Below are 144,179 nucleotides of genomic sequence, written 5' to 3'. Positions count from 1 at the left end.
GAGGATACTTGGATGTGTTGCAGCCGTGAATATGCCCATGATCTCGACCGGTGTAGTGCCAGGGAAGTGGCTGACGTCAAGGTGTAGGAGTAAGAGCCAGTGAGGGAAGGGTCATCGCCTTGTGCGGGTCGAGGCGCTTGAGGATTCCACGAAGGAGGTTGTCGGGGAGTGCCGCTGCTTCTTCCATTTGTTGGAACTCCGCATCGTCCCTGGAACACCTCCGCTGTATGAGATGTCCTCGTCCCCATCCGCCTGCGGCTCCAACGGTGGCTGACAAGGTCGCTAGGGACGCTCAGCCGCTCAGGGCGCATGGCGGGGCGTCTAGGACGTCTAGCTAGCTCGTAGAGATTGGGGGTTTAGTCTCCGGCAGCGCCTGGCAAGGTCGCTAGGGCCACGAAGTCGGCCAGCCCCATCAGCACAAGATCCACGGCGGCTCCGAGATGGTGGCGCCTCTGGGACAGAGGATCAACGCAGCATCAACGGTCTAGTGGTGGCGGCTACTTTCATCTGGTGGAGGATTGCGAGATTCGGGCGTCGGGCATCGAGGTGATCCAATGGAGGCCGGAGGCGGCACCTAGGGCGAGCGACTTGGAGGCCGAGAAGGGTTAGCTCTCGAGCAAGGGGATAACTGTTGGAATAAAGAATCGTCACTTTACCTGCAAGGGCGCCGCGCCAGTGGTCCTTTTTTAATAAAAGAAGGGCTTCACACCCCTCCGGTATTTATTAACAAAAACCACAACGTTCTCGGGCTATAGGATACCACTAACAAAGGACCACAAGAAAATAAAGAGAGCCAAACTAGCCCCCCTACCACCAGCAAACTCCCAGTCCTAACATTCGAGCATACCAAGTTATCGCCAGTGGTCCTCACTGGTGGCCTCATGTCTAGGGTGCCTACCGATGTCGCTACTGGTTGAATTCACCTGGATCTGGGGCCGTCCATTCCAGTGTTGTCCGGTGCTTTGGGCGGTTGCTCTGCGTCCTGTTGGGGGGAGGTTGTGACCGGGTTTGGGGAGAAATCCATGGTCGGCCAGCAAACAGCGGCGGCGCTTCCCGTCGTTTCCATCTTGATGGCGCTGTCTTCATCCCCCGTTCTTGTGATGTTTCGGGTGTGCTATGTGGAGTTCTATGCTTGGTGATGTCCTTCGACTACGTCGGTGCGACACAGGTGCCGTGGCGTCATCTATGCCTGGCGTGACCGTTCGAATGTACCCCATGACACAAGTGGTGTCGCGGCGTTGTGCAATCTTGGTTGCCCGGTGCTTTTCGATTTCGTCGACGGTGCAGTGCCATGGTTTAGTCCTGTCTCGCCGCTGCAGTTCGAGCACCCTTTGTGCCCCTTGTGTGATGTTTTGGGTGTGCTCTGTGGAGTTCTATGCTTGGTGATGCCCTTCAACTACGCCGGTGGTGCACAGGTGTCGTGGCGTCGTCTTGGCCCAGTGTGACTATTAGAATGTAACCCATGACACAGGTGGTGTCGTGGCGTTGTGCAGTCTTGGTTGCACCGATGCTTTTCAATTGCGTCGACTGATAACGCACAAGTATAGGGGATAGTAGAGTATTCAACCCAAATTTATTGATTCGAGACAAGGGGAGCCAAAGAATATTCTCAAGTATTAGCAGCTGAGTTGTCAATTCAACCACACCTGGAAACTTAATATTTGCAGCAAAGTATTTAGTAGCAAAGTAATATGATAGTAGTGGTAACGGTGGCAAAAGTAATATTTTTGGTTTTATAGTGATTTCAACAGTAGCAACGGAAAAGTAAATAAGCGAAGAACAATATATGAAAAGCTCGTAGGCATTGGATCGGTGATGGAGAATTATGTCGGATGCGATCAATCATGCAACAGTTATAACATAGGGTGACACAGAACTAGCTGCAGTTCATCAATGTAATGTAGCCATGTATTCTGAATATAGTCATAAGTGCTTATGGAAAAGAACTTGCATAACATCTTTTGTCCTACCCTCCCGTGGCAGCGGGGTCCTGTTAAAAACTAAGGGATATTAAGGCCTCCTTTTAATAGAGTACCGGACCGAAGCATTAATACATAGTGAATACATGAACTCCTCAAACTACGGTCATCACCGGTAAGTATCCCGATTATTGTCACTTTGGGATTAACGGATCATAACACATAATAGGTGACTATAGACTTGCAAGCTGGGATCAAGAACTCACATATATTCATGAAAACATAATAGGTTCAGATCTGAAATCATGGCACTCGGGCCCTACTGACCAGCATTAAGCATAGCAAAGTCATAGCAACATCAATCTCAGAACATAGTGGATACTAGGGATCAAAACCTGACAAAACTAACTCGATTACATGATAAATCTCATCCAACCCATCACCGTCCAGCAAGGCTACGATGGAATTACTCACGCACGGCGGTGAGCATCATTAAATTGGAGATGGAGGAAGGTTGATGATGACGATGGCGATGGATTCCTCTCTCCGGAGCCCTGAATGGACTCCAGATCAGCCCTCCCGAGAGAGTTTAGGGCTTGGTGGCGGCTCCGTATCGTAAAACGCGCTAAATCCTCCTCTCTGATTTTTTTATCCCAGAAATTGAATATATGGAGTTGGAGTTGAGGTCGGTGGAGCGTCAGGGGGCCCACGAGGCAGGGGGCGCGCCCAGGGGGTAGGCATGCCCCCACCCATCGTGGACAGGGTGTGGGCCCCCTGACATCGATCTTTCACCAGTTTTTTATATATGCCAAAAATAATCTCCGTTGATTTTCATGTCATTCCGAGAACTTTTATTTCTGTACAAAAATAACACCATGGAAATTCTGCTAAAAACAGCGTCAGTCCGGGTTAGTTCCATTCAAATCATGCAAGTTAGAGTCCAAAACAAGGGCAAAAGTGTTTGGAAAAGTAGGTACGTTGTAGATTTATCAACTCCCCCAAGCTTAAACCTTTGCTTGTCCTCAAGCAATTCAGTTGAGAAACTGAAAGTGATAAAGAAAAACTTAGGTCTCATGTTGTTGTAAATATGTAAAGCCAACATTCAAGTTTTCAGCAAAGATTATGAAGTAACCATGTTCATAATAACACTTAGGTCTCATGTTTACTCATATCAATGGCATAATCAACTAGCAAGAAATAATAGTAAATCTCAGATGACAACACTTTCTCAAAACAATCATAGTATGATATAACAAGATGGTATCTCGCTAGCCCTTTCTGGGACCATAAAACTTAAATGCAGAGCACCTTTAAAGATCAAGGACTGACTAGACATTGTAATTCATGGTAAAAGAGATACAGACAAGTCATATTCAATGTAAACTAATGATAATACATGCAAATGACAGCGGTGCTCTCCAACTGGTGCTTTTTAATAAGAGGATGATGACTCAACATAAAATTAAATGGATAAGCCCTTTGTAGAGGGAAGCAGGGATTTGTAGAGGTGCCAGAGCTCGGTTTTGAAATAGAGATGAATAATATTTTGTGCGTTATACTTCAATTGTCAACATACCAACCGAGAGATCTCGATATCTTCCATGATACACACATTATAGGTGGTTCCCAAACAGAATGGTAAAGTTTATACTCCCCCACCACCAACAAGCATCAATCCATGGCTTGCCCGAAACAACGGGTGCCTCCAACTAACAACAATCCTAGGGGAGTTTTGTTTGCAATTATTTTGATTTCATTTGAACATGGGACTGGGCATCCCGGTGACCAGATTTTCTGGTGAGTGAGGAGCGGAGTCCACTCTTCTTGAGAATAACCCGCCTAGCATGGAGGATACAGACAACCCTAGTTGATACATGAGCTATTTGAGCATACAAAACAGAATGTTTATTTGAAGGTCTAGAGTTTGGCACATACGAATTTACTTGGAACGGCAGGTAGGTACTATATATAGGAAGGTATGGTGGACTCATATGGAATAACCTTGGAGTTTATGGAATTGGATGCAACTGCAGTATTCCCGCTTAGTACAAGTGAAGGATAGAAAGAGACTGGGAAGCGACCAGCTAGAGAGCGACAACAGTCTTGAACATGCATTAAAATTAATCAACACCGAGTGCAAGCATGAGTAGGATATAATTCACCATGAACATAAATATCGTAGATGCTATGTTGATTTTGTTTCAACTACATGCGTGAACATGTGCCAAGTCGAGCCACTCGAATCGTTCAAAGGAGGATACCACCCCATCATACCACATCACAACCATTTTAATAGCATGTTGGCACGCAAGGTAAACCATTATAAACTCCTAGCTAATTAAGCATGGTATAAGCAACTATAATATGTAATTGTCATTGCAAACATGTTTCATTCATAATAGGCTAAATCAGGAACGATGAATTAACCATATTTACAAAAACAAGAGAGGTCGAGTTCATACCAGCTTTTCTCATCTCAATCAGTTCATATATCGTCATTATTGCCTTTCACTTGCACGACCGAACCGTGTGGATAATAATAATAGTGCACGTGCATTGGACTAAGCTGGAATCTGCAAGCATTCAATTCAAGGGAGAAGACAAGGTAATATGGGCTCTTTGTTAGATCAACAATAATGCATAAGAGAGCCACACAACATTTTCATTATGGTCTTCTCCTCTCGACCCCCAAAGAAAAGAAATAAAAGAAAACTATTTACACGGGAAAGCTCCCAACAAGCAAAAGAAGAACGTGAAATCTTTTTGGGTTTTCTTTTTAATTACTACTACTACAGGCACGGAAAGTAAACTAACTAAAAGCTACAACTAATTTTTTTGGTTTTTCTTAAGGTTTTTCAAACACACAAGAAGAAAGCGAGAAAATGAAAATAAACTAGCATGGATGATACAATGAAAAAGTATGAGCACCGACAACTGGCATGAGTGTGTGAACATGAATGTAATGTCGGTGAGAAATGCGTACTCCCCAAGCTTAGGCTTTTGGCCTAAGTTGGTCTATGTCCAAGGATCCAAGCTGCTCTTTCCGGTGTACCGAGGAGGATCCTCAGGCTGCCACTGGTTGGCGATCTCCTCCGGATTCCACTGATAAACAGACTGACGGTGAGGATCAGATGGTGGCTCCAGCTCTACAGCTGACATCTGGCTCCGGTAGGCATGAATGGCCTCCGGCAGAACAAGGTACATGCCTGAAAATATATTGAACAAAGGGGGGTGCAGGCAAGGTAATAAACTCACAATATTTTTTGTTAAATATCAATTTATTTTTGATTGTCATATTATTATCCTTAACAATAAGCTCATGTGCTACCATACTCTTATAACCTAGAACAATAGGATGCAGCAACTTTTCCTCTTTCTCATAAAGCCTGATAGGTATGTTAAAGTGTGCAGCAAGGCGCGAGGCAAAGATGCCTCCGAGGACGGGGCCCTTAGTACGGTTCAGATTTAACCGTTTAGCAACAATAGCGCCTAAACTGAAAGTAGTATCATGAAACAAGGCATGGCGCAAAATAACAATATCAGGAGCACTAAGATTTCCAAAGTTCCCGCGACCAATTAAGCATCTACTAGCAAATATCGCGAAGTAACGTAGAACAGGAAAATGTATGCTAGTGATTCTCGCATCGGAAACTTTCCTCGTTTCCCCTACAACAATCATATCAGTAAATCCCTCCACATCATTACGATGTGGTTCCTCTATGCTGCCCTCAAAGGCTATCAAACAGACCCAAAAAAATCATAAAGTGACATCTCCTTATGCTCATCATATAAATAAAATTCCACCGAAGGTGGTGATCTCCTAGCATGGAAATGAAAATTTTGCAAAAGATATTGGTGAGTGAGAGATACTGTTCACGCTTGTCGTGGAGGAAGGCGGTGAGGCCTGCATTCTCAGCCAAATGATAAAAATCTTCATGAATCCCGGCTTCAATCAAGAACTCATCAAAAGGCCATTCACATGGCCGAACCTCTGCAGTACGAGGGAGATTATACTTGGGCTTCTTGTTCTCTTCACTTTGCTTATTCTTCAAGCTTCGGCTTGATGATCCCCTCAAAAATCTCTTCATATTTTTCTGAAATTTTTAGTAACTGAAAATAAAAGTGAAACAAACTCAACCAGATTGATAGCAACTACTCCTACAAGTGCCTAGAAGTTATATCATGCATTAAAACTAATTTTGACCTGATAAATTTGACATGCAAGATCAAGAACAGGGTCACCTAACCAGCAAAAATTTGCAATAAATAAAGCACTAGAACAAAAACTAATTGGACCATTCGAGAAGTCACATACCAAAGAACAATCCCCAAAGCAGTTTTGTGAATGGAGCTTTGAGCAAGGAGATCGAAAATGGTAGCAAGATGAGCTAGAACTCAGGTTTGAGCTGGCTAGTGATTTTTTCTGGAGCAAGACGAAGTGTGTGGGTGCAAGGATAAGTGGAGGGGGCCCACATGGGTTCCATGAGGTTGGGGCGCGCCCAGGGGGTGGGCGTGCCCTCCACCCACATGGGCACGTGGCTGCTCCCCCTGCTGTGTTCTTAGTGCCTAAAATCCTAAAACATTCTAGAAAAAAATCATATTTCATTTTCAGGGCATTTGGAGAACTTTTATTTTCGGGGTATTTTTTATTGCATAGATAATTCAGAAAATAGATAGAAAATACTATTTTTGCTTTATTTACTATAAATAACAGAAAGTAAGAAGAGGGTACAGAGAGTTGTGCTTTCTAACTTCATCCATCTCATGCTGATCAAAAGAAATCCGCTAAGAAGGTTGATCAAGTCTTGTTAACAAACTCTTTTCGAATAACATGAAACCGGAGAATTTTCGAATAACACTAGGTTACCTCAACGGGGATATGCATGTCCCCAACACTAAGAATATCATATTTCTTCTTAATAGTAGGAAGAGGAAATTCAAAAGCTCCAATAGTAATCGTTGAAAATTTTCCAATAGAATTGATACTGTGGACTTGAGGTTGTTTCCTCGGAAAGTGTACCGTATACTCATTACCATTAACATGAAAAGTGACATTGCCTTTGTTGCATTCAATAACAGCCCCTGCAGTATTCAAGAAGGTTCTACCAAGAATCATCGACATACTGTCGTCCTCGGGAATATCAAGAATAACAAAGTCCGTTAAAATAGTAACGTTTGCAACCACAACAGGCACATCCTCACAAATACCGATAGGTATAGCAGTTGATTTATCAGCCATTTGCAAAGATATTTCAGTAGGTGTCAACTTATTCAAATCAAGTCTACGATATAAAGAGAGAGGCATAACACTAACACTGGCTCCAAGATCACATAAAGCAGTTTTAACATAGTTTCTTTTAATGGAGCATGGTATAGTTGGTACTCATGGATCTCCTAGTTTCTTTGGTGTTCCACCCTTGAAAGTGTAATTAGCAGGCATGGTGGAAATTTCAGCTTCCGGTATCTTTCTTTTATTAGTAACAATATCCTTCATGTATTTAGCATAAGGGTTCATTTTAAGCATATCAGTCAAACGCATACGCAAAAAGATAGGTCTAATCATTTCAGCAAAGCGCTCAAAATCCTCATCATCCTTTTTCTTGGATAGTTTAGGAGGAAAAGGCATGGGTTTCTGAACCCGTGGTTCTCTTTCCTTACCGTGCTTCCTAGCAACAAAGTCTCTCTTATCATAACGTTGATCCTTTGATTGTGGCTTATCCAGATCAACAGCAGGTCCAATCTCTACATCATTATCATTGCTAGGTTGAGCATCAACATGAACATCATCATTAACATTATCACTAGGTTCACGTTCATTACCAGATTGTGTTCCAGCATCAGAAATAGAAATATCATTGCGATTCTCAGGTGTGTCAACAACAGGTTCACTAGAAGCATGCAAAGTCCTATCATTTTTCTTTTTCCGCCTTTTAGAAGGACTAGGTGCATCTACATTAGTTCTCTGAGAATCTTGCTCAATTCTCATAGGATGGCCCTCAGGATTCAAAGGTTCCTGAGTCATTTTACCACCACTAGTCATAACTCTAACATCATTATCATTCGTCTTATTATTTAATTCATTGAGCATATCATTCTGAGCTTTAAGTACTCGTTCTACTCGAGTGGTAACCATAGAAGCACGTTTACTAATAAGTTTAAGTTCACCTTTAACTCTACACATATAATCATTCAACTGTTCAAGCATATCAGCATTGCGTTTCAATTGTCTACCAACATAAGCAATGAAGTATTCTTGTTTAACAATAAAATTATCAAAATCATCTAAGCATTGGCTAGCAGACTTATAACAAGGAACAACACCTTCATCAAACCTATAGAGAGAATTTACCTTTACTACCTGTGTCGGGTTATCAAGACCATGAATTTGTTCAATAGGTGGTAAATTCTTAACATCTTCAACTTTAATACCTTTTTCTTTCATAGATTTCACTGCCTTTTGCATATCTTCAGGACTGAGAAATAGAATACCCCTTTTCTTCGGAGTTGGCTTAGGAGTTGGTTCAGGAAGTGTCGAATTATTTTCATTTGTCAACATATTATTCAATAGCAATTCAGCTTGATCAAAAGTTCTTTCCTTGAAAACACAACCAGCCCAACTATCCACGTAGTCTCTAGAAGCATCGGTTAGCCCATTATAGAAGATATCAAGTATTTCATTTTTCTTGAGAGGATAATCCGGCAAAGCATTAAGTAATTAGAGAAGCCTCCCCCAAGCTTGTGGGAGACTCTCTTCTTCAATTTGCACAAAATTATATATTTCCCTTAAGGCAACTTGTTTCTTATGAGCGGGGAAATATTTAGCAGAGAAGTAATAAATCATATCCTGGGGACTATGCACACAACCAGGATCAAGATAATTAAACCATGTTTTAGCATCACCCTTTAATGAGAACGAAAACAACTTAAGGATAATGTAATAGCGAGTTTTCTCATCATGAGTAAACAGGGTGGCTATATCATTTAATTTAGTAAGATGTGCCACGACAGTTTCAGATTCATAGCCATAAAAAGGATCAGATTCAACCAAAGTAATTAACTCAGGATCGACAGAGAAATCATAATCCTTATCAGTAATAAAGATAGGTGAAGTAGCAAAAGTAGGGTCATAGTTCATTCTAGCATTCAAATACTTTTCTTTAAGCTTAACTAATAATTTCGTAAGATCAGATCTATCATTGCAAGCTAAAATGTTTCTAGCAGTTTCTTCATTCATAACATAACCCTCAGGCACAACAGGAAATTCATATCTAGGGGGAGAATCTTCATCATCACTTTCATCAATATTATCAGATTCAATAATTTCATTCTCTCTAGCCCTAGAAAGTTGTTCATCAAGAAATTCACCTAGTGGCACAGTATTATCAAGCATAGAAGTAGTTTCATCATAAGTATCATGCAAAGCAGAAGAGGCATCATCAATAATATGCGACCTATTAGAATCAATAGGATGTGTAGGTGTCGCAAGTTTACTCAAAACAGAAGGTGAATCAAGTACAGAGCTAGATGGCAGTTCCTTACCTCCCCTCGTAGTTGAGGGAAAAATCTTGGATCTTTGATCTTTCAAGTTCTTCATAATGATCAGCAGATATAAATTCCAAGTGACTCAAAGAATAGAGCTATGCTCCCCGGCAACGGCGCCAGAAAATAGTCTTGATAACCCACAAGTATAGGGGATCACAATAGTATTTGAGGGTAGAGTATTCAACCCAAATTTATTGATTCGACACAAGGGGAGCTAAAGAATATTCTCAAGTGTTAGCAGCTGATTTGTCAATTTAACCACACTTGGAAACTTAATATCTGCAGCAAAGTATTTAGAAGCAAAGTAATATGATAGTAGAGGTAAAGGTGGCAAAAGTAATGTTTTTCGTTTTATAGTGATTGTAACAGTAGAAACGGAAAAGTAAATAAGCGAAGAACAATATATGAAAAGCTCGTACGCATTGCATCGGTGATGGAGAATTATGTCGGATGCGATCAATCATGCAACAGTTATAACATAGGGTGACACAGAACTAGCTCCAGTTCATCAATGTAATGTAGGCACGTATGACTATATTCAGAATACATGCCTACATTACATTGATGAACTGGAGCTAGTTCTGTGTCACCCTATGTTATAATTGTTGCATGATTGATCGCATCCGACATAGTTCTCCATCACCGATGCAATGCCTACGAGCTTTTCATATATTGTTCTTCGCTTATTTACTTTTTCGTTGTTGCTGTTACAATCACTATAAAACCAAAAATATTACTTTTACCACCGTTACCACTACTATCATATTACTTTGCTACTAAATACTTTGCTGCAGATATTAAGTTATCCAGGTGTGGTTGAATTGACAACTCAGCTGCTAGTACTTGAGAATATTCTTTGGCTACCTTTGTGTCGAATCAATAAATTTGGGTTGAATACTCTACCCTCGAAAACTGTTGTGATCCCCTATACTTGTGGGTTATCAAGACTATTTTTTGGCGCCGTTGCCGGCGAGCATATCTCTATTCTTTGAGTCAATTGGGATTTATATCTGCTTATCATTATGAAGAAAATGAAAGACGAGAAAACAAAAATTTATCCCTCAACTACGAGGGGAGGTAAGGAACTGCCATCTAGCTCTACACTTGATTCACCTTTTGTTTTGAGTAAGCTTGCGACAACTAAACCTGCCACTACTAGGGAAAACCTTATACATAGAAATTTAGCAGTAGCGCGTGTCAAAAATGGGCGCTAGTGCTAAATAGCAGTAGCGCGCATGTGGAAACCACGCTACAGATACAATAGTAGCAGTAGCGCGTGCACATGAAAAAGCGCTACCACTAATATTCCCATTGCTAAAACGGTAGGCTACGCATAACAGTAGCGGTCTTGGGAGAAGCGCGCTACCGCTAGGACATAAGTAGCAGCGCGTTTTACGTGGAGAGTGCTACTGCTAATGGAAATAAAATAAAATGAAAAACAAATGGAAAAGTAAATGAAAAAGATAGAAATAGAAAAAGGAGAAATGAAAAAATAAAATGTAGAGGAAAATAAATGAAAAAGCGAAAAAAAAGGAGAAAGGCGTAGCAGTAGCGTCTGTTCGTAGGAGGCGCTATAGCTAACGTAGCTGCAGCGCGTTTCCTAGACCCGCGCTGTAGAAAGAGAAAAGGAAATAAGAAATGTGAAGGAAATTACATAGCTATAGCAGTTTCCTGAAAACCGCTATAGCTAACTTCGCTATAGCGCATTTCGAGAAAAGCGCTACCGCTAAGTTTGACTTAACCAAAAAACTGTTTCCCCCCGGCCACCACTTCTCCCCCAAATCCCTGGACCCACCCCACCGCCGTCTGCCCGATTCGCCGTCGCCCAACTTCACCACCGTCTCCTGCCGACGTCGACGCCCCGGAGCCACCAGAGCCGCGCGCCGTCGACGCAACCGGAGCCGCCCCCAATGCCACCGGAGCCGCGCGGCCTCATCAACGCCACCGGAGCCGCAGTCGATGCCACAACTGCGTCCCTCGCCGTCACCTGAGACGCCCCTGCCTCCCTCGCGACCACTGCCTCCCGCACCACCACCGGAGCCATCCTCTGTAAGCCCCCACCCCTCCTCTCTCTCTCTCTCTAAATTAGTTAGGAAAAGAATTTAGTTAGGTTAATTTATTTAAGAAAATAATTTAGATAGGGCTTTGACAGAGACGCCCCTGCCTCCCTCGCCATAGGAAAAAATTGTATATGCTTAACTAGGGCTTTGACAGAGACGCCCCTGCCTCCCTCGCCACATCTGCCTCCATCTATATTTGGCTTTTGAATTGAGTTTCAGAGAGCATGAGATTTGCGTAGATTTTCTTGAAGTGTCAAACACTAGGAGATGCAAATTTGAAGTGGTCATGATATATGAAAAATCCTCAATCGTGTTTGCTCAATGATCATAATCGACATTGAAGTGGTTCGATTGTGCCCAAGTGGCCTTTTGTTGTTTCCAGGGAATGAAGCTGAGTGGCCTATGTTTTTCTAGAATGTTGATTCATTTCTGTTCCGGCAAAATTCAGGTTCTCGATTTATCCACTTTTTAGCAAAGGTCATGCCAAAATTTTCCGTGAATTTCGGCTTGACTTGTGCTACAAACTAGGACATATCAAGTGCCAGGGATTTGCCACACTGGGAAGGAGTCAACGTTCCTGCAAAACAATGGGCCTTTTTTATGTCATTATTCATTTTATTAGGTCTAGAATTAATTGACTAGATTTAATCATAGGAAACATGGCTAGCAATGATGAAGGACAGGGTTCTGGTGATTGCGACGACGTCTACCGGGCGACAAACGAATTTTTGAGCCTTGCCGACGAGACTAAGACCAGCATTGAGATTAAGACCGGCGCTGAGACTGAGACCGGCGCTGAGACAGAGACCGGCATCAAGACCGGCGCTCAGACTGAGACCGGCGCGAGACTAGCAAAGCCAGTGTAGAACTGAAAGCAAAGAGGAAACGACTTCCTAACAAGCTCAGGACTACTAGACTGGTGGTCACAGAGGTGGACGACGGCAATTTTGAGCCAAAAGCGCCCCAGGAAGCGCGTGCGTGCTACGGCAATCAAATAGGCTGCATCATACGGACAACCGCCACCATCAACGATGAGAAACTACAGAAGATAGATAATATGAGGACCTCCCTACTAAAGAAGTTTCACCAGATATTCTTGTCCCCGGCCCGGAATGAAAAGGATTATAAAGATCTAGATAAGGACCCGGCAATGAAGAAGATAAACAAACACGCCATGACCAAGTTTAGCGACGCGTTGGCCGCCTAGAAAACAAGGGTGAAAGCAAGGATCATCGACAAGATGGAAGCCTACTCCGAGATTGTAAAGGATAATCCGACAATCACGGAAGAGTAGTTTCAAATATTCAACGTGGCTTGCGAGGCTGAAGCTGCCAAAAAAAGTCTAAGTACGTGAAGGGGCTTCAACAGAGGAACATTGGGAGCCACCACCTCGGAAGCCATGGTTACGGCAGGAAGAGGTCCAAATGGGCCAAGGAGGACGCGGAAGCCGCGAGTCTGGGCATCCCAGACACCTTGGCGGAGTTCACCGTCCCGCAGGAGCGTGACGTCCTCAGGGCCCGACACCGTTGGGACCCAGTGAAGCAGGTTTTCGAGACGAACACAATCACGATGGAGTTCATCAGACTGTTGATAATTTTAGTTTTTGATCAATTTGACTGCACGTTAGTCATATTTGTAAACGATCCTTGTGCCTTTTGCAGAGAGAGCAACACAGGATTGCGGCCGAAAGCGACTCGCCCAAGTGGGACACTCCATTCAACCGGGCGTTGAACATATTGAAATGACTCCCGGTGGATACTCGACCGTCGTATGGACGCGTGCACGGTGTCGGAGACGACGCCATGTGGAAGAAGTACTACAGTGAGACCAAGGAGGAGAGAAAGGAAAGACGGAGGTTAACCAAAGAAAACATCGATAAGAAGGTTGAGATTGCGGTTGAGTAGAAATCATCTCAGACAGTCGCAACAGCGGTAGCTGTCGCAAAGCAGATGGTTGTAGATATGTTCACTTTGTTGGTTCCGGCCGTTTTCAATTGGACCAGGCAAAATCCAGAAAAAAAATATACAAGACTTTCCCCTTGCTGAATACTTGGGGAGCAGCTCGACTAGTGTTGCACCAGCACCTGCAGCTGCACCTGCTCCCGCACCGGATGTGCTCAGCGGTGCTTCGTCTTTGGCTGAGCACGACACCCTCACGGTATCTGTCACACTGGCCCCTTCAATAAATGTAGAATCTCCCATTTTCGTTGCCTTTCGGATGTCTCACATCGCAGACTTTTCTTTGCAGGCCGACGAAACCCCGTGCACCATATTAAACACCATCGGCAACCAGAAGGTGGACGTGGGGAAGGCGACGATAATGAAGCCGAAGGAACCATTGTTCCACAGCCGGCCAATCCCCCCGAACATCTTCAAGGTTTCCGTGGCCAGTGTCAAACCGGGCCATGAGAATTTGCCTCCTCTGGTACTAGGGGGGTTGACGACGAGACCCCGCGGCGGCTTAGTGATTGTTGCAATGGGTGGGTCCTGTTGTGGCCAAAGAGTCTGCTTCATCTGCAGGCGGCCGGGAGCACACCCATGAGCATGCAGCCTCAGCAAGGTATGACCATCAACACCCCACCTACACAATTAGCGTCGGGTGTACGGTTCGGTGATAGCGGACGGGGTAAGGAAGAGGCTCCATTAGTCGCTGATGACGTCGCCATGGATGAGGATGAGGATGACGATGGCACTCAATAGTATGTCTATACTGGCGCCTACTCAGGGTTTGAGCGTCATAAGTTGGTGCCTGAATTGCCGCCTCCCGAGGCTCAACGTATTATAGACGACCTTCCGGCAAAGAAGCCTATGAAGAGAGCGAGGAAAGGCAAGAAAGCTGATTCTATGATCCAGCCGCCTGAGCAGCCTCGGGTTCAAGACCGTATAGATATCACCGGTGCGGATAAATTGCATATCCCTGGTCGAGCAATCCTACCTGTAGCAGCGCTAAAGGCCAGATTCGGCGATCTAAGGAGTCTTCATGACGATGTGCTGCGGATAGACAAAGGCCTCATCGCCTCGAAAGATCCAGGATACCCACTCTATGTGGTTAACGTTCCGCGGCAATTTTCGTACGTCGACTTCTTCCCCGCGGATAAGTTCTTCCTTCAATTCGATTACATATTCGACATGTTTCACGTGAAGAAGCTAGATTTTATGTTTGTCCGCCTTTATGCCTTGCACATGAACTACATCATCGTGGTTGAGAAGATACCTTATATCTGTGTCGCTGACCCATACTTCATGCACGAGAGTTTCTTAGGAGTCTGCGCAAAGCACCGTGAATACGCGAGGGACTACATAGTCAATTTCATGCTCGCCAATAAGGACAGGGAGGCGATTCTCGTGCCTTATCATCCCCTGTAAGTCATCCGCGCAGATATCCTTCCTTCGATTTCAATCATTCATTTGCACGGTGGAGGCTAATTAATTTGAGGTGCACTTATTTTGCGCAGCGGCGGGCATGTCGTCCTCATCATCCTCTACCCCCGATACTCCCACGCTCTTTACTTGGACTCGTCGAAGAACATTAACAAAAAGGATTACACCCACATCAAGGATGTTCTCGACAGTGCTATCTATCACTACGGCGCACGGGGTTGAGAGGTCAAGGACAAGAAGAGAAGGGACGGCAGGCCCGCCTTCGGCCATAAGACCGACTTCTGCTGCATCCAGCAACCGAGTGATTCTCTTAATGATGGATTCTATGTCCTACACCACATGCTGGAGTACAGACGGGATCACTAGAACCTTCGCATGTCAGCTAAATCCGGCGATGCCCATATTCTGCAATGGGCAAAGAACGTAGGAGATATCGAGGATCATCGACTTTGAGCTGAGTTCTATCACAACCAGCGCGAACTTTCCCAAATCATCATGAAGGAGGTCGTCAGAAAAACAGGGATGTTCTACGAAGAAGGACAAATGTCGCGGGAAGACGTCCAAACACTGGTAGCCTCTCAGCGTCTCGACCTGAAGCCTTTCACTAGGCTCGGGGACTATCTCCCTGACTTGGATGGATGGCATGACATGTTGGAGTGATTGTCGATATATGACAATGTGTCCGTTTAGTCCATACTTCCTGTATGACGAAACTTTAAGTTATGCACGACAAAACTTTATTTGTGATGTAATTAAACCGTCGTCCTCAACTAGCAACGATCACTCTAGTTAGGGCATTTTGGGTACGATCAACTTTGTTATTTATGCTTATGATATGTTGCTTCTATTTTTGCCAAGTATGTCACTTTCTGTTGCTAAACTATATATATTGCATATCATCGATTCATGTGACGATGCAGGTGCATAGATCATCGATGGCGAAGAAGTGCTACGCCAGGAGTATATATACGACGAGTGGCCGGAGTGTCAGGCCCAGGTGTACCGGTTTCCGGTTTCCGAGCGACAGGCAGTAGTTAGTTTAGGTTCACGCTAATGCGAGAGACGGATACGAACTCATGTACTGCATAGTTCCGCTCTCACTCAAAGTGATAGCTCTTCTCGCGTATACCATTTTTTAGATGGATGACGATGTAGTTGCAAGTAATCAACACTTGTATCGCTATTTTCGAGATGATGACGAGATACCACTTTGTGTTGGATGATGATTATGATGAGACTATTTGTATGTATATGCTATGATTACATTTGTGGCCTCGCAGCCATTTGTATGTGTATCATGATGACATTTGTATCTGCTAAAGATTCAAATACAAAAAAAATATGCAGAAAAAAACAAAAACTACTAAAATTAGCAGTAGCGAGTGGAGAAAGTTAGCAGCAGCGTGACAGTAGCAGTAGCGTGTCCAGCCCAAGCACGCTAGAGCTATTAGCAGTAGCAAGCTTGCACGAAGCACGATGCTGCTACACTTGTATACCAGTAGTGCGGGCGGCCACGCGCTGCTGCTAAGTGTTAGCTGTAGCGCCTTATTAGTAGCGCCGGACCCCACGCTACTAATGTACCTAAAACCCGCGCTGCTGCTAGGCTTTTCTCGAGTAGTGTGCTTCTGCTATTAATTCTGATATGTCGCATATTATTGATGATGCCACTTCTGCGATGCATGATACTTATGATGAAACTATTTCTATGGTTGATACTACTGTGCCACTTGGTGAATTTCTTGATGAACAACTTGCTAGGGCTAGAGAGAATGAAATTATTGAAACTGATAATATTGATGAAAGTGATGATGAAGGCTCTCCTAATAAATATGAATTGCATGTTGTGCCTGAGGACTATGTTATGGATGAAGAAACTAAAAGAGACTTTCTTGCATGCAATGATAGAAGTGATCTTAAGAAATTATTAGCTAAGCTTAAACAAAAAAGTCTAAATGCTAGAATGAAATATGATCATGCTTATGCTACTTCACCTATCTTTGTTATTGATAAGGATTATGAATTCTCTATTGATCCTGATATAATTACTTAGGTTGAATCTGATCCTTTTTATGGCTATGAATCTGAAACTGTTGTGGGACATCTTACTAAATTAAATGATATAGCCACCCTGTTCACTAATGATGAGAGAACTCGCTACTTTTATATCCTTAAAATATTTCCGTTCTCATTAAAGGGTGATGCTAAGATATGGTTTAATTCTCTTGATCTTGGTTGTGTGCGTAGTCCCCAGGATATGATCTATTACTTCTCTACTAAATATTTCCCTGTTCATAAGAAAGAAGCTGCCTTAAGGGATATATATAATTTTGTGCAAATTGAAGAAAAGATTCTCCCACAAGCTTGGGGGAGGCTTCTCCAATTTACTTAATGCTTTGCCTGATCATTCTCTAAAGAAAAATGAAATACTTGATATCTTTTGTAATGGACTAACCGATGCTTCCAAAGACCACGTGGATAGTTGTGCTGGTTCTGTTTTCAGGGAAAGAACACCAGATGAAGTTGAAATTCTATTGAATAATATGTTGAAAAATGAAAATAATTGGAAACCTCCTATGCCAACTCTTGAGCCTATTCCTAAACCAACTCTGAAGAAAAGGGGTGTTCTATTTCTCAGTCCTGAAGATATGCAAGAGGCAAAGAAATCTATCAAAGAAAAAGGTATTAAAGCTGAGGATGTTAAGAATCTACCTCCTATTGAAGAAATACATGGTCTTAATTGACCTCATGTTGAAGAAATACATGGTCTTGATAACCCGACACAGGTAGTAAAGGTAAATTCTCTCTATAGATATGATAAAGCTGAAATCCCATTTACTAAGTTTGCTAGCCCATGCTTAGATGAGTTTGATAACTTTATGGTTAAGAAAGAAAACTTCAATTCTTATTTTGGAAGGGAATTAAAACGCAATGCTGATATGCTTGAGCACTTGGGTGATTATATGGATAATATCAAAGGTGAACTAAAACTTATTAGTAAACATGCTTCTATGGTTACTACTCAAGTAGAACAAGTACTTAAAGCTCAGAATGATTTTCTCAATGAATTGAATAGTAAGAAAAATGATAATGCTGTTAGACTTATGACTAGAGGTGGTAAAATGACTCGGGAACCTTTGTATCCTGAGGGCCATCCTAAGAGAATTGAGCAAGATTCTCAAAGAAATAATATTGATGCACCTAGTCCTTCTAAAAGGAAGAAAATGAAAAATGATAGGACTTTGCATGCTTCTAGTGAACCTATTATTGACACACCTGAGAATCCCAATGATATTTCTATTTTTGATGATGAAACACAATCTGGTAATGAACATGAAACTAGTGATAATGTTAATGAAAATGTTCATGTTGATGCTCAACCCAACAATGATAATGATGTAGAAGTTGAACCTGCTGTTGATCTAGATAACCCACAATCAAAGAATCAACGTTATGATAAAAGAGACTTTGTTGCTAGGAAACACGGTAAGGAAAGAGAGCCTTGGGTTCAGAAACCCATGCCTTTTCCTCCTAAGCCATCCAAGAAAAAGGATGATTATGATTTTGAGCGCTTTGCTGAAATGATTAGACCTATCTTTTTGCGTATGCATTTGACTGATATGCTTAAAATGAATCCTTATGCTACGTACATGAAAGATATTGTTACTAATAAAAGAAAGATACCGGAAGCTGAAATTTCCACCATGCTTGCTAATTATAATTTTAAGGGAGGTATACCAAAGAAACTTGGAAATCCCGGAGTACCAACTATACCATGCTCCATTAAAAGAAACTATGTTAAAACTGCTTTATGTGATCTTGGAGCCGGTGTTAGTGTTATACCTCTCTCTTTATATCGTAGACATGATTAGAATAAGTTGATGCCTACTGAAATATCTTTGCAAATGGCTGATAAATCAACTGCTATACCTATCGGTATTTGTGAGGATGTGCCTGTTGTGGTTGAAAATGTTACTAGTTTAACGGACTTTGTTATTCTTGACATTCCCAAGGACAATATTATGTCTATTATTCTTGGAAGACCTTTTTTGAATACTGCAGGGGTATTAGTGTTATACCTCTCTCTTTTCATGTTAATGGTAATGAGCATACGGTACACTTTCCGAGGAAACAACCTCAAGTCCACAGTATCAATTCTATTGGAAAAATCCCATCGATTATTTTTGGAGGTTTTGAATTTCCTGTTCCTACTGTGAAGAAGAAATATGATATTCTTATCATTAGGGATGTGCATATCCCCGTTGAGGTAACATAGTGTCATTCAAAATTTCTCTGGTTTCACGTTACTCAAAATGAGTTTGTTAACAAGACTTGATCAACCTTGTTACCGGATTCCTTTTGATGAGCATGAGATGGATGAAGTTTAAAAGCACAACCTTCTATACCCTCCTTTTACTTTCTGTTATTTAGTTGAAATAATGTAAAAATAGTATTTTTTGTCAGTATTTTGAATTATCCGTGGCAATAGACCAACTTAGGCCAAAACCTAAGCTTGGGGGAGTACGTATTTCCCACCGACATTACATTTATGTTCACACACTTATTGCTAGATTTCGGTGCTCATACTTTTTCATTGTAATATCCATGCTAGTTTATTTCTTTTTATGCTTTGTTCTTGTGTGTTTAATAAACCTTAAGAAAAACCAAAAAATTTAGTTGTAGCTTTCAGCTAGTTTTAATTTCCATGCTTGTAGTAGAATTAAAAAGAAAACCCAAAAAGATTTCCTGTTCTTCTTTTGCTTGTTGGGAGCTTTCCCATGTAAATATTTTTATTTCTTTTCTTTTCTTTGTGGGTCGATGGGAGAAGACCATAATTAAATTGTTAAAGTGGCTCTTATATGCATTATTGTTGATATGACAAAAGAGCCCATATTGCCTTGTCTTCTCCTGTTTATTGAATGCTTGCAGATTCCAGCTTAGTCCAATGCACGTGCACTATTACTATTATTCACATCGTTCGGTCGTGCAAGTGAAAAGCAATATATGATGGACTGATTGAGATGAGAGAAGCTGGTATGAACTCGACCTCTCTTGTTTTTGTAAATATGATTAGTTCATCGTTCCTGATTCAGCCTATTATGAATAAACATGTTTGGAATGACAATTAGAGATTATAGTTTCTTATGCCATGCTTAATTAGCTAGGAGCTTATAATGGTTTACCTTGCGTGCCAACATGCTATTAAAATGGTTGTGATGTGGTATGATAGGGTGGTATCCTCTTTTGAACGATTCGAGTGGCTTGACTTGGCACATGTTCACGCATGTAGTTGAAACAGAATCAACATAGCCTATACGATATTTATGTTCATGGTGCATTATATCCTACTCATGCTTGCATTCGGTGTTGATTAATTTTAATGCATGTTCATGACTGTTGTCCCTCTCTAGCTGGTCGCTTCCCTGTCTTTTTCTAGCCTTCACCTCTACTAAGCGGGAATACTGCTTGTGCATCCAATCCCATAAACCCCAAAGTTATTCCATATGAGTCCACCATACCTACCTATATATGGTATCTACCTGCCGTTCCAAGTAAATTTGTATGTGCCAAACTCTAAACCTTGAAATAAACATTCTGTTTTGTATGCTCGAATAGCTCATGTATCATCTAGGACTGTCCGTATCTTCCATGTTAGGCAGGTTATTCTCAAGAGGAGTGGACTCCGCTCCTCATTCACAAGAAAATGGCCGGTCACCGGGATGCCCAGTCCGATGCTTTATGCAAATCAAATCAAAATAATTGCAAACAAAACTCCCCCGGGACTGTTGTTAGTTGGAGGCACTCGTTTTTTTGAGCAGGCCATGGATTGATGCTTGTTGGTGGAGGGGGAGTATAAACTTTACAATTCTGTTTGGGAACCGCCTATAATGTGTGTAGCATGGAAGATATCGCCATCTCTCGGTTGTTATGTTGACAATGAAAGTATGCTGCTCAAAATATTATTCATATCTATTTCAAAACCGAGCTCTGGCACCTCTACAAATCCCTCCTTCCCTCTGCGAAGGGCCTATCTATTTACTTTTATGTTGAGTCATCATCCTCTTATTAAAAAGCACCAGTTGGAGAGCACCGTTGTCATTTGCATTCATTATTGTTAGTTTACATCGACTATGACTTGACTGGATCTCTTTCACCATGAATTACAATGTCTAGTCAGTCCTTGATATTTAAAGGTGCTCTGCATTTATGTTTTGCGATCTCGGAAAGGGCCAGCGAGATACCATCTTGTTATATCATATTATGATTATTTTGAGAAATTGTTGTCATCTGAGATTTATTAATATTGCTCGCTAGTTGATTATGCCATTGATATGAGTAAACATGAGACCTAAGAATTATTGTGAATATGGTTAGTTCATAATCTTTGCTGAAAACTTGAATGCTGGCTTTACATATTTACAACAACAAGAGCAAACATAGTTTCTAAAAGTTTTTCTTTATCACTTTCAGTTTGTCAACTGAATTGCTTGAGGACAAGAAAAGGTTTAAGCTTGAGGGAGTTGATACGTCTCTGTCGTATCTACTTTTCCAAACTCTTTTGCCCTTTTTTTGGACTCTAACTTGCATGATTTGAACGGAACTAACCCAGACTGACACTATTTTCAGCAGAATTTCCATGGTGTTATTTATGCGCAGAAACAAAAGTTCTCAGATTGACCTAAAACTCCATGGAGATTATTTTTGGAAATAATAAAAAATACTAGCAAAAGAATCAAGGCCAGGGGGCCCACACCCTTTCCACGAGGGTGGGGGCGCGCCCCCTCCCTCGTGGGCCCCCTGGTGCTCCATCGACCTCAACTCCAACTCCATATATTCGTGTTCGGGGAGAAAAAACCAAGGAGAAAGATTCATCACGTTTTACGATACGGAGCCGCTGCCAAGCCCTAAACTCTCTCGGGAGGGCTGATCTGGAGTCCGTTTGGGGCTCCGGAGAGGGGAATACGTCGCCTTCGTCATTGTCGGTGTCAAAACCGGCAGATCTCGAGTAGGGGGTCCCGAACTGTGCGTCTAGGCCGGATGGTAACAGGAGGCAGGGGACACGATGTTTTACCCAGGTTCGGGCCGTCTTGATGGAGGTAAAACCCTACGACCTGCTTGATTAATATTGATGATATGGGTAGTACAAGAGTAGGTCTACCACGAGATCAGAGAGGCTAAACCCTAGAAGCTAGCCTATGGTATGATTGTATGTTGTGATTGTTGTCCTACGGACTAAAACCCTTCGGTTTATATAGATAGCGGAGAGGGTTAGGGTTACACAAGGTTGGTTACAAAGGAGGAGATATCCATATCCGTATTGCCTAGCTTGCCTTCCACACCAAATAGAGTCCCACCCGGACACGAGACGAAGTCTTCAATCTTGTATCTTCATAGTCTAACAGTCCGGCCAATGGAGATAGTCCGGCTGTCCGGAGACCCCCTAATCCAGGACTCCCTCAGTAGCCCCTGAACCAGGCTTCAATGATCATGAGTCTGGCGCGTAGTATTGTCTTCGGCATTGCAAGGCTTGTTCCTTCTCCGAATACATCATAGAAGAACTTGAATACGAGGATAGTGTCCGACCCTGCAAAATAAGTTCCACATTCCATCGTAGAGAGAATAATATTTCCGCAGATCTAATTTGCTGGCTTGTTTTGGCAGCATGACGTTATGTCATGCCCTGGTGATTATTCGAACCATTTCCTTTAACTAGCCCCGCACATAACGCGAGGCAGTTTTTCGACACGTCTTGTCAAAGCAGAGATCGTGTCCCCTTATTACGGGATTCTCATCAATTGTGGCGCTTGGGGGATAAGCGAGTTTTACCAGGAAAGTGGGGACGCTTAGTTTCGTCCGCCCATATAAAGTGATAAGGATTCACCTTTCTATCCATGCCTTCTTCCTCCTTTGCTCATCCGTTTTCGCACACTCGAGCTCTAGCGCCCAAGTCCACACTTCCACCACAACCTTCTCCAACCATGTCCGGAGCGGGAGGCAAGTGGATGGTCTCCTCCGTCACGGAGGGAGACATCAAGAAACTGAGGAGAGCCGGATACCTGCGCGACGACATCGCGCACCGGCTCCCAGATGTGGGGCAGCTCATCCCCACCCCAAGGCCCCATGAGAGGGTAGTATTCCTCACCCATTTCCTCCGTGGACTGGGATTCCCTCTCCATCCATTCGTCCGGGGGATCATGTTCTATTACGGCCTGGATTTCCACAATCTGGCCCCAAACTTCATCCTCAACATCTCGGCGTTTATCGTCGTGTGCGAGGCATTCCTCCGCATCAAGCCCCACTTCATCTTGTGGCTGAAGACCTTCAATGTCAAGCCGAAGGTCGTGGGCGGCCACGAGGCGGAGTGCGGAGGCGCCATGGTGGGCAAGATGCCCAACATAACATGGCTCGAGGGCTCCTTTGTGGAAACCATAAAGGGGTGGCAATCGGGGTGGTTCTATATCACCGAGCCGCGTGACCCTGCATGGGCAGCGACCCCCGAGTTCCGATCTGGCATCCCCATGCGGCTCACCTCCTGGAAAGAGAAGGGCCTTTCCTGGGGTAATTCGAAAGAGCTGACCGGACTCCAAACATGTATTCAAAACATGGTGGACAAGAAGCTCAAGCTTGTCAACATAGTCCAAGTTATGCTCATCCACCGGATACTCCCGTGCCAACAACGGGAGTTCAACTTGTGGGAGTTCAATCCGGCGCAGCACCGAACTCTGAACAGGCTCTTCGACACGACTCATGAAGACGCCTGGAGGGTGTTGTTCAAAAGCGCTGAGGTCCCCCCCCCCTTTTACTGAGGATCACGGATTGAGCGCGAAGCACCAAGCCAGTGCGGTAAGCTCTGCTTTACCTTTCACATGATACTTATTTTATACAGATTGGCTCTGTGCGGGATCTAAACTCCCGTACCTTTGACAGGACTGGCAGAAGATGGCCAGACGGATCGACTGTCCGGCTCCTTTGCCCGAAGGCCCCGCAGACACTCTTCTGGCGAAGATGTTGACTCCGGCCCCTTATACGGTGACGGAGAAGACCAAGAAGGCCAATGGAACTCGAAAGAGTTCCCGACGCCAGGTGTCGTCGGACTCACCGTCCGATGACTCTGTGGCGCACTCTTCCCTCGAAGATGAGGAAGAAGAAGAAGAAGAAGAAGAAGATGCTCCCCCACCGACTGGGGGAGACAGGAAAAGGAAGGCCGCCCCAACCGGGGAGGCCGGAGGGTCCAAGAAGGGAAGGACTCTCCTTCCGGACGGTTCCACCGCCGCCGACGAAGGCGAAGACGAGTGGTTTCCCAGGGTCAAGCCCCCGGGGAGATCGTAAGTATTTAGATACCAGAGTAACCCATAGGATTCCTTTGTCGCACTGCTTTCCCTAACGCCGAACACAATTATGCAGGCTGTCCCGAGCCAGTATCGATGTATCGTCGGACGGCTACTTGGGCTTGTCGGACATGGATAGAGATCTAGTCCCGACCGCCACCTCCCCTCATCATGATGACAACGCCAAGGTGCTGTCTCAAGAGGCACCGGGAATAGGGGAAACAGTCCTGGAGGCGCCTCAAGGCGACCTTCCGGACTCCGGGAGCCGCAGGGACGGGGCCCCCGAGAGCTCCGAGTTCGGCCCTCAGCCGGACACTGCGTCGGACCCTTCAGCAGTTCCGGGCTCGGGTAGGCGGCCTCCTTCTAAGAGGGGCAAGACGCCTGTGCCGGTGACTTCTGTCCATCCAGAGGCACCGGATAATCTACTGGAAGCACTTCGCAGTGCGTCCATCAACGAGGAGCACCGCACTATCATGAGTGCGGCGATCCAGAAGGTTCAGTCCGCCAAGAGCGGATTGACTGAAGCCTGTGCCAGCCTTCTAACAGGCTTTGAGGTAAGTGTTTTAAAATGTAGTAGAAATATTACCGCATAGATAGTAGCCCCTGATGCTTTGTTCGGTGTTCACAAAGAAAAGCCGAACAGAGGATCAAATAATATCGGAGGAGTCTAATATAAGTATGTCAATATGCGTATGCAGGCTTCACTGCTGGCGTCCGCCGCACTGACTGCGGAGGTCGCCGTACTGAAGCAGGACCTCGAGGGGTCCAGGAAAGAGCTCGGCCTTGCCAAGAGGCAGCTCGAGGAGAATAGGGGTAAGTAATGCCCCGTCTATAGATATGTATATATAAAAAAGGACGCGATTGCAAAATGATAGGATCATTGTATGTTTGCCAGGGGCCACGACCGAGGTGGCGACCCTAAAACAAGCTCTAACCAAGGCCGAAGATAAAGCGGCCTAGGAGCGCACCGAGCAAGAGAAGCACGAGGCTCGGGTGGGCGAGGTGCAGCAAGAGCTCCAGGCTCTCATGGCGAAGCACGAGGCGTTGGAGCTTGACTCCAAGACGCGGGAGTCTGAGCTTGTCGCGGCCCTTGAGTGTAAAAAGTGCCAAGGCCGAAGCCCAAAAGGCCCTCCAAGAGATCGACGTGATGAAGAAGATAGCAGCGGGTAAGGCTTTCTATATGCAAAGCAAGCATGTAAAAGTAAATTACCGATTACTTACCCGGATCCGGAGCTCTTCGGGAGCATTCGCAGATTTGCCCCGCAATGTGTCCGATGCCGCACAATTTTACCAGGCCAAGGACGGAAGCTCGACGGAGAAGCTGTTCTGGTCTCAGTATGCTGAGGCCGAACATCCGGTGCCAATGAGCGACCAGCTGAAGCAGATGGTCGAGCTACATAAGGTGGCCGATCAGGCCATGAAGAGCTTTATAGTCCGTCTGTGGCCTGGCGACGCCCTTCCAAACAGCTTCTTCGGCTTGGTGAGGTGGCTTGTGGATGCCTGCCCATGGCTGGAGGTTGTCAAGCGATCTGTCTGCATTGAAGGTGCACACCGGGCTTTTGCCCGTGTGAAATTGCAGTGGGTCAAGCTAGACGCCGTGAAGCTCATCAAGGAGGGGCCGCTAGAGGGCAAGGAGCACCGCCACCCTGAGATGTACTACGAGGGTGTTCTGCCGGGTGCCCGTCTCATCGCGGACGAGTGTTCAAAAGATGTAGCATTTGAATGAGACTTGCTCGTTTTATCCTGTATGTATGAAAACTTGTTTCATATGCGCTATGCAACGCTTGTGTGAATTTAAAATATTACCTTCTGTTTGGCTGTTTATCCAATCTTAGGGATGGCTAGTCCTCGGCTTCTGCCCCCATGCCACGAGTGCTAGGGTGTTTGGGATAAACCTGAGCACTCTTTTTCCCATATTTGGGTCCTTCGAGGGAGGTGCTCAGCAGAACGAACAAGGCAACCGGACTAATAATGCTTTATCACTCTCACTTAGCCATAGAATTATATAATTTTAAATTTCGGCGAAGCCCCTGGTATTCGGAAGGCCGAATTCGGGGTGTAATACATGCCTGTAAGCCGGACAGGGCCGGCCCCTTGCCCTAAACGGCATAAGTCTTTAGGGACTCGAAAAACCTCGCCGAACAGCAACCAGTCTCTCGCCTTATCATGACAGTCAGTTTTAGCTTTCTCTACTGAGGTGCTAAGCCCGGCAGAACCGGGGCACAATCGCAGTAGTTCTCCTAGCGCTACCTTAGCCGATAGAGCGGAACGTAAGGTACAAAAACATAGGAGTCAGGCAAACCCAACATTTGACCAAAGACATGATTCGGAGATGATGCATATAATGCTATAAGTTTGGGGTGCCGCACTTGTGAAACTGTTCGGACTTTTCACACCGCATTGTGGGGTACGTAAGCCCCTGGTGTATTGGCCGTACCATAGTGTACGGTTGCAAGGCGTCATTAATGAACACACACACACACACATATATATAAAACAAGAATGCAATAATAGTCGTAATGTCATGCATTGTTTATTAAAAAATTGCGTTAAAGCAGAGTGATACAGATAGTGCGATAAGAAAAGAGTAGGACTATGTCCCTTCCTAGGGCAAGCTGAAGAATGATGTTAAATTGAATATTTCACTTGTTACTGTAATCAACCTGGGAATTCCGTGGTATGACATAGCTGTCTGCGACCTTGGTTGCTACATCGTGTGTTCGGCAATAGTGCTGCCGGACAGTGCTTCCAGAGATTAAGGTCCTAAAAGAAAAAGAAAAATAACCAAACGGGAAGCCCCTAGTGTGGTTTAGGCCGCGTCTTGGGGCGTGCCGCAGTTGTGCCCCCCTCCCCACCTATGCCCATGATATTTTTAATGCGTAATTATGTACGCATGGCACGAGTTTCGCCGCTGGGCTGGGATTGGGGTGGCCGCCGTATTGCTATGCGAGCTCAGATCGCGCCAGGCGGTCTATTTGCCGATTACCCCGAGCGCGCTTGAAGGTGTCCAGGCTGTGAAGCGCCGAACTAGTTGATTGCCTTGAGAGGCTGCTTTGCATTTCTACTGCGAGGGCTGCGGTGTGCTCCTCTCTTTGGAGAGAGCGCTCTGTGTTTCCAATGGCTGTGATAACTCCATGAGGTCCTGGCATCTTGAGCTTGAGGTATGCATAATGCGGTACCGCATTGAATCTAGCAAATGCGGTTCGCCCGAGCAGCGCGTGATAACCACTGCGGAACAGGACTATATCGAAGATTAACTCTTTGCTTCGGAAGTTATCCGGGGATCCGAAGACCACTTCCAGTGTAATTGAGCCTGTGCAATGGGCCTCTACACCTGGAATGACGCCCTTAAAGGTCGTCTTTGTGGGTTTGACCCTTGAGGGGTCTATACCCATTTTGCGCACTGTGTCCTAATAAAGCAGGTTCAGGCTGCTGCCGCCGTCCATAAGGACTCGAGTGAGGTGAAATCCGTCGATTATTGGGTCTAGGACCAGTGCGGCGAATCCTCCATGACGGATACTAGTGGGGTGGTCCCTGCGATCGAATGTGATCGGACAGGAGGACCAAGGGTTGAACTTTGGGGCGACTGGCTGCAACGCATATACGTCCCTGAGCGCACGCTTCCGCTCCCTCTTGGGGATGTGGGTTGCGTATATCATGTTCACCGTCCGCACTTGCGGGGGAAACCTCTTCTGTCCTCCAGTGTGCGGCTGCCGGGGCTCCTCCTCGTCATCGCTATGCAGCCCCTTGTCCTTGTTTTCGGCAATTAACTTGCCGGCCTGCTTGAACACCCAACAAGCCCTGTTGGTGTGATTGGCTGGCTTGTCTGGGGTGCCGTGTATTTGACACGAGCGATCGAGTATACGGTCCAAGCTAGACGGACCCGGCGCACTTTGTTTGAATGGCTTTTTCCACTGACTGGGTTTTAGAGCCTTTGAATCTGGCATTGACTACCGTATCCTCAGTATTTTCCTTGTTAATGCGGTGCTTATGCTTGTTGTGACGTGACCTGCTATTGCCGTCCTTGGTATCTGAGGTACCATGGTTCTTTGATATGTTATTACTGCAAGCCAGCCAGCTGTCTTCTCCCGCACAAAAGTGGGTCATGAGCATCGTGAGAGCTGCCATAGATTTCGGCTTTTCTTGACCAAGGTGCCGGGCTAGCCACTCGTCTCGGATGTTGTGCTTGAAAGCCGCTAAGGCCTCTGCATCCAGACAGTCGACGATTTGATTTTTCTTTGTAAGGAACCGAGTCCAGAATTGCCTGGCCGACTCTTCTGGCTGCTGAATTATGTGGCTCAAATGATCGGCGTCTGGTGGTCGCACATAAGTGCCCTGGAAGTTGTCGAGGAATGCGGCTTCCAGATCTTCCCAACAGCTAACGGAGTCCACTGGCAAGCTGTTAAGCCAATGCCACGCTGGTCCTTTGAGCTTTAGTGGGACGTATTTGATGGCGTGTAAGTCATCGCCGCGGGCCATGTGGATGTGGAGGAGGAAGTCCTCAATCCATACTGCGGGATCTGTTGTGCCGTCGTATGATTCAATATTTACATATTTGAAACCTTCTGGGAATTGATGTTCCATTACTTCGTCTGTGAAGCATAAGGGGTGTGCGGCGCCTCTGTATTGGGCTATATCGCTACGCAGCTCGAATGGGTCTTGCCCGCTGTGTTTGGCCCGGCCGGATTTGCTTTTACTATATCCGGCGTGATGTTCGTCGTCTCGCAGAGTGGTGCGCCCTTGTGATTCGTAGATCGATCTTGAATGCTTTGCCTTGTCCTCCAATATGTTTCGCAGGTCTAGCATATCTCCCCATGCCTTTTTATTTGAATGGCGTTGGGGTGGAGGCTGAGCTTTTGGCTGGAATGCCTCTCTATCGCGGCCACGAGGTGGCCGATCAGCAGTATCATACGCTTCTTCCTCCAGTCGGGGTAGTAACCTGCGCCTTGGGTAACTCCTGGAGGGGCGCTCGAGTTTATATTCCTCGGCCGCGAGGACTTCAGTCCATTTGTCAGCTAGCAGATCTTGATCAGCTTGAAGCTGTTGCTGCTTTTTCTTCAGGCTATTTGCCGTGGCCATAAGCCGGCGCTTGGAGCGCTCTTGTTCGACGGGATCCTATGGTACGGCGAATTCATCATCGCCGAGGCTTGCCTCATCTTCGGAGGGGGCATGTGATTGTCATCCTCCTCCTCTCCGTCTGCCGCTCTCTCAAGAGAGCTGGCTCCTCCATCCTCCTGCTCTAAATCTTGCTGGAGGGGTTTGTTGTTTTCTTCGGCACTATCCAGAGTGTTATTATCTCCTGTGCCGGTATCACCACTTTTGCTTTGGCGGGCCTTAGAGCGGCGCCGCTGACGTCGGCATTTGGGTTGCTTCTTGGAGGGGTCATCCTCCGCTGTCCCATCGCCATTGCCTCCTTTGGGTGTATCCACCATGTATATGTCATATGACGAGGTGGCTTTCCAGTGCCCTATAGGTGCTGGTTCATGTTCGTCTCCTACATAGTCGTCCATACCGTCGATGTCTTCGGAGTCGAGGTCGAGCATGTCGGTTAAATCATTGACAGTGGCTATGAAGTGGGTGGTGGGTGGGCATCGAATTTCTTCGTCGTCCGCATCCCAATCCTGTTGGCCATAATCCGGCCAGGGCTCTCCTGACAAAGAGAGAGACCTTAGTGAATTTACAATGTCGCCGAAGGGCGAGTGCTGAAAGATATCCGCGGCGGTGAATTCCATGATTGGTGCCCAATCGAATTCGATTGGCAGAGGCGCAGATGGTTCGGAGTCCGGAAAAGAGTCCGGCACATTGGAGTCACGGGCTGCGCAGAGGATTATGCTGGTGTTCGGCTCGATCGGCGTTGAGACTGCAGCCCCTGAGGTGGTGTCTAACCACCCGTCCTCGATTGGCGTAGTTGGCTCCGAACTAAGGGTCGGAGCTGATGCGGGCGCGGCCTCTGGGGTACTGTTCGGCGGCGGAGCTAGGTCCTACCCATCGCCACAGTGCGGCGCCCCCGGCTATGGCTCGAATCCGTCGAAGATCAAGTCCCCGCGGATGTCAGCCATGTAGTTCAAACTTCCAAATCTAACTTGATGGCAAGGGGCGTAGCTTTCAATCTGCTCCAGATGGCCAAGCGAATTAGCCCGCAGTGCAAAGCCGCCAAATATGAAGATTTGTCCGGGGAGAAATGTCTCACCCTGGACTGCATCGCTATCGATGATAGTAAGAGCCATCAAGCCTAACGGTGACGACACAGAGGAACTCTCAATGAAAGCACCAATGTCGGTGTCAAAACCGGCGGATCTCGGGTAGGGGGTACCGAACTGTGCGTCTAGGCCGGATGGTAACAGGATGCAGGGGACACGATGTTTTACCCAGGTTCGGGCCCTCTTGATGGAGGTAAAACCCAACGTCCTGCTTGATTAATATTGATGATATGGGTAGTACAAGAGTAGATCTACCACGAGATCAGAGAGGCTAAACCCTAGAAGCTAGCCTATGGTATGATTGTATGTTGTGATTGTTGTCCTACGGACTAAAACCCTTCGGTTTATATAGACACCGGAGAGGGTTAGGGTTACACAAGGTCGGTTACAAAGGAGGAGATATCCATATCTATATTGCCTAGCTTGCCTTCCACGCCAAGTAGAGTCCCACCCGGACAAGAGACCAAGTCTTCAATCTTGTATCTTCATAGTCTAACAGTCCGGCCAATGGAGATAGTCCGGCTGTCCGGAGACCCCCTAATCTAGGACTCCCTCAGTCATCATCAACCATGCTCCATCACCAATTTCATGATGCTCACCGCCGTGCTTGCGTAATTCCATCATAGGCTTGCTGGACAGTGATGGGTTGGTTGAGATTCATCATGTAATCGAGTTAGTTTTGTTAGGGTTTGATCCCTACTATCCACTATGTTTTGAGATTGATATTGCTATGACTTTGCTATGCTTAATTCTTGTCACTAGGGCCCGAGTGCCATGATTTCAGATCTGAACCTATTATGTTTTCAAGAATATATGTGAGTTCTTGATCCTATCTTGCAAGTCTATAGTCACCTACTACGTGTTATGATCCGGCAACCCCGAAGTGACAATAATCGGGACCACTCCAGGTGATGACTGTAGTTTGAGGAGTTCATGTATTCACTATATGTTAATGCATTGGTCCGGCACTCTATTAAAAGGAGGCCTTAATATCCCTTAGTTTCCATTAGGACCCCGCTGCCATGGGAGGGTAGGACAAAAGATGTCATGCAAGTTCTTTTCCATAAGCACGTATCACTATATTCGGAATACATGCCTATGTTACATTGATGAATTGGAGCTAGTTCTGTGTCACCCTATGTTTTGATTGTTACATGATGAACCACATCCAGCATAATTCTCTATCACTGATCCAATGCCTACAAGCTTTCCATATATTGTTCTTCGCTTATTTACTTTTCCGTTGCTATTGTTATCATCACTACAAAATACCAAAAATATTACTTTTGCTACCATTATCTTTTACCACCGTTACCACTACTATCATATTACTTTCCTACTAAATACTTTGCTGCAGATATTAAGTTATCTAGGTGTGGTTGAATTGACAACTCAGCTGCTAATACTTGAGAATATTCTTTGGCTCCCCTTGTGTCGATCAATAAATTTGGGTTGAATACTCTACCCTCGAAAACTATTGCGATCCCCTATACGTGTGGGTTATCAAATATGTAGGAACCAATATGAGCATCCAGGTTCAGTTATTGGTTATTGACCGGAGACGTGTCTCGGTCATGTCTACATAGTTCTCGAACCCGTAGGGTCCACAGGCTTAAAGTTCGGTGACGATCGGTATTATGAGTTTTTGTGTTTTGATGTACCAAAGGTGGTTCGGAGTGCCGTATATGATCTCGGACATGACGAGGAGTCTCGAAATGGTTAAGACGTAAAGATCGATATATTGGACGACTATATTTGGATACCAGAATGGTTCCGGGTGAGATCGGGAATATACCGGAGCACCGGGAGGTAGTCGGAACCCCCCGGGAGGTATATGGGCCTTATTGGGCTTTAGTAGAAAGGAGGGGAAAGGAGCAAGGGAAGTGGTGCCCCCCAAAGGCCAATCCAAATTGGGAAGGGGCTCGGCCCCCCTTTCCTTCCTCCCTCCTTCCTCTTCCTTCCCTCTCCTACTCCAAGTTGGAAAAGGGGGAATCCTACTCCAAGTGGGAGTAGGACTCCCCTTGGCGCGCCTCTCCCTGGCCGGCCACCTCCTCCCCATTGCTCCTATATATACGGGGGCAGGGGGCACCCCATAGACACAACAATTGATCATTGACCTCTTAGCTATGTGCGGTGCCCCCCTCCACCATAATCCACCTCGATCATATCGTAGCGGTGCTTAGGCGAAGCCCTACGTCAGTAGCATTATCATCACCGTCACCACGCCGTCGTGCTGACAAAACTCTCCTGTGAAGCTTTGCTGGATCGAAGCTTGCGGGACGTCATCGAGTTGAACGTGTGCAGAACTCGGAGGTGCCGTGCGTCCGGTACTTGGATCGTTCGGATCGCGAAGACGTACGACTACATCAACCGCATTGTGCTAACGCTTCCGCATTCGGTCTACGAGGGTACGTAGACACACTCTCCCCTCTCGTTGCTATGCATCACCATTATCATGTGTGTGCGTAGGATTTTTTTGAAATTACTACGTTCCCCAACTGTCGTGGAATTGTCACGGCAGATGTCCTAGTGAAAGGACTTAGTCGTAGGGCCATCGCAACTAGGAGGCTTAAAGGGGTTAATCGGGACAAAGGACACGAGAGGTTTATACTGGTTCGGCCCCTTACGGTGAAGGTAAGGCCTAGTCCAGTTGATGTTGTATTGCTAGGTTTCGATGACCAAGGAGCGAATCCGCTAGCTTGGCTATCGATCTGTTGTTTCTTTTCCTAAGCCGCCGCCGGGCCGTCCCCTTATATACACGGGTTGACGCCTGGCGGCCTACAGAGTCCCGACCGGCTCATCAAACGTGTGCGGCTCGGTGACTTCTTTTATATGCCTTTCTTTACAAGTCTTTCTATACATATGGCGGTTTACAATATTGGGCCTTAAGCCACCTCTGGGGTTATGCCCTCTACAATTCTTAATAAACTATCACCTTGAATATTACTGGGCTTCTCTTAACAATCCTCCATTAGGGTTGACCCGGCCCCTCCTGGGCGGGTCATACCTGAAAGTTATATTCCCAACATTAGGCCTTAGGTTGATTTGAATCTTGTTCTTGTCGACCTTCAACATTTAGACGAAATCCATCTTCCTTTGTCTGTAAAAGCTTTGTAACCCTCCATGATGTCATCCTCCGAAAATATGAAAGCATGCTATGATGTCATCTCCAACAGATCTTTATCTTTAAACATCTTCCAAGAATCGAGGCGTCCATTTAGCTGGATAATCATTATTTGGGTCTTCCTCGATTTTCGCGCCTGCCTATTCCCTTATCCCCTTATAAATAGGCACAACCAGGTCTTTCCTGACTCTTCCCTTTCTTCATCTTCTTCCTCTCGCAACCCTACTGCCGCTCGAGCTCCGCCGCCGTCGCAAAGCACCTCGTCTTCTTCGACCTTGGCCACTGCATCAACCTGAACCGATCCAAAGAACGGCGGCGACCCTCCACAGAAGTTCCATGGCTATAAGTGTTCACCTTCCTGCTCCTCAGATCCGCATTAGGGTTTCTAGGTTTCTGTGTGTTCTTCATAGTTCATCACAGTTTCTTCGTAGTTCCTCCTCCGCGGCCTCTTTTGATCCAAAAAGGAACACATAACTCATGCGGTAGTTGTTTTCCGTCCATTTTTGATACTACTAGATCCCTTTTTCCTGTACAGAGGCCTCATATAACTCACGAACTCATCTGTAGTAGATTGTTAGGTCTAGAATATTTTCTTTTCGGAATGGCCATTTGATCCAAAATAATAGTGACAGCTTGGTAAACTTGTTTGTGTCAACACTTAGCCAATTTTGTTTCTGGCATCCTTCGAGTATCTTTAGTCATGGCGGCTTATCACACCGGCTCACTTTTCCTTTATATGTCATTAGCCCTTATTTTAATACGCCATTACTTATTTGTACCATCATCATTTAACTTCTAATTTCATCATTGATTTGAAACGGCACATCACTTTCTTTTCAGTCTGTCCTTTCATCATGCCGTCCAAAGCGCCAACAGTCTGCAACTAGGTCCCTTCCACAGTTACTGAGGATACCTTGAAGGAATTTGTCACCATAGGATTTTTGGCAGAGAAAAACGTTATGTCTTATTGTGCTCCTGACCCGGATGAAGAACGACCTCAGCCCAAAGATGGTGAAGTTATGATTTTCACTGATCACATGAACCGGGGCTTCTCACCACCCGGCTCAAAGTTCTTCCGAGACGTTCTTCATTTTTTCAAGCTTCATCCACAAGACATTGGACCCAACTCTATATCCAATATCTGCAATTTTCAAGTTCTTTGCGAGGTATATCTTCAAGAAGAACCGACCGTGGAACTCTTCAGGGAATACTTTTATCTGAACCGCCAGAATGAATGCACCAACGTCCTTGGTTTGGAGCTTGGTGGAATCTCAATTCAGCGCCGGCAGGGCGCCATCTTTCCTTTAATAGTCTTACCGAGTCATCCCAAAGATTGGAATCAGACCTGGTTCTACTGCCAAGATACGTCACCAGCCAATGAAAAACCACTACCGGGTTATCGCGCGGTGCGTCTGGATTCCAAGTTTGTGCTCCCAGATAAGCTTACTGCTGCTGAATGCAAGAAGCTTATTCCATCTATTAAAAGGATTCAAGCTTTATTAGGGAATGACTTAACTGGAGTTGACCTGATCTATTGATGGGTCGCATGGCGGGTCATCCCTCTAAGCCGCCGATCCAAGTTAATGTATGAGTATGGCGGAGGCGCAGATGACTCTCTGCATTATAGCTCTGTTCAATTGACTGAAGAAGACATTGCTGGAATGTCAACCATCCTTGTGAATGGCAAATACGAGGACTGCAGTAAGGTTGGGTTAAACCCCTTCTACAAACTTAACCCGGCACCAGAGGTGAAAACCCCTGACCTCTTTCTCTTTTTGTGTTTTCCTCAGTAGTTTAAATACTTGCATGATGTTTTAACCTGTTTATTTGTTTATAGGCCAAATCTGACTTCTGGAAAGACAAGTATGATCATGAATCTGCCAAGAAGGCTAGAGCCGCTGCCATAGCTGCCAGAAGAACAACCCGGAAGCCCAAGAAGAAGAAGACTACATCTGACATGTTCCAACTGATGATGATTCTGAGTCGGAGGTAACCCTTGACTCTATTGGCCAATTTTTCAACTATCTTATTGACACTGACTATTGCTAGGACGACACGGGGGCCAGCCAGGCCGTGGAAGAAGAGGTAACTATTTCCTCCAACTCAGCCCCTTTGCTAAGACAGAAACTTCGACTGGTAACCCGAAAAGTAAGGTTTTCACACCCTTTGGCTTATTTGGACCCTCATTTTCTTTTGAAAAAGCAGCAACATGAGAGCCGCCGTCAGGCCCGGACTAATGATGATGATGAACCACCTTCCGACTTACAAAAAACTCCTCGAAAACGCCAGAATGAGGTTTCCTTCACCTTTGTCCTTTGTTTCTATCCATGAATCTATTTCCTTATATTCTTTAACTTTATTTTACCTTTGCAGGAGGTTTCTCGCTCTTCTGGCGACTCATCTCAGACTCAATTTCTGGCTTTCAAAACCGCCCCTGGGTAAGGAAAATCATCGTTCCTCTGCATCTTTAAAACTCCATCATTACACTAACTGTCTCATAAAATCTTTCTTAGTGGTCAAGCCAAATCCAAGAAGGCCAAGCTGATTAAGCCGTCAGAAGACCCGAAAGTTCCTGCACCTGAGCCGGCCATGCCAACCCCCTCCCAAACTGAAGCACCAGAAGACCCGGCTGTTCATACTCAATTGGACCCTCCTGAGTTGTCAGCCGATGAGGCCACCCTTAATCCGACCATTACTGAACCATCTAGCTCAGCTAACCCGCCAACAACTATTGATACTAACGTTTTGATTATCGGTAGCCGGTTTGTTGAACCGGGGACCCCCACTGAATTAGCCTGGCATACTACTAAGCAAGAGGCTTTAGAGAAGCAGAAAGTGCGGTTTGATATCTCCCATTACGCTCACCTCAATGTCAATGATGTACTGTTCGGCTATCTCAGTCATGTGCACTCCAGACGTGACTCAGAAATCGAGATGATCAAACAATTACAGCTAAAATATGAGGTATGTTCTCCGGTTTACTTATACTCTGGCTGTCGGTGTACAAAAAGAGGGGTACACTTTTTGTACCCCTATAAGTGTGCATGGGCAGTCTGAGCCGCGGATACCACCACACCAAACAAGGCAAGGGAGGTGAGCCAGGGTAAGACCGAAGCTCAAGAGAGCTAGAACAACGCCAAGGCCAAGACCACGAAGAGAAAAGGGGACGAAGCGGACTCCCCCGGCAAGGTCCTTGTCGGGAGACAGTTCTAGCAGCCCCGACAAGACCATTGCTGCGGCGACTCGTCCCGCGCCTACGGAGCAAATCACCCTTGAGTCCACTGCCCCCAAAGGGCAAGGATTCGGGAGACATCCCCATGGCGGCATGCAGATGTTTGTGAAGACATTCAATATCAGATACGCACTAAGGAGACGACAACCCTTGGCGGGATCCTAGCCAAGGAAGACCACAAGGCCCCCAGCAAGCGGCTTGCCGGGGATGACAGCAGGCGCCTCGGCAAGACCCTTGACGGGGCCCTAGCAAGGCCCTTGCCGAGGACACCCGCAGGGCCACCATCAGGCCCACGCCGACTAAACCTCCACCACTGCATGCATGCAGCTGCCGACCCGACCAGCTGGGCAGGCACCCGTGTGGCGGGATGCAGATCTTCGTGAAGACCCACCACTGCGCCACCTCAGCTGCCTGCCTACCTACATGGCATCGCAGGGGTCGCTGGCCAGGGCGCGTGTCGACACAAGAAGGAGCGACGACGGATGAGACAGGTTTCTCCCCCGTCCCCGATAAAGTAAGGACATCTAAGCAAGACGCATTAATTAAATGCGCCTTGTCATGTGATACGAGGGATAACCTCGCTGCATTGTACCCTTTCCACCTCCTGTGTGCCACTGTGGCAACCCCTTTTTTCTATAAAAGGAGGCCCGAGGCGACTAGAGGAAGGATTCGGCTTTTTGGAGCTCCTCATGCCCCATAGCTAGCTCAAGAACACAGATATACAATCCACCAAAGCAGGAGTAGGGTTTTACGCATCCTTGCAGCCTAAACCTGGATAAACGAACTATGTGCTATCTGTTTGATCCGCTCTTCTCACGACCCCGCGCCCCGCTAACCACAGTCGGGATTCTTGTGATCCCATAGGTGTCATTCCCACCGACATCTTTGGCGCGCCAGGTAGGGGTCGCCGCAGTTGTGAGAATCGGCTTTAGCAGTTAGTTCGGTGCTTCTTCATCATCATGGCGCCCAAGAAGAAGACGACGGTGGCGGTTGGCCAGTCAGAAGCCGGACAGCCCGTCCCGACGCGGGCGAGCAGCGGACCGGTCGCAGAAAGGACCCGGGGCACTGCTCGCGAACACCAACACCATCCCAGCAGCCGTATTTTGGGAGGCGGTGATGTTTGTGCGCCTGGTAAAGGGCCACACATCACCAAATCCAAAGGCGGAGCCAAGCCCTTCGCGGGTGGAGCGGGGCCTTCCAGGGTCATCGCCGCCCCGCCCGAAGGCGGCGCAAGGGCCTCCAAGACTCCCACACTGGCGCCAACAGCGCGCTCCTCCCAGGCAGCGCGCGACAAATGGCGTAATCACGCCGAAGATCCCGGGCGTCGCCGTGGGAAGAGCCCCGAGCGCCACTCCCGGGACGTAGAAGACCTACCAACTCACCGAGGCGCTGGTGAAAATGGCATGTGACCGCGGGGTCGTGATAGAGCTGCTTCTGACATGGTCAGACGTCGAAGCGCATTGCGATCCGTGCAGGTTTCGCTGCCACCGACGCCAGCAGAGGCCCTGGCGCGCACGCAGTTGCTCCTCGACTTTCCTCCCACTACGGGGAAACTCGACGAATGGAGAGCCACTATCCGAAGCCTTGTTGCGGTGGCCAACAAAGACGAACCAAGTCCGGTGGGGCCCCCGGGTCGACGCTCCGATGGAGTCCTGTGGACCAGTGGCAGAAAAGCCGGTGGTGCCGCGACCACGGTGCATTCACCTCTTCCCCATCTGGTACCGTGGACGCCGACTCGTCGTGACGTCGCGGGCGACGACATCTCCATAGCATCGTCTGACCCTCGGACCCACTGTGACCAGTGCCAAGTTCGTCGGGAACGAGCCCATGAAGACGCTTGAACCACTATCGAGCGCCGGCACGGAGCCTGCCACCAGTCAGATAGGCAAGCAGGGCCTGCTGTGAACCACCCGGCTCCGGAGAGCCATGGAGGCCTACCTTACGAGATAGGCTGTCCGGCTTTTACCTGTGAGCTGCGGCAGTTCCAGTGGCCCACTCACCGCGCCTTCAAACCTGACGTTGGCGAAAAGTACAACGGCAAGACTCACCCGTCTAAGTTCCTCAACATCTACACCATCGCGATGCAAGCCGCCGGAGCCCGCGACGATAAGGTGCTTGCGAATTACTTTCCATTGGCTCTTAAACCCAACGCCATGTCGTGGTTGATGCACTTGCCAGTAGACTCTATTTCCTCCTGGTCGGATTTGTGCCATGAGTTTGTGGGCGCCTTTACTGGAGGTCACCAAGCCCATGGCCAAGCAAGCGACCTGCATGTCATTCCCTAGAAGGGAGGCGAGAGTCTATGCAAGTATATACAGAGGTTCAGCCGGGTACAGTACAATATCCCTGATGTTCACCCTGCCGCCATCATCAGCGCGTTCCATCAGAAAGTGCGTAACCGCAAGATGCGCGAAGAACTGGCAATGAACAAGGTGAAAGATGTGGCAGAACTCTATGTTCTTGCTGACAGATGTGCCCGAGCTGAAGAGGGAAGGAAATACCCCGGCGAAGATGCCGGCGTGGAAACCAACTCCTCAGATGAGGATACTGCCGCCCCAGCGAAGAAAGGCCGGCGCCGCAACAGGAAGCGCAAAGGTAAAGCTGTTCTTGCCGTCAAGGGATCTGACGACGCCGGTTCCGCCAAGAAAACCAAGGCAGATGACCCCGTCAAGGAAATTGCCGAATGTGTCGCCTGCCGGGCCTTGGCGGCTGCCGAGAAGCCAGGAAACTCCGACAAGCAATACTGCAAGATCCATCGCACCAAAGGCCATGATCTCTAGAACTGCCGATAGGTTGAGCTCCTTGATGAGAAGTAGAGGGCTGAATATGAGAGGCGGGACAAGGAGAAAGGCCAGGACGGTACTGAAGGGTCCGGCAAGAAGCCTGGCCGTCGTGGCACAGATAAACAGCGGGAGAGGCCCGCCCTGGGCCGTGACAAAAAGCCAGAAGACAATGATCACGAAGAGGACGATGAGTCTGGTGACCAAGAATTTCAGAAAGCTACAGAGGCCATGTGCGTCGATGGCGGCGCCTCGCTGCATACCTCTCACCGCCAGCTTAAACCATGGGCGCCTGAGATTACAGCGGCGGAACCGTCGTTTGATGCCCAAAGGCCGCTGAAGTGGTCCAGCACACCTATCATTTTTGACACTGAGGATCACCCTGATCGCACGACTGCAGTCGGGTGCTTGCCATTATTGGTTTCACCAACAATACGCAACCTCAAGGTGACAAAGATGCTAGTCGATGGCGGGGCTGGTCTGAACTTAATCTCGCCTGCCGTGATCCAGAAATTGCAGATTCCTGATGAAGACCTCGAAGAGACGGGCACGTTTCAGGGGGTCAACCCGGGAAGAAGTCAACCAAAGGGAAAGGTCACGTTGCCCCTGACTTTTGGGAGTGATCTGAACTACAGGATAGAAAGGATTGTGTTCGACGTTGCCAAGATCCCCTTGCCTTACAACGGGATCCTTGGCCGCCTAGCGCTGGCCAAGTTCATGGCGGCATCACATTACGCCTACAACACCCTAAAGATGCCGGGGCCTGTGACAATCATCACCGTCCCATCAGACAAGAAGGATGCGCTAATTTGCGCTGACCAACTCTACCAACAAGCAAGTGCAGCAGCCGCCACTGCTAAGGCGCTTGCTCCTGCCGCTGGAGCCCCGGGAAGGCAAAAGAAGAAGACCGGTGAGACCTCAGGCACCCAGTCCGGCAAGCGCACCTCTTCAGAGTGTAGCGCTCCCGTCGAGGACGTGCCAGAGAGCTCCGCCGACAGAAACAAGAAGTCCAGGGCCACACCACCGGGAACCAAGAAGGTTTCTGTCAAGGAGGACGGCACGGGAGGAGCTTTTACCATAAGCTCCACCCTTGACGACAAATAGGAAGACGTGCTGGTCACCTTCCTGCGGGCGAATGTCGATGTGTTTGCATGGCAAGCATCTGACATCCCCGGCGTTCCCAGGGAGGTGATTGAGCACCACCTTGCTGTCTGTCCTCATGCGCGGCCCGTCAAGCAGAGGGTTAGAAACCAAGCTTTGGAATGACAAGAGTTCATCACAGAGGAGATCCGGAAACTGGAAGCAGCGGGTTTGGTAAGAGGAGTGCTCCATCCAACGTGGTTGGCTAATCCGGTGGTAGTGCGCAAGGCAAATGGGAAGTGGAGGCTGTGTATTGATTACACAGATATTTATAAGGCTTGTCCCAAAGACCCCTTCCCATTGCCGCGCATCGACCAGATTGTTGACTCCATAGCTGGGTGTGATCTGTTGTCATTCCTCGATGCCTACTCCAGCTACCACCAAATCTTCGTGACAAGGGAAGATGAAGAGAAAACGGCATTCATCACCCCATGTGGTACGTATTGCTTTATACGGATGCCTTTCGGGTTGAAGAGTGCTGGTTCAACGTTTGCAAGGGCGGTCCAGATTGGTTTTGAACCCCAGCTCCATAGAAATATGGAAGCTTATATGGATGATATAGTGGTCAGAACCAAGAACAGGGCAACCCTCATATCAGATTTACAAGAAACATTTGCAAACCTACACAAGATCAATCTCAAGCTGAACCCTGAGAAGTGCGTCTTCGGCGTCCCATCTGGCAAGCTTCTCGGGTTCTTTGTGTCACAGCGTGGGATAGAGGCCAATCCGGACAAGATCAAAGCTATAGAGTAGATTGAAGCGCCCAAGCGAGTCAAGGATGTGCATCGGCTTGCTGGTTGCGTTGCCGCCATGAGCAGGTTCATTTCCATGTCCGCTGAGCGCGCCCTTCCCTTTTCCAAGATTTTGAAAAAGGCGGTCCCGATGGAGTGGACGCCAGAAGACGAAGCAGCATTGCAAGATTTGAAGTGGTACCTCTCGTCCGCGCCAATACTAGTTGCGCCTAGGCCACAGGAACGGTTGCTATTGTACCTGGCGGCAACGAACCAGGTGGTCAGCGCCGCACTAGTGGCGCAGAGAGAAATTGATGATGAGGTAATAGCAGCGACGGAGCCCGATGCCACCGATGCCGAGACGATGCAGCCAATTGAAGTGCCGCCGAAGAAGAAAATGATGCAGCACCCGGTCTACTTTGTTAGTTCCCTCCTGCAGGGGGCTAGATCGAGGTACTCCGGTGTGCAGAAACTGCTCTTCGGCCTTCTTATGGCCTCGAGGAAGCTGCGTCACTACTTCCAGGCGCACGAAATCACTGTCGTCACTCGCCTCCCTCTGCAATGGATATTGCACAATCCAGACGCAACGGGAAGGATCGTAGAGTGGGCACTGGAACTGTCCAGCTTTGGCCTCAAGTTTGAGAGTACCTCTACGATTCAAAGCCGAGTCCTGGCGGAGTTCGTTGCAGAATGGACCGCGACGCCTGACGAAGAACCCCAAGAGACTGCTCTCCCCGGCACGGAGGCAAGTTGCGACTGGATCATGTACTTTGATGGAGCTTTCTCCTTATAGGGCGCCGGGGCTGGCGTACTACTTGTCGTGCCCACCGGAGAGCACCTCAAGTACGTGATCCAGATGCACTTCCCCAGGGAGGTGTCAACAAACAATACGGCTGAGTACGAAGGGCTGCTTGCCGGTCTTAGGATCGCGGCGGACCTCGGAATCAAGAAACTCGTCGTCAGAGGTGACTCGCAACTTGTCGTCAAGCAAGTCAACAAGGATTACCAGAGCCTGTTGATGAAGGCCTACGTCGATGAAGTGAGAAAGATGGAAGAGCGTTTTGATGGTATACAGGCATAATACGTTCCCCGAGCGGAGAATGATATCGCCGATTACCTGTCAAAATGCGCTGCCCTCAAGCTACCTGTGGAACCAGGTACCTTTGTGCTTCGGCTAACTCAGCCATCCGTTGATCCATCAACAGAGTAGAACAAGAGGAGAAAATCAGGGCCCGGCAAATACTTTCCCGCCGAGCTCCCCGAAGCCGCCGGCAAGGATGTTGCCGGAGACACTGAGCCCGCCACGGGACGGCTAGCTCCGATAGAGCATCAAGCTCTTGCCATGGAGACAGCCGCTCCGATAGCGGAGGAAATGCCTTTAGTCCTTGCCGTCGAGCCCCAGGCTCCAGTGTGGGCACATCATACCGTCCGATTCCTACAAACAGGGGAACTTCCTAAGGAGCAGGAAGAAGCGGAAAAAGTAGCCCGTCGCTCTACTATGTACCAGTGCGTCGATGACGTCCTGTACAGAAAGAGGCCGAACGGCGTGAAATTGAAGTGTATCCCTCGAGAGGAAGGACTGGGGCTGTTGGCGGAGATACATGGAGGCATATGTGGATCCCACATCGGGTCAAGGGCCCTTGCTGGCAAAGCGTTTCGGCAAGGCTTCTTCTGGCCCACCGCACTCCAGGATGCGACGACACTAGTCACCAGGTGTGAAGCGTGTCAGTACCATTCAAAGAAGCTTCATCAGCCAGCTCAAGCCCTTCAAACCATTCCTCTCTCCTAGCCTTTCTTGGTCTGGGGCTCGACATACTGGGCCCTTTCACCCATGCTGTCGGGGGCTTTGAGTACTTGTACATTGCAATCGACAAGTTCACAAAGTGGCCAGAAGTGGAAGCAGTGAGGAAGGTCATAGCACAGTCAGCCGTCAAGTTCTTCAAAGGACTGGTGTGCCGTTTTGGTGTACCCAATAGGGTTATCACCGACAGCGGCACGCAGTTCACAAGCCACACCTTCATGCAATATATTCAAGACCTCGGCAGCAAGGTCTGTTTCGCTTCCGTTGCTCACACACGAAGCAATGGTCAAGCTGAGAGGGCAAATGCTGAAGTACTGTGAGGCCTGAGGACAAAGACCTTTGACAGACTGCACAAGAGTGGAAGGCGCTGGATTGATAAATTGTCGGCAGTTCTTTGGTCAATCAGAACGACACCAAATCGAGCCACCGGCCAGACACCCTTTGCCCTGGTATACGGGGCAGAAGCAGTTCTCCCCATGGAACTCATATACGGGTCAGCTCGAGTACTCGCTTATGACGAGCTTGAGCAAGAGCAATTGCGGCAAGATGACGCAACGCTCCTTGAGGAAGATCATCTTCGGGCGGCTGTGAGAGCAGCGCGCTACCAACAAGCCTTGCGTCGCTACCATAGCTGCAAGGTTCATGCCCGAAGCTTTGAGGAAGGCGACCTTGTTCTTCGGCGTGTTCAATCGGCCAAGAATTCCAACAAGTTGATGCCAAAGTGGGAAAGCCCTTATCGGGTAATACGAGTCACCAGGCCCGGTGCAGTACGCCTGGAGACCGAAGATGCCGGTCCAGTGAGTAACTCCTGGAACATTGAGCATCTTCGCAAGTTTTACCCGTGAGGCACGGCTTGCCGGGCCCCCCGGCAAGCCACCTTTTGTACGAGCCTTGCCGATGATGCATGTAACCCTTTGTACAAATCCAGGCGCAGACCCTAAGCATAAATAAATGAAGTGCTGGCGCCCTAAGTTATAGCATGCATGCTAGGTCGAGTCTCGTCCTTGGTTAGGGTTGATAGTGCTTAGCGGCGACTAACCCCTAGCTTAGAGGTCGATTGTGCGTCTCTTTGTCTTTCTTTTGTCTTCATTGGTTCATAGGACACACAGATATCCGTGCCGAACCACTTGGGAGAAAAAAAGAGGAACATACAAGCATCTAGCCCCCGGCAACCCAGTATTGCCGGGGGCTGCAAGAGCAAAGATTCACCCACGGTGAACCAGTGTTGCCGGGGACTTCAGCTTCAGATAAGTTCTTCATCCCTTATCATGCATTCCATTATGGACTGAGGTATGTGAAACCTCATTTCCCCCTAAGCTACCGTGCTCCCCTAACTCTAGGCCCTAGGGCTCGTTCCTGGGGCCAAGTTTGGTCGTAGTCGCGGCAGCGAAAGGATGAAACAAGGAGCCTGAACCCGCCTGAAAGTGCAACTATCCCTTGGTGGTTTTGGTAATTCATAACAACATATAGCTCATTGAGCTAATGCTATTCCAAGATGACTATTTCAGGAAAGCTCAATGATTGGCATGGCATGGATGTGAAAGTGGAACCCTCAAAATGCTAAGGACAAAGGATTGGCTCAAGCTCAAAAGCTCAAGACTCTTCATTTTATATTTTAGTGATCCAAGATCAGATTGAGTCTTTAGAAAAAGCCAATACTATCAAGGAGGGATGAGGTGTTGCTTAATGAGCCTCTCGCTTCATGTGCTTAGTGATATGCTCCAAAACCCTCAACTACTTTCCCATATCCACATATGACCTAAACCCTAAGCCAAACTCGGTCCTACCGATTCTTTCTATCCAGCGCCACTGAGTTTCACTTGTCATAAGCCACTGCCAAACCCTAGCAATTCAGTTCTACCGATAGGGATCTCGGTCTCACCGAGATGGGATTGCAAACTCTCTGTTTCCCTTTCGTAACTTTTCGGTCTCACCGAAAGAGCGAATCGGTCCCACCGAGATTGCAATGTAAATTAAGTGTTTCCTTTTTGTAACTTTTCGGTCTCACTGAAAGAGCAAATCGGTCCTACCGATTTTGCCTGACCAACTCTCTGGTTAGCTTATTACCAAACTCGGTATCACCGAGTTTGTGTAATCAGTCTCACCGAGATTACGTTATGCCCAAACCCTAACCATATCGGTCCTACCGTGTTGCATGTTTGTCCCACCGAAAATCTCTAACAGTCACTAGGTTTACCTTTTCGATCCGACCGAGTTTGTTGATTCGGTCCCACCGAGATTGGAAAACTTTGTGTAACGGTTGGATTTTGTGTGGAGGCTATATATACCCCTCCACCTCCTCTTCATTCGTGGCGAGAGCCATCAGAACACATACACAATTCCAACTCATATGTTCTGAGAGAGAACCACCTACTCATGTGTTGAGACCAAGATATTCCATTCCTACCATATGAATCTTGATCTCTAGCCTTCCCCAAGTTGCTTTCCACTCAAATCTTCTTTCCACAAAATCCAAATCCTATGAGAGAGAGTTGAGTGTTGGGGAGACTATCATTTGAAGCACAAGAGCAAGGAGTTTATTACCTACACACCATTTGTTACTTCTTGGAGAGTGGTGTCTCCTAGATTGGCTAGGTGTCACTTGGGAGCCTCCGACAAGATTGTCGAGTTGAACCAAGGAGTTTGTAAGGGCAAGGAGATTGCCTACTTCATGAAGATCTACCGCTGGTGAGGCAAGTCCTTCGTGGGCGATGGCCATGGTGGGATAGACAAGGTTGCTTCTTCGTGGACCCTTCGTGGGTGGTTGCTTCTTCGTGGACCCTTCGTGGGTGGAGCCCTCCATGGACTCGCGCAACCATTACCCTTCGTGGGTGGAGCCCTCCGTGGACTCGCGCAACCGTTACCCTTCGTGGGTTGAAGTCTCCATCAACGTGGATGTAGGTTAGCACCACCTATCCGAACCACGGGAAAAACATCCTTGTCTCCAATTGCGTTTGAGTTCTCCAAAACCTTCCCTTTACATTCTTGCAAGTTGCATGCTTTACTATCCGCTGCCAATATACTCTTTGCATGCTTGCTTGAATTGTGTGATGATTGCTTGACTTGTCCTACAATAGCTAAAATCTGCCAAGAAGTAAAATTGGGAAAAGGTTAAGTTTTTATTTGGTCAAGTAGTCTAATCACCCCCCCCCCTCTAGACATACTTTCGATCCTACAAGTGGTATCACAGCCTTGGTCTCCATTTGCTTTGATCTCCATAGCTTTTGGTGGTCATAATCTTGGTTTCACAACCTAGGAGAGTATGGCGTCTAGCGAGGGAAATTATCACCGTAGAGGTCCTTACTTTGATGGTACTAATTTTGCTAGTTGGAAGCATAAAATGAAAATGCATATTCTTGGACATAACCCCGCCGTTTGGGCTATTGTGTGTGTTGGTTTGCAAGGTGACTTTTTTGATGGGAAAGAACCAAACCGTGAAGCTACCGCGGATGAGTTGAAGATGTTGCAATACAATGCTCAAGCTTGTGATATTCTCTTCAACGGATTGTGCCCCGAAGAATTCAACAAAATCAGCCGTCTTGAGAATGCAAAGGAAATTTGGGACACTTTGATTGATATGCACGAAGGTACCGACTCCGTCAAGGAATCCAAGTTGGATGTGCTTCAAAGTCAACTTGACAAGTTCAAAATGAAGGATGGTGAAGGTGTCGCTGAAATGTACTCTAGGCTTGCTCTCATCACAAATGAGATTGCCGGCTTAGGAAGTGAAGAGATGACCGATAGATTCATCATCAAGAAGATTCTAAGAGCCTTGGATGGAAAATATGATACCGTGTGCACATTGATCCAAATGATGCCCAATTACAAAGATCTCAAGCCAATGGAGGTGATTGGAAGAATTGTTGCTCATGAGATGTCACTTAAGGATAAAGAGGAACTTCACAACAAATCAAGTGGTGCCTACAAAGCCTCATGTGAAGCCTCATGTGAAGCCTCTACATCATCAAGTGAGAAAAAAAACTTCAATGAAGAATTGAGCTTAATGGTGAAGAACTTCAACAAGTTCTAAAAGAGTAGAAGCAAAGATAGAAGCTTCAAGTCAAGGTCCTACAATGACAAAAGATCTTCTAGTCGAGAGCGAAACTGCTACAGTTGTGGAAGACCCGGACACTATTCCAATGAGTGTACGGCTCCCTACAAGAGAAGAGAAGATTCTCCAAAAAGAAGAAGCAAAGAATCACCACCAAGAGAGAGAAGGAGTAGAGAAGCAAGGATTCGGAAAGGAAAGAAAAATCATCAAGGAGCTACACAAAACAAAGACATAAAGCTCATGTTGGTGAATGGGTATCCGGCTCCGACTCCGACAGCCACTCAGAGAGAAATTATCACTCCGACTCCGAAGATACTCAAGATGAAGGTGTTGCCGGTCTGGCACTTGTGTCAACCAACTCCTACGACATATTTGACTCACCAAATGAAGGAATTGGAAGATGCTTCATGGCCAAAGGTCCTAAGGTAACACACCCTGAGTATGTTGATTTCAATAGTGATGAAGATGACTTGTTAGGTGATGATTTGCTTGTTGAAAACTCTAGTGATGAATACTATGATGAAACGTCAATTAATCATGCTAATCAAGATAAAACGAATGACAATGATAAGGAGAAGATTGAGGCTCTAACTAAAGAACAAAACACTCTTAAGTTAGCTCATGAAACTATCTTCGAAGATCATCGAGAACTTTTAAGAGCTCATGAGAAATTATGCTTTGAAAAGCTCAATCTTGAGCAAGAGCATGAGTTCTTAAAAGAAATCAATGATGATCTCCGCAAGAAAAGTTCTTCTTACATTGCCAAGCGTTTACTCTTATCCACTTACATGCCTCAAGTCAAGTCTAGTAACAAGAACAAGAAAGATTCTTTCTCTAGCAGTAACAATGATCATGCTAAATCCAATATTGTTGCTTCTAGTAGTTCTCTTGATTCCACTAATGATTCTCTTAGCCAAGTTACGCTTGAGCAAGAAAATAGCTTATTGAAGGGAATTATAGAGAAAGGAGTGTACAAAAGCCTTGCCGGGAGTAAGCAATTCGAGGAAATTGTGCGCAAGCAAGGAATCCACCGGAAGAATCAAGGTGTTGGTTTTGAACGAAAGTTCAATGCCAATGGAGTTGAGTGGGAAGAAGATCAATACCCCAAGACAAAGTTTGTTCCTCAACAAGAGAAGTATGATACTTCTTTCAAGGGGACACAAGCTCAAGATGATCTTCCACCACAAGGAGAAGAACTGCTGTTGATTACAGGTTTCACACTAAGGAACAACAGGACTTCTATGAGACAGTTTTGTTGGACAAGAAGCCCATAGTTTGTGACATGAGATGGGTTGATTGGGAGTACATCAAGGACAATGAAGAGCACTATCCTGGAGTGCAAGACAGCTTCAATGCTTGTGGAGTAGCAGACTTTGTTGGGCAGAAGCTCACAAAGTGGAACGAGGAACTTATTATGCAATTCGACTCCACGGCACACTTCTATCCAGATGGTAGGATAACTTGGATGTCTGAAGGTACGAGGTACCAATCTACAGTTGCTGAATGGGCTCAGCTGATCAATGCCCCAGAAGAGCAGGAAGATGACTTGGATGTATATGCCAAGAAGAAGATGGACCACAACTCTATGTCCAACATGTACAAGGAAATTCCAAATGAAGCACTTGATACTTTCAAGTTTGGCTCCGTGCATTATCTTCTGTCAGGGCTGCCAACTATCAACTGGATCCTTAGGCACACCTTGTTGCCCAAGTCAGGTGATCACAAGATGATCAGAGGCCATGCGATCAATTTGCTTCATATATTTGATGTGCCACAGAAGTTCAAAGTGATGAGCCTCATGGTAGAGACCATTAAGAGGACAACAGCTGATCAGAAGAGGAGCTGTGGATATGCCCCACAAATTCAGGAGTTAATCAACTCCAAGATGGGCACATGCATATACTTATTGGACAAGGAACACCTGCCCATCCTTCCAGATTTTGAAGATAATCAAGTTGTCATGACTGAGAATGAACCATCATCTGCACAAGCACAAGCCAAGAAGGAGAAGGCAAGGAAGTAGAAAGCTGCCAAGATGCCTACTCAAGAGGAGGCATCTGAATATTTCCTGAAAACCAAACAAGAGCAGCTTGGTTACTTGATTGCATCCACCCTGCGGATTGAGCAAGGACTAGCCACCCTAACTCAGAACCAGGTAAGCTTAGAGAGGATCATGGAACAAAAGTTCTATGACTTGGATGTCAAAGTGGCAGAGATTCAGACTGCAGTGGAGCAGCTCCAGGATGACATGCAGGAGAGGAGAGGCAAGACTACAACTGATGCATTTGCCAGAGTGCCAAGAGCTCAGAGATCACATGCAGTGCCAGTTGCTGACACCAGAGCCACCACTTCTGCACCAGCTACAGCCTCAATTCCACCAGCTCCAGCGTCCACTTCAGCCTTGACTCCGACCACATCTACAGAAGGCTTCGTCCTTGGAGTGCTCCGGACTCCACCACCACCAGAAGATCATGCCTGAGCGTCGATCTAGCACTATGCATTCTCTTGGAACTTTTTGGTAACTTGTTGCCAAAGGGGGAGAAAAATGTATAGATCAGAGGCTTCGAGAGAGAGAGAGAGAGTGTTTCTTTTTTCTCTCTTGCTTTATTTGGTGGTTTTTCGAACTTTTTTGCTTTTGAGTGCTTGAGATACTATGTCTTTGCTCGTGAGACATTGATGATCATGTGTTTGATCATAAGCTACACTTAATGCTTGGTGAATGCTATTATCTTATCTATCTTATGTGATCATTCACTATTCTTGGTGATGAGTGCATGTATTTCATTCTTATCATTTTAAGCACTCCACCAAGATGTATGTGACATGGAAGAGTAACCCATGACTCTAACTCTTTGTGCATTTGTAGTCCAAAGAAAATTTTAAATATGCACAAATTTAGGGGGAGCTCTTACTTGTCACATACTTCTCAAAGTGACGATATATTTCATGCTTATTATCATTTGTCGAAGCTTTGATCTATATGTTGTCATCAATTACCAAAAAGGGGGAGATTGAAAGTGCAACTATCCCTAGGTGATTTTGGTAATTCATAACAACATATAGCTCATTGTGCTAACGCTATTCCAAGATGACTATTTCAGGAAAGCTCAATGATTGGCATGGCATCGATGTGAAAGTGGAACCCTCAAAATGCTAAGGACAAAGGATTGGCTCAAGCTCAAAAGCTCAAGACTCTTCATTTTATATTTTAGTGATCCAAGATCACATTGAGTCTTTAGGAAAAGCCAATACTATCAAGGAGGGATGAGGTGTTGCTTAATGAGCCTCTTGCTTCATGTGCTTAGTGATATGCTCCAAAACCCTCAACTACTTTCCCATATCCACATATGACCTAAACCATAAGCCAAACTCGGTCCTACCGATTCTTTCTATCCAGCACCACCGAGTTTCACTTGTCATAACCCACTGCCAAACCCTAGAAATTCAGTTCTACCGATAGGGATCTCGGTCTCACCGAGATGGGATTGCAAACTCTCTGTTTCCCTTTCGTAACTTTTCGGTCTCACCGAAAGAGCGAATCGATCCGACCGAGATTAAAATGTAAATTAAGTGTTTCCTTTTTGTAACTTTTCGGTCTCACCGAAAGAGCAAATCGGTCCCACCGAGTTTGCCTGACCAACTCTCTGGTTAGCTTATTACCAAACTCGGTCTCACCGAGTTTGTGTAATAGGTCTCACCGAGATTACGTTATGCCCAAACCCTAACCATATCGGTCCTACCGAGTTGCATGTCAGTCCCACCGAAAATCTCTAACGGTCACTAGGTTTACCTTTTCGGTCCGACCGAGTTTGTTGATTCGGTCCCACCGAGATTGGAAAACTGTGTGTAACGGTTGGATTTTGTGTGGAGGCTATATATACCCCTCCACCTCCTCTTCATTCATGGAGAGAGCCATCAGAACACATACACAATTCCTACTCATATGTTCTGAGAGAGAACCACCTACTCATGTGTTGAGACCAAGATATTCCATTCCTACCATATGAATCTTGATCTCTAGCCTTCCCCAAGTTGCTTTCCACTCAAATCTTCTTTCCACAAAATCCAAATCCTATGAGAGAGAGTTGAGTGTTGGGGAGACTATCATTTGAAGCACAAGAGCAAGGAGTTCATTACCTACACACCATTTGTTACTTCTTGGAGAGTGGTGTCTCCTAGATTGGCTAGGTGTCACTTGGGAGCCTCCGACAAGATTGTGGAGTTGAACCAAGGAGTTTGTACGGGCATGGAGATCGCCTACTTTGTGAAGATCTACCGCTAGTGAGGCAAGTCCTTCGTGGGCGATGGCCATGGTGGGATAGACAAGGTTGCTTCTTCGTGGACCCTTCGTGGGTGGCTGCTTCTTCGTGGATCCTTCATGGGTGGAGCCCTCCGTGGACTCGCGCAACCATTACCCTTCATGGGTGGAGCCCTCCGTGGACTCGCGCAACCATTACCCTTCGTGGTTTGAAGTCTCCATCAACGTGGATGTAGGATAGCACCACCTATTCGAACCACGGGAAAAACATTCGTGTCTCCAATTGCGTTTGAATTCTCCAAACCCTTCCCTTTACATTCTTGCAAGTTGCATGCTTTACTTTCCGCTGCCAATATACTCTTTGCATGCTTGCTTGAATTGTGTGATGATTGCTTGACTTGTCCTACAATAGCTAAAATCTGCCAAGAACTAAAATTGGGAAAAGGTTAAGTTTTTATTTGGTCAAGTAGTCTAATCACCCCCCTCTAGACATACTTTCGATCGTACACCGCCTCATCCCTGCCTCCGCCAAAGGCGTGAGGAAGGTCGAGCGAAGTGGGGAGACGACAAGGCCTGTTGCCGGGCAAGGAAATGTTTATCTTGAAGATATCAAGGATTTAGTCCTTGTCGTGGGTTCCACCCACAAACAAATGACCCGGCAAGCATCCCTTTTTCATTAAAAAACATTCCATTCAGGTACAGTCCATAGGGAATGAAAAACATGAATGATGGGATTACAAGTTTTAAATTCAACAAAGGCCCGAAGGCTTACAAACTAAAAAGAGATAAGGTGCCCGTAATCACTTTCTTGTCCCTCTCCTCAGGAGGCAGGTCAAGGAGGCGAAAGGGACAAAAGGAGCGCCTAGGTGAGCTATGGGTGGCAGAAGACACCAAGAGAACATATTGGTGGTCGTCCAAAGGCTGGATGGTGATGGCAGCGCCGGAAGCAGAGCTCGAAGACGAGGCGGCAGGACGTCAGCACGCGTCGAAGGCATCGGTGCCCGCGTACTCCGACTTGACGGCCTTGCCACCCGCCCTCTTCCTCTTCCGCAGCCTCCCAACCCCAGCCGCCCATGGATACGACCCCAAGAAGTTCAGGGAGCCGGCGACACGGATGATGGGGTCGCCGGTGCCGCACGGAGCGGCACCCGACACCTAGTCGGACCCGTCATCCTGTCGCCTACTACCCTCGTCGTCGCTGCCGCTGTCCTCCTCGTCACTCCCGCCCGAGGAGGAGTCTTCACTATCAGAAGAGCTCTCCATGCAGCACCTTGCACGGGTCCCAAAGAGCCCAAACACCTCGACGGAGAGAAGGCCACCCTCCATCGGCTTAAAATGGAGAGTGAGCCCCTCCGTCAAGCGGTGGATATGAGCAAACGTCTTCCATCCCCGACGAAGATACAACACGTGAGGGGCGGGGAAGTCGACGCGGACCCGCGTGCCACTAATCCTGCAGCCCCTCATGTGTAGCCGCAACGACTCCGGCGAATCCTGCTCCATCTCCCGCGCAAATGGAGTCGGGAGACGAAGGCGACGGCGCGGCGGCTGGCGCAGCCTGACGAAGAACTCACAAGGGTCATCCCCAACATGGCCCTCCATTGGAGGAGGAGCTGCTGGCGGAGGCGAGGCCGGAGCGCCGCCCCGTCCTCCCCTTCCCCGAGCGCCCCGGCCTCGCCCCCTCCCCCTTCCCCTCGCAGCTGGCTCTGCCACCATAGGTGCAGGAGAAGGAGGGACGCGTTGTCGAACGGCGACCCTCGCCGCCACTGTTGAAGGACCGGGATTCCCTCTCTCCATGATGGATGGAAGGGAGGAGCAGAAGCTGAAGGAAGAAGATGATGAAAGAATGTGGGACGCCATCCCCCCTCCCGCTCTTTATAAAGGATCGGGGTTGGGGCTCGGCCGCCCCGCTCGGCCAATCAAGATACGGAAGGCGCAGGGAGCCAGGACCAACCCGCCGCCCCAACCAGCGACAGCCCAGTTTCCCGCCTCCACCGTTTGCCACCCCAGGCGCATGGAAGACACGTGGCGGACGTGCAAAACCGAGGGGACGGGTGAGACGACCATTCCCCACCCCGTGATCATGGGGAGTGGACGTCTTGAAGACCGTGCCTCAGCCCCATTCAGTAAATGGGCCGCGCCTCCACGCCTCCCTCCGTTTATGGGGAAGGCGCTAACCGCCCCTTTACTACTATGTGATGCATCCCTGTGGAAACCAACCCCACGCATGCCGCCCACGTCACACGCGCCTCCCAACGCCGCGCCACGCGCGGGAATCATGGGAAGCGCAGCGCGCGAAGAATCTTACGGCGGTAAAAACCGCCCCGCCTGCCCGCGCACCGTTTTTGGGCCTAGCCCAACAACGCGTTGCGCTTATATGTGGCCCAGGCCCGGGAGCTCCTGTCGGTGTACAAAAAGAGGGGTACACTTTTTGTACCCCTATAACTGTGCACGGGCAGTCTGAGCCGCGGATACCACCACACCAAGCAAGGCAAGGGAGGTGAGCCAGGGAAAGACCGAAGCTCAAGAGAACTAGAACGACGCCAAGGCCAAGACCACGAAGAGCAAAAGGGACGAAGCGGACTCCCCTGGCAAGATCCTTGCCGGGAGACAGTTCTAGCAGCCCCGGCAAGACCCTTGCCGCGGCGACTCATCCCGCGCCTACGGAGCAAATCACCCTTGAGTCCACTGCCCCCAAAGGGCAAGGATTCGCGAGACATCCCTGTGGCGGCATGCAGATCTTTGTGAAGACATTCAAGATCAGATACGCACAAAGGAGACGACAACCCTTGGCGGGATCCCAGCCAAGGAAGACCACAAGGCCCCCGGCAAGCGCCTAGCCGGGGATGACAGCAGGCGCCTCGGCAAGACCCTTGCCGGGGCCCCGGCAAGGCCCTTGCCGAGGACACCCACAGGGCCACCATCAGGCCCACGCCGACTAAACCTCCACCACCGCATGCATGCAGCTGCCGACCCAACCAGCTGGGCAGGCACCCACGTGGTCGCATGCAGCTCTTCGTGAAGACCCACCACTGCGCCACCTCAGTTGCCTGCCTACCTACATGGCATCGCATGCGTCGCTGGCCAGGGCGCGTATCGACACAAGAAGGAGCGGCGACGGACGAGACAGGTTTCTCCCCCATCCCCGATAAAGCAAGGACACCTAAGCAAGACGCATTAAATGCACCTTGTCATGTGATGCGAGGGATAACCTCGCAGCACTGTACCCTTTCCACCTCCTGTGTGCCACTGTGGCAACCCCTTTTTTCTTTAAAAGGAGGCCCGAGGCGACCAGAGGAAGGATTCGGCTTTTTGGAGCTCCTCACGCCCCATAGCTAGCTCAAGAACACAGATGTACAATCCACCAAAGCAGGAGTAGGGTTTTACGCATCCTCGCGGCCCGAACCTGGATAAACGAACCATGTGCTATCTATTTGATCCGCTCTTCTCACGACCCCGCGCCCCGCTAACCACAGTAGGGATTCTTGTGATCCCATAGGTGTCGTTCCCACCGACACTGGCAGCCCCCAAGTCTTCAGATGATGAACTTGAATGATCTGTAGACTTTATGATATAAGTTGATACTTTGTCTCTATGTTTTTCGAAAGTCCAATAGAGTAGCGTAAACTTCACCTGTAGTCCCCAAGGGCCAGCTCAATTTATCATAAATGAACCGGTACTTAATTGCATAACTGTCCTTTACTAGTCCCAATAAGTATTGTGATTCGGCTCAATCTTGAAAAACTTGCTGAATATCATGCATTAGCCCCCAAGTGCCAAGCGTTGCTACTTTGTAAAACCCTTGGGACTTGAAACATATAAAAGTCATAAAAATTTGCTTTGGCAGACATTAGCCCCCAAGCATCAAATGGTATTGCAGTGCAAAGTACTTGAGACTTGAACCCTTATAACTTTTAGTTCTAGTCTTGACACACATGTGAATGTTTTGTAGAACGCCTTATCTGAGTTGGGCTCTCAATTGACGGATTCCAAGACCCGATTGGCGGAGTAGGAGACAGAGATAAAGACCACTGACTCTAAACTCCAATTGAGCTTGTCTGAATCTGAGAAATTGAAGACCAGCTTAGCTGCAAAAAAGAAATCCTGGACCGAAGAAAAGACGCTGCTGATACAACGCCCTGAGACAGCTGAGGCGGCTCTTGAGGAGGTTACCACGAAGCTCACCAGCTTAAAAAACGTGTGTCTCAAATGGTCTCCGCCATCTTCGGTAAGTCATTTGTATTTATCACTTATACTTTATTTTGACCAGGAATATAAGCCGCCTGCTGAGCCTTTATTAAAAACGCTCGCAGGTCCACAAAGTAAAAATCTGAGCCAAGACAGTGTGACAAAACTGAAGGCATATTACACCTTGGTGGGGCAATTGTTTACTAGCGCTCAACGAGCACTTGCTACTATCTCCCCTACGAACCAAGGACCCAACCGTTTGAGTGATGTCTTGAAGAAGTTATCTATCTTACCCTCCAAGTTTCCAGAGGTCAAATGATCCTGTGCCAGAGTCGGAGCCCTGACTGCCCTGAGCCGCTCCAAAGCCTGGGTGCCGGATTTAGACCCGCTGGACGTGGCTAAGGGGTACCCTACCATGAAGGAACACGGGACTCCATTTGAGCAAGTTGAATTTATTGGCTGTGTGAGGGGAGTTTGTCCTCAAGCTACCATTCTTGGAGAGGAGACCAACATTGACAAATATCAGTCGGGTTTTGATATGGAGAATAAGAAGATGGCGACTCCCTCTTATAAGGTGACAGATCTTATCCCGCCGGTTCGCCAACACACTTTTGCCCCGGAAGTCGACCTAGTCGGCCTGATTGACGATGAAGCGGAGTTCATTGCTCTGAACGACTTTAACTGGTCCAATCCTAGCTTCTAACAAGTAGAGGGAGGTGAATCAGCGAGGGGAGAGTCATAACCATCTTTTGGGCTTTCAAAGCCATGTAATAGATTAGTTTGAAAACTACATGTTTTGCCTATGCCATCATGCATAAAATGTTGCATATGACTCTTTGCCAATGATGTCAATATATATATGCAGCACATCCGTGATTACATCTGCAATGTTTTAACTCTGTTCCTATAAAAAATTAAAAAGCTGTCCTGGCGGTTTAGCACCGGACGGGTCAAAACACGTGGTGTATGACTTATGAAATTATCATAGTGGAAAAGGCAGAACCAGATGTAAGATAAATAAGGCTGAAAAAACCTTTGATTAACTAAAAAACGCAAAGAAACATGTTCATGAATGACACTCTCATACATGTGTTCTTTGAATCTGGACTGCCGGTTTACATGACCCGGATGATGAGGTTAATAACCCAATCTTTTGTAGAAGTCAATACTTCCATATGTCTAACGAATGTTATGCCTTGGCAACTCATTGTCAAATAACCGAGCCAGTTTAATTTGAAACCATACTGACAGTTAAATTTGAGATGATATAAAACAGTAAGATAAAACACTAGGCTTCAGACAATGTAAATCAAAATATTTAAATAAAAACTGGAGGCTTCTGATTCGAATACGATCAGTAAACCGGACCAAAGGGGTTAAGCTAAGATTCGAATACGATCATATAGCCCCCAACGGCTTTGGCGTTGTGCCGATCAAGAGGGTACCGATAGCTATGTTCTCTTTGGTTCGAATACGACCTATGTTTGAACAGGAAGCCCCCAAATGACCTTGAGAGGTATTTAACGACCCTGGTTCCAATATGATCCAAGTCAGACCCAAAAGGGGTTAAGCTATGATTCGGATACGATCAAGAAGCCCCCTAGTGAGTTTGGCTTTGAGCCGATCAAGAGGGTTACGACAGCTATGTTCCATTTGGATCGAATACGACCTATGTTTGAACAGGAAGCCCCCTAGTGACCATGAAGTTTATGTCTAGATTTGAATACGACCCTGAGCCGGACCAAAAGGGTTAAGCTAGATTTGGATATGATCAGCCCCTTAATAGTCATTTAAATAATGAAAATAATAAAGATATATGATCATTGAAGAGGAAAAGGACAGAGGTCCTACTTTATTATTATCATAATATATACAATGTCAAAGTATGTACATGACGAGAGCCGGTGGCTCAGGTGTAGTATGGCCGAAGCTGGGCAATATTCCACGGCCGGCGGGTCTCTTCCTCCGACTTACGTGAGTCTTTGTGCTCTCGAACGTCAATAAGGTAATATGACCCGTTGTTTAAGTTCTTACAGACCACAAAGGGCCCTTCCCAAGGTGGGGATAGCTTGTGTGCATCGGACTGATCCTGGATCAGCCGGAGCACCAAGTCGCCTTCTTGAAAGGTTCTAGTTTTAACCCGGTGGCTATGATAACAGCGTAGGTCTTGTTGGTAAATTGCTGGTCGGGCTGCTGCCAAATCTCGTTCCTCATTTAACAAGTCAAGTGCATCCTGTCGAGCTTGTTCATTATTAGCTTCAACGTAAGCCGCCACGCGGGGCGAGTCATGACGGATGTCACTAGGCAGGACTGCTTCTGCTCCATAAACCATGAAGAAAGGTGTATAACCTGTAGACCTGTTAGGAGTGGTATTGATACTCCATAGCACCAAAGGTAACTCCTCTACCCAACAACCTGGTGTTCATTGTAAAAGAACCATAAGTCGGGGCTTGATACCTTTTAAAATTTGCTGATTTGCTCTCTCAGCTTGACCATTAGATTGGGGATGAGCTATTGAAGAAAGATCAAGCCGGATATGCTCATGTTGACAAAACTCCTCCATAGCACCTTGGGACAAATTAGTGCCATTGTGAGTTATAATGCTGTGTGGAAAACCAAAGCGAAAAATCACCTTTTTCATGAACTGAACCGCAGTGGCTGCATCACACTTGCTCACTGGCTCTGCCTCAACCCATTTTGTCAATTTTTCAACTGCCACCAAAAGATGTGTCTTTTTATCTTTGGATCTTTTGAAAGGTCCAACCATATCAAGCCCCCAAACTGCAAACAGCCAAGTGATTGGAATCATCCATAGTTATTGAGCCGGTATGTGTGCTCATCGTGCGAACTTTTGACATCCATCGCACCTACTGACCAGATCCTCTGCATCAGCATGAGCCATTAACCAGTAAAAGCCATGACGAAAAGCTTTGGCCACTACAGATTTTGAGCCGGCATGATGGCCACAATCTCCCTCATGGATCTCACGAAGAATCTATTGACCATCTTCAAGAGAAACACATCGTTGAAATGCCCCAGTGACGCTGCGATGATACAACTCACCGTTAGAAATTGTCATTGACTTGTACCGCCAGGTTATCTGTCGGGCCAGGGTCTCGTCCTCTGGCAACTCGCCCTGGGTCATGTAAGCCAAGAACGGTACTGTCCAATCTGGAATGACATGAAGTGCTGCCACCAATTGTGCCTCCGAGTATGGAATGGCCAAATCTTCCTCTGTAGGCAACTTAACAAACGGGTCATCTAAAACATCTAAAAAGCTGTTAGGTGGCACCGGCTTATGCTGAGATCCCAACCGTCTTAAGGCATCGGCCGCTTAGTTCTTTTTGCGGTCAATGTGTTCCACTTGATAACCCTTATAATGCCGTGCAACAGCGTCGACCTCGCGGCGATAAGCCTCCATGAGAGGATCCTTATAATCCCACTTGCCTGACACTTGTTGAGCCACCAGATCTGAGTCGCCTAGGCACCGTACCCGTCTTAAGCTCATTTCCTTAGGCATTCGAAGACCATGAAGCAAGGCCGCTTACTCAGCTGCGTTGTTAGTGCAAGCAAACATCTATCGTAACACATAACGAAATTTGTCACCTCTAGGAGAAGTTAGAACAACTCCAGCCCCCGAGCCTTCAAACTGTCTGGACCCATCAAAGTGAATCGTCCAATAAGTGTTGTCTAGTTTCTCCTCTGGCATCTGCAACTCTGTCCAGTCATTAATGAAGGCAACCAGTGCTTGAGATTTGATCGCAGTACGTGGCACATACTTCAAACCATGAGACCCAAGTTCAATAGCCCACTTGGCAACTCGTCCTATGTCTTCTCTATTTTGAATAATGTCTCCTAGAGGAGCAGAGCTAACCACAGTGATTGGGTGACCCTGAAAGTAATGCTTGAGCTTCCGGCTTACCATGAACACCCCATAAACAAGCTTCTGCCAATGTGGGTATCTTTGTTTGGATTCAATGAGCACATCACTAACGTAATAAACCGGCCGTTGGACCGGATGTTCCTTGACAGCCTCCTTGCACTCACAACAATGGCCACACTGACAGCACGTGAGTTACCAGCCACATACAACAACAACGACTCTTTCTCAACCGGAGCAGCAAGAATCGGCGGTTCAGCGAGCTATTTCTTCAGATCCTCAAAAGCAGAGTTAGCAGCGTCACTCCAGACAAAGTCATCCGCCTTCTTCATCATTTGATACAAAGGCATCGCCTTCTCCCCTAACCGTCTTATGAACCGGCTTAAGGCTGTGACGCGACCCGCTAACCGTTGAACGTCATTGATGCATGCCGGTTTAGCCAGAGATGTAATTTCCTTAATTTTCTCCGCGTTAGCCTCAATACCTTTGTTAGACACCAAAAAACCCAAGAGTTTGACTGCTGGGACTCCAAAAACACACTTGGCCGGGTTAAGCATCATCTTGTAGACCCGGAGGTTATCAAAGGTCTCCTTCAGATCAGTTACCAAGGTTTCCTTCTATATGGACTTCACCACTATATAATCCACATAAGAATGAACATTACGCCAAATATGATTATGAAGGCAATTCTGCATACATCGTTGATAAGTCGCCTGGGCACTCTTAAGCCCAAAAGGCAGAGACACATAACAGAAGGCTCCAAACGGAGTGATGAAAGCTGCCTTCTCCTGGTCCTTAACTGCCATCTTGATCTGATGATAACCCGAATAGGCATGCAAAAAACTCAAATGCTCGCCACCCGCCCTAGCATCAATGATCTGATCAATGCGAGGGAGAGCAAAAGGGTCAGCCGGACAAGCCATGTTTAAATTGGTGTAATCCACACACATACGCCAGGTGCCGTTCTTTTTGAGTACAAGCACCGGATTTGCCAACCACTCCGGGTAAAAAACTTCAACAATGAACCCGTCCGCCAAGAGCCGGGCCACCTCTTCTCCAATCGCCTTGCGCCTTTCCTTGTTAAACCGTCGAAGTAACTGCCTAGCCAGCTTAAATTTCAGATCAATATTGAGAGTGTGCTCAGTGAGTTCTCTCGGGACACCCGACATGTCAAAAGGTTTCCATGCAAAGTTGTCCCGGTTCTCACGGATGAACTCGATGAGCGCGCTTTCCTATTTTGGATCCAAGTTAGCACTGATAATGAACTGTTTGGATGAGTCGCCAGGCACAAAATCGACCATCTTGGTGTCATCAACCGATTTGAATTTCAACACCGGTTCATGCTCCGTAGTTGGCTTGTTCAAAGACGTAATGTATGACGGGTCAACATTATCTTTATAAAACTTTAATTCCGCTATTGCACAAATAGACTCTGCATAAGCAGCACCACCTTCTTCACATTCCAGGGCTATTTTCCAGCTTCCATGTACTGTGATGGTGCCTTTATAACCTGGCATCTTGAGCTGCAGATATACATAACATGGCCGAGCCACGAACTTGGCATAAGCCGGCCGTCCAAACAGGGCATTATATGGGCTTTTGATCTTAACCACTTCAAAAGTTAACTTCTCAGCCCTAGAGTCGTATTCATCCCCAAAGGCTACTTCCAGCTCAATCTTACCAACTGGGTATGCCGACTTACCAGGTACAACACCATGAAAAATAGTGTTGGATTGTTTAAGACTCTTGTTAGTCAACCCCATGCGACGAAACGTCTCTTAATAAAGGATGTTGATGCTACTGCCTCCGTCCATGAGCACCTTAGTAAACTTAAATCCACAAACCTGAGGCGCCACCACCAAAGCCAAGTGACCCGGATTATCAACCCGAGGAGGGTGGTCCTCCCTACTCCACACAATAAGCTGTTCTGACCATCTCAAATAACGTGGAACCGCCGGCTCAACGGCGTTTACAGCCCTCTTATGAAGTTTCTGGTCCCTCTTGCACAAACTAGCGGTAAATACGTGGCACTGCCCATTGTTCAGCTGTTTTGGGTTACTCTGATACCCGGACTGTTGCTGCTGTTGCTGCTGAGTACTTTGGCCGGATTGCTGATTATAGCCACCTTGGTTACCCGGATGGCCCTGGCCGTGAAAACTGCCTCCGCCTGAGCCGGCGCCCGGGCCATGAAAGCCGCCACCGCCTGAACCACCGCTAGGTCCATGGTTACCATCGAACATGTTGGAATTTTTAAATGCCTTCATGATTGTACATTCCTTCCACAGATGGGTAGCTGGCTTCTCCCGGGTGCCGTGTCTCACACATGATTCATTCACTAGTTGCTCAAGGGTGGGACCTGACCCGCCTGACCGAGGAGGTGGCCTCCCCTTGCGCCGTTGGTTGTTGCCCTGTGTACTGGCGTTAGCCACAAACTCGTCAGCCTTACGTTTATTACCTCCTTGATTCGTCGGGTTATGCTAGTGACCCTTGCCATTGCCGTTCTTTTTTCCCTTCCATGCCTTCTCTTCATCAGACGCGGGATCCTTGGTACTATCTAAATCAGCATATTTGACCAGAGCCGCCATCAACTGGCCCATGTCATGACAATCACGCTTGAGCCGCCCGAGCTTCTGCTTCAGAGGTTGAAAACGGCAATTTTTCTCCAACATTAAGACCGCAGAGCCGGCATCCATCTTATCAGATGAATGTATTATATCCTTGACCTGGCACACCCAATGGGTCGTGGACTCACCTTCCTCCTGCTTACAGTTAGTCAAGTCCATGATTGACATAGGTGGCTTACATGTGTCCTTGAACTTCTGAATGAACCGGGCTTTTAACTCCGCTCATGAGCCAATGGAGTTGTGTGGCAACCCTTTCAACCAAGCGCGAGTTGTTCCATCCAACATCATAGTGAAATATTTAGCCATTGTTGCATAGCTGACCTCCAATAGCTCCATTGCCATCTCATAACTTTCAATCCATGCCCAGGCTGCAAGTCGGCCGTGTAATTAGGCACTTTACGAGGCCCGTTAAAATCTTTTGGCAAGCGCTCATTACGTAGAGCTGGCACCAGGCAAGGGACACCTCCTGTCCTTGTGGCCACTCCTGCCTCAACAGAGGTTGCTGGATAAACGGGAAAAGCCTGATGAGCCGCCTGCTCAGCTGCCAGTTGAACCGCCCACTCAGCCTCCTTACGGATCCTCTCCTGATCCACCAAGTTAATGGCTCCATCCTGCGCCGGGTCATGCATGCGCGGTTGGTTACAGCGTTGGGCATTGCTTGACATAGCCGCTGAGTCCATATGCCTGCTATAGCTCGGGCTTCGGCTTGGGAGAGGGGTTGAATGGATTCTGTCTCGACTATAAGAGTACGCATCCTGCTGTGCCAGGGCTGTTTGAAGAAGTTCTCTGACCCTTCGTGTTTCAATCGCCGTTGGAGAGTCGCCTTCCATTGGAAGAGCCGCCAGACGAGCCGACGCAACAATTAAATTCTCCAAAGGGTTAGAGAAGTGACCCGGTTGTACTGGCGTGTAATGAGGCGGAGCAGTATTCACGGGGTGGTTCCATGGCCCTCGGCTGAACTGGCGCCCCCGTTCCAGGTGTTGTGGTCTGGTTTGCCTCCGGCAGGTTGCTGGGACTGGCCCCGGGTGTGTGGAAAAGGTTCCTAGGAACGTAAGTCAGAGGCAGACATGACTGAGTTTTCTGGTGTCTTCTCCTCATGACCTCGTTTGACGCGTTCAGATCCATCGAGAGTCGAAAAGTCTCCGCTTGAAGCTGCCGAGCACGAGCATCCAAAGCCGCCCGCTCTGCAGCCATCCTAAGATCTTCAGCTGCCAAATTTTCCTTGGCCTGTGCCACCTCTTCACGTAGTTGTGCCACCTCCGCGTCATGCTGAGCCTTATCCGCCGGCTCAACCACAGCAGTCAACAGAGCCGTCATCTTATCCATGAGGTCCATTAGTACCTGAGCCGGGGGGTGCGCGGGGTCTCCTGCCTGGCTGCTGCCGACCCGGTGGTTATTGCTGTCGCAGCCGTAGAATTCTGCCCGGGTTGAGTGCCAGCCATGACGACTCCGGCTCGATTCGGCAGCTCAAAGGGGTCCGGAATACTGCTGCCATCGGAACAGCCCCCAAGCACGCCATCTTCTTGTAGCTGATACAAAGAATCCGTCTCGCGTGTGGATGACGCACCGTCAGAATAGATGGCCATCTGACCACCGTCTATCGATCCTTCAGAAAATTCCCCTCCATGGATGCAACCCACGAAGGCCCGCTGTCGGTGTCAAAACCGGCGGATCTCGGGTAGGGGGTCCCGAACGGTGCGTCTAGGCCGGATGGTAACAGGAGGCAGGGGACATGATGTTTTTCCCAGGTTCGGGCCCTCTTCATGGAGGTAAAACCCTACGTCCTGCTTGATTAATATTGATGATATGGGTAGTACAAGAGTAGATCTACCACGAGATCAGAGAGGCTAAACCCTAGAAGCTAGCCTATGGTATGATTGTATGTTGTGATTGTTGTCCTACGGACTAAAACCCTTCGGTTTATATAGACACCGGAGAGGGTTAGGGTTACACAAGGTCGGTTACAAAGGAGGAGATATCCATATCCATATTGCCTAGCTTGCCTTCCACGCCAAGTAGAGTCCCATCCGGACACGAGACGAAGTCTTCAATCTTGAATCTTCATAGTCTAACAGTCCGGCCAATGGATATAGTCCGGCTATTCGGAGACCGCCTAATCCAGGACTCCCTCAGTAGCCCCCGAACCAGGCTTCAATGACGATGAGTCCGGCGCACAGTATTGTCTTCAGCATTGCAAGGCGGGTTCCTCTCCAAATTCTGTGTACCTATCGAAATAATGTCCGGTTTCTTGTGAATGTTGCACTCCTTGGCTTCCACGCCCAATAATGGCCACTTTCCACGTTTTGAGTGAAAGTGAAGAGTCAGGGTGTTTACACATTTACCCCCCTACCTATGTGAATGAGCCGTCTATTTAATAAGACGAGGATTCAGATCCAGATCACACCATCCTCCCTTGGCGAGCCTTCATCGGAGCACACTCGACAGAGATCCATTCCATCATGGCCGGTCGACACAGCTCCTCCTCTCCCACCCCTAGCTCTAAGCCTGGAGATTAGGAGAGATGTTCCGTCCCGCACAGCAAATTAGTGATGCTTCAGTCCAAGGGATTTCTTCCCCCAGCATGCATGGTCCCAGTTCGAGTCGGGCTCGCCACCTATAATAGCGGAGAGCAAGCGGAGAGCCTTCCCAATCCCTCCAAGGGAGAGCGGGTATGCCTTGTCCCTTATTTGGTAAGAGGGCTCGGATTCCCAATTCATCTGTTTCTTTGGGGGCTCCTGGAGTTCTACGGCCTCCAGTTGCACAATCTTATGCCTGCCTCCATGTTGCATATCGCGGGATTCGTAGCCCTTTGCGAGTTGTTTTTGGGTTGTGAGGCTCATTTCGCTCTGTGGAAGAAGCTGTTCTGCCTTGTGCCCCGTTCTCAAAAGTGGTCAATATATCAAGTGGGCGGAGTCGAAGTGTGGCGTGTTGCCGGGACCGGATACCCGTCCGGAACCCCAAAGAAGACGTCCGAAGACTGGCCTTCAGAATGGTTTTATATAGAAGACGTCCCCCTCCCGGATCCTATTCGGATCGGCTTTCCTGAGTTCGACAACGCCCCTTTGAAGAAGCACCGGAGCTGGCGTCCACGGAGCCGCCTGGAGGAAGATGACAGGGACGTTCTTTACCTGATGAGCCGGATAAGTTTTTTAGCTCGATCCGGATTGACCATGATCGAGGTCATGGCCATATGTATCATGCGGGGGGTGCAGCCGCTTCAGTATAGAGGACACCCCATGTGGGATTTCAACAGGGAGGATGACGACACCCGCTACGGCCATAAAGGGTCGGGATCGGTTGCTGATCTAATAAAGATCTTATCCACTTTGTACAAGGGAGAAGAGGAGGAATTCCTTCATATCAACCCACAGGGCGGATTTTCTATGTACAATCCTCCGAGCTGGATAAGCGGAGACTTTTTCTCGCCCATCCGTTTCATATTTCCGCAGCTAAGTATTCAGTCTAGCGATTTCTACACAGGAACTGCGCAAGGCTGTAAGGGAGATAAACAACCCCCCTCCACAACCTGAGGACCCTGGACGGTCCCTTGACCCGGCCTCCCAAAAGGATCCGGACATATCTGTGGAGCTGATCGATGGGGTGTTTTACCAATCGAGCAATGATAATGCTTTGGTGGCCATCACGGCCGATTACCCTGGGCTAGTTCCAGCCTCACAGGTGACTGAGACCGAAGTCCCAACACCTCAAAAAGGATCCTTCCTTGCATGTTTTTGATCACCGTATAACAGCCGTGTTTTGCAGGGGAGGTCCTCGAGGCAGAAGGCCGAGCTTGCGGCGACTGGCCAACAAGGGGCCGCGAGGCCAAGCAGGCTGAAAAGACCCGCAGTCCGGATTGAGACACCGGCGCAGCGGTATGGCGCGCCGTCTTTATTGCAAGACATTATTCTCAAAGGCATATTAACGCCCATGCCTTCTTTTCAGGAAAAAGAGCACTCGCCGGACTATACCTGGAGAGGCTACCAATCACGCCTCCACAAGCCAGGCTCCAAGGCCGGATTCAGAGGCAGGAACGAATACGAGGCATGCACCGGGTGCTCCTCCGACAGAGGATGCGGATAAACTGTCCGCCACCCATTTCGAGGTGGAAAGTGCCATGAACCACAGGCGTCGCCGGACTGTTCTTCGTGATGCTTGTTTCTCCCAAGAGGCATTGGATGCCTCCAACTCGGGAGACGCGCACCTCCGTGCCGCTCAAAATGGTCTAGCCAGAGCCACGGAGCAGTATGTAAAAGACATAAGGGTGAGAAAATTTGGTGATTATATATATTAGTAGCCCCTGAGACTTGAAACAGTTAGGATAACTGATTTAAGGATCATTTGTTATGCACGTTCTTACAGAAAAGAATACTCAACTGTCCCAGGAGCTGGAAGAGTGTAAAGCCCAACTTCAGGCCGCACTGGCCGTAGCAGGGGAGCCCAAAGAGACCCCCTCTGGTAACATATCCTTCAAATGATAAGTATCATATAGAATGCGGCGTATATGCAGATCTGACGATAAAATTGTAGATGACACTGGAGTAAATCCGGATAAGAAACAGCTCCAACGCCAGCTGAAGGCCGGTGAGAACGTGCTTACGAGGATGAGGCAGGAGAAAAATGATCTCCAAGATGCCAACACCAAGCTGGGCATGGAACTACAAGATGTGCGCGCCCAACTGTCGGACTCTGTTAAGGAAAATTGGCGGCTTCGACGTGGCATATTTACTAAGTTCTTGAACAAACTTTGAAAAAGAGTTCGGCAAGGAAGCTGGCTGACAGAGTTATGTCTGTAGGTATGCTAACAGGTCGTCCTGCCGAGAAAATGCCCAGTTCAACGGATGACGTTCTTCCCGAGCTCTCACAGCTGCACGAACAAGTTCGGCAGGTGATGCAAGGCGTCACCCAGGCCTTGTGGCCATCCATCTCCATACCCGAAGGCCTTGGAGAGCTTGCAGAAAAGCTGAAGGGAGCACGACGGCGCTTCCGATTATGGAAGATATCGGCCTGCCGTCAGGGCGCCAGGGAAGCCTGGGCAATGGTGAAGACACCGTACACGAAGGCTGACCCGAACCACATGGCCGAAGTCGGACCTGTGGTTCCTGATGGGAAGGAGATCCCTGTGAGCTTAGTGTACGGCCAAGTAGAATTGGCCGCAATGTATTCCCAACAGGACTGTGAGCTTAGTGTACGCCAGCCTTTTGGATGGTATTGAAGAGGAATTCAACCAGTCAAATTGACTATGTAATTTTAAAGAGACATGTATAATGCCTTCTAGCCGGATTATAGATCGCTTGTCGTGGCGGACCTTTTCGCTTTGACCTCGGGACCCGACGGTCCGGAGTGTATCCGAATACCCTCTCGGTTATGTAAGAACCGGGGCATGCGTGGAGACCAGGCGTAGGGGTCATTAGTGCTTTATCAGACAAGTGCCCAACTAGTTATGTTATATTACATGGGTAGTAAGAAACATCCTCCAGGGAGAATAGTTCCATTAAGGGTTCCTTTCCCTGGGTAAGCATGCCCTAAAGTGCATGTCCGGACTGCGACAGGAAGCGCAGAAAAAGCATCTGGGGGCAGATATGGATAATAAATAAAAGTCATCTTTTGTTCACCGACCGAATATTCCCTTAAGAACGCTAGCTTTCGGCTTCACCCAGTCTGAGGTACACGTCCGCCTGACCCGACGGTAACAATCGCAGAGGTGCTCCCCTTATGCCCTAGCCGAATTAATGGGAACGTAGGGCATAAATACAATAGACAGGCAACCCAGCTTGGCCAAAACTTAAGTCATATCGATGCATATAATGGTGAAAAAAGGTACATGCGGAAGTATAACACATGTGTTGGGCGTGAGGCCCAGGTAAATAACTTAAGCTTCTGCGAAAGAAGCCCCCAGGTATGAAGAGTTCGGCTAGCGCATCTGTAATGTACGAGTGAGGCACAAGGTGACCCTTGAAGGCCTAGAGAAATAAAAGAAAGAAAGAAAGGGAAACGAGACAGATGATGCATATGCAGAAAATGGACAAAGGAAGGGGACTAACATAGAGTCCGGTGCTAAGCGTAGAATCTTCGAAGCCTGGCTGCGTTCCATGGGTTCGACTCGAGTCGACTAGTCGACGCATCCCGCAGTCGGTACGCTCCACTGGTCAGAACATGGTCGATAATGAAGGGACCTTCCCATTTGGGCTCGAGCTTGTTCTTTTTCTTATCCGGCCATAGAACTAGTTCGCCAACGTTATAAGTTTTGGCCCGTACTTCTCTGCTTTGGTATCTGCCAGCCTATTGCTGGTAAAATGCGGAACGGGCTTTGGCTACGTCGCGCTCTTCCTCCAAGGTGTCCAGACTGTCCTGCTGATCGAGCTCGGCTTCTCTTTCTTCGTACATGCGCACTCGAGGTGAGTCATGAATTATGTCACAGGGCAGGACTGCCTCTGCGCCGTACACCATAAAAAACGGTGTATATCCTGTACTACGATTCAGCGTGGTCCGCAGCCCCCAGAGTACGGAGTCAAGCTCCTCTACCCCGTGCATGTCAGGCTCTGTTAAGGAGCGCACTAATCTTGGTTTAATGCCGCTAATTATAAGACCATTTGCTCGTTCGACTTGTCCATTGGTTTGTGGGTGATAGACTGAAGCATAATCGAGCTTGATGCCCATTTTTCTGCACCATAGTTTTACCTCGTCGGCCGTGAAGTTCATGCCGTTATCAGTGATGATGCTGTGGGGGACGACGTAACGGTGTACAACCCCGGATATGAAATCTATCACCGGTCCGGATTCGGCTAACCGGTTTAGCATCTATCCATTTGGTGAATTTGTCCACCATGACCAATAAGTACTTTTTCTTGTGGGGTCCTCCTTTAAGGGGTCCAACCATGTCAAGCCCCCAGACCGCGAAGGGCCATGTAATGGGGATTGTTTGGAGGGCGGTGGGTGGCATGTGGCTTTGATTTGCAAAGAGCTGGCAACCGACGCAATGTTGGACCAAGTCCTGTGCATCTGCCCGGGCCGTTGGCCAATAGAATCCTATACGGAAGGCCTTGCTTACAAGAGCCCGGGCTGCGGCATGGTGACCCCCGAGTCTGGCGTGAATTTCTTCCAAAAGGTTCCGCCCTTCCTCTTCGGAGATGCACCTTTGAAGGACTCCGGTAGCGCTTTTTTGTACAATTCCCCCTCATGGACCCTGTAGGCCTTGGATTGTCGCACTATGTAGCGTGCCTCATTTTGGTCCTCCGAAAGTTCCTGCCTAGTTAGGTAAGCCAGGAATGGTTCTGTCCATGGGGCAATAATGGTTATTATTTCGTGGGCTGAATGCGTTATTTCGGTGGCGTAGCCTCCGGTTGTGTCAGAGAGTTCGTTATCGGGTATTTTGGCCGGGTCTGGACTGTTGTTACCGGTGTCCCCTTCCCATGCTACGGATGGCTTGAAGAGCCTTTCCAGAAATATGTTGGGAGGGATCGCGTCACGTTTTGCGTCAATGCGGGCGAGGATATCCGCCGCCTGATTGTTTTCCCGAGGCACATGGTGAAATTCGAGCCCCTCAAACCGAGCTGACATTTTTAGGACGGCGTTGCGATAAGATGCCATTTTCGGATCCTTGGCATCAAAGTCTCCATTAATTTGGGATATTGCAAGGTTCGAATCCCCGCGCACCTCTAGGCGTTGAAAGCCCATGGATACTGCCATCCGGAGACCATGTAGAAGGGCCTCATATTCGGCTGCATTGTTGGAATCCGTATACATTATCTGTAATACGTATTGAACGGTACCTCCTGTTGGGGACGTCAAAACGACGCCAGCCCCCAGACCAGCCAACATTTTGGAACCGTCGAAGTGCATGATCCAGTTTGAATATGTGTCGTACTCTTTAGGGAGTTTGGCTTCCGTCCACTCAGCGACGAAGTCTGCCAAAACTTGTGACTTAATAGCTTGCCGTGGCTTGTAAGTTATGTCGAATGGGAGGAGTTCAATGGCTCATTTGGCAATCCGGCCCGTCGCGTCGCGGTTGTTTATAATATCGTTAAGTGGTACTTCCGAGGCTACCGTTATCAAACACTCTTGAAAGTAGTGTCGCAGCTTCCGGGATGCCATAAATACTGCGTACGCTATCTTTTGATAATGCAGGTACCGTGATTCGCATGGAGTAAGGACAGTGGACACATAGTAAACCGGCTTTTGAAGGGGGAATTTGTGTCCGTCCACTTCTCGCTCGACGACGAGCACTGCGCTTACTACTTGATGAGTTACCGCAATGTATAATAGCATTGGTTCGCTAATGTTTGACGCGGCCAGGACTGGGTTTGTTGCCAATATGGCTTTTATTTCGTTGAGTCCGGCCGTGGCGGCATCCGTCCACTCAAAGTGTTCGGTGCGCCGGAGGAGGCGATAAAGGGGTAATGCCTTTTCTCCCAAGCGGGAGATAAAGCGGCTTAGAGCCGCCATGCATCCAGTCAATTTTTGTATTTGTATGAGGTCTGTTGGGGTAGCCAACTGTGACAAAGCTCGGATTTTCGCCGGATTAGCTTCAGTACCTCTGGTGGAGACAATGAATCCCAGGAGCTTTCCGGCTAGTATGCTGAAAACGCATTTTTCGGGATTGAGCTTGATGTCATATGTTTGGAGGTTGTCGAATGTGAGCCTCAAGTCGTCTACTAGAGTTTCGACATGCTTGGTTTTAACGACCACATCATCCACGTATGCCTCCATTGTTTTGCCGATCTGGTTTCCCAGACATGTCTGAATCATGCGCTGATATGTTGCACCGGCGTTTTTGAGCCCGAAGGGCATTGTGTTGAAGCAGAATGGGCCATATGGTGTGATGAATGCCATTGCGGCTTGGTCTGGCTCCGCCATTTTAATTTGATGGTAGCCGGAGTATGTGTCGAGGAAACACAATGAATCGTGTCCTGCGGGGGAGGGGGAAGGGATCCTTTGGGCAGGCCTTATTAAGGTCCCTAAAATCGACGCACAAGCGCCAGGATTTGTCCTTCTTTGGTACCATCACCATGTTTGCTAGCCAGTCCGGATGTTTTATGTCTCTGATGAATCTGGCCTCCAATAGCTTGGCTAGTTCCTCTCCCATGGCTTGTCTCTTAGGTTCGGAGAAACGTCGAAGAGCCTGCTTGACTGGCTTGAATCCTTCTAGGACATTTAGGCTCTGCTCAGCTAGCCTGCGTGGGATTCCTGGCATGTCTGAAGGGTGCCAGGCAAAAATGTCCAAGTTCTCGCGTAGGAACTCTCACAGTGCGGCGTCGACATCAGGGATTAATTGTGCCCCGATGGAACTTGTTTTTGTAGGGTCCATTGGATGGACATGGAATTTGACTATTTCGTCCGCCAGTTTAAAGGAGGTGGACTTGGATCTTTTGTCGAGTATCACGTCGTCCCTGTTTACCATGGAGCGCAGTGCAGTTAGTTCCTCGGCCGCTAGGGCTTTGGATAGTGCCTCAAGGGCTAGTGCAGCTGTCTTATTTTCGGCGTGGAGTGCTATGTCAGGATCACTAGCAAGAGTGATGATTCCGTTGGGCCCGGGCATTTTGAGCTTCATGTACCTGTAATGGGGTATGGCTTGGAAGATTGTAAACGCCTCCCGCCCTAATAGAGCGTGGTATCCGCTGCTGAACGGGGCCACTTGGAATGTAATTTCTTCGGACCTGTAATTATCCGGCGTGCCGAACACCACGTCTAGTGTGATTTTCCCAGCACAGCATGCCTCCCGAATGGGGATGATTCCTCTAAAGGTTGTGCTACTTTGCTCAATGTGGCTCCAGTCTATTTCCATCTTTTGAAGAGTTTCCTCATAGATGAGGTTTAATCCGCTGCCGCCGTCCATGAGTACCTTGGTGAGTCGAAAGCCTTCCACGATTGGACTGAGGACCAGTGTGGCTGGTGCTCGGGCTATTCGGAATTTAGGTTCGTCACTGGCACTGAAGGTAATAGCCGTGTCACTCCAAGGATTTATTTCTGCTATGTGGCAGATTTTGGCCATGCTGCGGATTGCTCGCTTGCGTCTATTATTTGATGCGAAGGTCTCAAAGACCGTTAACACCGTATTATTGTCCACGGTATGGTGCTCTGCGGTATTTGGGAGGAGTAGATCCTCACCACTTTTGGCCACCTACCGGAGTATCCAACATGCTCTAAGGCTGTGCATTGGTATTTCATCCGCTGTACTATGAATTTTGCAGGGTCCGTTGAGCCATCCCTCCAGTACGGTTTCTTGCCCCGTAGAGGGCTTTTGCTTTTTGGTAGTTAACCCAGGTGTATTGTGATAATGCACCCTTTTATTTTGGACTGGGTTTGTGTTCAGGGCCAGATTATCCCAAAATTTTATTTCGGTTTTCCAGGCACTTTCCATCGCACGGTACTTTCGTACTATGGACACCAAGTCGGCAAAGCGTGTAATTTCGCGGCGACTTATGGCGTTGAGGATTCCCTTGTCCGTGCAATTATTGCAGAAGAATGAAATTGCATCTTCCTCGCGGCAGTCCTTTATCCTGTTCATGACCAGGAGGAATCTGGCCCAGTAATGGTGTACTGTTTCTTCGGGCTCTTGCCTAATTTGGAATAGATCATGTATGTTTCGGTTGGTGGGTGGAATTGAATCCGAATCCTCACCCAATCTGAGACTTAGGGGCCAAGGAGTTTCCGAACTCGGAAGTTTGGATTCTTGGATGTTTTCCGGTAAATCTAGCCCGCTGGCTGATTCTAGGTTTAGGCCTTGAGTGACGTCCTCCCCTCCGCGGGTATCCGGCTTGGAGGGATCGGGAATCCGGACATAGTTAGTCCTTAAGATAGATGAAGGGTTGCTGCATTGTTCCTCCACCACTACAACGTGATGGGTGACCTAGGGAGAGTTGATCTCTCTCAGATCGGGTTTAGGCCCAATCTGATCGTAGTCTGTAGCGACTCCCAGGGCGGTGATGCGATCCAAGAGCTCGTTCAGGGAAGAGAGCTCCATTGGATCTAACTGCTCGGCGAGTTCCGAGTTGACGTGAAGATTGCTTTCGATGACCCGAGAAGTCATCGTCGGCGCAGCGGCCGAACAGGCGGTCATAAGAAAACCATCGAGCCGGAGAGTTTGGCCGATAGCCAAAGCTCCCTCAGCAACAGTGCCGTCTTTAAAGACGGGACGACACATCCTTCCTGATGGTGACGGCACTGCGGAACTCTCAATGAAAGCACCAATGTCGATGTCAAAACCGAGGGATCTCGGGTAGGGGGTCCCGAACTGTGCGTCTCGGGCGGATGGTAACAGGAGGCAGGGGACACGATGTTTTACCCAGGTTCGGGCCCTCTTGATGGAGGTAAAACCCTACGTCCTGCTTGATTAATATTGATGATATGGGTAGTACAAGAGTAGATCTACCACAAGATTAGAGAGGCTAATCCCTAGAAGCTAGCCTATGGTATGAATGTATGTTGTGATTGTTGTCCTACGGACTAAAACCCTTCGGTTTATATAGACACAGGAGAGGGTTAGGGTTACACAAGGTCGGTTACAAAGGAGGAGATATCCATATCCGTATTGCCTAGCTTGCCTTCCACGCCAAGTAGAGTCCCATCCGGACAAGAGACGAAGTCTTCAATCTTGTATCTTCATAGTCTAACAGTCCGGCCAATGGATATAATCCGGCTATTCGGAGACCCCCTAATCCTAGACTCCCTCACCCGCTGCACGGCGGTTTGACCCCGGGGGGGTCTTGCACGCTGAGCCGTCTTGATGAGGTTGGTGTAGACGTCCGGCTCAGGGCCTGACTCGCCGATCCGGCCGATGAAGACATGGATTCCACCGAAGGGGACCCGGTACCCGTACTCAATCGAGCCGGCATCGGGGCCCTAGCCTTCATCGTCGATGTAGAGCTTGCCGCGACGACTCTTGGTCATCCGGCCCACAGCGTATCCCTTGAGCCCTTCGAAGTTGCCCTTCAAGAACTCAAATCCAACATGCGCTGGCCCCACTTTGGGCGCCAACTGTCATGGAATTGTCATGGCAGATGTCCTAGCGAAAGGACTTAGTCGTAGGGCCATCGCAACTAGGAGGCCTAAAGGGGTTAATCGGGACAAAGGACACGAGAGGTTTATACTGGTTCGGCCCCTTACGGTGAAGGTAAGGCCAAGTCCAGTTGATGTTGTATTGTTAGGTTTCGATGTCCAAGGAGCGAACCCGCTAGCTTGGCTATCGATCTGTTGTTTGTTGTCCTAAGACGCCGCCGGGTCATCCCCTTATATACACGGGTTGACACCTGGCGGCCTACAGAGTCCCGGCCGGCTCATAAAATGTGTCCGGCTCGGTGACTTCTTTTATATGCCTTTCTTTACAAGTCTTTCTTTACATATGGCGGTTTGCAATATTGGGACTTAAGCCGCCTCTGGGCTTATGCCTTCTACAATTCTTAATAAACTATCACCTTGAATATTACTGGGCTTCTCTTAATAATCCTCCATTAGGGTTGACTAGGCCCCTCCTAGGTGGGTCGTACCTGAAAGTTATATTCCCAACACCAATAGTGGCATCCGAGCCTGGTTTTATGCGTAGATGTTATATGCACGAGTAGAACACAAGTGAGTTGTGGGTGATACAAGTCATACTGCTTACCAGCATGTCATCCTTTGGTTCGGCGGTATTGTTGGATGAAGCGGCCTAGACCGACATTACGCGTACGCTTACGCGAGACTGGTTATACCGACGTGCTTTGCACATAGGGGGTTGGCAGGTGTTAGTTTCTCCAACTATAGTTGAACCAAGTATGGCTACGCCCAGTCCTTGAGAAGGTTAGAACAACACTAACTTGACGAACTATCGTTGTGGTTTTGATGCGTAGTTAAGAACGGTTCTTGCTCAGCCCGTAGCAACCACGTAAAACTTGCAACAACAAAGTAGAGGACGTCTAACTTGTTTTTGCATGGCATGTTGTGATGTGATATGGTCAAGACATGATGCTATATTTATTGTATGAGATGATCATGTTTTGTAACGGAGTTATCGGCAACTGGCAGGAGCCATATGGTTGTCGCTTTATTATATGTAATGCAATCGCCCTGTAATTGCTTTAATTTATACTAAGCGGTAGCAATAGTCGTAGAAGCAATAGTTGGCGAGACGACAACAATGCTACGATGGAGATCAAGGTGTTGCACTGGTGACGATGGTGATCATGATGGTGCTTCGGAGATGGAGATCACAAGGACAAGATGATGATGGCCATATCATATCACTTATATTGATTGCATGTGATGTTTATCCTTTATGCATCTTATTCTGCTTTGTTTGACCGTAGTATTATAAGATGATCTCTCACTAAATTTCAAGGTAAAAGTGTTCTCCCTGAGTATGCACCGTTGCCAAAGTTTGTCATGCCGAGACACCACGTAATGATCGGGTGTGATAAGCTCTACGTTCATCTACAACGGGTGCAAGCCAGTTTTGCACACGCAGAATACTCAGGTTAAACCAGACGAGCCTAGCATATGCGGATATGGCCTCGGAACACTGAGACCGAAAGGTCGAGCATGAATCATATAGTATATATGATCAACATAGTGATGTTCACCATTGAAAACTACTCCATCTCACGTGATGATCGGGCATGGTTTAGTTGATTTGGATCATGTGATCACTTAGATGGTTAGAGGGATGTCTATCTAAGTGGGAGTTCTTAAGTAATACGATTAATTGAACTTAAATTTATCATGAACTTAGTACCTGATAGTATTTTGCTTTTCTATGTTGATTGTAGATAGATGGCACGTGTTGTTGTTCCGTTGAATTTTAATGCATTCCTTAAGAAAGCAGAGTTGAAAGATGATGGTAGAAATTACACTGACTGGGTCCATAACTTAAGGATTATCCTCATTGCTGCACAGAAGAATTACGTCCTAGAAGCACTGCTGGGTGCTAGGCCTGCTGCAGATGCTGCTGATGACATTAAGAATGTCTGGTAGAGTAAAGCTGATGAGTACTTGATAGTTCAGTGTGCCATGCTTTACGGCTTAGAACCGGGACTTCAACAACGTTCGGAACGTCATGGAGCATATGAGATGTTCCAGGAGTTGAAGTTAATATTTCAAGCAAATGCCCGGACTGAGAGATATGAAGTCTCCAATAAGTTCTATAGTTGCAAGATGGAGGAGAATAGTTCTGTCAGTGAACATATACTCAAAATGTCTGGGTATCATAATCACTTGACTCAACTGGGAGTTAATCTTCCTATTGATAGTGTCATTGACAGAGTTCTTCAATCACTGCCACCAAGCTACAAATGCTTCGTGATGAACTATAATATGCAAGGGATGAAGAAGACAATTCCCGAGGTCTTCGCAATGCTAAAGGCAGCGGAGGTAGAAATCAAGAAGGAGCATCAAGTGTTGATGGTCAACAAGACCACCAGTTTCAAGAAAAAGGGCAAAGGGAAGAAACCCAAGTTACTGCTCAGGAGAAGAAACCCAAGTCTGGACCTAAGCCCGAGACTGAGTGCTTCTTCTGCAAGACTGGTCAATCGAAGCAGAACCGCCCCAAGTATTTGGCAGATAAGAAGGATGGCAAGGTGAACAAAGGTATATGTGATATACATGTTATTGAGGTGTACCTTACACGAGCTCGCAGTAGCACCTGGGTATTTGATACTGGTTCTGTTGCTAATATTTGCAACTCGAAACAGGGACTACGGATTAAGCGAAGACTGGCTAAGGACGAGGTGACGATGCGCGTGGGAAATGGTTCCAAAGTCAATGTGATCGCAGTCGGCACGCTACATCTACATCTACCTTCAGGATTAGTTTTAGACCTAAATAATTGTTATTGGGAGCCAGCGTTAAGCATGGATATTATATCTGGATCTTGTTTGATGCGAGATGGTTATTCATTTAAATCTGAGAATAATGGTTGTTCTATTTATATGAGTAATATCTTTTATGGTCATGCACCCTTGAAGAGTGGTCTATTTTTGTTGAATCTCGATAGTAGTGATACACATATTCATAATATTGAAGCCAAAAGATGCAGAGTTGATAATGACAGTGCAACTTATTTGTGGCACTAACGTTTGGGTCATATTGGTATAAAGCGCATGAAGAAACTCCATACTGATGGACTTTTGGAATCACTTGATTATGAATCAGTTGGTACTTGCGAACCATGCCTTATGGCCAAAATGACTAAAATGCCGTTCTTCGGAACTATGGAGCGAGCAACGGATTTGTTGGAAATCATACATACTGATGTATGTGGTCCGATGAATATTGAGGCTCTGTCACAGCCCTCGAATTTTTTTGTAATTAGTTGCATTTGAGAGCATCATGCATCATGTCTAAATTCTGAAAGTTAAATTGAGGTTAGTTGAAACCCTCAGAAGTCACTTCAGAAATAATCAACTTTAAAATCTTTTCGAATGGGTCCAAGAAAATGTCCATGTTTCTCTTTGAAAATATTAGCCAGAACTAAAATTCAAACAAATATTTTCAGGAGCTCATAAATATTTATTTTGGGCATTTGGAATTAATTCAATAATTATTTGCATTGGATTTATATTTGATATATTTCAAATATGATCCAATAATTTTGGAAATTGTTGTGGGGCTTTATATTAATGTCACTAGTCCATACAACAATTTACAGAAGCTCAAAAAATGATTTGGGTTAAAATCAAATCAAAATAGAGTTACAGAAAAAATAGAAAAATAGAAAGAATTAGAAAGAGAGAGAGAGAGAGAGAGAGAGAGAGAACCACCTGGGCTTCTACCTTAGCTTACCTTAGCGGCCTGCTACTGTAGCTAGCCGGCCCAGCCCACCTGGCACTGCCAGTCATCCTCCACCTCGCGCCAGGAGGACGCGAGCGCGTGCCCCACGCGCGCACGCCACCTCCTGCTTCCACCGCGACGCCTCGGCCCTTCTAGCATCGCCACGCGACCCTCCTCGGTCCCCTGTCACTTTCCCCTCTCTCACTGGAGCTCCTCCCCTCCTCTATCTCTCGGCCCCAAGCGAGACCGAGAACCGCCGTCGCTGCCGTTCGCCGTACCCACAACCACCGCCAGCCCCTCGCCCCTCTGACATGCCCATGGGCTCCGTCTCCGTCATCTATGCCTCCTCGACGAGCCAAGCAACCGGAGACGCGCCGTATCGCCGCCATCGACATCATCTTCAAGCTCCAGCGCCGGCGATCGCTGTCTCCACTACGTCGTCTCCAGAGCCACCCCCAAGCTGACAAGTACTTCAGGCGACACGCTGTGAGCTACTGGTCATTTCCCCCATCCTCCCCTGCTCGATTTCTTCCTCTAGCATCATCGCCCGTGAAACCGAGGCCGCCGTCCGCCATGGCCGGCGAGCCCGTGCTCCAGAGCCTCTCCTGCTTGCTCCAGGATCACTGACACACTCCTGGCGCCTCCAGGAGGCCGCCTAGCCACTCCGTTTGCTCGCTCAAGCGCTGCAGCCGCAACCCCGCACTCACCCGAACTCCGGCGCCGCCACGAGCTCACTTCCGGCGCGCTCCGTCCACCCCACGGCCTCCCACCTGCTCGTTAGATGCGTGCAAGCGCCAGCCACCCTCAGCACCCATCCGCGCGTCAAATGGACGCCGGAGTAGCCTTTCCGGTGAGCGTCCGCTGCGGTTTTGGTCATCGCCGGCCAAACTCCGGCGGGCTAACATGGCACTTGCTTATTTAGCACTAATCACATATTAGTTTAACCCAAGGGACAATGACAGATGGGCCCCACTGGTTTAGTTAACCAGCTAACGTAATTAGTTAGAATTAATCTAATTCGACTGGACCCACGCGTCAGCATTGACCGGACCGACACGTCAGCCTCTATAGTTGACACCGTGTCACTGACCAGTGGGTCCCACTAGTCAGGTTTGACCTGGACCGCGTCTATTGACCAGATGACATCAGCATGATGCAAGGCTGACGCAGTAAATGCTTTTCCATATTTGAAATAAATCTAAATGATTTATTTATTTTCAGAAAATCCCCTAAACTTCCAAAAATCATAGAACATAATCTATAACTCAGAATGAAATAAATTATATATGAAAAATTATCAGAAAAATTCAAGGAATCTAATTATGGCTTTTGCATGCATGTTTGAACAACCTAGGGTTGCTGTACAGGGCAATTTGCATATTTGACATTTAAATAAGGACATATGGAGTTTGAATTTGAACCCTTGGTTCAAACCAACTTCATTTAATATGATTGCTAGTTGCATTAGCTCAATCAATAGCATATTGCCATGACATTATCATGCATCATAATTGTTGCATTGCATTGATCTTGACTTGGGTCGAAGCGGCCGCTAATCTGACAAACCATGTGAGGCTGGCTTTGGAGGGGAAGAACCTAGTGCTCCACGAAGGCGGCTACCAAGTCAGCTCCGGTCTGGCCCTCCGACTAGATCATCAACCGAAGCCGGGAGACGGCTGCGTTCCCAGCCTAAGACAACGACCTGGCCTGGTAGCTCCACGAAGGCTGCTTCCCAGCCGGCGGGCCGGCTACGTAATCCGGCAGGTTGACGTAGTCGCCTTGCTGGGCGACGTTCTTCACATAGAAATAAGACTTCTGCCAAAGCTTCACCGACTGGATCAGCGGAATGGACGGGAACGGATTGTTCTCGCTCGCCCGCCTCATGGCAATGAAGGATCCGTAGGGGGCGGGCACGCCCGCGACGACGGTGCCGAGTTTGCTCTGGAAGAATTCCGCCCAGAGCTCGAGCATGGGGAGGACCCCAAGGAAGCCTTCGCACAGCGTGACGAAGGCCGACAGCAGAATCACCGCGTTGGGCGTGAGGTGATGCGGCTGGAGGTTGTAGAATTCGAGGAAGGCTCAGTGGAACCCGCTCGCCGGAAGGCCGAAGCCGCGCAGGCAGTGCGAGCGGAAGATCACCCACTCGCCCTCCTCCGGTGCCGGCGAAATCTCCTTCTCCGGCGCTAGACAAACCCGAACGAAGTTCTCACCGGGCAGGCATCGCGTCTGGCGGAGGAACTCGACGTGGTCCTCATGGACGTTGGAGCCATCCCAAGAGAAGAAGAAGGAGGGCGAGAAGGGGCGGAGTGAGGGAGAGCGCGCGAGCCTCTGTCGCTCCCCCTCCTCCTACTTATAGACCGCGCGGCGGAGCCGAGGTGGCGCGGCGTGGGGGAACATGGGGATCAACCGTGCCCACTCCCCCACGTCCCGCGATTATTGTGCCTTGATGGCAGAATAAAACCGCCGCGGGAAGGCGAGCGGTCCATGTGGGCCGCGGAAGATCCGCGCTCGGACCGAGGCCTGCGAGTGGCGGTCCCGGGCCTGCGGCGGCATCCCGTCGCGCATGTGCGTTGGTAGGGTTTCCTCGCCACGTGGCCCGCGTTCCCGCCTACGAGAAACGGAGCTTTTCCGAAGACTGCGCACACGGGCAAAGCCGGCCCCTCAGGATAGGAAGCTGACCAAGCTTCTCGTCCCTTTATCAGCCTCGAAGCTCGCTCACCTTCGGGGACTACTGTCGGAGTAAGTGACCACGGGTAGCCTAGCCGGCTCCCCCTGGCCTTTCTGAAAAAATTACGAGCCGATCCGGCTCTCAAGAATCCAGGACATGGGGCCGCCTTCCCCTAGCCGGCTGTCTCCTAGGCCGGCTATTGGAAGGCGGCCCGACTGCAGCCCTCATGAAGAAAGCCGTGGGAGGGCCGGCTCCGAGGAGCCGACTGCGAGAAGGCCGACTCCAAGGAGCCGACTCCCATAAAGCGGTCAAGACTGTACCCTCGAAGTCTGCATCCACATAACGGCGATGTGACGGGGCGTGGGTACAGTGAAGCCTGCCACCCCCGAATCCCGGGGCCCGCCTGGCACAGTGCGCCGTATGGGTGGCCATGACCCGTCCGGCGCAGCACTATTGCCACGTTGACCCTGATGTCATCCATGATGGGCTACCAGTACGGCCCATGGGCGGTGGGCCCCTTCGAGCAGAGAGACACCCGAAGGCGGCCTGGCCTCCCCAAGTCGGCCCAAGACGGAGCCGGCTCTCTCCAGCCGGCTTGCCACTCCCTCGAAGGAGAAGCCCCATTAAGGAGACAAGACACGGTGAGGCTACAGTGGTCACCCACTGGACGGCAGCACTGTAGCCACGCTTACCTCGGCGAAGCCCTCGTCACCAAGATTGAGCAACAGTAACCGGCCACCGACAAGGCCCTGGACAGTGGGGCCTGCTTGTCAACCAAGGAGCCGATAGCCGGTGGGACCCACCAGCCGGCGGGCCCCAGCAGCCGGTGCGGAAGCCGGAGAGCGAAGACACAGACGGCTAGGCCCCACGCCCAGCCGGATTACCATTGTACCCCCGGGGGGTAGGCCTATATAAACCCCCCGGGACACCCATGCAAAGGATGGATCCCTACTAGTTTTAGACACCACGTAGGGAGGAGAAGAGAGCAAGCAGAGCCCTTCTTCCTCCTCTCGCCAAATAGCTCAAGGAGCATCGTGTAGCTACTTGTTTCTAGCGATCATGCGGAGACCCCGCAGAGCAGCAGTAGGGGTGTTATCTCCATGGAGAGCCCCGAAGCTGGGTAAGATTCGCTGCTTGCATGTCTTCGCCTCATCCCGTTTCCAGGCACCGGCGATGTTTTACTGGCTCCCACAATGATAAGCCACCCGTTGGCATATGTCGCACCTACCACCCAACATTTGGCGCCCACCGTGGGACCAGGTGCACCGTCGTCCGGAGACCTGTTCTGGACGGGAACCTTCTTCCTCCCCCACGAGCGTAGCCAGCTCGGCACGCCCGATGGCGCTTGCCACGACGCGCTGCAAGGCGTCACCAATGCCTGCGCGGCGAGCAGCCTCGCTGATCTCCTCGACAAGACCCTCATCTCCGACGAGCTCGCCTCCGACGCGGACACCGACCACCTCGTCAACCTCCTCGGCCGGCTCCATGTCTCCGGCGAGCCTGCTGTGGACTTGGAGTCTGTTGGCTCCACCGATCCGATGCCTGTCGACTCCGACACGGCCTCATTCGACACCTTCCCCACCAACATCACGATATACAACGACCCGCTTCCCCGAGCTGATGGCTGCGGCGCTGTCACCACCGAGGTGATGGTCATCGGCCACGACGGCGCTGCTGACGAGAGGGCCCACGACGCCCCGCATGCGGCGGTCCATGACTTGTCCGTCCCCCTCCCTGCCGACGCCGACGCTGAAGCACTGGAGGCTCGCCGCCTCGCCCTCCTCGTGGAGGGCCGGAAGTTAGTTTCCATGAGACGCCTCGCTGAGGCCCACCGACGCGAGGCCGACCGCGCCGCCTTTGGCACGCCGCCCCCACGTGGGCCCAGCTGGGTCGGCGTTGTCAGACTGCGTGGTGCTGTCGTTGCCGACACGTTAGGAGTCGACCGCCCAGTCTACTCCACTCCACTCGAGAACCTGCGCGCCGCCCAGGCGGCCGTAGACGAGCTAGTCGGACCGGGGGCCGAAGAACTCCCCCACATGACCCGACGCATCCAGCAGCTGATCGATGCAGCCACGCAGCGGCACGAAGCCGACGCCCGCACGGAAAGCCCTCCCCCATGCCGAGATCACGGCACGACGTCCCGGACGCCGACTGCCGGTAGAGACCATGCGCAGCGCGAGAAAGAGCCGGCTCGGCCCCATGGAGAGAGATATCCCACCCCTCCGCCCGTGGCGCATCCGACTCTCAGCGGCCGACTAGGTCGCCATGAAGGAGTCGGCGAAAACGACGCCCGCCATCGGATCGACCGCCTGGCGCGATCCCTGGCGCTGGAAGAAGAAGATGATGTCGGTCCGCCTTGCTTCGGCCCTCGCATCCGCGATGAGCCCTTCCCCAAAGGGTTCTCGCTCCCAAGAGACACGCCCAAGTACAACGGCTCCGTGAAGCCGGAAGATTGGTTGATCGACTACTCCACGGCAACCGGCGCGTTGCCGTGAAGTACGTGCCCCTCATGGTGAAAGGCACGGCGCGGACCTGGCTCAACAGCCTCAAACCGCACAGCATCAACAGCTGGCTAGATTTCACAGAAGCTTTCGTCCGCAACTTCACCAGCACCTACAAGCGGGCTCCCAAGCCCAGACAGCTCTCCTTGTGCGTACAAGGCCCCGCCGAGTCAACTCGCGACTACCTCACGCGTTGGGCTGAGCTCCGCAACTCTTGCGAAGGGGTGCACGAGGTGCAAGCCATAGAATACTTCACAGCCGGGTGCCGAGAAGGCACCCTCCTCAAGCACAAGCTTCTCTGCGATGAGCCGACTACCCTCGACGAGCTTCTGGACATAGCGGACAAGTACGCCACCGCCGACTCCTCAATGAAGACCGAGCTCCGGGTAGACGCGTCCGGAAAAGTACTCAACCCGGCGCCCAAGACGCCGGCTGGAGATTCCGGCCGATGCCCACACTCGAACGACCACAAGCGCAAGGGCCCCGCGCCGCCTCCTACCAGTTGGCAGGTGGCCATAGTCGAAGATGTGCCGCCCGAAGGGCGGCCCGCGCCCAAGAAACCCAATGGCGGCAGGCCGGCTTGGCAGCCGGCCTTCTCCTACGAGCAAACTCTCGACGCCCCGCGCAAGTTCCACAGCGGCGCGAAGCCGTCCAACCACACAACCCGGAAGTGCCATTGGCTCACCCGAATCTCCAAAGGCGAAGGGCTCGCGCCGCTCTGCCTGCCGGCCCGCTGCCTCTGGTTCCGCTGCCGCCGGCCGCTCGGCCCGCAGTCGGAGCCGTGCATGATGAGTTCCCTGACGAGCATGCCGCCTATATCATCTTTACAAGGCAGCCCAAAGACCGGCGCAGCAAACGCCAAGAGAACCAAGAAGTCAGCATGGTTGCTGCCAACCCCGCCGAGCACATGCACTGGTGAGAAAAACCTATCAGCTGGAGCCGGGCCGACCACCCAGAGGTGATGCCGTCTCCCGGCTCTTATGCGTTGGTTCTGGATGCCACCCTTGCAACGGACAGACGCGCCGCCCGCTTCTCCCGTCTGTTGATAGACGGCGGGAGCAGCATCAACATCTTGTACCGCGACACCCTGGAGAAGCTGAACATCAAGACAAAGCAACTCATGCCTACTCGGACAGTGTTCCATGGCAACGTACCCGGCCTGTCCTGCACCCCCATCGGCAAGATCAAGATTGATGTACTTTTTGGGGACAAGGAGCATTTCCACCGGGAAGTGATCTGGTTTGAAGTGGTGGACCTGGAGAGCCCTTACCATGCATTGCTTGGCCGACCTGCCTTGGTCAAATTCATGGCAGTTCCCCACTATGCATACCTCAAGATGAAGATACCAAGCACCAAAGGCGTCATCACCGTAGCCGGCGATTACAAGAAGTCCTCTGAGTGTGCAGCAGCCAGCAGCCGGCTGGCCGAGTCCCTTGTGATTGCCGAAGAAAAGAAGATATTGGACCGAGTCACGGCCATAACCGGCAAGCAGTCGGCCTTGTCCCCCGATCCCAAGGAGCATGATGCTCAAGGATCTTTCCAGCCGGCCAAGGAGACGAAGAAGATACCTCTTGACCCCGAGCACCCAGAGAGGTTTGCCGTCGTCGGGGCAAACCTAAACAGCAAATAGGAAGGCGAGCTCGCCGATTTCCTCCGTGAGAATGGGGACATCTTTGCATGTTCCCCCAAGGACATGCCGGGCGTTCCGAAGGAATTCGCCGAGCACAAACTAGACGTCCGAGAAGACGCAAAGCCAGTTAAACAACCCCTCCGCCGACTGTCGGAGGAGAAACGCAGGATTGTGGGAGAGGAGATAGCCCGGCTTCTGGCAGCCGGCTTCATTATGGAAGTTTTATTTCTAGAGTGGCTCGCCAACCCGGTCCTCGTTCTCAAGAACAACAACAAGTGGCGCATGTGTATAGACTACACGAGCCTCAACAAGGCCTGCCCCAAAGATCCCTTTGCCTTGCCATGGATTGACCAAGTGATAGACTCCATGGCCGGATGCGAGCTGTTGAGTTTCTTGGATGCTTACTCAGGGTATCACCAGATAAAGTTAGATCCGGCAGACCGCCTGAAGACCGCCTTCATCACGCCATTCGGAGCCTTCTGCTACCTGACTATGACATTCGGCTTGAGAAATGCCGGTGCCACTTTTCAGCGTTGCATGCAGAAGTGCCTCCTCAAGCAACTCGGCAGAAATGCCGGTGAAGACGGAGAAGCACGGCACCTTGCTGGAAGACCTCAAGGAAACATTTGAGAACCTACGCCGGTTCCAAATCAAGCTTAACCCCGAGAAATGCGTGTTTGGAGTACCAGCCGGCCAGCGCCTAGGCTTCTTGGTCTCTGAACGCGGCATCGAATGCAACCCAGTAAAGATCAAGGCCATTGAGAGAATGGCGATTCCCACCAAGCTTCAAGACATTCGGAAGTTCACCGGATGCTTGGCCTCCCCAAACCGCTTCATCAGCCGGCTCGGAGAGAAAGCTCTCCCCCTCTACCGCCTCATGAAGAAGACCACTCACTTCGAGTGGAATGACCAAGCTGACCAAGCTTTCCACGAGCTGAAGAAGATGCTGGCCACACCGCCAGTCCTGGCGGCGCCAACTGAGAAAGAGCCCATGCTCCTCTACATTGCCGCAACCAGCCGGGTGGTCAGCACCGTCATCGTAGTCCAACGCCCAGAAGAAGGCCGAGCCCAGCCGGTCCAGAGGCCGGTGTACTATTTGAGCGAGGTGCTGTCTGCCTCGAAGCAGAACTACCCGCACTACCAGAAGATGTGCTACGGCGTGTACTTCTCCGCCAAGAAGCTGAAGCCCTACTTCCAAGAGCATCCCATCACGGTTGTATGCACCGCCCCGCTGGCCGAGATCATAGGCAGCCGGGATGCGTCCAGCCGGGTGGCGAAATGGTCCATCGAGCTGGCCCCTTATGCGATATTCTACCAGCCTCGCACCGCCATCAAATCCCAAGAATTGGCCAACTTCCTCGTCGACTGGGCCGAGACCCAGTACCTACGGCCGGCTCCCGACTCCACTCATTGGCGCATGCACTTTGATGGGTCCAAGATGCGCACCGGCTTGGGAGCCGGCATCGTCCTCACCTCTCCCAAAGGCGACAAGCTCAGATACACGCTGCAAATCCACTTTGCCACCTCCAACAATGTAGCCGAGTATGAGGCGCTCATACACGGGCTCCGGCTTGCCAAAGAGCTCGGCATTCGCCGGACCCTAAGTTATGGCGACTCGGACTTGGTGGTCCAGCAATCATCCGGCGACTAGGACGCCAAGGACGCAAATATGGCAAGCTACCGCTTCCTCGTTCAGCAGATCAGTGGGTATTTTGAAGGATGCGAGTTCCTCCACGTACCGCGAGCCGACAACGAGCCAGCTGATGCTCTGGCTTGAATAGGCTCCACCCGGCAAGTAATACCAACCGGCGTCTCTCTACAACGCCTCCTCAAGCCGTCTATCAAGCCGTCTCCAGAGTCTGATTCCATCTTCGTGCCGCCTGACCCCGACGCGGCCGGGTCCGGCTCGAAGAACCAAGCAGGCGGCTCGGGGACTTCCGTAGTTACGCACGACCCGGGGACTGCCTCACCCGGCTCGGGGACTGCGGTAGTCGGCCCGGAGACTACACCAACACAACAGGCGGCGGCCGACTCCAGCATTTCACCACCCAGCCCGCCCGCCCTGGTGCAGTAGCCGTTTTGGCAATAGAAGAAGTCGCAGCTCCGTCATGGGCTCAATCCATCCTCAACTTCCTAATAAACCAAGACCTGCCGGCTGACGAAGTAGAGACAAGACAAGTCCAACGCCGAGCCGAAGCATACACAATCGTCAACAGAGAGCTCGTCAAGCGCAGTGTCACTGGAGTCCTCCAGCGATGCGTCGAGCAAGAGAAGGGCATTGCAATCCTCAGAGACATCCACCAAGGAGAATGCGGCCACCATGCGGCCTCAAGATCACTCGTCGCCAAAGCCTTCCGCCATGGTTTCTTTTGGCCGACTGCTTTGGATGATGCCAAGGAGTTAGTTAAACATTGCAAAGGGTGCCAACTGTTCAGGTCCAAGCAACACATGCCGGCTTCAGCACTCAAGACCATTCCCCTCACTTGGCCGTTCACCGTTTGGGGACTGGACATGGTGGGCCCATTCAAGACGGCGCACGGCGGCATGACACATCTGCTTGTCGCCGTGGACAAATTCACCAAATGAATTGAAGCAAAGCCGATCAAGAAGCTGAATGGGCCGACTGCCGTCACATTTATCGTAGATATAACAACTCGGTACAGTGTGCCACACAGCATCATCACCGACAATGGCACAAATTTCGCCAAGCGCGATGCAAGGCATCCGGTTGGATCTAGCATCCGTCGCCCACCCGCAGTGAAATGGCCAGGTCGAGCGAGCCAACGGCCTCATCCTTTCCGGCATCAAGCCCTGACTGATCGTACGACTAGAGCGTTCAGCCGGCTGTTGGCTCGATGAGCTGCCGGCCGTCCTCTGGAGTTTGTGCACTACACCAAACAAGTCAACCAGCTTCACCCCTTTCTTCCTCGTGTATGGTGCCGAGGTAGTCATCCCAACTGACATCGAGTTCGACTCGCCTCGAGTAACCATGTACACGGAAGCGGAGGCCAAGGAAGCACGAGAAGACGGTGTCGACCTGCTGGAAGAAAGCCGGCTATTAGCCCTCAGCCGGTCCGCCATCTATCAGCAGGGCCTGCGCCGCTACCACAGCCAGAAGGTCAAGCCAAGATCCTTCCAAGAGGGCGATCTTGTGCTCTGGCTGATCCAGCGAACAGCCGGCCAGCACAAGCTCTCGGCCCCTTGAGAGGGCCCCTTCGTCATCAGCAGAGCCTTAGGCAACGACTCCTACTACCTGATCGACGCACAGAAGCTGAAGGCACGAAAGAGAGACGACTCCGGCAAGGAGTCGGAACGACCATGGAACGCCAACCTCCTCCGAAGGTTTTACAGCTGAAATGCAGTATGTATCACGCTAACTTTTGTACTAAGTACGAGACAATAGGGCCCCCGAGGAGAGCTCGTGGACTGCCATCTTTTATCTATAAATGAAAAGTATCATGCTTATGGCCTTGTCATTGCATTGACTTTTTTCCGTCTGGCACCGGGTTCGACTAGTCAGCCCGGGGACTGGCCGCCTGGAGTTATATTAGAAATCCTACCCGCAGTCAGACAAGTAGTGTGTCGGCTCCCAAGCCTTCTATTGCCAAAAGTCGCAGTTCGAAGAACCGGCTGTCCGGCTGGCAAGAGTTAAGGGCAGGAACGGGTGCCCACATGAAAAACGGCTAGGGACTAACGGACTAATATAAAAAAGCCAGTTTTTCTCCCACCGCCGACCGGCTACCAGAGTAGCCGGCCGGCCGGCTTCCATTCACCTCGCTCCAATCTAAGAAAGCTCGAGTACTTGCCTTCCTAGAAGGGGAAGGCGGCAAAGGAAAAAGCCTAAGGATAAAAAGCATACGTGAATGGAAACCAAACATGCACACGATAATATTTACATAAAAGACCTTCAAAAGACCAGCATTCAACATAGTTTGGATACACCCCCAGTGGGTGGAACTGCGAGAGCTTAATAAAATTGTTCAGAAGGCAACAAGCAGGAAAAAACAAGGACGGCAGATTAAGCCGGCGGAGCGACTGACGAGCCGGGCAGGTCGGTGGAGACGACAGTGCCGGCTGGCGAACCTCGACATGATCACCGCCTCCCGCAGAAGGCGCGCTCGCACGCGCCTCGTTGCTGGAGGCACGGTCAGGCTGAGGCTGGCTGGCTGTTCCACCGGCCGGCTCGACATCTTCGCTTTCCTCTCCTTCATCGTCTTCGCCTTCGTCGCTGGAGGCGATCTCTTCTGCCGAGTCTTCACCCGCCGCCGGGTCCAGCCCGAACCACTCCTCCGGCTGGGCAACGCCGTCATCATTAATCTCGGGAGCGAAGATGCTGATGTCAGTACACTCGGCGATTGTCGATGCACGTTGAGCGATAGCCGGCCGCACCTCCGCTAGCTCTTCGTCGGCCTCCAGCCGCCAGGTGCAGAACTGGTCTAGGTTCAGCCCCGGATACCAAGCTCGGACGAACTCCAGCGCCCGCCCAGCTCCAAGCCGGGCCGGCGACGCCTTCCAGGCCTTGAAGCGGCCAACCGCAACCTCCAGCCAGTCGACAGTCCGACTCGGGGTGTGGGGAATCGTCTCGCTTGGCCAGAGGGCGGCCAACACCTGCGCTCCGGCGCACTGGAGGCGGCGGAGCATACGATGAGCCGGCTGCAGCCGCCCATGGACCGCCAAGAGTTGCTCTTCGAGCGACCGACTCTCGTCCAGCACGACTTCAGCCTCCGCCTGCCGGCGCGCTTCGCGATGGGCGTCGATGGTTTGGGCGGCGAAGACAGAGTAGCCAGGAAAGTATTCTGCATAGATAATAAAAAGCAGCTCAAGTCAGAACACAAGTCAGGCGGCAAGGGGAAGGCAAGGAGCGAGGAAGGCGGCTTACCGTCGATCAAATCCTCAATACGGCCGAAGCCTTCATTCAACGCTTGCCTGGTCTCAGCCCAGCCCCCCGCTTCAGTCTCGAACTCGGCCTTCAGGGCGGCTTCGTTATCCTGCGCCTTCTTCAGAGCCGCCTTGTGGCTCTCCTCCTGGTCAGCCAGCTTCTTGGCCAGGCGGTCATGCTCCAGGACCAAGGCATCGTACTCGGTTTCCTTGGCACGAAAGGCGGCCTGCGCCTCGCTGAGCTGCCCCCTTAATTCAGCATTGGCTTCTGCGAGCATGAAAGACAAAAGAAAAACCAGTAAGGTGAAGTCGTCAGGAAAGATCCGACCCGACTGCTCAGCAGTCCGCCCGAATCTCGGGGACTACACCCAGTGGGTGCGCTAACGCGCCCCCACTGGAGATGAATGAAACCAAGTACGTACTCCGGCTGCTGATCAGGTCTTCGGTTCTCCGACCCAGCTCCTGAGCCTGGGAGTTGAAGGCGGCAGCGCGGAGGTTATGATACTCCTGGAAAATTCGACAGGAGGGGAGAATACGGTAGTCGTCAAGGAAGATCCGACCGGACTTCTCAGCAGTCGGCCCGAATCTCGGGGACTACACCCAGTGGGTGCGCTGACGCGCCCCCACAGAAGAAATCAAGAGAACAAAGCAACCAAAGATAGAAGACTCACCCGGATGACGGCCCGCGTCGCGAGGAACTCTTGGGTGTATTGCTGCAGCGAGGCAGCTTGGGCCTAAAGCCGGTTCCGAACCTCTTGGGCCGCCACATTCAGCTCGCCCGTCCCGCCGCTGGGAGTCCACTCAGACGTGCCGGTACTGGCTGCCTCCAAGGCCTTCGCCGTCTGGCTGGCACCCATAGCTCGGTGCGGCTCCGGCGCAGCGGTACCTCCCCTTGTGCGCTGGCGCATTGCCGGCTGCACCTCGAGGCCGGCTCCTGCTTCCGGCTCACCCCCAGCCGGCTGCACTGGTGCCACAGCCGACTGGCCGCCTTGGCCCGCTCCAATTGGCGCTGCCGGCGGCACCCTCTCCACGAAGATCACATAGTCCTCCTTCCGCTCCATCACCGGCGGTTCTTGGTCGACCTCCTCCAGTGGAGGCATAGGAATGTTGGGGGCCACGGCGAGGACGGGAATGGCTAGCAGCGGAGGCTGGTTGTGCGAAGCCTCCGCCTCCGTCTCCACAGCTGCCGCCTCCGCCCGGGCCTTGGCTGCTGCATCGGCCTGCTCCTTCGTCACCTGGGCGGCCCTTCGCTCCGCCGCCTCCCGCTCCTCTCGCGCCTCTCGTGCGTTCCGCTCCGTGGCCTCCCTGAGGTCGACGCGGGGATCCGTGTGGCGGGAGCCTGAAGACCCTCCAGTCGGCCCAACCACGGAGCCGCACGGACCCCGCTCAAGGGAAAGCGGCGCCCTGTCCGGCGAGCAAAGAAAGGTTTAGAAGTGTTTTCAATCGAAAAGAAGAACAACTAAAAACATGTATCCAAGCATTCGACGACTTACACTGAGATCGCATGCGGCTGCTTCACCGCCTTGCGGAAGCGGGCCGCCTTCGCGGCCGCCTCATCTTGCTTGGTCGCCGCTGTGGAAGCCTTGGAATTCTTCGGCCGGCTGCCGAAGAGGATCAACACGGCCCGGCGCTTCTGGGCGCCGCCACCAGCAGCCGGCGCAGCGGACGAGCTCGCGCCCTGATGATCAGGCGCCGGCTGGCGGCGCGGGGCGACTTCGACCACGGCATCATCTGGCCAGTCCTCGAGGCCGGCCGTGAGCCCCGCGCCTCCGACCTCGTCGCTTTCCCCCACGATGGCGTCTTCCATGGACGAGCTTGGAAGTCTGGGTCGTCGGCATCATCCACCGCACGGTCAGGGACGAGCTTGCGCTCTAACCCTGCGGCCCCAGTCGTCGGCGGAAGGAGAGGGTTCTGCTAGGGGCAAATCGACTGATCAGAGGCCGGTTATCATGAGGCCGGCTACCAAAAAAAACTTACGACGGGCGGAGGGTTGGCGCGAGAGTACGGCCCCTTGTCGTACCGCCAATCCTCGGCGAGCTTGCGGTTGGAGATATAGTTCACCATGTAGGAGACCTCCGCATGAGGCATCTCCCTGGTGCTCAGCCGGCTTGGGTCGAAGCGGCCGCTCATCTGACAAACCATGTGAGGCCGGCTTTGGAGGGGAAGACGGCTGGATCATCACCCGAAGCCGGGAGACGGCTGCATTCCCGGCCTGAGACAACGACCTGGCCCGGTAGCTCCACGAAGGCTGCCTCCCAGCCGGCGGGCCGGCTACGTAATCCGGCAGGTTGACGTAGTCGCCTTGCTGGGCGACGTTCTTCACGTAGAAATAAGACTTCTGCCAAAGGTTCACCGACTAGATCAGCGGAATGGACGGGAACAGATTCTTCTCGCTCGCCCGCCTCATGGCAATGAAGGCTCCGCAGGGGGCGGGCACGCTCACGACGACGATGCCGAGTTTGCTCTGGAAGAATTCCGCCCAGAGCTCAAGCGTGGGGAGGACCCCAAGGAAGCCTTCGCACAGCGTGACGAAGGCCGACAGCAGCATCACCACGTTGGGCGTGAGGTGATGCGGCTGGAGGTTGTAGAATTCGAGGAAGGCTCGAAGGAACCCGCTCGCCGGAAGGCCGAAGCCGCGCAGGCAGTGCGAGCGGAAGATCACCCGCTCTCCCTCCTCCGGTGCCGGCGAAATCTCCTTCTCTGGCGCTAGACGAACACTAACGAAGTTCTCGCCGGGCAGGCGTCGCGTCTGGCGCAGGAACTTGACGTGGTCCTCATGGACGTTGGAGCCATCCCACGAGCTTGACAGCGCCATGGGGTAGCGCGGCGAGAAGCAAGACGATGCGGCGGCGGAACGAAGCAACGACGGAACGGGGCGGCAAAGAGCTGCTGCGGGGAAGAGAAGAAGAATGAGGGCGAGAAGGGGCGGAGTGAGGGAGAGCGCGCGAGCCTCTGTCGCTCCCCCTCCTCCTCCTACTTATAGACCGCGCGGCGGAGCCGAGGAGGCGCGGCGTGGGGGAACGTGGGGATCAACCGCGCCCACTCCCCCACGTCCCGCGATTATTGTGCCTTGATGGCAGAATAAAACCGCCGTGGGAAGGCGAGCGGTCCATGTGGGCCGCGGAAGATCCGCGCTCGGACCGAGGCCTGCGAGTGGCGGTCCTGGGCCTACGGCGGCGTCCCGTAGCGCGCGTGCGTTGGCAGGGTTTCCTCGCCATGTGGCCCGCGTTCCCGCCTACGAGAAACAGAGCTTTTCCGAAGATGACGCGCACGGACAAAGCCGGCCCCTCAGGATAGGAAGCTAACCAAGCTTCTCGTCCCTTTATCAGCCTTGAAGCTCGCTCACCTTCGGGGACTACTGTCGGAGTAAGTGACCACGGGTAGCCTAGCCGGCTCCCCCTGGCCTTTCTGAAAAAATTACGAGCCGATCCGGCTCTCAAGAATGTAGACATCGGGCCACCTTCCCCTGGCCGGCTGTCTCCTAGGCCGGCTATTGGAAGGCAGCCCGACTTCAGCCCTCATGAAGAAAGCCGCGGGAGGGCCGGCTCCGAGGAGCCGGCTGCGAGAAGGCCGACTCCAAGGAGCCGGCTCCCATAAAGTGGTCAAGACCGTACCCTCGAAGTATGCATCCACATAACGGCGATGTGACGGGGCGTGGCTACAGTGAAGCCTGCCGCCCCCAAATTTCGGAGCGCGCCTGGCACAGTGCGCCGTACGGGTGGCCATGACCCGTCCAGCATAGCACTGTTGCCACGTTGACCCTGATGTCATCCACGACGGGCTACCAGTACGGCCCATGGGCGGTGGGCCCCATCGGGCAGAGAGACACCCGAAGGCGGCCTGGCCTCCCCCAGTCGGCCCAAGACGGAGCCGGCTCTCTCCAGCCGGCTTGCCACTCCCTCGAAGGAGACGCCCCATTAAGGAGACAAGACGCGGTGAGGCTACAGTGGTCACCCACCGCACGGCAGCACTGTAGCCACGCTTACCTCGGCGAAGCCCTCGTCACCAAGATTGAGCAACAGTAACCAGCCACCGACAAGGCCCTGGACAGTGGGGCCTGCCTGTCGTCCAAGGAGCCGGTAGCCGGCGGGACCCAGCAGCCGGCGCGGAAGCCAGAGAGGGAAGACACAGACGGCTGGGCCCCACGCCCAGCCGGATTACCATTGTACCCCCGAGGGGTAGGCCTATATAAACCCCCCGGGACACCCATGCAAAGGATGGATCCCTGCTTGTTTTAGACACCACGTAGGGAGGAGAAGAGAGCAAGCAGAGCCCTTCTTCCTCCTCTCGCCAAACAGCTCAAGGAGCATCGTGTAGCTACTTGTTCATCTAGTGATCATGCGGAGACCCCGCAGAGCAGCAGTAGGGGTCTTATCTCCACGGAGAGCCCCGAAGCTGGGTAAGATTCGCCGGCGTGCATGTCTTCGCCTCATCCCATTTCCAGGCACCGGCGATGTTTTACTGGCTCCCACAATGATAAGCCACCCGTTAGCATATGTCGCACCTACCACCCGATAGACGATGAGTTCGATGACCCGAATGAAGAACTATACTATCTTCAGAAGTGCTAGGCAAGCAAAACCCCCTTGTTCATTCCGATACAATCCCACTCTCTTGCTCCTGCTCTCTTTTTGTGATCCCCCGATTCAATCGTACACTAATCATACACGCAAACGTGTACGATCAAGATCAGGGACTCACGGGAAGATATCACAACACAACTCTACAAATAAAATAAGTCATACAAGCATCATATTACAAGCCAGGGGCCTCGAGGGCTCGAATACAAGAGCTCGATCATAGACGAGTCAGCGGAAGCAACAATATCTGAGTACAGACATAAGTTAAACAAGTTTGCCTTAAGAAGGCTTGCACAAACTGGGATACAAATTGAAAGAGGCGCAGACCTCCTGTCTGGGATCCTCCTAAACTACTCCTAGTCGTCGTCAGCGGGCTGCACGTATTAGAAGGCACCTCCTGAGTAGTAGTAGTCGTCGTCGACGGTGGCGTCTGACTCCTGGGCTCCATCATCTGGTCACAGCAATCGGGTATAGAAAGGCGGAAAAGGGGGAACAAAGCAACCGTGAGTACTCATCCAAAGTACTCGCAAGCAAGGAGCTACACTACATATGTATGCATTGGTATCAAATGGAATAAGGGTATCATATGTGGACTGAACTGCAGAATGCTGGAATAAGAGGGGGATAACTAGTCCTTTCGAAGACTACGCTTCTGGTAACCTCTATCTTGAAGTAGGAGAAGAGAGTAGATGGTAAGTTCACCAAGTAACATCGCATAGCATAATCCTAACCGATGATCCTCCCCTCGTCGCCCTGTGAGAGAGTGATCACCGGTTGTATCTGGCACTTGGAAGGGTGTGTTTTATTAAGTATCCGGTTCTAGTTGTCATAAGGTCAAGGTACAACTCCAAGTCGTCCTGTTACCGAAGATCACGGCTATTCGAATAGTTTAACTTCCCTGCAGGGGTGCACCACATAACCCAACACGCTCGATCCGATTTGGCCTGACACACTTTCCTGGGTCATGCCCGGCCTCGGAAGATCAACACGTCGCAGCCCCACCTAGACCAACAGAGAGGTCAGCACGCCGGTCTAAACCTAAGCGCCCAGGGGTCTGGGCCCATCGCCCTTAGCACACCTGCATGTTGCTTAGGCGGCCGTAAGCAGACGTAGCCTAGAAGGCGTTCCAGTCCAATCCGGCGCGCGTCGCTCAGTTGCTGACGTCACGAAGGCTTCGGCTGATACCATGACGTCGAGTGCCCATAACTGTCCCGCGTAGATGGTTAGTGCTTATAGGCCAGTAGCCAGACTCAGATCAAATACCAAGATCTCGTTAAACGTGTTATTTTGATATAACCGCGAACACCGACCAGGGCCAGGCCCACCTCTCTCCTAGGTGGTCTCAACCTGCCCTGTTGGTTCGCCACAAAGATCCACTCAGAGGGCCGTCGGGACAAACGTCCTTTCGGACCCAATCCGTGGATCACTCGCGGGTACTCCTACGAGCCTACCCATCTTTAGTCACCTCAAGTATCATATATTATGTATATAAGTATATACCCATGACCACCTCCCGAGTGATCACGACCCGGTAGTATAGCATGGCAGACGGACAAGAATGTTGGGCCACTGATGATAAACTAGCATCCTATACTAAGCATTAGGATTGCAGGTAAAGGTAACAACAGTAGTAGCAAGGATAGGCTATGCATCAGGATAGGATTAATGGAAAGCAGTAACATGCTACTCTACTCTGGTGCAAGCAGTAGACAGAAAAATAGGCGATATCTGGTGATCAAAGGGGGGGCTTGCCTGGTTGCTCTGGCAAGAGAGAGGGGTCGTCAACACCGTAGTCGTACTGGGTAGCAGCGACGTTGGTCTCGGTGTCTAGCGAGAGAAGAGGGGGAAGAAACAATAAATACAATGCAAACAAATGCATGATGATGCATGACCTGACAAAGCGTGGTGCTAGGCGTGCCCTAACGCGGTACGAGGTGGTACCGGTGAAGGGGGAAAACATCCGGGAAGGTATTCCCGGTGTTTTGCGTTTTTGGACAGACGAACCAGAGGGGGAAAGTTGCGTTTCTGCTAAGCTAGGGATGTGTGGCGGACGAACGGGCCGTGAAACCGGATTCGTCTTGTCGTTCTGAGCAACTTTCATGTAGAAAGTATTTTCTAAAGTTTTAAATCATTTTTAGAATTTATTTAATTAATTTAATTCAACATTATCCAGAATAGTGCATGCTGACGTCAGCATGACATCAGCATGGCGTCAGCAGTCAACAGAGGTGTTGACTGGGTCAATCTGACGGTGGGTCCCACTGGTCATACACTGTTTAGTCTAATTAGGGGTTAACTAATCTAATTACTGTTTAATTAAACTAACTAGTTAATTAGATTAATTAAACATGATTAATTAACTTAATTATTTAATTATTTAATTAATGTATTAGTGATTTAATTATTATCTATTTATTTATTTATATTTATTTATTTATATTTACTTATTATTTATTTAATTCTTTTTTTTACAAAACGTTCTCATGGTGGGCCCCCTATGTCATAGGCAGGGGGTTTGCGGGCAAATGGGCGTAGGGGCGCTGTGGGGCGCCCGTTAGCGGGCGGAGCCCCTGACCCGGCGCAGCAGGGCGCCGGCGGCCACGGCACCTGCCAGGGGAGATGCCGGTCGCAGCGAGGCATTGACAGAGAGGGGTGGCCGCGGGCATGGTTAGCACGGGCGCGCGCTTGTTGGGGAGGAGCTGTCGCAGTGGGGAGCATGGGTCCGCGGCCAGGGAGGCTTGCCCGCGTGTGGCGAGGCCATATGCAGGGGCGGCGGCGCAGGGCAGACGGTGGGGGCAGCGGGGTGCAGCGGCATGGAGAGCCAGGGCTGGGCGGTCACGCGCGCGGGATGCGAGCGCGCGCGAGGTGGAGGGGGGCTTGCAGCAGGGGGTGAGCGGGGCGTGATTGAGGCGGGCACAAGGCGCGGTGCTGCGCACACGCGGGGCGACTGCATGCAGGCGCCGGGCGCGCAGGCACGTGCGGGCGCGCATTGGTGGCCGCAGGGGGCAAAGGGGCACCGGGGAGGCGAGGTCCCGGGCGTGGCGAGGGCGGGTGGTGCGGCGATGAACGAAGCAGGGGGTTGCGGGGGAAGGCAGTAGCGGGCGGCCCCGAGCGGCATGCGCGGCGACGCAGTGGGGGGGACAGGGCGTTGGCGCGGTGCGTGCGTGGGTGGCCTCAACGGGCGCACGCGCATGAGCGCTGGAGGCGCGGGTGCGGCCCTGCGCGTGTGAGCGCGCATGGGTGCGCGGGCGGCAGGAGGACTAGCACAGCAGGGGCGCGCAGTGCGTGGAATGGGGCTCGCGGTACGCGGCGGGAGCGAGGCAGACGAGAAGGAGGGGAAGCTCACGGGGAGGGATGTAGGGCACGGGGCAGTGGGTGTCGGGGAGGACGTCGGGGACGACCATGACGAAGACGAGGCAGGCCGGGGAGGCGGCACACCGGCGACGGTGTCCTGGCGCGGTGGCGGTGGCCGTGGCATCTGTGGCCTTCGAGCGTGATCTTGAGAAAGGGGAAAGGCGAGGGAGAGACGACGGGACGGCGCCGACGGGATCCGGCGAGCGCTTCACGATGGGGGACGGCGGGGTTGGCGTCGAAGGGGCTCGGGGTTGCTCCCTCGATCCAGATGGTGGAAGGGGATCGAGCGGAGTGGGTGTCGACGAGAGTGGGGGGAAGCGAGTGGGCCAACGGGTGGTTACGGATAGGGTTTCAGGGGTTAAGGGGAGGGAGTGGGCCGACCGGCTGGGCCGGTGGAGGCCAGCTGGGCCACTTGGCCCAGCAGAGGGGGGCTTTTCTCTTTTGTTTGTTTTTTCTTTTTTTTGACTGATTTGTATTTTCTTTTCTTTTATTTCCTTTTCTGTTTTATTTAGTTTAAAGCACTTAGGCACTTTGTAAAATTATGTTTTCTTCACTATAATTACCATAGCAATATTTGACACACACCGAACATTTAAGTTTTAGTATTTGAAAACTTTTATTGTCTGCCTAATTTTGAATTTGAATTCGAACCGTTTTCGAACTAACGCGAGATTAGCAACAGTAATCGAGGTGACGTGGCATCATTAGCAGAGGTTCACTGTAGCCTAATTATCCGGGCGTCACACTTTTACTGCATTAGGACAACAACGTTTCATCTGTTACTTGCTGCGGTAGTTGAACCCCTTATCCTCTGCATCACCTGTCATTGCCAAAGTAAATAGATCAAACCCACTAGCATGAGTAGGAGTTGTTTGAGCCCTGATGTGCCTACTCATTCATGCTTGTTTGTCATGCATGCTATTGCATAAGGTTGTTTCAGGTCTGATTCATCAGGGATGAATCGGAGGTGTGTAAACATGTCCTACTATGTGTGAGCTAAGTGCGTGAACACGATTTGGTAAAGGTAGCGGTGAGAGGCCATGTAGGAGTACATGGTGGGTTGTCTCACTGAAACCGTCCTCAGGAACTGAGTTCTGTGTTTGTGATCCACGAAACAGCTACTACCACACATTGGGCCCTGAAATATGACCCCGCTCGACTTACTGACCCTCTCATCCTTTGTCCAGGAGTAACAACTAGTTTCTAGTGTTTATAGGTTATGTGTTGGCAGCCGTGCGTAGCACTGACCCTAGGGGTGGGCTATGATGCGGTAGATACACTGTAACCGGGTATGCCGGGCGCCCGTTTGGCGTCTCGGGACCCTATACACATTGTTTGGGGCCGCTGAGGACACCCCGGCCGGATTTCCTTGCGGATGGAACCCGAATAGGCGATAAACCTGGACTAGAGACTTGTGCGGTTAGTCAGGTCGTGGTCTACACCCACGTCGGCTTTCGCTTGATGTCTGCCGAGCACATGTCGTGTGCAGACGCTAAGTGGTGGAAACATGTGTGACAAAGTACACCCCTGCAGGGTTATAAATGATCTATTCGAATAGCCACGTCCGCGGTAAAGGACTTCTGGGTTGCCTATAACAGTTCATAGACAAGTGAAAGTGGATACTCTAAAACTCGCAAGATAAGTGTGAGTGCTATGGATGTCCTTCTCGTAGGGGGACGGGAGCGGATCCGTAGTGGTGTATTGAATGGTGAATATGTGGACTCGTGTGCGCCACCACAAAAGAGTTGCTTGCACTTGTAGTTCAGGTTAGCCACTGAGTCAAAGCTGGCTTGCTGCAGTTAAACTCCACCACCCCGTTTATTGATACCGATGCATATGTAGATAGTTCTGATGTAAGTCTTGCTAGGTACATTTGTACTAATGTTTGCCTATTTTATGTTTTGCAGAGAGACATCAGTCCCGCTAGTAGTTCCATGTGGACTTCGACGTTTAGCTTGATACCTCAGCTACGATCTTGTGCCCTCGGCAGGATCTGGTAGATAGTCAGGCTACTTAGTGTTTTTCATTTGTAGATGCCTGTACTGAGACATGTTAAGCTTCCGCATGTGCTTTGATTTGTATGCTATGATTGTTGGGTCATGAGACCCATGTTTGTAATATCTCGCTGCTCGGAGCCTAATGAATAAATACTTGAGTTGTAGAGTTATGTTGTGATGCCATGTTGTATTTACACATATCGAGCCTATTGTGTGTATGATTGAAATGCTTGGTATGTGTAGGATCTGACAATCTAGTTGTTTATGCTTGGCAGCCTCTCTTATGGGGAAATGTAATCTAGTGCTTCCATGAGCCATAGTAGTCCGCTACAGCCCGGTTCACTGGAGTCCTGTTAGCCCAGCACTATTGCTCAGGGCACTTGACTGGCTGGCATGTGTTTCACTTTGTTCCTGTGTCTGTCCCTTCGGGGAAATGTCAGGCGGTGACATCCGGAGTCCTGCCTAGCCTGCTACAGCCCGGGTTCCCGGAGTCTTGTTAGCCCTGTGCTACAGCCCGGATTCCCACGCTGCTAACCGACATGCTCGATGTGATTCATATATGCCTGTCCACATAGGTTAGTGTCGCTTTGGGTTCACGACTAGCCATGTCGGCCCGGGTTCTCTGTCATATGGATGCTAGCGACACTATCATATACATGAGCCAAACGGCGCAAACGGTCCCGGGCGATGGTAAGGCGACACCCGTGGGAATACCGTGTGTGAGGCCGCAAAGTGATATGAGGCGTTACCGGCTAGATCGATGTGACTTGGAATCGGGGTCTTGACACGCTCGTGGCGGATATCGTTATTTTCTCACCTTCATAGATGATTTGAGTAGATATGGGTATATCTACTTAATGAAACAGAAGTTTGAAACATTTGAAAATTTCAAAGAATTCCAGAGTGAAGTGGAAAATCATCATAACAAGAAAATAAAGTTTCTACGATCTGATCAAGGAGGAGAATATTTGAGTTACGAGTTTGGTCTACATTTGAAACAATGCGGAATAGTTCCGCAACTCACGCCACCTGGAACACCACAGCGTAATGGTTTATCCGAACGACGTAATCGTACTTTACTAGATATGGTGCGATCTATGATGTCTCTTACTGATTTACCGCTATCATTTTTGGGTTATGCTTTAGAGATGGCTGCATTCACGTTAAATAGGGCACCATCAAAATCCATTGAGACGACGCCTTGTGAAGTATGGTTTGGCAAGAAACCAAAGTTGTCATTTCTTAAAGTCTGGGGCTGCGATGCTTATGTGAAAAAACTTCAACCTGATAAGCTCGAATCCAAATCGGAGAAATGTGTCTTCATAGGATACCCAAAGGAAACTGTTGGGTACACCTTCTATCACAGATCCGAAGGTAAGACATTCATTGCTAAGAATGGATACTTTCTAGAGGAGTTACTCTCGAAAGAAGTGAGTGGGAAGAAAGTAGAACTTGATGAGGTAACTGTACCTGCTCCTTTATTGGAACGTAGTTCATCACAGAAACCAATTCTTGTGACGCCTACACCAATTAGTGAGGAAGCTAATGATGATGATCATGAAACTTCAGATCAAGTTACTATCGAACCTCGTAGGTCGACTAGAGCAAGATCCGCACCAGAGTGGTATGGTAATCCTGTTCTGGAAGTCATGTTACTTGACCATGACGAACCTACAAACTATGAGAAAGCGATGATGAGCCCAGATTCCACAAAATGGCTTGAGGCCATGAAATCTGAGATGGGATCCATGTATGAGAACAATGTGTGGACTTTGGTTGACTTGCCCGATGATCGGTAGGCCATAAAAAAATAAATGGATCTTCAAGAAGAAGACAAGTGCTGATGGTAATGTTACTGTCTACAAAGCTCGACTTGTTGCGAAAGGTTTTCGAAAAATTCAAGGAGTTGACTATGATGAGACCTTCTCACCCGTAGCGATGCTTAAGTCCGTCCGAATCATGTTAGCTATTGCCGCATTTTATGATTATGAAATTTGGCAAATGGATGTATAAACTGCATTCCTGAATGGATTTCTGGAAGAAGAGTTGTATATGATGCAACCTGAAGGTTTTATCGATCCTAAAGGTGCTAACAAAGTGTGCAAGCTCCAGCGATTCATTTATGGACTAGTGCAAGCCTCTCGGAGTTGGAATAAAGGTTTTGATAGTGTGATCAAAGCATATGGTTTTATACAGACTTTTGGAGAAGCCTGCATTTACAAGAAAGTGAGTGGGAGCTCTGTAGCATTTCTAATATTATATGTGGATGACATATTGTTGATTGGAAATGATATAGAATTTCTAGATAGCACAAAAGGATACTTGAATAAGAGTTTTTCAATGAAAGACCTTAGTGAAGTTGCTTACATATTGGGCATGAAGATCTATAGAGATAGATCAAGACGGTTAATTTGACTTTCACAAAGCACATACCTTGACAAAGTTTTGAAGAAGTTCAAAATGGATCAAGCAAAGAAAGGGTTCTTGCCTGTTGATACGTCTCCGCCGTATCTAATTTTCCAAACACTTTCGCCCTTGTTTTGGACTGTAACTTGCATGATATGAATGCAACTAACCCGGACTGATGCTGTTTTCAGCAGAATTGCCATGGTATTATTTTTGTGCAGAAATAAAAGTTCTCGGAATGACCTGAAAATCAACGGAGCATTATTTTGGAATATATACGGAATATTGGAAGGAAGATCCACATCAGGGGGTGCCCCACCTTTCCACGAGGGTGGGGGCGCTTCTGCCTGCCTTGGGCGCGCCCCCCTACCTCGTGGGCCCCCTGATGCTCCACCAACCTCAACCTGGACTCCATATATTCACTTTCGGGGAGAGAAAAACCGGAGAGAAGGATTCATCATGTTTTATGATACGGCGACGCCGCCATGCCCAAAACTCTCTCGGCAGGGCTGATCTGGAGTCCGTTCAGGGCTCCGGAGAGGGCAATCTGTCGCCATCATCATTAACCATCCTCCATCACCAGTTTCATGATGCTCACCGCCGTGCGTGAGTAATTCCATCATAGGCTTGGTGGACGGTGAAGGGTTGGATGAGATTTATCATGTAATCGAGTTAGTTTTGTTAGGATTTGATACCTAGTATCCACTATGCTCTGAGATTGTTGTTGCTATGACTTTGCTATGCTTAATGCTTGTCACTAGGGCCCGAGTGCCATGATTTCAGATCTGAACCTATTATGTTTTCATCAATATATGAGAGTTCTTGATCCTATATTGCAAGTCTATAGTCACCTATTATGTGTTATGATCCGTTAACCTGTGATGACCGCAGTTTGAGGAGTTCATGTATTCACTACATGTTAATGCTTTGTTCCGGTACTCTATTAAAAGGAGGCCTTAATATCCCTTAGTTTCCGCTAGGACCCCGCTGCCACGGGAGGGTAGGACAAAAATTCCATGCAAGTTCTTTTCCATAAGCACGTATGACTATATTAGGAATACATGTGTACATTACATTGATGCACTGGAGCTAGTTCTGTGTCACCCTAGGTTATGACTGTTGCATGATGAACCGCATTCGGCATAATTCTCCAACACCGATCCATTGCCTACGAGCTTTCCATATATTGTCCTTCGCTTATTTACTTTTCCGTTGCTACTGTTATCATCACTACAAAATACCAAAAACATTACTTTTGTTACCGTTACCTTTGCTATCGTTATCACTACTATCATATTACTTTTCTACTAAACACTTTGCTGCAGATATTAAGTTTCCAGGTGTGGTTGAATTGATAACTCAGCTGCTAATACTTGAGAATATTCTTTGGCTCCCCCCTCGTGGGCCCCCTGACGCTCCACCGACCTCAACCTAGACTCCATATATTCACTTTCAGGGAGAAAAAACCAGAGAGAAGGATTTGTCGCATTTTATGATACCGCCAAGCCCTAAACTCTCTCGAGAGGGCTGATCTAGAGTCCGTTCGAGGCTCCGGAGAGGGGAATCTGTCGCCATCGTCATCATCAACCATCCTCCATCACCAATTTCATGATGGTCACCGCCGTGCGTGAGTAATTCCATCGTAGGCTTGCTGGACGGTGATGGGTTGGATGAGATTTATCATGTAATCGAGTTAGTTTTGTTAGGGTTTGATACCTAGTATCGACTATGCTCTGAGATTGATGTTGCTATTACTTTGCTATGCTTAATGCTTGTCCCTAGGGCCCGAGTGCCATGATTTCAAATCTGAACCTATTATGTTTGCATCAATATATGAGAGTTCTTGATCCTATCTTGCAAGTCTATAGTCACCTATTATGTGGTATGATCCGTTAACCCCGAAGTGACAATAATCGGGATACTTACCGGTGATGACCGTAGTTTTGAGGAGTTCATGTATTCACTATATGTTAATGCTTTGTTCCGGTACTTTATTAAAAGGAGGCCTTAATATCCCTTAGTTTCCGCTAGGACCCCGCTGCCACGGGAGGGTAGGACAAAAGATGCCATGCAAGTTCTTTTCCATAAGCACGTATGACTATATTCGGAATACATGCCTACATTACATTGATGAACTGGAGCTAGTTCTGTGTCACCCTAGGTTATGACTGTTGCATGATGAACCGCATCCGGCATAATTCTCCATCACCGATCCATTGCCTACGAGCTTTCCATATATTGTCCTTCGCTTATTTACTTTTCCATTGCTACTGTTATCATCACTACAAAATACCAAAAACATTACTTTTGCTACCGTTACCTTTGCTATCATTATCAACACTATCATATTACTTTGCTACTAAACACTTTGCTGCAGATATTATGTTTCCAGGTGTGGTTGAATTGACAACTCAGCTGCTAATACTTGAGAATATTCTTTGGCTCCCCTTGTGTGGAATCAATAAATTTGGGTTGAACACTCTACCCTCGAAAACTGTTGCGATCCCCTATACTTGTCGGTTATCACCTATGTTTCAACGTGTGAAGTTGAGTAAGACTCAATGCCCTACCACTGTAGAAGATAGAGAGAATATGAAAGATGTTCCCTATGCTTCAGCCATAGGATCTATCATGTATGCAATGTTGTGTACCAGACCTGATGTCTGCCTTGCTATTAGTTTAGCAGGGAGGTACCAAAGTAATCCAGGAGTGGATCACTGGACAGCGGTCAAGAACATCCTGAAGTACCTGAAGAGGACTAAGGATATGTTTCTCGTTTATAGAGGTGACAAAGAGCTCATTGTAAATGGTAACATTGATGCAAGCTTTGACACTGATCCGGACGATTCGAAATCGCAAACCGGATACGTGTTTATATTGAACGGCGTAGCTGTCAGTTGGAGCAGTTCTAAATAGAGCATCGTGGCGGGATCTACATGTGAAGCAGAGTACATTGCTGCTTCGGAAGCAGCGAATGAAGGACTCTTGATGAAGGAGTTCATATCCGATCTAGGTGTCGTACCTAGTGCGTCGGGTCCAATGAAAATCTTTTGTGACAATACTGGTGCAATTGCCTTGGCAAAGGAATCCAGATTTCACAAGAGAACCAAGCACATCAAGAGACACTTCAAATCCATCCGGGATCAAGTCTAGGTGGGACAAATAGAGATTTGAAGGATACATGCGGATCTGAATGTTGTAGACCCGTTGACTAAGCCCCTTCCACGAGCAAAACATGATGAGCACCAAGGCTCCATGGGTGTTAGAATCATTACTATGTAATCTAGATTATTGACTCTAGTGCAAGTGGGAGACTGAAGGAAATATGCCCTAGAGGCAATAATAAAGTTATTATTTATTTCCTTATATCGTGATAAATGTTTATTATTCATGCTAGAATTCTATTAACCCGAAACATGATACATGTGTGCATACATAGACAAACAGAGTGTCACTAGTATGCCTCTACTTGACTAGCTCGTTTATCAAAGATGGTTATGTTTCCTAACCATAGACATGAGTTGTCATTTGATTAACGAGATCACATCATTAGGAGAATGATGTGATTGACTTGAACCATCCTGTTAGCTTAGCACTTGATTGTTTAGTATGTTGCTGTTGCTTTCTTCATGACTTATACATGTACCTATGACTATGAGATTATGCAACTCCCGTTTACCGGAGGAACACTTTGTGTGCTACCAAACGTCACAACGTAATTGGGTGATTATAAAGGTGCTCTACATGTGTCTCCGAAGGTACTTGTTGAGTTGGCGTATTTCGAGATTAGGATTTGTCACTCCGATTGTCGGAGAAGTATCTCTAGGCCCACTCGGTAATGCACATCACTATAAGCCTTGCAAGCATTGTAATTAATGAGTTAGTTGCAAGATGATGTATTATGGAACAAGTAAATAGACTTGCCGGTAACGAGATTGAACTAGGTATTGAGATACCGATGATTGAATCTCGGGCAAGTAACATACCAATGACAAAGGGAACAACGTATGTTGTTATGCGGTTTGACCGATAAAGATCTTCGTAGAATATGTAGGAACCAATATGAGCAGCCAGGTTCCGCTATTGGTTATTGACTGGAGACGTGTCTCGGTCATGTCTACATAATTCTCGAACCCGTAGGGTCCGCACGCTTAATGTTCGGTGACGATCGGTATTATGAGTTTTTGTGTTTTGATGTACCGAAGATAGTTCGAAGTCCCGGATATGATCACGGACATGACGAGGAGTCTCTAAATGGTCGAGACGTAAAGATTGATATATTGGACGACTATATTTGGATACCGGAATGGTTCCGGGTGAGATCGGGAATATACCCGAGCACCGGGAGGTTATCAGAACCCCCCGGAAGGTATATGGGCCATATTGGGCTTTAGTGGAAAGGAGGGGAAAGGAGAAAGGGAGGTGCCCGCCAAGCCCAATCCGAATTGGGAAGGAGGCCCCCCCCTTTCCTTCTTCCCTCCTTCCTCTTCCTTCCCTCTCCTACTCCAAGTTGGAAAAGGGGGAATCCTACTCCCGGTGGGAGTAGGACTCCCCTTGGCACGCCTCTCCCTGGCCGGCCGCCTCCTCCCCATTGCTCCTTTATATACGGGGGCAGGGGGCACCCCATAGACACAACAATTGATCATTGATCTCTTAGCCATGTCCGGTGCTCCCCTCCACTATAATCCACCTCGATCATATCATAGTGGTGCTTACGCGAAACCCTGCGTTGGTAGCATCATCATCACCGTCACCACGCCATCGAGCTGACGAAACTCTCCTGTGAAGTTTTGCTGGATCGAAGCTCGTAGGACGTCATTGAGTTGAACGTGTGCAGAAGTTGGAGGTGCCGTGCGTTCGGTACTTGGATCGGTCGGATCATGAAGACGTACGACTACATCAACCGCGTTGTGCTAACGCTTTCGCATTCGGTCTACGAGGGTATGTAGACACACTCTCCCCTCTAATTGCTATGCATCACCACGATCCTGTGTGTGCATAGGAATTTTTTTGAAATTACTACGTTCCCCAACAGTGGCATCCGAGCCGGGTTTTATGCGTAGATGTTATATGCATGAGTAGAACATGAGTGAGTGCGATACAAGTCATACTGCTTACCAGCATCTCATACTTTGGTTTGGCGGTATTATTGGATGAAGCGGCCCGGACCGACATTACGCGTACGCTTACGCGAGACTGGCTCTACCGACGTGCATTGCACATAGGTGGCTGGCGGGTGTTAGTTTCTCCAACTTTAGTTGAACCAAGTATGGCTACACCCGGTCCTTGAGAAGGTTAAAACAGCACTAACTTGACGAACTATCATTTTGGTTTTGATGCGTAGGTAAGAACGATTCTTGCTCAGCCCTTAGCAGCCACGTAAAAGTTGCAACAAGAAAGTAGAGGACGTTTAACTTGTTTTTGCAGGGCATGTTGTGATGTGATATGGTCAAGACATGATGCTATATTTATTGTATGAGATGATCATGTTTTGTAACAGAGTTATCGGCAACTGGCAAGAGCCATATGGTTGTCGCTTTAATGTATGCAATGCAATCGCCCTATAATTGCTTTACTTTATCACTAAGCGGTATCGATATTTGTAGAAGCAATAGTTGGCGAGACGACAACGATGCTACGATGGAGATCAAGGTGTCGCGCCGGTGACGATGGTGATCATGACGGTGCTTCGGAGATGGTGATCACAAGCATAAGATGATGATGGCCATATCATATCACTTATATTGATTGCATGTGATGTTTATCCTTTATGCATCTTATTCTGCTTTGTTTGACGGTAGCATTATAAGATGATCTCTCACTAAATTTCACGGTAAAAGTGTTCTCCCTGAGTATGCACCTTTGCCAAAGTTCTTCGTGCTAAGACACCACGTAATGATCGGGTGTGATAAGCTCTACGTTCATCTACAACGGGTGCAAGCCAGTTTTGCACACGCAGAATACTCAGGTTAAACTTGACGAGCCTAGCATATGCAGATATGGCCTCGGAACACTGAGACCGAAAGGTCAAGCGTGAATCATATAGTAGATATGATCAACATAGTGATGTTGACCATTGAAAACTACTCCATCTCACGTGATGATCGGACATGGTTTAGTTGATTTGGATCACATGATCACTTAGATGATTAGAGGGATGTCTATCTAAGATGGAGTTCTTAAGTAATACGATTAATTGAACTTAAATTTATCATGAACTTAGTACCTGATAGTATTTTGCTTGTCTATGTTGATTGTAGATAGATGGCTTTTGATGTTGTTCCGTTGAATTTTAATGTGTTCCTTGAGAAACCAAAGTTGAAAGATGATGGTAGCAATTACACGGACTGGGTCCGTAACTTGAGGATTATCCTAATTGCTGCACAGAAGAATTATGTCCTGGAAGCACCGCTGGGTGCCAGGCCTGTTGCAGATGTTGCTGATGACGTTAAGAACGTATGGCAGAGTAAAGCTGATGACTACTCGATAGTTCAGTGTGCCATGCTTTACGACTTAGAACCGGGACTTAAACGATGTTTTGAACGTCATGGAGCATATGAGATGTTCCAGGAGTTGAAGTTAATATTTCAAGCAAATGCCCAGATTGAGAGATATGAAGTCTCCAATAAGTTCTATACCTACAAGATGGAGGAGAATAGTTCTGTCAGTGAACATATACTCAAAATTTCTGGGTATTGTCGGTGTCAAAACCGGCGGATCTTAGGTAGGGGGCCCAAACTGTGCGTCTAAGGCTGATGGTAACAGGAGGCGGGGGACACAATGTTTACCCAGGTTCGGGCCCTCTCGATGGAGGTAATACCCTACTTCCTTCTTGATTGATCTTGATGTTATGAGTATTACAAGAGTTGATCTACCACGAGATTGTAGAGGCTATACCCTAGAAGCTAGCCTATGATTATGATTGTTCTTGTCCTATGGACTAAACCCTCCAGTTTATATATACACCGGAGGGGGCTAGGGTTACACAGAGTCGGTTACAGAGAAGCAAAACTACATATCCGAATCGCCAAGCTTGCCTTCCGCGCAAAGGCGAGTACCACCCGGACACGGGACGAAGCCTTCAATCTTGTATCTTCATAGTCCAACAGTCCGACCAAAGTATATAGTCCGGCTGTCTGAGGACCCCCTAATCCAGGACTCCCACAGTAGCCCGTGAACCATGCTTCAATGACGATGAGTCCGGCATGCAGATTGTCTTCAGCATTGCAAGGTGGGTTCCTTCTCCGAATACCCCATAGAAGATTTTCAACACAAGGATTGTGTCCGGCTATGTAAAACAAATTCCACATACCACCGTAGAGAGTATAATATTCCACAAATCTAATCTGCTAACAACTTTTCATAGCGTGACATCCTGCCATGGTCCAGTCATTACGAACCATTTTTCCCTGCCTGCCACCGCACGTGTTGCGAGGAAGTTTTATTGGCATGTCTTGTCGAAGCAGAGATTGTGTTCCTTTATCACGGGGTTCTCATCAATACGAGTACGGGTAACCCAGCCGTGCCATCAATCGTGGTGCTTGGGGAATAAGCGATTTTATGGGGCAAGTGGGGAGGCGCACAGTTTCTACCGCCTTTATAAAGGGAAAATGATTCCTCCTTTTCACCCACGCCTTGTTCCTCCCCTGCCCATCCATTCTCGCACACTCGAGCTCCAGCGCCCAAGTTCTCATCTTCTCCGCAAAGACATTCCAAACATGTCCGGAGCGGGAGGCAAGTGGATGGTCTCCTCCGTTACAGAGGAGGACATTAAGAAGCTCCGGGAAGCCGGATACCTGGCCGCAGACATCGCGCGCCGGCTCCCAGACGTGGGGCAGATCGTCCCTACTCCAGAACCCCATGAGAGGGTTGTATTCCTCAGCCACTTCGTCCGCGGACTTGGATTTCCCCTCCACCCATTTGTCCACGGGCTCATGTTCTACTACGGGCTGGAATTCCATGATCTGGCCCCCAATTGCATCCTCAACATCTCGGCGTTTATCATCGTGTGCGAGGCCTTCCTCCGCATCAAGCCCCACTTCGGCCTGTGGATGAAGACCTTCAACATGAAACCAAAGTTGGTGGTCGGCCAGCAAGCGGAGTGCGGAGGCACCATGGTGGGAAAAATGCCCAACGTCACCTGGCTCGAAGGCTCCTATGTGGATACCATGAAGGGGTGGCAATCGGGGTGGTTCCACATCACCGAGCCGCGCGACACTAACTGGGTGGCGATCCCCGAATTTCGATCCGGCATCCCCATGCGGCTCACCTCTTGGAAAGAGAAGGGCCTGTCCTGGGGTTCATCGGTGGAGCTGACCGGACTCCAGAACTTTGTTAAAAATATGATAAGCAAGAAAATCAAGCTTGTCAACATGGTCCTTGTCATGCTCTTCCGTTGGTTCCTTCCGTGTCAAAGACGGGCATTCAATATGTGGTAGTTCGACCCGGCCAAGCACCAGACATTGCGACAGCTTTTTCACACGACGCACAAAGAAGTCTGGAAGGTGCTGTTCAAGGCCGCCGAGGTACCTCCTCCCCTTACCGAGGATCGCTGACTCAGCTCAAAGCGCCCTGCCAATCCGGTAAGCTCTTTATATCTCATAATTAAGATGTTCCTTTCCCCAGTATAATCATGTGAGGGATCTGAGCCTCCACGCCATTTTAACAGGACTGGGTAGTGACAGTAGAGCGGATCGATTGTCCGGCCCCACTGCCCGAAGATCCAGCAAAGGCTCTCTTAACGGAGATGCTAGTTCCGGCGCCCTATGAGGCGCCAGAGAAGAAGGCCAAGAAGGCCGCGGGGACTAGGAAAGGTCTCCGGTGCAGGGTTGTATCGGAAACATCGTCCGAAAACACCGAGGCGCACTCCTCCCACGAAAACGAGGAGGAAGAGGAAAGTTCCCCCCGCAACCGGGTGGGGGGACAAGAAAAGGAAGGCCGCCCCATCTGGGGAGGCTGAAGGGTCCAAGAAGGGAAGGACCCTCCTTCTGGACCACTCCACAACAGCCACTTACAACGACGAGGAGTGATTGCCCAGGGACAAGCCCCTGATGAAGTCGTAAGTATCTAGATACTATAATAGTTCTGGCATGTTTTGTTTTATTGCTTCTTATCATGTCAAACATGATCATGCAGTCCATCCAAAGCCCACATCGACGTATCCTCTTCGGATGAGTCTTTGGGCCAGTCGGCGATGAACAGTGATTCACTCCCGACAGCCACCTCCCCCGACCCATGGATGACATCGAGGTGTTGTCTCAAAGGACACCAGACCAAGGGGAGATAATTATGGAGGCGCCCCAAGGCGACATCCCAGATGTCGGACGCATGGGGGGTAAGACTCCCATGGGTTCTAATGACGGAGGCCGCAGCAAGTTTGGCCCCCAGCCGGATACTGTGCTGGAACCTCCAGTTGTTTCGGATTCTGTCAGGCGACCCCTCGCTAAGGGGAGCGACCCGTCTGCGCCGATGGCCTTTGTCCATCCAGAGGCATCGGACAACTTGCTGTAAGCGCTTCGCGGCGCTTCCATTGACGAAGATCACCGCACCATCATGAGTGCGGTTGTCGAGAAGGTTCAGTCCGCCAAAAGCAGATTGACCGAAGCTTGTGCCAACCTCCTAGCAGGCTTTGAGGTAAGTAATCATAGCATGGACAGTAGCCCCTGATGCTCTGTTTGGTGTTCGCAAAGAAAGGCTGAACAAAGGATCAAACAACAATCACATGAGTCTAATCAGAATACGTCTATGTGAATAAGCAGGCTTCGCTGCTGGCCGCTGCCGCTCGTACTGCGGAGGTCTACGGACTGAAGCGGGACCTTGAGCGGTCCGAGGAAGAGCTCGGCCTTACCAAGAGGCAGCTCGAAGAGAACAAAGGTATGTGATACCCCGTCTATATATTGATAAAAAAAGTGGTTATTAGATCATAGGATCATCATGAATTTTGATAGGGGCCATGACCGAAGTGGCGCCCCTGAAAAAGGCGTTGTCCGAGGCCGAAGACAGAGCGGCCAAGGAGCGCATTGAGCGCGAGAAGCAAGAGGCCCGAGTCGGCGAGGTTCATAAAGAGCTCTAGGATTTTCTCAAGAGATACGAGTCCTTGGAGCGTGACTCTAAGACGCAGGGGTCCGAGCTTGCGATGGCCCTCGAGAACACACAAAATGCAAAGGCCGAAGCCCAAAAGGCCCTCCAGGAGATTCAGGCGGTCAAGAAGATAGCGGCGGGAAAGGCATTCATTACGCAAAGCAAGCATGTGAAGGAGACTTTCCTTTTACTTACTTGAATTCGGAGCTCTCCAGGAGCGTTCACAGATCTACCAAGAAGCATATCGGATGCCGCGGAGTTCTACCGGGCCGAGGAAGGGAGCTCGACGGAAAAGTTATTCTGGTCTCAATTTATTGGGACCGAACATCCGATGCCCTTGAGCAACCAGCTGAAGCAACTGGTCCAGCTTCACAAGGCAGCCGAACTGGCCATGAATGGTCTCATAGTCCGGATGTGGCCTGGCGAGCCCCTGCCTGGCAGCTACTTTGGCCTGGTAAAGCGCCTTGTGAATGCCTACCAACGGTTTGAAGTCATAACTGGTCTGTCCGCATTGATTGTGCGTGCAGGGCCTTTGCCCGTGCGAAAGTGCACTGGGCGAAGATGGACGCCGAAAAGCTGGTGAAGGAGGGGCCACCGGAGGGCAAGGAGCATCGCCACCCCAGAAAGTATTATGACAGTGTCCTGAAGGGCGCCCGCCTTGTGGCGGAGGAATGTGCTAAGGATGTAATGTTTGAATGAATGTACTCATGTGATCCTGTAATATGGAAATGAGTTCATGTGCGCTATATAACGCTTGTCAATTTAAAATATTACCTTTTGTGCGGCCCTTTATAAAATCTGAGAGTTGGCCAGTCGTCAGCTTCTGCCCCCATGTAACTAGTACTAAGGTGTTTGGGATAAATCTAAAACACTCTTTATCCAAAAAAAATCGGTCCTTTAAGGAGGTGTTTAGCGCAGCGAACAAGGCAATCAGACTATACAGCTTTATCACTCTCACTTAGCCATAGAAGTCTACAATTTTAAATTTTGGCGAAACCCCTAGTATTCGGAAGGCTGAACTTGGGGTGCTATATACGCCTAAATCGGACAAGACCGATTCCTTGTCCGAAGCGGAAAAAATCTTTAAGGATTTGAGACCTCTCGAACAGCGACCAACTCTCGCTGCATCATGACAGTTAGTTTTCGGCTTTCTCTACTAAGGTTCTCGCCCGAAAGAACCGGGACACAATCGCAGTAGTTCTCCCGATGCTACCTTAGCCGATATATCGGAACGTAAGATACCAAAACATGGGAGCCGGGCAAACCCAACTATTGACCCAAGACATGATTCGCAGCTGATGCATATAATGTTATAAGTTCAGGGTGCCGCACTGTCGAAAGTGTTTGGACTTTTCTTGCCGTGTTATGGGGTACACTGAAGCCCCTGGCGCACTCGGCGTACAGGAATGTACGGGTGCAATTTGTCGTAAATAAGAAGACATGGAAAAAAGATGAAGAAATGCAATGATAAGCTAACGTTGTACATTGTTATTTAAATGATACGTCAAAGCATATGTATACAAGTAGTGCAATAAGCAAAAATAGGACTATTTGAAATGTCCTATCCAAGAGCAAGCTGCATGTGGATATGTAAAACAGGTGTCGGTGTCAAAACCGACGGATCTCGGGTATTGGGTCCCGAACTGTGCGTCTAGGCCGGATGGTAACAGGAGGCAGGGAACACGATGTTTTACCCAGGTTCGGGCCCTCTTGATGGAGGTAAAACCCTATGTCCTGCTTGATTAATATTGATGATATGGGTAGTACAAGAGTAGATCTACCACGAGATCAAGGAGGCTAAGCCCTAGAAGCTAGCCTATGGTATGATTGTTGTATATGGAGTTGATTGCCTACGGACTACAACCCTCCGGTTTATATAGACACCGGATAGGGTTAGGGTTACACAGAGTCGGTTACAATGGTAGGAGATCTTGAATATCCGCATCGCCAAGCTTGCCTTCCATGCCAAGGAAAGTCCCATCCGGATACGGGACAAAGTCTTCAATCTTGTATCTTCATAGTCCAGGAGTCAGGCTGAAGGTATAGTCCGGCTACCCGAACACCCCCTAATCCAGGACTCCCTCAGTAGCCCCTGAACCAGGCTTCAATGACGACGAGTACGGCGTGCAAATTGTCTTCGGCATTGCAAGGCGGGTTCCTCCTCCAAGTCCTTCATAGAAGATTGTAAACCCCAAGAGTAGTGTCCGGCTCTGCAAAATAAGCTTCCACATATCGCCATAGAGAGAATAATATTAACACAAATCAAAACTACTGACGTATTCCGCAGTGTGTCATCACACTACGGCCAAGCCCTTCACTCGAATCGTTTTTACTTTTCCACCTCAGCATTTTTTGCGAGGTGGTTTCCTTGGCACGTCTTGTCAAAGCAGAGATCGTGTACCCCCTTTACGGGATTCTCATCAATACGGACGTGGGTAACCCAACCGTGCCATTTATCACAGCGCTTGGGAGGCAAGCGAGTTTTACTAGGCTGGTGGGGATGCACAACCGCATCCGCCCATATAAGGGGATAAGGATCCACCTTTTAACCTACGCCTTCTTCCTCCTTTGCCTATCCATCTCCTGCGCACTCGAGCTCCAGCGCCCAAGCCCGCACTTCCCACCTCAACCTTCTCTAGCAATGTCCGGAGCGGGAGGCAAGTGGATGGTCTCCTCCTCTACGGAGGGCCAAGTCAAGAAGCTAAGGAAGGCCGGATACCTGTCCAAGGACATCGCGCACCGGCTTCCCGAAAAGGGGAAGCTTCTCCCCACCCCAAGGCCCCATGAGAGGGTAGTATTTCTCCCCCACTTCCTCCGCGGACTGGGTTTTCCACTCCACCCATTTGTCCGGGGGCTCATGTTCTATTACGGCCTGGATTTCCACGATCTGGCCCTGAACTTCATCCTCAACATCTCGGCGTTTATCGTCGTGTGCGAGGCTTTCCTCCGCGTCCTCCCTCATTTCAGCCTCTGGCTCAAGACCTTCAACGTCAAGCCCAAGGTGGTGCGGGGCAGCCAGGCGGAGTGCGGAGGCGCCATGGCGGGCAAGATGGCCAACGTCCTATGGTTCGAGGGTTCTTTTGTGGAGACCCTAAAGGGGTGGCAATCCGGGTGGTTTTACATCACCGAGCCACGCGATCCGAAATGGACCGCAGCCCCTGAGTTCCGATCCGGACCCCCCACGCGGCTTATGTGGGCTGACGAAAAAGAGGTGACCGGATTGCAAACATGCATCCAGTCCCTGGTGAACAAGCCAATCCGGCTTGTTAATGTAATCCAGGTTATGCTCGTCCGCCGGATCCTCCCGTGCCAACAACGGGATTTTAATCTGTTGGAGTTTGACCCGGCGCAGCACCAAACCCTTAGCAGGCTCTTCGACACGACGCATGAAGATGCCTGGAAGGTGCTATTCAAGGGCGTCGAGGCTCCCGCATCCGCTTCCGAGGACCGCGGATACAGCTCGCAGCGTCACGCTAGCGAGGTAAGCTATCTTCACCTTTTACAGGATGTTATGCTTTTTTCATAGTTTGACTCTATGCGGGATCTAAACTCCCTTACCTTTGACAGGCTTGGCGGGAGATATCCGGACCGATTAACTGTCCGGCTCCGCTGCCCGAAGACCCAGCCCCAGCTCTACTAGTAAAGCTGCTAGTTCCGACGCCTTATGTGGTGCCGGAGAAGAAGGCCAAGAAGAAGAAGACCACGGGCTCGAAAGAGTGCCCGCAACGTGGTGGTGTCAGACTCGTCATCTGACGAGTCCGAGACGCCCTCCTCTCGTGAAAACGGGGAGGAGGAAGAAGAAATCTCTCCCCCCCCAGCGGAGGGAGGAGAGAAGAGGAAGGCTTCCCCAACAGGGGAGGCCGAGGGGTCTAGGAAAAGGAAGACCCCTCCGCCGGACTATGCCCCCAACGCTGAAGAGGGCAAAGAGGAGTGGCCAAATAAGGCCAAGCGTCCGGCGAAATCGTAAGTTCGGATATCAGAATAACTCATGATTTTCCTTTGTTGCACAGCTTTCCCTAATGTCGAATGTAATTATGCAGCCCGCCCCAGGCCGAATTCAACGAATCGTCGGGCGGCTCCCTGGACTCATCGGACGTGAACTCAGTTCCGCCCGCTGTGTCCCCCCGCACTGCAGACGACGCCGAAGTGGCGTCTCGACAAGCTCCGGGGCAGGAGGAGGTGGTCCCGGAGGAGCCGCAAGGAAACCTCCCGGACTCCAGGAGTGAAGGGGATAAGGCCCCCCAAGGCTCCAAGTCCGGCTTTGTGCCTGACACCACGCCAGAATCTTCCACAGTTCCGGACCGCGGTAGGCGAACTCCTTCCAAGAGGAGCAAGCCTTCTGAGCCGGCGGCCTCCGTCCAACCGGAGGTGCCGGACAATCTGCTGGAGGTGCTTGACGGCGCCTCCATCGACGAGGGGCACCGTACTATTATGAGTACGGTGATCCAGAAGGTTCAGTCCGCCAAGAGCGGACTAAGTGAAGCTTGCGCTAGCCTTCTAACAGGCTTGGAGGTAAGTAAAAATATGTAAAAATATTACCGCATAGACAGTAGCCCCTGATGCTCTGTTTGGCGTTCGGAAAGAAAAGCCGAATATAGGATCTATTAAATATCGCAGGAGTCTAACAAAAAAAGAGTCAATATGCATATGCTGGCTTCGCTGCTATCCACCGCCGCACTAACTGCGGAGGTGGGTGTCCTGAAGCAGGACCTCGAGCGGACCGAGCGAGAGCTCGGCCTTGCCAAGCGGCGGCTCGAGGAGAGAGAAGGTAAGAAATACCTTACAGAAAAAGTGCCTATAAAAAGGCGTGATTGCAAAAAAAATAACAGGATTGTACTGCTTATTGTAGGGGCCACGACTGAGGTGGCGACCCTTAACCAAGCGCTGTCTGAGGCCGAAAAGAAAACGGGCGTGGAGCGCACCGAGCGAGACAGACTTGGGGCTCAGGTCGGCGAGGTGCAGCAAGAGCTTCAGGCTCTCATGAAAAAACATGAGAGTTTGGAGCTTGAGTCAAAGGCGCAAGAATCCGAGATCGCGACGGCCCTTGAGATTGCCAAGTCTGCCAAGGCCGAAGCCCAAAAGTCCCTCCAATAGTTGGAGGAGATGAGGAAGATAGCAGCGGGTAAGGCATTCTTCATGCAAAGAAGAAATATAAAAGTAAACTACTTGTTACTTACCCGAATCCGGAGCTGTCCAGGGGCATTCGCAGATCTTCCCCGCAGCGCATCCGATGCCGCCGCATTCTACCGAGCTGAAGAGGGCAGCTCGACGGAGGCCGGACACCCTGTGTCTTTGAGCGACCAGCTGAAATAGCTGGTCGAGCTCCACAAGGCGGCCGAACAGGCCATGAAGGGCTTCATAGTTCGGCTGTGGCCCGGAGAGGCCCTGCCTGGGAGCTATTTCGGGCTGGTGTGGCGGCTGGTGGAGGCCTGTCCGAGGCTCGAGGTCATCAAGCGCTACGTCTGCATCGAAGGTGCCCGTCGGGCCCTTGCCCATGCAAAGGTGCACTGTGGTAAGATGGACGGTGAGAAGCTTGTGAAGGACGGGCCGCTGCCGGGGAAGGAGCATCGCAAGCCCGAGAACTACTACAAGGATGTTCTTGCAGGTGCCCGCCTTGTGGCGGATGAATGTACCAAGGATGTGATTTTTGAATGAACTCGCTTGTGTTTATCCTGTGCGCTGAAAACTTGTTCATATGCGCTATGCAATGCTTATTGAATTTAAAATATTACTTTATGTGCGGACGTTTATCAAAAAATTGAGAGATGGCTAGTCGTCGGCTTCTGCCCCCATGCCACTAGTGCTGGGGTGTTCGGGATAAACCTGAGCGCTCTTTTTCCCATAGTTGGGTCCTTCGAGGGAGGCGCTCCGCACAACGAACCAGGCAATCGGACTACAATGGTTGAACACTCTTACTTAGCCATAGAACTCTATAATTTTAAATTTCGGCGAAGCCCCTAGTTCGGAAGACCGAGTTCGGGGCGCTATCCATGCCTTGGCCGGACAAAGCCAGCTCCTCGCTCGAAGCGGCATAAGTCTTTAGGGACTCGAAAAACCTCTCGAACAACGACCGGTCTCTCACCTCATCATGATAGTCAGTTTTAGCTTTCTCCACTGAGGTGCTTAACCCAGCTGAACCGGGGCACAATCGCAGTGGTTCTCCTAGTGCTACCTTAGCCGATAGAGCGGAACGTAAGGCACCAAAACATAGGAGCCGGGAAAACCCAACTATTGACCCAAATCATGATTCGGAGCCGATGCATATAGTGCTATAAGTTCGGGGTGCCGCACTTGTGAAAGTGTACAGACTTCTCACGCCATAATGAGGGGTACTGAAGCCCCTGGCGTGTTTGCCAGACCATGGTGTACGGGTGCAATCATGTCATTTAATAAACATATATGTGAAAAGAGGATAATGCAAAAAATAGACAAAAAGCTAAGCATTGTCTATAGAGAGGCTATTTATGAAAGCTGAACGATACAAATAGTGCGGTAAGCAAAAGATATTGGACTATTCAGTATGTCCTGACCAGGGGCAGGCCGCGGAATTGTATTTAAAACAGGTATACCGCTCGTAATAGAGACCACCTGGGAGTTCCATAATGCGGCATGGCTTGTCTGCCTCCCTGGATCTTGCATCGTTTGTGCGGCACTCGAATTGCCGAACAGGTCGTCCGAAGTATGGAGTCCTGAAAGTAAGAAAAAATTAAAAAAAGAATCCGGCATCCCCTACTACGTTTCAAGGGCGTAGTTATGTACGCAAGGTACCGGTTTTGCTATGTCGCGAAAGCTGGGGTTGGGGCTGCATTGCTACGCTTGCTCAGAGTGTGCCAGGCGGTCCTGCTGTGGGTTACTTCGGGCGCGCTTGGCAATGTCTAGCTTTTTAATGGCCGGACTGGAGAATTGCCTGAGAAGGCTACTTTGTACCTCCGCTGCGAGAGCCGCTGTATGCTCCTCCATACGGAGGGAGCGTTCGGTGTTTCCGTTGACCGTAATTACTCCTCGAGGGCCTGGCATCTTGAGCTTGAGATATGCGTAGTGCGGCACCGCATTGAACTTTGCGAATGCGGTTCGTCCGAGCAGGGCGTGATAGCCACTGCGAAACAGGACTATATCGAAGATTAACTCTTCGCTTCGGAAATTGTCCGGGGATCCGAAGACCACGTCAAGTGTTACTGAGCCTGTACAGTTGGCTTCTACACCTGTTATAACGCCTTTAAAGGTCGTTCTTGTGGGCTTAATCCTTGAGGGATCTATGCCCATTTTCCGCACTGTATCCTGATAAAGCAGGATCAGGCTACTGCCGCCGTCCATGAGGACTCTTGTGAGATGAAATCCGTCGATGATTGGGTCGAGAACCAATGCGGCGAAGCCGCCATGACGGATGCTAGTGGCATGGTCCCTTCGATCGAAAGTGATCGGTCAGGAGGACCATGGGTTGAACTTTGGGGCGACTGGCTCCATCGCGTATACGTCCCGTAGCGCACGCTTCCGCTCCCGCTTGGGAATGTGGGTTGCGTATATCATGTTCACCATCCACACTTGTGGGGGAAAGCCCTTCTGTCCATTGTTGTTCGGCGGCTTGGGCTCCTCCTCGTAGCTGTGCAGCCCCTTTTCTCTGTTTTCGGCCCTTAACTTGCCTGCCTGCTTGAACACCCAACAATCCCTGTTAGTGTGATTCGCTGGCCTTTCGGGGGTGCCATGTATCTGGCACAAGCGATCGAGTATTCGGTCCAAACTGGATGGGCCCTGAGTATTCTTTTTGAATGGTTTTTTCCGCTGACCAGATTTGTAGCCTTTGAATCCGGCATTGACTGCCGTGACTTCATTGCTGTCACTGTTAACGTGGCGTTTTTGCTTATTCCGACGTGTCCTGCCACTTTTTTCCTTGGTATCCGAATTACCAGGGTTCTTCGATAAGTTGTTACTGCGAGCTAGCCAGCTGTCTTCTCCCGTGCAAAAGCGGGTCATGAGTGTCGTGAGGGCTGCCATGGATTTCGGCTTTTCCTGTCCCAGGTGCCGGGCAAGCCACTCGTCGCGGATGTTATGCTTGAAGGCTGCTAGGGCCTCTGTGTCCGGACAGTCGACTATCTGGTTTTTCTTTGTTAGGAACTGTGTCCAGAATTGTCTGGTCGATTCCTCTGGCTGCTGAATTATGTGGCTTAAGTCGTCGGCATCCGGCGGTCGCACGTATGTGCCCTGGAAGTTGTTGAGGAATGCGGCTTCCAAGTCCTCCCAAGAACCGATTGAGTCTGCTGGCAAGCTGTTAAGCCAATGCCGGGCCAGTCCTTTAAGTTTGAGCAGGAGGTATTTGATGGCGTGTAGATCATCGCCGCGTGCCATGTGGATGTGAAGGAGATAATCCTCGATCCATACCGCCGGATCTGTTGTGCCATCGTATGATTCGATGTTTACGGGTTGAAACCCTCTGGGATTTTATGATCCATTACTTCATTCGTGAAGTATAGCGGGTGTGCGGCGCCTCTGTACTGGGCTATATCACGACGCAGCTCGGAAGAGCTATGTCTGTTGCGTTCGGCCCGGCCGGATTTGTCATATCCGGAGTGAAGATCATTGTCACATGCCGTAGGGCGCCTGCGCGATCCGTAGATCGATCTTCTTTGTCTTGCCTTATCCTCCAGTATGTCTCGCAGGTCGGGCACATTTTCCCGTGCCTTAGTTGAGCGGCGTCGGGGCATGGCTTGGGTGGAGGACCGAGAGGCCTCTCTGCCGCGGCCGCGAGGTGGCCGGTCTTCCATGTCATGCGCTGGTGATGTAGGTGCTTCCTCCTCTGATCGGGGTAGCGGCCTGCGCTTCGGGTAACTCTTGGAGGGGCGTTCGAGTTCATACTCTTCGGCCGCAAGGACTTCAGTCCATCTGTCAGCTAGCAAATCTTGGGCAGCTCTAAGCTGTTGCTGCTTTTTCTTGAGGCTACTTGCCGTGGCTAAAAGCCTGCGTTTAAAACGCTCTTGTTCGGCGGGGTCTAATGGTATGACGAATTCGTCGTCATCGAGGCTTGCCTCGTCTTCGGAGGGAGGCGTATAGTTATCATCCTCGACATCTCGGTCTGCCGCTCTCTCATGAGGGCTGGCTTCTCCATCTTCCTGTGCCGAATCTTGCTGAGGTGGGCGTTCTTCGGCGCTATCCGGGGTAGTATTATCTCCCGTGCCGGAATCACCGTTTTTGCTTTGGCGGGATTTAGAGCGGCGCCGCTGACGCCGGCGCTTTGGTTGTTTCTTGGGGGCGTCATCCCCCACTATTCCATCGCCATCTCCAACTTTTGGAGTATCCACCATATATATGTCATATGACGAGGTGGTTTTCCAGCGCCCTACAGGTGCTGGTTCCTGTTCGTCTCCTACATCGTCGTCCATGCCGTCGATGTCTTCGAAGCTAAAGTCAAGCATGTCGGTTAGATCATCGACAGTGGCTAAAAAGTGGGTGGTGGGTGGGCTTTGAATTTCCTCATCGTCCGTATCCCACCTTTGCTGACCGTAGTCCGGCCAGGGCTCTCCTGATAAAGAGAGAGACTTAAGAGAATTCAGGATGTCGCCAAAAGGCGAGTGCTGAAACATGTCTGCGGCGGTGAAATCCATTATCGGCGCCCAATCGGATTCGATTAGCAGGGGCGCGGGGGGTTCAGAGTCCGGGGAGGAGTTCGGATCCTCGAGTCACGGGTCGTGCAGAGTGCGGGGCTAACGTTCGGCTCGATCGCTTTTGGGATCGCAGCCCCCGAGGTGACGTCCAACCGCTCATCCTCGATTGGCGCAATAGGCTCCGAGTTAGGGGTCGGAACCGATGCGTGTGCGGCCTCCAGGACACTGTCAGGGGGCAGAGCTAGATCATGCCTCTCGAGATAGTGCGTCGCGCTTGGCCGTGGCTCAAGTCCATCGAAGATCATGTCTCCGCGGATGTCTACCGTGTAGTTTAAGCTTCCAAACCTGACTTGATGGCCAGGGGCGTAGCTTTCGATCTGCTCCAGGTGGCCGAGCGAATTGGCCCACAGAGCGAAGCCGCCGAAGACGAAGATCTGTCCGGGGAGCAAAGTCTCACCCTGGACCACATCATTGTTGATGATCAAAGGCGCCATCGGGCCTAAAGCCGACGACACAGAGGAACTCTCAATGAAAGCACCAATGTCGGTGTCAAATCCGGCGGATCTCGGGTAGTGGGTCCCGAACTGTGCGTCTAAGCTGGATGGTAACAGGAGGCAGGGAACACAATGTTTTACCTAGGTTCGGGCCCTCTTGATGGAGGTAAAACCCTACGTCCTGCTTGATTAATATTGATGATATGGCTAGTACAAGAGTAGATCTACCACGAGATCAAGGAGGCTAAGCCCTAGAAGCTAGCCTGTGGTATGATTGTTGTATATGGAGTTGATAGCCTACGGACTACAACCCTCCGGTTTATATAGACACTGGATAGGGTTAGGGTTACACAGAGTCAGTTACAATGGTAGGAGATCTTGAATATCCGCATCGCCAAGCTTGCCTTCCACGCCAAGGAAAGTCCCATCCGGACACGGGATGAAGTCTTCAATCTTGTATCTTCATAGTCCAGGAGTCCGGCTGAAGGTATAGTCCGGCTACCCGAACACCCCCTAATCCAGGACTCCCTCAACAGGTATAGCGATCGTTATCAGAGACCACCTAGGGATTCCCTTGTACGTCAAAGCTTCTTGCTTCCTTGGTGTTTCCTTCCCGTGGCGGCTCCGATAATCAAGCGATCGGAGAGGGCCTTCAGAGAATAGGGTCCTGAAAGGAAGAAAATGTTAAAGATATATGGGTCCTGAGGTGGTTGAGCCGCATTGTGGACCGTGCCATAGCCATGCTTCTGCCTATGCCCATGGTATCTTGAGTGCGTAATTATGTACGCGCAGCGCAAATTTCGCCGCTTGACTGGGACTAGGACGGAGGCCGAATTGCTAGGCGAGCTCTGAACGTGCCGAGCGATCCTGTTGCAGGGTACTCCGGACTCACATGAAGGTGTCCGGGGGATTTATCGCCAAATTGGCGGTTTGCCTTAGAAGGCTGCTTTGTACTTCTATTGTGAGGGCCGCAGTGTGCTCCTCCATACGGAGCGAGCGTTCTGTGTTTCCATTAACTGTTATAACCCCGCGAGGTCCTGGCATTTTGAGCTTGAGGTGTGCATAATGCGGTACCGCATTGAATCTGGCGAATGCGGTTCATCCAAGCAGTGCGTGATATCCACTACAGAAGGGGACGATATCGAAGATCAACTCCTCGTTCGAAGTTGTCTGGGGATCCGAAAACCACTTCTAGTGTGATTGAGCCCGTGCAACAGGCCTCTACACCTGGTATACACCATTAAAGGTGGTTTTTATGGGTTTGATCCTCGAGGGGTCGATACCCATTTTGTGCACTGTATCCTAATAGAGCAGGTTCAGGCTGCTGCCACCGTCCATAAGGACTCGAGTGAGGTGAAATCCGTCAATGATGGGGTCAAGGACCAATGCGGCAGAACTGCCATGATGGATACTGGTAGGGTGGTCCTTGTGATCGAAAGTGATCGGACAAGAAGACCATGGGTTGAACATTGGGCCGACTGGCTCCATCGCGTAGATGTCCCTTAGTGCATGCTTCCGTTCCCGCTTGGGAATATGGGTTGCGTATATCATGTTCACCGTTTTAACTTGGGAAGGAAATTTCTTCTGTCCTCTTGTGTTCGGCGGCCGGGGCTCCTCCTTGTCATCACTATGCAGCTCCTTTTCCTTGTATTCGGCATTCAACTTGCTGGCCTGTTTGAACACCCACCATTCTCTGTTGGTGTGGTTGGCTGGTTTATCGGGGGTGCCGTGAATTTGACACGAGCGATAGAGTATGCGGCCCAAGCTCGACGGGCCCAGATTGCTTCTTTTGAACGGCTTTTTCCACTGACTCCGGCATTGACTGCCGTGTCTTCGGCGTTGTCGCCCTTGTTGCGACGCTTGTGTCTGTTGCGACGTGGCTTGCCGTTGCTATCTCTGGCATCTGAATTGCCAGGATTTCTTGTTGTGTTGTTGCTGCGAGCCAGTCAGCTGTCCTCGCCGGCACAAACGCGGGGCATGAGTGTCGTGAGGGCTGCCATGGACTTCGGCTTATCTTGGCTGAGGTGTCGGGCGGGCCACTCGTCGCAGATGTTATGCTTAAATGCTGCTAAGGCCTCGGCATCCGAACAGTCGATAATTTGGTTCTTTTTAGTTAGGAACCGAGTCCAGAATTTCCTGGCTGACTCCCCAGGCTGTTGGGTTAAGTGACTCAAGTCATCAGCATCCGGTGGTTGCACATAAGTGCCCTAGAAGTTGTCAAGGAATGCATCTTCCGAGTTCTCCCAACTGCCAATGGAGTTTGCCGGCAGGCTATTCAGCCATTGCTGAGGCGGCCCTTAGAGTTTTAGTGGGAGGTACTTGATGGCATGTAGATCGTCACCGCGGACCATGTGGATGTGGAGGCGGAAATCTTCAATCCATACCACGGGGTCTGTTGTACCATCATATGATTCAATGTTCATAGGTTTAAACCCTTCTTGGAATTCATGATCCATTACTTCGTCGGTGAAGCATAGGGGGTGTGCGGCGCCTCTGTGCCGGGCTATATCACGACGCAGTTCATACGATTCCTGTCTGCTGTATTCGGCCCGACCGGATTTGCTTTTAGTATATCCGGCGTGACAGTCGTCGTCACGTGTTGGGGCGCGCCCCCGTGATTCGTAGATCGATCTTGTATGTCCTGCTTTGTTTTACAATACATCTCGCAGGTCCTGCGTGTAGCCCCGGGCCATGGTGTTATTGTTTGACTGGCGAAAGGGTGCGGGCTGGACTTCGGGCTGATATGCCGCTTTGTCTCGGCCACGAGGTGGCCGGTCAACCGCATCATACGCTGGTAGTGTAGGAAATGTTTCCTCCTCAAGTTGGGTAACTTTTGGTTTGGCGCTCAGGTTCGTATTCCTCGGCTGCCAGGACCTCGGTCCATCTATCCGCTAGCAGATCTTGATAAGCTTGAAGCTGCCGCTGCTTTTTTTCAGGCTTTTTGCTGTGGCTATAAGCCGGCGCTTGAAGCGCTCCTGCTCGACGGGATCCTCAGGCCCGATGAATTCTTCGTCACCGAGGCTCACCTCGTCTTCGGAGAGGGGCATGTAATTGTCTGTAACATCCCAAAATTCTAAATTTTGGAATGTTATAATAATTAAAATATATGATTTTTTGATTGATTGTTGAGTGATTGATTGAGTGAAATTGATTGGAATTTCAAACTTTTGTAGTTTTGTCTAGAGGGAATAAAAGGACTTTCCAAAAAAAATTCTGTTTGAAAATATTTGAATTTGGAAATATTTCAAACTTCATGCCACTCAATGATCCTCATGGTTTCTTCATTGAAAGAGAGAGGGAAGTAAAGAAAAAAAAAATCATTTTGAAGTTGTCATTTAAATTTTGTTTTTAACTCAAAGTGGCATTTGAGTTTTATTCAAAAACTTTACTGACAAAGAACACTTGAACAAAAGTGTTGAGAGGGAGTAACATGACACCCCGAAAATGTTGGAATAAATTTTCCATACATTTTTGAAAGTCATTTTGATTTTTGTTTGAATTTTAAAAAAACGAATTTTCAAAAAGTATTTTATTTGCCCCTGGAAAATATCCCATTAAATTGGGCTTATTTTTCTGATCGTTTTGATATATAATACTCCTATATTTTGTATTCATTTTACTTTCTAAAATGATTTTTTATTCGCAGGTTATTCAAAAAATGGGAAGGTACTGTTTTTTTTTGGCCCAAATCCGGTCCGATCCGAACTGAATCATCTCCTTCCTCCAGACAAGATACTCACGATCTACAGCCACCGCCGGAGCACCGCCGGAATCGCGGGATTCGCGAAATCCATCGCCCCTTCGCCAAGACGACCTCCTCCCCCTATAAATAGCCATCTCGCGCATCCATTCCCCCACCTAGTCCCTCCACTCCTCGCCCCATGTCGCCGAGCCGCCTGCCGGAGTTCGCCGGAGCCGCCGCCGCCATTTGCTCCGCCCCACCCACCGCCGGCCCTCCGCGCCACCCACCACCGTCACCAGCTGCTCCGCCCCGCTCCGCCGCCCCTGCCTGTCCCCTCGCCTCGCCCGGAGGACCACCGGAGCCACTCCGCCCGAGCCCCTCGCCGGAACAGCTACAGTAATCCCGACCTGTCCTTTTTCGTTCTGTTCTTAAAACAGAATAGTTTCAATCTTGTAACATCCGCAGTTAATTATCTACGAGGTATTTTTGAGTGATTCCAACTGCCTTGGATCACAAATGTTATGAAGTTTCTGTTAGTTCAGTTGTATTTCATATTTGAGTAGTTTAAATTTGTGTTTGTATGAATTTTCCCAAATCACTAGATTTGAGCTATTTTGAGTTAGGAATATTATTTTTGACCGATTCTTTTTGCTACTGGTTACTTATTAGACTAGCTACGTAGTAGTGTTTAGTTTGCATGTTAGTGAGTTAGTTAGATTAGCTTTTTATTGTAAACAGTACTATTAATCTGTTTCTAATACTGTTTGTAGTTTAATTATTATTAATTAGTTTAATTAGTTTCTTTTACTAGTTTTTGCGAGTGTGTCATATATTCTATTGTTAACAGTAGGTAATTTATAGGATTTATTAGACTTAGTATTCTTGAGGTTCTATGTGTTGTTTGTTGTCTGACTAGTTGCTAGCAATAGGAATGGTGTTATTTTGATTGTTATGATTGAGTGCTAGAATGAATGCTTATGTGAATACTATGCTTGCTTGTATAGATTTCATCGGAGAGTGACGACTAGTTTATCAAGTTTTTAAGTGCGATAATATCTTCACCAACTGGCCAGGCAAGTTCACTTTGACCATGTTTTCCATACCTATGTTTATTTGCATGTAGAAGCACCCTTTCAACAATCCCTCCAGTAGTGTTCTTGAATCTTGTACTTGAGTAGAATGCATGAGGTAGAAACCCATCTCCCTGTTACCAAACCCGGGACGTTACCTAGTTTTAATGCTACGCTATAGTAGACGGGGTTTGGTATGAGTGCATGAGACTGGTGTGAAGAAGGACTCTACGTCAATGGCAAAAACTTCATGATGGCACCATCAAGGACTGCATCTTTAGGACTCCTCAAGATTTCGAGACTCGAGACAAGAATTCAATGCACACTACTGGGTGAAGGACGGTTGATGGGCACCGTGGAGAAACTAGTGGTTGGCCGGGATGCATGGAGAAGCGCCATGACATCTTGCGGAAAGCTTCATCCAGGCTCAAAGAGACGGAAGAATACTTCATGCCCGGAAGCTTACCTGTGCAACCGCAAGTCACTATGGGCTCTGGCTTGGTTGACCTTAGTGGTGACTCTGGCTGGGACGGTGCTAGCAGATGTAGAACTACGGTAGGATTGGATGAGCACCGGACAGTGGTCAGAGGAACTCTTCGGAAGACCATGTTTCGGTCATCTTGTTCTCAAACACCCTGAAGTGCGAGAACGCAAAAGAGGGATCGAATCTTGCGAGTAAAGTGTACAGACCTCTGTAGAGGGTTAAAACCTAATCGATTAGCCGTGTCCCCGGTTACGGACAATTTGAGCCTCTGGACTTGGATCTATCTCGGAACTCTCAACACCGGACTGATAATTTAATTGTGGGCAACTTATGATGATTTGGGTATGAGACATCGGTTGGCGGAACCATGTCATGACAGAAAACTCCGTAGTACAAACTCCTGATATTCCTTTGTTGTAGGGAAAATAAAACCAGCATGTACGCAAAAACATCAGACACAGAGCCACAAAGCCATATTGCATATAGAATAGTTTTATCATCTGCTTTTCTCATATTGTGATCTTGCCGGTACATTCAATGTACTGACCTACACGGCTGCAACGTCTCATGTTGCAGATATGTTCCTTCCGACGAGTAAGACTACGGTACAGGGTTATGGTCTACACTCAACCTGCCGATGGCGTTGATGGGACTCCACACCCGATTGTTTGTTTCCGCTGAGACTTATGAGGTATATATCAGTTTTACGTTATTTATACATGTGATTGCACTTTGATATATACATTGATGTACTGTGTGTGCTAGCATGCCGATCCAGGGATGGCACAGATACACAGAGGCTTGACTGTCTGAGGTCGGGTCGCTACAGATATGGTATCAGAGCACATGTTGACTTTAGGACGTGACCCTAGAAATCGGAAAGCTCCTAGGACAGGAAATCTCTAAAACTTTATTTTCAAAAGAATCCATTAATTCTCATATTTTCTGATTTTATCAAATATTCTCTCTTATCTCAAATAGTTAGAATATACCCCTTTCTATTTTGACCACATGGAGGATCAACTGAAGCCGCTCCAAGAAGGATAATATGTCGGACAATCGATGACCATTTGAGAGTAAACATGATTTGACCATGCATTAGAAGAGTTGAAGCTACACTAGTTGAAGACTCCGACGACTTGAAGAATCATAAGAATTATTTGACCATTAGAGGACCAAACCCCTGTTATACACTTACGTAAGATGCACGATTTGTGAGCTATCATTTGTTTGATGTTTTTCCGACAGCCACAAAATAAAACTCTTCTCTTCAAAAATATTGTTTGTATTATGTGTAACCCTCCCCACCTCTCTATTATCTCACCCTAAAAACCTTGGACCCAGTAGATGATGAATGAAGTTGGAATGGTATTCTCTGGACCGAAAACCCAGCCGGAGGCAGAACTATGGATTCAGAACATGGAGAATCACTTCGGGAGCAATTTGGTTTCAAGGACGAATGAAGTATCGTACGCTCTTTAGTACTTTGAAGGAAGTGCTGCAACATGGTGGCAGATGCATCAAGATATACAGGGATGGAATGGAGCAAGGCCTTGGGAAGAATTCAAGAAGACTCTGACAAGATCCCGTCTTATCTGGAAGCACCATGATACCCGAAGAAATAAACCTTGTGCCTGCAAGATTTGCGGAGAAATAGGACACACCCTGGAGGAACACAAGGATGGATGCCCTCATTGTGAGGAGAAACACCCAGCTGAGGAATGCCCAACTAGTCAGGTGACTTGTTTCTTGTGTGAAGGAACCACCCACTACCCAGCTCAGTGTCACATTTACCCCACGGTGCAACAAACTATTCAGAAGCAGGAAGAAGGAATGAAAGAAGCCCTCCAAGAAGTTATGAAAGAACCTGTGATTAAGGAAAGTGTTGAAAACCCTGATGGAGAAAGCCTCAACATATTTTACTCCAATGCATGTTATTCATGTGGAGAAGAAGGACATTTTTCACAGTATTGCACCAAGGAAAGAAAAGAGTATCCGGGATACTTCCCGACAGAAGCAGTGGAGTTTGATCCACAGGGAATAGAATGTTTGGTCAGAACGAAGAAAACTAGGTAGAGAAAACAAAGACACCCTCAGAACAACCCAATTTCTGCAAAGAGGGACAAGAGTCATATTACCTGTTTTGAATGTAAGCACGTCGGGCATTATGCCAACGATTGTCTCGAAAGGAAGCAAGGAACTCAAGGAGCGGGCACCATCACCAAGAAGCCTCGAGACATGCTGGAATTTATTTGTTTTCGTTGCAAGGAAGCGGGACATCTTGCTAGGGATTATTCAAATCATGAGAAATCTAGAGCTGAGTAGTGGAGATGTTGATATCAGTAATAAGGGTAGTATGGGAAACACTTTTCATGAGAATGCGGGGTTGAGTTATGTAATAGATTACTCAGAGATTGCAATAATTCATGACTCAATAAAGTTGATATGTCATATGCTGAAAGGCTTTAAGGAGTTGTTATGTTTTATCTTGGAAATTAATATTCTGGGTGAACATGGATGAAAATGAGTTGTGATACATAAACTGGATATTGGAAATTGAGTTTGAAGTTCTTTTTGGATGATATGAATGTGTACCCAAGGAGATATGTACCTTATTCTGAGCACCATTTTTGTTTTACAACTGCAGATGAAGATCCTATATGAGTCTTTCCTTAAGGGCCCGAAAACGATCATGGCCCTGACAAGTGATCATGATTACCCAAAAATCCTGAAGGACATGATGAAGCATATTCACCTTGTAGGAGATACAGTCTACAAAGGCTATCCCTTCATGCAAAAGGGACTGGAACTTTGGTATGTGGAGGTACACCTCCACCATATGAAAGGAGTTTGGCCAAAGACGATGGGGCAGTACTTTTTCATCTCACGTGTACCACAAGAAACTTTCTTCGACGCTGTTCGTGAAGCAACCATGGAAGCCATACGCAGATCGGAGATATACTTGAAGCAAGACTCCATTATACACAGGAATACCTAAGCAAAGTGCATGCAGAGATGATGGAGATGAAGCTCAAGGCCACCATGATGAAAAAGAAGATTGAAGATTTCAAGGAGCATGTCGCCCAATTCCAGTGGGATTGAAGGATCCTCAAGGAGGAAAAATGAATAAAGTGGGAAGTAATGCTTGACCATACCAAACCATGTGGATGGCGGCATTTGTAATAAAGTATTTCTTTGGAATTTGGATTTATGAAAAATGGTTAAGGAGGTAATAAAATATTTGATATGAAAATAATATGATTTATGGATGAACTAGTGCATTTCATTTAAGTGTGGTAGTACTTCGTAAAGCCACAGAATCAATGAAAAAAAGGCGTTGTTCATGACGGTCCATAGAAAGGAGCCGGACGAAATAAGTTGGAGTTTGATTATGATGGTTACCCCAAGAGTATGAAAAAATGAAGTACTATTGGATTTAAAGGAGGTTTAATGTTGGAATATGGAACAACTGTAACTCTACAGATGAGTTAACACTATGCAAGCGCTGAAGTGGACCCATAACCCACAGGCCCAGGATTTGACAAAGGCACAATCACAATCTTGATGAAGGAAGAATTCTGGAAGAAGCTGTGAATTGATCAGCAGACATTACATAGGATGTTACGTAAACCCCGAGATTGTGAAGAATGATAGATGTTTTGTTCAGCTTGCAGAATCAATGGATTTACCCGAACCCAGTTCGAGGACAAGAGAAATTTCTGCAAAGCTTGTGAGGATGCCCGACTATTAGAAATATGAGATTCGCTAAACCTTATACAGGGTAATGATCTGGGTGCGGAATGAATTGATCACCATACCGACTTACTCTTATCATTCACTCTTGATATTTTGAATGGTAAATCTGAGAGACTTACCCAAAGTAAAGTGACGACACTCATTGAAGCCTTGCTTAAGCCTTAGAATGGTATGATGATAAACCCATGTACATGGCAACTGTTGCCAATCGTAGATTATACGGTGAGAATGAAGCAAAGGCCCTTTTTCTGCAGAAACCATTAATGGTAGACCACCATGAGTATTTCGATAGTTGTCTAGAATGGACGCAGACCTATCAACTAAGATCTCCTCTTGGACGAACTTCATCTTTGATGAAGCGGCCAAAGATTTTGAGGAAAACGCTATGCTTCTGACAGAAGAGCGTTAATGAAGGAGCTATTGTAAGATATGTGAAGAGACAGATATTGTCGGCACTCCAGAGGAAGTATCTGAGTTTATTGGAACTGTAACCTTGCTTTTTAAGTGTGGTAGCACCCGTGACCTCTCCGGCCAAAAGATTTGCTAGAAGACCCCCAACCCCTAACCTTTTCTTGCTAGCCTCTTCGAATCTCGAGGACGAGATTCATTTTAAGTGTGGTAGTTTGTAACATCCCAAAATTCTAAATTTTGGAATGTTATAATAATTAAAATATATGATTGTTTGATTGATTGTTGAGTGATTGATTGAGTGAAATTGATTGGAATTTTAAACTTTTGAAGTTTTGTTGAGAGGGACTAAAAGGACTTTCCAAAAAATGTTTTTTTGAAAATATTTGAATTTGGAAATATTTCAAACTTCATGCCACTCAATGATCCTCATGATTTCTTCAATGAAAGAGAGTGGGAAGTAAAGAAAAAATTCATTTTGAAGTTGTCATTTAAATTTTGTTTTTAACTCAAAGTGGCATTTGAGTTTTATTCAAGAACTTTTCTGACAAAGAACACTTGAACAAAAGTGTTGAGAGGGAGTAACATGACACCCCGAAAATGTTGGAATAAATTTTCCGTAGAGTTTTGATAGTCATTTTGATTTTTGTTTGAATTTAAAAAAAAATGACTTTTCAAAAAGTATTTTATTTGCCCCTGGAAAATATCCCATTAAATTGGGCTTATTTTTAGGATCGTTTTGATATATAATACACCTATATTTTGTTTTTATTTTATTTTCTAAAATGATTTTTTCTTCGCAGGTTATTCAAAAAAAAAGGGAAGGTACTTTTTTTTTGCCCAAATCCGGCCCGCTCCGAACCGAATCATCTCCTTCCTCCAGACAAGATACTCACGATCTACAGCCACCGCCGGAGCACCACCGGAATCGCGGGATTCGCGAAATCCCTCGCCCCCTTCTCCAAGACGACCTCCTCCCCCTATAAATAGCCATCTCGTGCATCCATTCCCCCACCTAGTCCCTCCTCTCCTCACCCCACGTCGCCGAGCCGCCCCGCCGGAGTTCGCCGGAGCCACCGCCGCCATTTGCTCCGCCCCACCCACCGCCGGCCCTCCCCGCCACCCACCGCCGCCACCAGCTGCTCCGCTCTGCTCCGCCGCCCCCGCCCATCCCCTCGCCTCGCCCGGAGGACCACCGGAGCCACTCCGCCCGAGCCCCTCGCCGGAACAGCTACAGTAATCCCGACCTGTCTTTTTTTCGTTCTGTTTTTAAAACAGAATAGTTTCAATCTTGTAAAATCCGTAGTTAATTATCTACGAGGTATTTTTGAGTGATTCCAACTGCCTTGGATAATAAATTTTATGAAGTTTCTGTTAGTTCAGTTGTATTTCATATTTGAGCAGTTTAAATTTATGTTTGTATGAATTTTCCCAAATCACTAGATTTGAGCTATTTTGAGTTAGGAATATTATTTTTGACCGATTCTTTCTGCTACTGTTACTTATTAGACTAGCTACGCAGTAGTGTTTAGTTTGCATGTTAGTGAGTTAGTTAGATTAGCTTTTTATTGTAAACAGTACTGTTTACTCTATTTTTAGTACTGTTTGTAGTTTAATTATTATTAATTAGTTTTATTTATTTTCTTTTGCTAGTTTTCTCCAGTGTGTCATATATTCTATTGTTAATAGTAGGTAATTTATAGGATTTATTAGACTTAGTATTCTTGAGGTTCTATGTGTTGTTTGTTGTATGACTAGTTGCTAGCAATAGGAATAGTGTTAGAGGTTCTAGGTACTGTTAGAATTTTATTATAGGAAAAATAATTTATGTTACTTAGAGAATAATTATTTTTACCTTGTGTTTAGTATTTTTGTTTTAGGATTTTTACTTGTTGTTAGGTAGAGTTGTTGTGGTGTAGATTAGCCCTATAAGTTTATTTGAGTGATTTGGAGTTTTATTTGGTTTTTACCTTCGATCCTATTTCAATTTTGTTGTCATTTTGATTGTTATGATTGAGTGCTAGAATGATTGCTTATGTGAATACTATGCTTGCTTGTATAGATTTCATCGGAGAGTGACGACTAGTTTATCAAGTTTTTAAGAGCGATAATATCTTCACCAACTGGCCAGGCAAGTTCACTTTGACCATGTTTTCCATACCTATGTTTATTTGCATGTAGTAGCACCCTTTCAACAATCCCTCCAGTAGTGTTATTGAATCTTGTAGTTGAGTAGAATGCATGAGGTAGAAACCCATCTCCCTTTTACCAAACCCGGGACGTTACCTAGTTTTAATGCTATGCTATAGTAGACGGGGTTTGGTATGAGTGCATGAGACTGGTGTGAAGAAGGAGGACTCTACGTCAATGGCGAAAACTTCATGATGGCACCGTCAAGGACTGCATCTTCAGGACTCCTCAAGATTTCGAGACTCGAGACAAGAATTCAATGCACACTACTGGGTGAAGGACGGTTGATGGGCACCCTGGATAAACTAGTGGTTGGCCGGGATGCATGGAGAAGCGCCATGACATCTTGCGGAAAGCTTCACCCAGGCTCAAAGAGACGGAAGAATACTTCATGCCCGGAAGCTTACCTTTGCAACCGCAAGTCACTATGGGCTCTGGCTTGGTTGACCTTAGTGGTGACTCTGGCTGGGATGGTGCTAGTAGATGTAGAACTACGGTAGGATTGGATGAGCACCGGATAGTGGTCAGAGGAACTCTTCGGAAGACCATGTTTCGGTCATCTTGTTCTCAAACACCCTGAAGTGCAAGAACGCAAAAGAAGGATCGAATCTTGCGGGTAAAGTGTACAGACCTCTGCAGAGGGTTAAAACCTAATCGATTAGCCGTGTCCCCGGTTACGGACAATTTGAGCCTCTGGACTTGGATCTATCTCGGAACTCTCAACACCGGACTGATAATTTAATTGTGGGCAACTTATGATGATTTGGGTATGAGACATCGGTTGGCGGAACCATGTCATGACAGAAAACTCCGTAGTACAAACTCCTGATATTCCTTTGTTGTAGGGAAAATAAAACCAGCTTTTATGCAAAAACATCAGACACAGAGCCACAAAGCCATATTGCATATAGAATAGTTTTATCATCTGCTTTTCTCATATTGTGATCTTGCCGGTACATTCAATGTACTGACCTACACGGCTGCAACGTCTCATGTTGAAGATATGTTCCTTCCGACGAGTAAGACTACGGTACAGGGTTACGGTCTACACTCAACCTGCCGATGGCGTTGATGGGACTCCACACCCGATCGTTTGTTTCCGCTAAGACTTATGAGGTATATATCAGTTTTACGTTATTTGTACATGTGATTGCACTTTGATATATACATTGATGTACTGTGTGTGCTAGCATACCGATCCAGGGACGGCACAGATACACAGAGGCTTGATTGTCTGAGGTCGGGTCGCTACATTGTCATCCTTTGATTCTCCGCCTGTCGCCTGTTCCTTATGGCTAGCTTGCCCATCCTCCCGCTCGAAGCCTGGCTGGAGGGGATTGTCTTCGTCTTTAGCACTATCCGCAGCGTTATTGTCTCTTGTGTCTGTATCGCTGCTTTTGCTATGGCGGGGCTTAGAGCGGCGCCGATGACGCCGGTGCTTAGATTGCTTCTCGAGGGGATTGTCCTCCGTTGCCTTATTGCCATCGCTTTCTTTTGGGGTGTCCACCATATATATATACATATCATATGATGAGGTGGTTGTCCAGCGCCCTGTGGGTAGTGGTTCGAGTTCTTCTCCTGCATCGTCGTCCATACCGTCGATGTCTTCTGAGCCGAAATCAACCATGTCCGTTAAGTCGTAGACGGTGGCTATTAAGTGGGTGGTGGGTGGGGAATGAATTCCTTCATCGTCCGCTTCCCACTCGAGCCGGACATAGTTCGGCCGAGGCTCTCTTGACAAGGAGAGAGACCTCAATGAATCTAGAACATCGCCCAAGGGCGAGTGCTGAAAAATATCCGCGGAGGTAAACTCCATGATCGGTGCCCAATCAGATTGGATAGGCACGGAAGCAGGCGGTTCGGAGCCTGTGGTCGGGGACGAATCCAAGGGTCCGGTAACATAGGTTTCATAGGAGGTGAAGTCAGTATTCGGCTCTATCGTCGTTGAGTGTGCGGCCCCCGTGGCGGGGTCCATCCACCCGTCCTCGGATGGCACTATCTGCTCCGGATTGAGGGCTAGAGTAGCCGCAGGTGTGATCTCCCAAACACCGTCCGACAGCAGGGCTAAGTCATGTTCGTCGTTACTGTGCGGCGCACCTGACATGGACTCAAATCCGTCGAAGATCAAGTCTCCGCGGATGTCGGCAATATAGTTCAAGATTCCAAACTTGACCTGATGGCCAGGGGAGTAGCTCTCGATCTGCTCCAGATGGCCAAGCGAGTTGGCCCGCAGTACGAAGCAACCGAATATGAAGATCTATTCGAGGAGAAAAACCTCACCCTGGATCGCGTCATTGCTGATGATCGACGGAGCCATCAAGCCTTTATCATGATGGCACAGTGGAACTCTCAATGAAAGCACCAATGTCGGTGTCAAGACCGGCGGATCTCGGGAAGGGGGTCCTGAACTGTGTGTCTAAGGCCGATGGTAACAGGAGGCGGGGGACACAATGTTTACCCAGGTTCGGATCCTCTCGATGGAGGTAATACCCTACTTCCTGCTTGATTGATCTTGATGATATGAGTATTACAAGAGTAGATCTACCACGATATCGTAGAGGCTAAACCCTAGAAGCTACCCTATGATTATGATTGTTCTTGTCCTACGGACTAAACCCTCCAGTTTATATGGACACCAAAGGGGGCTAGGGTTACATAGAGTCGGTTACAGAGAAGGAGATCTACATATCCGAATCGCCTAGCTTGCCTTCCTCGCAAAGGAGAGTCCCACCTGGACACGGGACGAAGCCTTCAATCTTGTATCTTCATAGTCCAACAGTCCGGCCAAAGTATATAGTCCGGCTGTCCGAGCACCCCCGAATCCAGGACTCCCTCAGGTATCATAATCACTTGACTCAACTAGGAGTTAATCTTCCTCTTGATAGTGTCATTGACAGAGTTCTTCAATCACTGCCACCAAGCTACAAAAGCTTCATGATGAACTATAATATGCAAGGGATGAACAAGACAATTCCCGAGCTCTTCGCAATGCTAAAGGCAGCGGAGGTAGAAATCAAGAAGGAGCATCAAGTGTTGATGGTCAACAAGACCACCAGTTTCAAGAAAAAGGGCAAAGGGAAGAAGAAGAAGGGGAACTTCAAGAAGAACAGCAAACAAGTTGCTGCTCAGGAGAAGAAACCCAAGTCTGGACCTAAGCCTGAGACTGAGTGCTTCTACTACAAACAGACTGGTCACTGGAAGCTGAACTGCTCCAAGTATTTGGCGCATAAGAAGGATGGCAAGGTGAACAAAGGTATATGTGATATACATGTTATTGATGTGTACCTTACCAGAGCTCGCAGTAGCACCTGGGTATTTGATACTGGTTCTATTGCTAATATTTGCAACTCGAAACAGGGACTACGGATTAAGCGAAGACTGGCTAAGGAAGAGGTGACGATGCGCGTGGGAAATGGTTACAAAGTCGATGTGATCGCCGTCGGCATGCTACCTCTATATCTACCTTCGGGATTAGTTTTAGACCTAAAAATTGTTATTTGGTGCCAGCGTTTGATACCTCTTGAGCACTGCGTTGGTTTTACCTTGAAGAGGAAAGAGTGATGCAGCAAAGTAGTTGTCGGTGTCAAAACTGGCGGATCTTGGGTAGGGGGTCCCGAACTGTGCGTCTAAGGCGGATGGTAACAGGAGGCAGGGGACACGATGTTTTACCCAGGTTCGGACCCTCTTGATGGAGGTAAAACCCTACGTCCTGCTTGATTTATTCTTGATGATCTGAGTATTACAAGAGTTGATCTACCACAAGATCGGAGAGGCTAAACCCTAGAAGCTAGCCTATGGTATGATTGTATGTTGTCCTACGGACTAAAACCCTCCGGTTTATATAGACACCGGAGGGGGCTAGGGTTACACAAGGTCGGTTACAAAGGAGGAGATATACATATCCGTATTGCCTAGCTTGCCTTCCACGCCAAGTACAGTTCTATCCGGACACGGGACAAAGTCTTCAATCTTGTATCTTCATAGTCCAACAGTCCGGCTGTCTGGAGACCCCCTAATCCAGGACTCCCTCAGTAGCCCCTGAACCAGGATTCAATGACGATGAGTCCGGCGCGCAGTGTTGTATTCGGCATTGCAAGGCGGGTTCCTCCTCCGGATACACCACAGAAGAGTTCAAATAAAAGGATAGTGTCCGACCCTGCAAAATAAGTTCCACATACCACCGTAGAGAGAATAATGTTTCCAAAAATCTAATCTGCTGACACGTTTTGGTAACATGACATTATGCCATGGCGCGGTGACATTATGCCAACGCCCAAGTCCACATCCTTCTCCTCAACCTTCTCCAAACATGTCCAGAGCGGGAGGCAAGTGGATGGCTTCCTCCATCACGGAGGGACACATCAAAAAGCGGCACGGAGCCGGATACTTAGCCGCGAATATCGCGCATCGGCTGCCCGCTGCGGGGCAGATCGTTCCTACCCCGGAACCTCACGAGAGGGTAGTTTTCCTCCAACACTTCCTCTGCGGACTGCGGTTTCCCCTCCATCCATTCGTCTGTGGTCTCATGTTCTACTACGGGCTGGACTTCCATGATCTGGTCCCGAACTTCATCCTCAATATTTCGGTGTTCATCATTGTGTGTGATGCTTTCCTCCGCATACGGCCCCACTTCGGTTGTGGTTAAAGACCTTCAATATCAAGCCGAAGGTGGTGGGAGGCCAACAAGCGGAATGCGCTGGAGCCATGGTAGGCAAGATGTCCAATGTTACATGGCTTGAAGGCTCCTTCGTGGAGACCATAAAGGGGTGGAAATTGGCGTGGTTCTACATCACCGAGCCGCGTGACACCAACTGGGTGGTGGCCCCCGAGTTTCGATCCGGAATCCCCATGCGGCTCACCTCCTGGAAAGAGAAGGGCCTATCCTGGGATTCATCAGTGGAGCTGGACAGACTCTAGAAATGTATCCGGAATATGGCAAGCAAGAAGCTCAAGCTTGTCAACATAGTCCAGGTCATTCTCTTTCGCCAGATCCTCCCGTGTCAACAACGGGATTTCGACTTGTGGGATTTCGACCCGGCCCAGCACCAAACTCTGAGCGAGCTCTTCGACACGACGCACAAGGATGTCTGGAGGGTGCTGTTCAAGGGCGCCGAGGTCCCTCCCTCTCTCACCGAGGACCGCGGGCTAAGCGCGAAGCGCCTAGCGCATACGGTGAGTTCTATACATCCGGTAGGATACTTATTTCCCCTAGCTTAACCACGTGCGGGGTCTGACCTCCGTGCCTTTGATAGGACTGGGTGGAGACGTCGGGGCAGATTAACTGTCCAGCCCCTCTGCCCAAAGACACTGCGGACGCTCTCCTGACAGAGATGCTTACTCCGGCCAGCTCCTTACAAGGTGCCGGAGAAGACCAAGAAGGCCAAGGGAACCCGAAAGAGTTCCCGACGCCAGGTGGTATCGGACTCATCGTCCGATAACTCCGCGATGCACTCCTCCCCCGAAGATGAGGAGGGAGATGAAGATGCTCCCCCTTCAGTCGGGGGAGACAAGAAAAGGAAGGCCGCCCCGACCAGGGGGGCCGAAGGGTCCAAGAAGGGGAGGACCCTCCTTCCGGACTACTCCACCACCGCCGCCGAAGGCAAAGACGAGTGGCTGCTCAAGGCCAAGCCCCTGGCGAAGTCATAAGTATTCGGATACCAGAGTAACTCACAGCATACCTTTGTCGCACTGCTTCCCCTAATGCCGAATATGATGACGCAGACCGCCCCAAGCCCGTATCGACGTATCTTCATCGGGCAGCTCCTTGGACTCATCGGATATGGATAGCAATCCACTTCTGACCGCCACCTCCCCTTGCCCTACGAACAATGCCGAGGTATTGTCTCAAGAGGCACCGGGTCGAGGGGAGACAATCCCGGAGGTGCCTCAAGGCGACCTTCCAGACTCCAGGAGCAGAGGGACGGAGGCTCCCGAGGGCTCCGAGTTCGGCCTTCATCTGAACACCGCGCCGGAACCTCCAGTGGTTCCGGACTCAGGCAGGCGGCCTCCTTCCGAAAGGGGCAAGACACCTGTGCCGGTGACCTCTGTCCATCCAGAGGCACCGGACAATCTGCTGGGAGCGCTTCGCAGCGCTTCCATCGACAAAGAGCACTGCACTATTATGAGTGCGATGATCCATAAGGTTTAGTCCGCCAGGAGCGGACTGACTGAAGCATGTGCCAGCCTTCTAACAGGCTTTGAGGTAAGTATTTGAAATACAGGAAAAATATTACCGCATAGACAGTAGCCCTTGATGCTCTGTTTGGTGTTCAAAAAGAAAAGCCGAATAGAGGATCAACTAATATCTGCAGGAGTCTAATATAAGTATGTCTATATGCATATGCAGGCTTCGCTGCTGACCTTTACCGCACTGACTGCGGAGGTCGCCATACTAAAGCAGGACCTCGAAGGGTCCAAGAAAGAGATCGGCCTTGCCAAGAGGAAGCTCGAGGAGAACAAAGGTAAATAGTACCTAGTCTATGGATATATATAAAAAGAATGCGATTGCAAAATGACAGGATTATTGGAAATTTGCCAAGGGCCACGACCGAGGTGGCGACCCTGAAGCAAGTGCTATCCGAGGCTGAAAGCAAAGCGGCCAAGGAGCGCACCAAGCGGGAAAGGCAGGAGGCACGGGTGGGCGAGGTGCAGCAAGAGCTCCACACTCTCATGACGAAGCACGAGGCGTTGGAGCTTGACTTGAAGACGCGAGAGTCCGAGCGTGCCGCGGCCCTTGAGAGTGCAAAGAGTGCCAAGGCCGAAGCCCAAAAGGCCCTCCAGGAGCTTGATGCGATGAAGAAGATAGCGGCGGGTAAGGCATTCAATATGCAAAGCAAGCATGTGAAAGTAAATTACTTATTACATACCCGAGTCTGGAGCTCTCCAGGAGCATTCGCAGATTTGCCCCGCAGCGTGTCGGATGCCGCACAGTTTTTCCAGGCCGAGGAGGGAAGCTCAACGGAGAAGCTGTTCTGGTCTCAGTATACTGGGACCGAACACCCGATGCATCTGAGCGACCAGCTGAAGCAACTAGTCGAGCTGCACAAGGCGGTCGAGCAGGTGATACGTCTCCGTCGTATCTACTTTTCCAAACACTTTTGCCCTTGTTTTGGACTCTAACTTGTATGATTTGAATGGAACTAACCCGGACTAACGCTGTTTTCAGCAGAATTGCCATGGTGTTGTTTTATGTGCAGAAAACAAATATTCTCGGAATGACCTGAAACTCCACGGAACATCTTAGAAAAAATAATAAAAAATCCTCGCCAAAGATGAAGACCAGGGGGCCCACACCTTTCTCACGAGGGTGGGGGGCGCGCCCCCCCATGGCGCGCACCCTACCTCGTGGGCCTCCTGGATGCCCTCCGACGCCAACTCCAACTCTATATATTTGCTTTCGGAGAGAAAAGAATTAGAGAGAAGAAATCATCGCGTTTTACGATACGGAGCCGCCGCCAAGCCCTAAAACCTCTCGGGAGGGCTGATTTGGAGTTCGTTCGGGGCTCCGGAGAGGGGGATTCGTCATCGTCATCATCATCAACCATGCTCCATCACCAATTTCATGATGCTCACCGCCATGCATGAGTAATTCCATCGTAGGCTTGCTGGACGGTGATGGGTTGGATGATATTTATCATTTAATCGAGTTAGTTTTGTTAGGGTTTGATCCCTAGTATCCATTATGTTCTGAGATTGATGTTGCTATGACTTTGCTATGCTCAATTCTTGTCACTAGGGCCCGAGTGCCGTGATTTCAGATCTGAACCTATTATGTTTCCATGAATATATGTGAGTTCTTGATCCTATCTTGCAAATCTATAGTCACCTACTATGTGTTACGATCCGGCAACCCCGAAGTGACAATAATGGGGACTACACCCGGTGATGACCATAGTTTGAGGAGTTCATGTATTCACTATGTGCTAATGATTTGTTCCGGTTCTCTATTAAAAGGAGGCTTACTATCGCTTAGTTTCCAATAGGACCCCGCTGCCACGGGAGGGTAGGACAAAAGATGTCATGCAAGTTCTTTTCCATAAGCACGTATGACTATATATGGAATACATGCCTACATTACATTGATGAATTGGAGCTACTTCTGTGTCACCCTATGTTATGACTGTTACATGATGAACCGCATCCGGCATAATTATCCATCACTGATCCGCTGCCTATGAGTTTTCCATATACTGGTTTACACTTATTTTTTTCCCGCTGCTACTGTTACAATCACTACAAAATCCCAAAAACATTACTTTTGCTGTCTTTACTTTTGTTGCCGCTACCACCACTATCATATTACTGTGCTGCTAAACACTTTGCTGCAGATACTAAGTTTCCAGGTGTGGTTGAATTGACAACTTAGCTGCTAATACTTGAGAATATTCTTTGGCTCCCCTTGTGTCGAATCAATAAATTTGGGTTGAATACTCTACCCTTGAAAGCTGTTGCGATCCCCTATACTTGTGGGTTAGCAAGAGTAATTTCTGGCGCCGTTGCCGGGGAGCATAGCTCTATTCTTTGAGTCACTTGGGATTTATATCTGCTGGACACTATGAAGAACTTGAGAGATCCAAAAACCAAGATCTATCCCTCGACTACGAGGGGAGGTAAGGAACTGCCATCTAGCTCTGCACTTGATTCACCTTCTGTTATGAGTAAGTTTGCGGCACCAACACCTGCTTCTGCTATTCGTTCTGATATGTTCCATGTCATTGATGATGCCACTTCTGCTATGCATGATACTTATGATGAAACTGCTTCTATCCCTGATACTACTGTGCCCCTTGGTGAATTTCTTGATCAACAAATTGCTAGGGCTAGAGAAAAAGAAATTATTGAATCTGAATACGATGATGATAGTGATGATGAAAATATGCCTGTTCTTCCTGAGGGTTATCTTTTTGATATGGAATCTTCTGCCGCCATTTTAGCTTGCAGAGATAGATATGAGCTTAAGAGGTTATTAATTAAATGGAACAAAGAATCACTTAGAGATAAAATGAAACCCGACCCTGCTTTTGCTACTTCACGTATTTGTGTTCCTGATAAGGATTATGAATTCTCTGTTGATCCTGATATAATTACTTTGGTTGAATCTGATCCGTTTTATGGCTATGAATCTAAAACTGTTGTGGCACATCTTACTAAATTGAATGATATAGCTGCCCTGTTCACTAATGATGAGAGATCGCGTTACTTTTATATACTCAAAATATTTCCGTTCTCATTAAAGGGTGATGCTAAGATATGGTTTAATTCTCTTGATCCTGGTTGTGTGCGTAGTCCCCAGGATATGATTTATTAATTACTTCTCTGCTAAATATTTCCCTGCTCATAAGAAACAAGCTGCTTTGAGGGAAATATACAACTTCATGCAAATTAAAGAAGAGAGTCTCCCACAAGCTTGGGGGAGGCTTCTCAAGTTACTTAATGCTTTGCCTGATCATCCTCTTAAGAAACCTAAAATAGTTGATATCTTTTATAATGGACTAACCGATGCTTCCAGAGATTACCTGGATAGTTGTGTTGGTTCTCTTTTCAGGGAAAGAACACCGGATGAAGCTGAAATTCTATTGAATAATATGTTGACAAATGAAAATAATTGGGCACCTCCTGAGCCAGCTCCTTCTCCAATTACTGAACCTATTCCTAAACCAACTCGGAAGAAGAGAGGTGTTCTATTTCTCAGTCCCGAAGATATGCAAGAGGCAAAGAAATCTATGAAAGAAAAAGGTATTAAAGCTAAAGACGTTAAGAGTTTACCTCCTATTGAAGAAATACATGGTCTTAATATACCGCCTATTGAAGAAACATATGATCTCAATTCTTTATTTACTAAAGAACCTCCTGATCCCGATATCCCGACACAGGTAGTAAAGGTAAATTATCTCTATAGATATGATAAAGCTGAAGTTCCTCCTACTAAAATTGCTAGTCAGTGCTTAGATGAGTTTGATAACTTTATGTTTAAGCAAGACGACTTCAGTGCTTATTTTGGTCGACAATTAAAAGAAAATGCTTATATGATTAGATGCTTGGGTGACTATATGGCTAATATTAAAGGTGAACTTAAACTTGTTAGCAAACATGCTTCTATGGTTACCACTCAAGTAGAACAAGTACTTAAGTCTCAAAAAGAAGTGCTTTATGAAATGAATAGTAAGAAAAATGATTATGCTATTAGAGTGGCTACTAGAACTGGTAGAATGACTCAGGAACCTTTGTATCCTGAAGGCCACTCTAAGAGAATCGAGCAAGATTCTCAAAGAAATAATATTTATGTTCCTAGTTCTTCTAAAAAGAAGAAGAAGAAAAATGATAGAACTGTGCAAACTTCTAGTGAACCTATTGCTGAACCACATGATAATTCAAATGATATTTCTATGTCTGATGCTGAAACACAATCTGGTAATGAACTTGAACCAAGTAAAA

The sequence above is a fragment of the Triticum urartu genome, chromosome 1A (assembly GCF_056163025.1).
Source record: "Triticum urartu cultivar PI428250 chromosome 1A, HENAU_Tu73, whole genome shotgun sequence".
In the NCBI taxonomy this organism is placed as follows: domain Eukaryota; kingdom Viridiplantae; phylum Streptophyta; class Magnoliopsida; order Poales; family Poaceae; genus Triticum; species Triticum urartu.
The sequence above is the reverse complement of the archived record's forward strand: the minus strand, read 5'-3'. Positions refer to the sequence as shown.